Source organism: Macaca mulatta, chromosome 14 (genome assembly GCF_049350105.2).
Source record: "Macaca mulatta isolate MMU2019108-1 chromosome 14, T2T-MMU8v2.0, whole genome shotgun sequence".
Taxonomy (NCBI): Eukaryota; Metazoa; Chordata; class Mammalia; order Primates; family Cercopithecidae; genus Macaca; species Macaca mulatta.
The window spans coordinates 46112840-46230623 of NC_133419.1; the positions used below are offsets into that span (position 1 = coordinate 46112840).

Genomic DNA, 117784 nt, shown 5'->3' on the forward strand with positions numbered 1-117784 from the left:
TCAGAGTGTGGAAAAAAGTGAAAACTGGAGCCAGCTGCTCTGCTGAAATGAACTGCCACTGCCAAAGCAAAGAAGCATTGCTGGAGTGATGCTGGCAGGAACTGGAAGCAAACAGGAAGAAGCATATCCCTTTTCTCTCCTCCAGGAAGCAGTCTCCACATAGCACCTTCTAATAGCAGAATCGAATGTGGATCCATTTGGCAAAAGCAAAAGGGGTTTGCAGAATCCCATCCCAGAATCACAAAGCTGAGTATTAAAGAGTAGGTGTGAATTTGAGGCACAGTAGCAAGAAACCAATGGAAAGAGAAGGAAAAAGAGGTATAAATGTACAACTTATCAACTAACTGTTCCATAGCTAAACTACGTGAATGTATATTCATGCATGAATACATCATGTTTTAATGGTAACCCCCAATTTCAAATAATAATATCTAATATTTATCGAGACTTTGCCAGGTAACAGACAAATGCTAAACTCTTCACATGAATGATCTAATTTACAAGAACCCAAAAAGGTAGATACCAAAAAGAATCTTAATTTTAGAGATGTGAAAATTAAGACGTAGAGAGGTTAAGTTGCATATGATGCTCAGAAAGTAGCAGAGCCAAGACCAGACCCTGTAAAGTTCATGCACAGCCACTGCACCACCTCTTATCTGCTGAGATCCATAGCTACAAAGTCTTCCATCCTTTCCTCTCCCTTCCCACTAATATCGTCAGGACCTCTCTAGCAAGAGGGCTAAAAGATTCCTCAGTGCTGTCTCTTCAGATGTGCCATACAACTCCAATTTCATGTACATCAAAATGCAGCATTTCACAGAATTAGAAAAAAAAGAATCTGGCCAGGCACAGTGGCTCACACCTATAATCTCAGTACTTTGGGAAGCTGAGGTGGGCAGACTGCTTAAGCTCAGGAGTTCAAGACCAGCCTGAGTTACATAGCAAGACCCCATCTCTACTAACAATACAAAAATAATAATAATAATAACCAGGTGTGGTGCTGCATGCCTGTGGTTCCAGCTACTTGGAAGGCTGAGGTAGGAGGACTCTTGAGCCAGGGGACAGAGGTTGCAGTGAGCCAAGATCACACCACAGCACTCCTGCCTGGGTGACAGAGTGAGACCCTCTCTCTATTTTTTTAATTAAAAAAAAGAAAGAAAGAAATTCTGAAATTCATTTGAAACCAAAAAAGAGCCCAAATGGCTAAAGCAATCCTATGGAAAAAAAAAGAATAAAGCTGGAGGCATTATGCTACCTGACTTCAAACTATACTACAAGGCCACTGTAACTAAAAAAGCATGGTACTGGTATAAAAGCAGACCACAGGGCAATGGAAAGGGTTAGGGAACCCAGAAATAAAGTGGCACACCCTCAACCATCTGATCTTTAACAAAGCTGACAAAAGCAAGCAATGGGGAAAGTACTCCTGATATGGTTTGCCTCTGTCCCCACCCAAATCTTATCTCATATAGTCATTCCCACATGTCGAGGGAGGGACCTGTTACGAGGTGATTGGATCATGAAGGCAGTTTTCTCCATGCTGTTCTCCTGATAGTGAGTTCTCAAGAGATATGATAGTTTAAAAGGGTGTGGCTTCCTTCACTCTCTCTCTCCTGCCACCATGTAAGACATGCCTTGCTTCCCCTTCACCTTCCTCTATGATTGTAAGTTTCTTGAGGCCTCCCCAGCCATGTGGAACTGTGAGTTAATGAAACCTCTTTCCTTTATAAATTACCTAGTCTAAGATAGTTCTTTATAGCAGTGTGAAAATGGATTAAAACAACTCCCTATTCAATAAATGGTGCCAGGATAACTGGCAAGCTGTGCAGAAGATTTAAAACTGGACCCCTACCTTTCATCATATACAAAAATCATCTCAAGATAGAGTAAAGATTTAAGCATACAACCTAAAACTATAAAAACCCAAGAAAAAAATCTAGGAAAAACCATTCTTGACGTTGGCCCAGGCAAAGACTTCATGACAAAGACTGCAAAAGCTATTTCAACAAAAACAAAAATTGACAAATGGGACCTAATTAAACTAAAGAGCTTCTGTATACCAAAAGAAACTCTCAACAGAGTAAACAGACAACCTACAGAATGGGAGAAAATATCTACATACTACGCATTTGTCCAAGGTCTACTATCCAGAATCTATAAAAAAAATAAATAAATAAAACAAATAAACAAGAAAAAAAAAAACAAATAAACCCAATAAAAATGGGCAAAGGATATGAACAGAGCTTTCTCAAAACAAGACATATATGCAGCCAACAAGCATATAAAAATGCTCAGTATCACTAATAATTTGGTAAATGCAAATCAAAACCATAATGAGATATCATCTCACACCAATCAAACTAGCTATCATTAAGAAGTCAAAACTAACAGATACTGGTGAGGTTGCATGGAAAATGGAAGGCTTATACACTGTTGGTGGGAATGTAAATTAGTTCAGTCACTGTGGAAAGCAGTCTGGAGATTTCTCAGAGAACTTAAAATAGAACTACTATTCAACTCAACAATCCCATTATTGGGTATATGCCTAAAGGAGTATACTCTCTACTATAAAGACAAACGCATGTGTATATTTATCACAGCACTATTCACAACAGCAAAGACACGGAATCAACCTAGATGCCTGTCAACAGTAGACCTGATAAAGAAAATGTGGTAAACATATACCATGGAATACTGTGCAGCCATAAAAAAATGAGATCATGTCCTTTGCAGCAACACGGATGGAGCTGGAGGTCATTGTCCTAAGTAAATAAACACTGGAACAGAAAACTAAATACCACATGTTCTTACTTATAAGTGGGAGCTAAACATTGAGTACACATGGACACGAGGGTTGGAAAACTACCTATTGGGTATTATGCTGATTACCCAGAGGCCAAAATTATCTGTACACCAAACCCTGGGACACACAATTTGCCCACATAACAAACCTGCACGTGTCCCCCTTGAACCTAAAATGAAAGATAGAAAGAAAATAACAGCATTAAAGCATGACCAGCATTAAATCACATATACACAACCATACACCAAATGAAAAACAGAGAAGAATGTTCCCATACCAATACAATAGTATCATATGCAGCCAAAAAAATAATGATGTGGCAATACATGAGTTAACATGGAAAGATAATCATAGCTAACATTTAACAAGAGCTTCCCATATGCTGGGAACTGTATTATGGAATTTTTTTGGCATTAACATATTTAACCCTCACAACAACCTATAGTTAGTATATTCCATCATTATAGTTAGTATATTCCATCATTATCATATAGTTAGTATATTCCATCATTATCATCCTCATTTCACAGATGAGGAAACTGATGCACCATAGCAATTATATAACTTGCCCAAGGTCATACAACTAGTAATTGATAGAGTCAAGATTTCAAACAAGACAATCAGATTTCAGAGCACATGATGTTAACCACCACACTATTCTAATTTCGGTAGAGTATAAAAAGTTCATAACATGCTATTCAGTGAAAAATAAAGCAGATTAGAGAATAGTATGTATAGTATTATGCATGTCTAATACACACACGTGGATATATATACACACATATGTATTTTTTTATTTTAGTCCATAGGGAAAAGTATGGGAGGGCTTATAATAAAATATTAACAACAGTTATCTCAGAGAGGTGGTTTGATTTTTTTTTTTTTTTTTTTTTGCTTTCTTGTATTAAAATAACTATGTGTTCTGGTTTTTCTACAATAAACACATTCTTTGCAATATAATTTTAAAGATTTTTGTAAATAAATAAGCATCATCTTGGAGAAAATGATCTGGCAATTTGAACAGCTTTTTAATATTTGGGGTGAAACAGAAGAGCAAACATGTGTTCCCACAGACATGCACAATAGAAAGAGATTCAAAAGCATCTACTTCATCCTAGCAAGACAATAAACCAGTCCCTGACAATCATTCCCATATCTGAATAAGCCCAGGAGCCAAGTCCCTGGAATTGTTTTAAGCATGTTCCATTTTCCACTGCACTGTGAAGAGAATTTGCAAATTTATTGAACATAAGATTATTCCACTTTGAAACTCATACCTCCACGATTCTAATCAAGATGACTTGGTCCCTCTGAACATCCGGCATTTGCACACTGGATAGCATTGTTGTGGCAGCCGTGATGTTATCCCTTTCCATTGGGAGTATTCTCTCCAGTTTCCCCAAACCATGTGCTGCCTTGGAAACATCATGATTCTTATAGAGATCTAAGCAAAGGGAAATAATAAAAACAATAAAATCTTACACTTAAAGTCTATCTTTCATGCCACCAAGGTGCCTTGCTAAACCCTTCCTCTAGATAAAAAGACAGACAAGCAGAGTGGCCCATACCATGTGTCATCCTGATAATTAACAATTAGAGAAAACACACTAATCTCTGCTCTCTGGATAATTCAGGTCGGAGTAGTTTTCCATCTGAATTAAGCAGATTGCCAAGGCAATATTTTCATGAACAGAAAGATTGAGTTGCCTATCTAAAGACGCTGACATGAAAGAGGCCTCTGTGAGAGAAAGCAATGTGGCATCTTACCATTATGGCATCAACTCACATGAAACAAAGGTCTGTGGTAATTCAGGGAATCTTCCCTCTAAAGCAAAGTTTCACAGATTTTTCCTACAAAATGCCAGATGTAAATATTTTCAGCTTTGCAGACTGTATGATCTCTGTCACAACTACTTAACTCTGCTGTTGCAGGGTGAAAGCAGCCATAGACACTGTGTAAAAAGAAATCAGCGTGACCGTGTTCCAATAAAACTTTATATAAACAGATGGTGGGCCAGATTTGACCCATGGGCTGTAGTTTGCTGAACCTTGCTCTAAAGTATAGGCTAAGGATCCTCATGGTGTGTCTGCAATATTCAAGGCTGCCTCTGAGGAAAACTATAAAGTTGGCAATATTGTTCTCATTGGTTTATTCAACAAATGCATTGCATATCTTAAGCCAGGGCCTGGCTTAAGCCTTGAGAATCACAAGTAGAAAAGCAAATAAAACCCCTAGCGTTTACATTTGGGAGAGGAAGTACTAAGCAAGTAAACATGCAAACAAAAAAAATTTCTGGTAGTGGTAAGTGATATAAAGATGATAAGTAAAGGCAGTGGGTTACTTGCAGGGGCAGGGGAGTCTCACTTTAGATAGGGTGGTCAGGGAAGACTGAGGAAGGTACTTTTGAGTTCACATGAGAGTAAGGAGAAGTAGGTACAAATGCAAAGATGTAGGCAAAGAGTAGGCTCCCAGGTATTGAGAACCCAAATGCAAAGAGCCCTGAGGCAGAAAAAGGTTTAGTGGGTCTGAGGAGCAAAGAGCCCCGAGGCAAAAAGACTGCCAGTTGGAGAATTTCTTGAGGTAAGGAGTTTGAGACCAGCCTGGGCAACATAGCAAGACCCCATCTCTTAAAAAATAAAATAATAAATTAGCCAGGGGTGATGTAGTCTGAGGTGGCTGATGTGGGGGGATAGCTTGAATCCAGGAGTTTAAGGCTGCAATGAGCCACAATTGCACCACTACACTCCAGCCTGGGTGACAGAGCCAGACTCTGACTCTAAAGAAAACAAAGTAAAGAAAGTACAAGGCAGGTCCATGTCAAGGAGAACTAACTGATGGAGTCCTCCAGCCTCTACAGGTCTATAACCTGGACCACTGGTGTGAGTATGGCTTGCCCTGCAGAGCCACCATCATTTCATCAAGGGTCTCTCCTGCAGTCCTTGAAGTTGAAACACAGATGGGGTTGAGGTTAAGGGCACATCAGAGAGAAAGGACAGCAGCCAGGCAAGGAAGGCACCAGAGGAGGAGGGCCTTGCCTTCACCTGCGTCTTTGCCAGGTTAGCCTTTCCTTCTGAGTCTACCAAGTGATTCCAACAGGCTTCAGCTCCTGCTATGATCCAGGCTCAAATCCCAAGATTGCTTCTCTTTGAGATCATCAAAAGTGCAAGCAGAGAGTGACCGTGGGGTTCTCAGCTTGGTGTCTGCTCTCTCCTTATGTCTGCTGAGGCATATTTTAGTCTTTTCTTTCCACTCTGGTGGTCTTAGAGCACAATAAAAAATCTAAAATATTTGTATTCCATTTGAGTTAATACCACGTTTTCTGTAATTATTCCCGCTGCTAAAATCATTTTGTTGTGTGCTTTTAGAGTGAGAGGGAGGGGGTGGGGGATCAAATTCATTCTTTGGCAACAAAAATCTAATTAATCAAAAACTGTTCTTAGTCATTTAGAGCCTCTTCAGTCTGTGGAAACTGCAGCCAAAAAAGAGTAAGAACACCTAGTTTGGTAGTGAAAAAAAAATCAAGTACTTTTTAAGTTACCAGTTTTTATGAATGTGCAAGTGGGAGGCTGGGTAGCAAAAGGAGAGGAGGGTTTTTGCAGTCAGTCTGAGCTGGGTTTGAATCGCCTATCTGCCATTTCCTGGCCGTATGACCTTGAGCAAGTTACTTTGTCCATCTGGTCCTCAGTTTTCCCATCTATGAAATGGAAATAATAACGTCCTCTCTTAGGGTCAGTGGAGAGATTGAGATGATGTCTGTAAAACCTTTACGGGTGTTTGTCACATGGAAAGCACTAAGTGTTAATGATGATTTATTAGCATCCCCAAGCACTGCTGCTATTACATAAATTACAAACTTTGGGAGACAATTTTTAAGCTTGTTCAAAAATGTTCTTTAGGCTGGGCACAGTGGCTCATGCCTGTGATCTCAGCACTTTGCGAGGCCAAGGTGGGTGGATCGCTTGAGTTCAGGAGTTGGAGACCAGCCTGGGAAACATGGTGAAACCCTGTCCCTACAAAACATACAAAACTTAGTCAGGCTTGGTGGTGAGTGCTTATAGTCCCAGCTACTCAGGAGGCTGAGGTGAAAGGATCACTTGAGTCCGGGAGGCAGAGGATGCAGTGAGCTGAGACCCCACCACTGCACTCCAGCCTGGGTAACACAGTGAGACTCTGTCTCAAGGAAAAAAAGTTCTTTAATATATATACATACATATACATATACATATACATATACATATACATATACATATACATACACATATATAAATATGCATGTTGTGTATATATATCCTTTAACTAAATGTATATACATACTGAGGAAATAAGAGATAAAGAGATTTAGCTGAAGGAATGTTCATCATGCTGTTGATTCTAACAGAAAATCAGAAAACCTAAACATCCTAAAATAGTAGGGATCAGTAAAATAAATCATGCTACACCCATAAAATGGATAATCACTCTTCATATCACTGTCAAAGAGGAATGTTTATTGATGAAAATATGTGTTCATAATTAAATCAGGGGAGGCACAGGAAGCCAGTTATCTGTTTGTAAAGTATAAACCATATTTATTTTGTTAAAAATATTTTGTACCTGTGTATGTGTGTATATACAAACTCACACACACACACTGAGAGAGAGAGAGAGAGACAGAGAGACAGAGAGAGAGAGAGAAAATGTTCTGGAAGTATGACCAAAGGTTGTGTTTTAAATTTTTAATCTTCAACTTTTAAGTTCAGGGGTACATGTGCAAGATGTGCAGGTTTGTTACATAGGTAAACGTGTGCCCCGGTGGTTTGCTGCACAGATCATCCCATCATCTAGGTATTAAGCCCAGCATCTATTGGCTGTTCTTCCCAATGTTCTTCCTCCTCCCACTCCCCATCTGGCTCTACCCATCCAGGTAAGCTGCCGGATCAGAGTTCCTTCTGCAGCAACTCTCAGCGGCAGCACACTGAACAATAAGATGAAGGCAGGGCTGTGATTTTTCACAGAACTGGAGATCAGTCTGGGGAGTAGTGAGCTACAAACAAAGCCAGATTGCATTTTGGAGAAAGAGAGGGAGGGGAAAAGTTACAAAAAAGAAAAAAGGAAAGACAGACAAAAAAATACATATATTGGCAAAGGATCACTACCCAGGTCTTACCCATACTCTCCCTTTATGATTGAAGCCTATACTTATTCCACAACAAGCCCCTAGACTACAGTTGTAGGATCCCCTGTCACCTTCATGCAGAGTCTTTGGAAATTCCAAGGGGGAGAAAAACATGCTTTGAGCATGGCTGGGCAAGGCAGAAGGGTGATGTTGTCCTAAGAATTGAAGGCTCTGAAGGAAGTTTGAAGACATGTCTTTGAGATTTTTCAAGAGCATTCCTACAGACTCCTACAAAACATGAAGCAAATGCCCATAATAAAATGGTATCCTGCTGGACCTCTGATGGAAGAAACAAACCTTGAAGCAAAAGAACCTCTACATTAGATGGAACATTTCAGCTTAACGGTAAAAGAGAAAGCAGTAAATGCAAAATTGGAAGAATAATAATAAAATCCTCAAAATAGCCTGACTTGGACAATCTGTATTTATTCATTTAATTCAACAAATACTGTATGTGTCTTAATGTGCTGGGCCTATAAGAGTTACCAAGAAGTCTAGGACAAGGTCAGTCCTCATGAGCTCACCATCTAATGGATATGTTTCTTCAGGTTCCTTCATCCAGATTGACTTTTCCAAAAGTAATCAGCCACATAATAGTTCTGATCACACATCTTTCAAAACCTTGTTAATCCTTTATCAAAAAGGGAAGTCTATTTCCCCTCCTTCAGTGTCTGGATGGGCCTTTGTGACTGCCTTGACAAGCAGAATATAGCAAAACTGATGCTGCACATCTTCTGAAGCTATATCTTAAAAGATGGTGCTCTCCACCTGGTTCTTTTCGGAAGGACCCTCACTCGCAGGTTGGCAGAGGCAGTGCCATCATGCTGTGAAGAAGCTCAAACTAGTCCATACAGAGGGACTTTTAGAGAGAACTATGTGGAGAGAAACTGAGGTCCCCAGCCTCAAGCCAGCCTCAGTCACCAGATATGGGAGTGGACAGGCCTTCAGATGGGTGTAGCCTGTAGCCTTCAAGTCTTCTGGCTGAGGCCCTAGACATCATGGAGCAGCAACAAGTCATCCCTGCTGTGCCTTGTCTGAATTTATGACCCATAGAATCTATAAGCTTGATACATTGTCTTCTCCTAAATTTTGGAGTAATTTGTTACTCAGCCATAGTAAGTGGAACATCTTGGTCTCTTGAAGTTTAGGGTTTTAGAACTAGGCAGATCTGTTTATAAATCCCAGCCCTGCCATTTTCCAGTTGCAGGAGCCTGGCAAAGTTATTTAATCTATGTGAGCCTCACTTTTAGTCTCTGTAAAATGGGTGCAACATCTCTCACATGGATGTCTTGATGAATAAATGCTACAATGTGTATAAAGCAGCTAGCCTGGTACTGTAGAAACAGAGAGAAACTGCTGTGGGGAGAGGAGTCATCCTTAAGGACTAGAGTTGTCAGATAAGCATCCTTGAAACAGGTCAGATGAGCATGACCTGGAAGAGTCTGGCCAGGAAGACAGGAGGTGCAGGGCTTCCAGGTGGGCCCAGAGAGGCATCCCCCTGGAGGGATCCCCTCCCACCTTGTGGGCCAGGTCTAGATGGGCTTGCCTGGCTCCCTGCCCCCAAGCCTTTCAGTCTCTAATCCAGGGGCCACTTGACAGTCATTTGGAGCCTCTGCTTTGTTCTGGAAACAATTCTGGCCCAAACCAGGGGAAGAGTAATTTTGATGCCCTAGTGACAGTTCCTGCCCACTCTGTCCAACTTCTCCAGGAAACCGCTGATCAAGGCAGCTGCTGAGAATCCAGGAAAAAATCCTGGCAACTGCCCAGGGACTCTCCAACCTCTCTGACCTTCCACCAGCTTCTGACCTGAGCTTTGCCCCACTTCCATCCCTCTACCTGCTCTGAGAATTTGTGGAAGGATCTTGGCTTCCCAAGCCTGAACTTAAATGCCCTCTGAGGACTCTGGCTCCTCCCCAATTTTCTGGTTCTTCCTGCCTGACCCTACCCTCGAAACCAGCCTAACCATACTAATAATAAGTAGCTACCATTTATTGACCACCTGTGCCAGGCAATTCCTCACATTATCTCCTGTAAACTCCAGCAGCCTTCTGAGGCTGGCATTACTAGTCCCACTTAAGATGAAGAAACAAATGTCACTCAGAGAAACTAATTCATTAGCCCAAGGACACAAAAGGTAGTGAAAAAGGCTCTGGCATCCCCCAAATCAGCACATTCTTTTATATTTATTTATTTATTTATTTATTTATTTATTTATTTATTGAGACAGAGTCTTGCTCTGTCACTCAGGCTGGTGTGCAGTGGTGTGATCTCAGCTCACTGCAACCTCTGCCTCCTGGGTTCAAGTGATTCTCCTGCCTCAGCCTCTCAAGTAACTGGGACTACAGGTGTGAGCCACCACACCCGGCTAGTTTTTGTATTTTTAGTAGAGACTGGGTTTCGCCATGTTGACCAGGCTGGTCTCAAACTCCTGACCTCAGGCGATCTGCCCACCTTGGCCTCCCAAAGTGCTGGGATTACAGGCGTGAGCCACTGCATCTGGCCCAAATCAGCGTATTCTTAACGCTGGTATCACACTCACGAACTCAGCCTACTTAGCATGCACACACTCACCTTTCAGCCTGCAGTTGTACCACATCATTCCTCACTGCCTCCTCCCACCTCTGGCCTGAACTCCTTCCCTGAGAGCCTGCAGGAAGCTGTCTGGACACTGTCCCTCTGACACTGCCTGCTTGTCTTAATTCCTGCCTTGGCAGCCAGGACCCTCATCTCCAACAACCAGGTTACCTGGGATGATGTAGGTGCTTGACGTGGATCTGCTGCAGGTGATGGGAAGAAGACGGATTAGGATGGGAGAACTACCACAGTGTCTCAAGAATGTAGAGGCAGGCTCTGGGGGTTGGCCTTCCCAGTCCTGGCCTTTCCTGAGATGTCACTGCAGGGCATCTGGTAATCAGCCAGACCTGTAGATAAGACCAGCAGCCCAGAAATTCTTAGATTCATGGTTTTTGTGGGGTGGAGAAAGTATCCCTGACATTCCAGGCTGTCCTTCTCAGTTACTGCTGCTAATTATCAAAGCAATTGTCAAGCTGTTTATTGGAAACTGCCCCCCTCAGTACAACTAAGTTAGAAAGTTACCTCCAACTATCAGGAATCTGAGACAACTAGACGAAGTAACATGGAAGGTGTTCAATAATTATTTGAATGAATGAATGAATATGTGAATGCATGCATGCATGAACAAGCTCACTGCAAGCTCCACGAGGACAGATGCCAGATCTGCTTTGCCTGTCTCTATACTTCCAGTTTCCAGCACTGTCTCCTGTAATAAATTATTTGGGGGATGCGGATTATTATGGTCTGGGGTGAACTGATGAAGACCTGGTCCGCAGGGGTGGCAGAAGGAAGGGGCAGAGGAAAGAGGCCCTGAGAAGGGGAAAAAAAAAAGGCAAACCAAATGACAGATTTAATCACGGATGGTGAAGGAAAGAGAAAAAGCCTAGGATGTCCCTGAGTTTAGAGCATAGAATGCCAGGAGACACAGGAGACTCTGGCTCATCAGGCAGGGGAGGAAAGGGGACGACAACTAGAAGGAACACTGACCCAGTGTCAGCATCAGTGGATATTTGTCAGAGGACAGGAAGGAAGGTACGCTGAGCTCCAGGGGCTGTAAGGATCTCACAGGACAATGTCTACCAGGGAGTCCTCTGAAGAAGTGATAATTGAGGCTGGCAGAGAAGGGAGGGGAGGAAGGAAGTCACTGGGGAGGAGGAGGAGGTGAAGCGCCAAAGAGGTGAGCACGTTTACCAGAAGAGGAAAATGCTCAACTGGCATGTGGTGACCATTTTCTGCGAAAAGAAGAGCTTGCTATGTGAGAGAGAAGACTGGCATGATGCTGTGAGGGGCCATTGACCAAAGTTGCAGAATTTCTAACTAAAGCTATACAGACCCCCAGACCATAGGAGCAAACAGAGACTGTGGGAAGAGACCCAGTGGGTAGAGGAAGGGGAGTGTGAAAGGCAGTCGAGTCAGAAAGGCCAAAAGCAGTATCAAAAGATCGAAACCAGTCTGGGAAAGAAAGGAGACCTGGGTCAGGGAATTCGAGGGCCAACTAAGAAAGGCTGGACAACTGTCTAGGGTATAGGGGCTCAAAAGACCAGAAAGGACAAACGGCCTCAAAGAGAAAGACCAGGACCAGGGAGACAAAACCATAAGGATGCAAATTCCAGCCCAGCAGCAAGTATTTTTTACATCCAAAGATGGGACAGAGTAACATATATGTGAATTTCCCCCTCACTTGGGGTATTTGACCCAAGGCTGGATGCCCATTGGAAGGGATGCACAGAGCACACTGGCTTCATCTAGGGTATTGAACAAAGGACCTTTAGGGTCTGTTCTGCCCTGACACTCAAATTCTCAGCAGCCACCCTGTTACTCTTCAGTATGTCTATCACCTTTCAGTCATGTTCAGCACTGCTTTTTCACCAGCTCATATCTTCCTTTTTGCCTATTAATTTATAATCTCACTCCCCACCTCCAGCCACCATATTATTATCTATTATTATAAAACAAATTGTTATGGACTGCTTATTTATTTGTGTCTTCCCAAAATTCATATATGGAAGCCCTAATTCCCAATATGAGGTGGGGCTCTTGGGAGTGATTCAATTTAGATGAGGTCATAAGGGAAGAACCTCCATGATAGGAGTAATATCCTTGTAAGAAGAGAATGATGGCCGGGCTCAGTGGCTCATGCCTGTAATCCCAGTACTTTGGGAGGCCAAAGCAGGAGGATCACATGAGGTCAGGAGTTAGAGATCCACCCTGGCCAACATGGTGAAACCCATCTCTACTAAAAATACAAAAAAAATTAGCCAGGTGTGGTGGTGCACATCAGTAATCCCAGCTCCTTAGGAGGCTGAGGTGGGAGGATTGCTTGAACCCAGGAGGCAGAGGCTGAAGCGAGATGAGATCATCACATGCACTCTAGCCTGGGCAATGGAGCGAGACTCCCTCTTAAAAAAAAAAAAAAAAAAAAAGACGAAGAAGAAGACACTAAAGTTCTGTGTCTTTTGCTCATGTGAGGACACAGTAAGAAGGTGGCTATCTATAAGACAGTAACAGGGCCCTCACCAGACACTGGATCTGCCAGTTCCCAGCCTCCAGAACCATGTGAGATAAATATTTGTTCTTAAGCCACCTAGTCAATGGTATTTTGTTTTAGCACTCAGACCTGACTAAGCCAGAAATTGCCCCAAAACTTAATAACTTAAGATTAAAAACATTTACTATCTCACAGTTTCTATGGGCCAGGAACCCAGGAGTGGCTAGCTAGAGCCTATGGCTTTGAGTCTCGCAGGCTGCAATCAAGGTTTTGGCTGGGGCTACAAGTGCCCTCAAGGCTCCACTAGAAAGATCTGCTTCCTAGCTCACCCCTGTGGGCAATGGAGTGAGGCTCAGTTTCTCATGAGCTGTTGGTCAGAGGCCACCCTCAGTTCTTTGCCATGCAGGCCTCTCCATAGAGCATCTCGCAACAGGGCAGCAAGCTTCATCAGAGCAAGTGAGAGGGCAAGAGACAGAGAGTGCTGTTGAGATAAAAGGCAGTCTTTTGTAGCCCAATCAGGAGTGACGTCCCATCACTTTTGCCATATTCTATTTCTCAGAAGCAAGTCACTAGGTCCAGACTACATTCAAGAGCTAGGCTGTGACTGCCAGGAGTCATGGTTCTTATTGAGAACCACATCAGAAGCCTCATGCCATGCTCCTGCACCCACCCATCCCCAAAGGCAAGCTCCATGACTGCAGGAACTTCATCTGTCTTTTCTCCACCCAAAACCAGTACCTCACTCCGAGTAGACGTTTGCTATCTGTTTTTTAAGGAATAAACAAAGTAACCAAACTATAAGCTCCAGAAGCTCCCAGTATTGCACCCTTGAATACATGCCTGTATTTTTTTCAAATTTTATTTTTAATTGACAAGTAATTGTATATATTTATGGGATACAGTCTGATGTTTTGATATATGTACACAATATGGAATGATTAAATACAACTAATTAACATGTCCATCACCTCACATACTTCTCATTTTGGGAGGAGTGTGAACAATTAAAATCTACTTTCAGCAATTTTGAAATATACATTACTAAATGCTTGTTGAATGAATGAATGACCTAAATGTCCTTTGGTGAACATTTGACACAGTCCCTACATCACTAGATAAAAAAATTTAGGAGACTGGGTGGCTTCATGAGTACCATGAAAAATAAGAGTTTTTTAGATATAATTACCCATAAATCCTCATTCCCAACACATGTCCATGGGGCCATTTTGCAGATGCTTAAATGACTTAGGAATCTCCCTGGAAGATATGTGGGAAGAGAGCTTGCTGTCAATAGCAAAAGGAATGGAAAGCAGACCTTCATCCTCTTACCAGGTTGTGGCAGGGGCTCCAGAGAGTTTACATTTTAAATTTGCATAATTGTTTCCCCTTGATTGGCTCCCCTTCCTGCTAAGGCTGGTGTCCTGGAGATGCATGTCTGAGTGATAAGTATATTGCCAACGCAGATCAGATCTGTGCATCGCTGCTGCTGCTACTGCTGCTGTCAGCTGATTGGCAAGCCTATTAAAATACAAAGAGAGCCCCAAATGAGCAACTTTGGGGACCTGGAGGAGGAGGCTGGTAAGAACATGTCTTCCCTACCCCCACCCCACCTCTACCACAGCTGTTAATTGCAAAGGGGAGCCTTGATAAATGAAACTGAAAACAGATACACAACTCGACCTGTGTTTATTAAAGAAATAGCAAATGGCAAGATGCCAGCACGGATAAGCTTCACCATAATCAGTGTATTTATTTCACCAAAAAAAAAAAAAAAAAAAAAAAAAAAAAAAAAAAAAAACCTCCTCTGGTGCTTTTAAGGCTGATAAACTCATTATGCAAAGTTTCAACCTCCATAGAACTGAGGCTTTTCTATATGTTAATTCATTTCAGTAAATAATTATTCTGTTTGGCTGAGGAAACACATGTCCCCATAATTTAATAATTGGGAGGGTTATTACATGTGATTAATAGGAGTCATAAACTGAGAGTTTAAAACCATTTTTTTTTTCACTTTGAACAGATATAATAAAGAATGTTGATGGGAAGGTAGGGAAGATTCTCCTCCCCTTCACCCCCACCCCCTTCTCCTTTTCTTTTTAGAGTTGGGAAAGCAGTGCTCAGAACAGGAGAGGTGGTCTTTCTTCTCCACCTGAGGTCTAACTCTGATGCATGGCCTGCTTCTCTTTGGAATTTTGAAATGTGCCTCAGTGTGTCTAAGTGTGTCTGTATGTAAGAGGTGAGAAAGAAAGAAGAAAGAGAAGAAGAAAGGGAAGAGGGTAAAAAGAGAGACAAAGAGAGAGGAAAGAACTTGAGTGACTGGTTCCTCCAGGCCAGAGGCTCCCAAATGCCCATGTGAGCTCGGACCTGTCTCTTCACTGTGGATTAGTGAAGTTTACCCCAATCCTCAGTGAAATGGGAAAAAAATTAGAACAATGTAGTAACTTTTTCATAGAACCAATATGTATCCAATGATTTAAAATTCTAGGATCACCCTTCACACAATTGAAGTGTTTAAATGCCCTTTTATGAAATAACAATTGTTGGTAATATCTTTCTCCATCTCCTTACTTGGAAAAATGAAAAACTGGCAACTTTTAACCACTTTCCCACAATATTTTTTGGTATTTTCAGTTTAGAAATGTATTAATACCAAATCTGTAAACCTTCAAAGTCTTAGAATCAGAGAGAACTATTTGGTCTCAAGAGTAAAACCACCCTGAGCCAGATTTCCAAATCTGATTTTTCTGGGTTACTTCCTTGTTCAGTAAATGGATGAAGTCATTAACCTACATATTCATCCAGCAATTCAAAAATATTAATTGAGCATCTACCACGTAATAACCACTAGTCTTAGCACGGATGATAAAGCAACTGATGTATTTTAGTAAACAATCATCTATTTTGTTGAAGGAGTGTTAGTTACCTCTATAAATGTAGAGATTGCCTATATGTGACTACTATAGTTTGGATGTTTGTCCCCCAAACCTCATGTTGAAATTTGATCTCCAGTGTTGGAGATGGGGCATAATGGGAGGTGTTTTTGTCATGGGGATGGATCCCTCCTGAATGGCTTGGTGCCCCCTTGAGGTAATGAGTTTTCTGTTAGTTCCCAGGAGGCACTCATTGTTATAAAAAGCCTGCCACCTCCCTCCCCTCCCTTGCTTCCTGTCTCACCACATGATCTCTGCACACAGCGGTTCCCCTTCCCCTTCTGCAGTGAGTAGAGACAGCCTGAGACCCTCACCAGAAGCCATCAACAGATGCCAGCTTCATGCTTCTTGTACAGCCTGCAGAACCGTCAGCCAAATAAACCCCTTTTCTTTATAAATCATCCAGGCTCAGGTATACCTGAGTCCATAGCAACACAAATGGACTAAAACAGTGACTGAGGCAACATCTACAGTGCCTGGTTCTTACACAGGATCAACACATATTTGTTGGCTAAATGAATAAATATACTACACATGGTTGTTATGAGATAGCAGATATGTAGGATCTTTACATATTACAATATTGTCGTTTATCCTGCCAAGAAATGGATCTTTCATGCCCAGGTAGGGCCAGCAGAGAAGTCCTAAGTATCAACGGCTTACAAGAAGCCACCTTAACTGGCCCCCCATTATCATTCCAGACACATTGGCTACTCTATTAGTCCGTTTTCATGTTGCTGATAAAGACATACCTGAGATGGGTAATTTGTAAAGAAAAAGAAGTTTAATGGACTCACAGTTCCAGGTGGCTGGGGAGGCCTCACAATCATGGCAGAGGCAAAAGGCACATCATACATGGCAGCAGGCAAGACAGAATGAGAGCCAGGTGAAAGGGGTTTCCCGTTATAAAATTATCAGATTTTGTGAGACTTATTCACTACCATGAGAACAGTATGGGTGAAACTGCCTCCATGATTCAATTACCTCCCACTGGGTCCCTCCCATGACACATGGGGATTATGGGAGCTACAATTCAAGATGAAATTTGGGTAGGGACACAGCCAAACCATATCAACTACCCAGCTCCCCTAAATGCCCACCAAGGACCCATTGGCTCTTCCCAGCCCTAGTCCCAGCCCCAGATCCCTGTCTTGATCTTTGACCCCTGATGTCCTGATCTCAGCCATTCTCAGTCCCGATCTTTGCCAGTCCTGCCATCCACGTCTGCTCTGGCCAGAGGGATGCTGGTCTACCAGTCCACCATCCAGCTTAACTAGGATCTGCTTCAGACTGGGACACGTTGGTTTTGGCAGAGCCTGGGGAACCGGGGCTGCATCTTATCCAATGTGCCTCCTCTTTCGTAAGGATATAGTGAATCTAATAAAGTACAAGCTCTGCTACTTTGTAGGCACTAGCATCCTAGGCCAGGATCACTCTTCCTGTGAAAGTAGCACACCTAGAAGCTTCAGAGAGGTAAAAGCTCCAAACCATACTAACTCATTCAAATACATTTAATTTGTATCTAATATGCCTAATAAATGTGAGTCATGCTAGGCACTGGGCATACAGCAGTGAACAAAGCGGGCAAAGATCTCTGGCCTTGTGATGCTTCATTTCCAGTGGACAGATAGAAATGCGTATACAATAAAATGCCAAGGAGTGATCAGTGTTATGGAGAAAAACAAGAAGACCACGGGGGCAAGGTGGCAGAGAGGGCCTCTCTGAGGAGGTACATTTGAGGTAGATAGTGGGGGAAAGGCATATCAGGCAGAGGGAACAGCAAGTGCAAAGGCCCTGATGCCTGAGTATGCTGGAATGTTTTAGAAATGGCAAAAGGCAGCCAATGAGTGACATTCCATGGGCTACAGAGTAGAAGAGAGAAGACAGTGGGCAGCCTGCTCATGTGGCACCTTATGGCCCATGGTGGGACTTTGGATTTATTCTCAATATTTAGGGAACCAATGACAAATTTTCTGATAAGTTAAAAGCAAGGAAAGGCTTGAGCCAAAACCTGGCCTGGCCAACGTAGTCATGAAAGAAGCAGCCCATCTTCAGAGAATTCCTTCCAGCCCTTTCTTCCTCCTGCGCCCTTCAGCCCTGACCTGACACCCTTTGCCCTCGACCCAGGTCTCTTGTCTCTCCTTTGCACTATTCATTTGGTCACTGACTCTTCAGCAAACAATCCTGGAGGTAGGGGATGAGAATCATGTGCTAAGCACCATGCCACAGCCAGGATTGGTTACTGGGATATACACAACCCGAAGGCACCCTGGCTTGAGATCATACTGGACATGGGCTCAGAGGAGCTGATTCTATCCAGCTTTGCCATTTAACAGGCTTTGTTTTTAAATAGAAACTGCAATAACTGCTCTGCTCTCATGCAGTGCTGAGGACCCAGTGATGAAACTGGAGTGGCAGCGCTCTAGGTAAACTATAGAGTGAGGAGCCCATGTCAGCTGCTCATGCCAAAGTGATTATAGTCATTAAGCCCTAAACCTGCCTACAGGACTGGGCCCCAGAAATGTCACACCTCCATTCCCTCCTTCAAACTCCCCTAACCTCACTGTTATTCAGCTCTAGCAAACACTGATCTTTCAGATCTCAGAGGTCACAGAAAACCTGCACAAGTGTAGGGCATGGCCTCATGTGTGACACACCCAGGACTATCCTAGCACCTTCTGCAGACACATACCTCCACAGCCTCACCCACAGAAAGAACACACACTGCACCAAAAGGGCCCTTGGGCACAAGCATATCCTCTGCTTAGCTGATCAGCTGATCCATGTAATGGGGATGATGAAAGAGCATTTGTTTATTTATTTACTCATTCATTCATTTGGTGAGTCATCAAACATTCCTTCAGAGGCTTCTCTGGGTCAGCTCTGTGGTAGGTCCTGAGGCTCCAGCCATGACCTCTATGGCCTGGCCCTGGCATATGGAGGCCTGAGATCTACCTGGGACAGACTCTGGAAGACTGCTTTATGGCCGTGGCCATCTCATCAGCAAGTAGGGAGCTATGGGAAACTGCAACCATCTGAGGGGTCAGCAATGGCATGGCTGCCTCCAAGGTATGTCTGTGTCACCTCTGTTGAAGACTATGTTTGCCACTTTGAGTGGCCCATGGGACAAATTGTCTTTCTCCATAGAAGGGGCCACCTCTGCAGCCCTGTAGTTGATAGTAAGTCAAGTGAGCAGGGATTTCATTCTGCCCTGCCATGCAATGTCAGTTTATGACTTTGGATACAACCTTTCTGCTCCCTGGGCTCTGGGCACCCATCTGTCACAGCAAGAACTGCAGAAGACAAACGTTCCTACAACCTTCTCTTGTACTAGACCCATCCTCATTACGTTTGCCCTATACTCCCCTGCCACCTTGATTTTCTGCATTTTATTTAAGTTACCTGTGTGATGCTTAGTGTGAGCTGGGACATGTTGTAAGTGCTTACATGAACTAACTCATGAAGTGGGTACTACTGTTATTCCTTAAAGATAAAGAAACCACAGCACAGTGAAGTATTTACCCACTGTCCCATAGCTAGTAAGTGTGGTACTGGGAATCTGACCATGCATCTGTATTCAGAGTTCATTCTCTTAACTACTATACTATGCTGCTTCTCTTAACAATTTTCTTTAAACTGATTAATTTTTTTTTTTTTTTTTGAGACGGAGTCTTGCTATGTCACCCAGGCTGGAGTGCAGTGGCCAGATCTCAGCTCACTGCAAGCTCCGCCTCCCGGGTTTACACCATTCTCCTGCCTCAGCCTCCCGAATAGCTGGGACTACAGGTGCCCGACACCACACCCGGCTAGTTTTTTTTGTATTTTTTAGTAGAGACTGGGTTTTACCGTGTTAGCCAGGATGGTCTCGATCTCCTGACCTCGTGATCCGCCCGTCTCGGCCTCCCAAAGTGCTGGGATTACAGGCTTGAGACTGATTCACTTTTTTAACATTATTTTTAAAAAACCATTATGACCACTAATCGAAAACCTATATGACTTGCCATAAATAGAAGAGACATTAAAATGCATGACTATTACATTTAAAACCCAATATTCCTCCAAGTGACTCCTAAGATCATCTCTCAGACCACTGGGGACACTTGGGGACACCTGGGGAGGAAGCACTAATGGCTTTTCTGACACTTTAGGTACCTGCAGGCCTTCCAGGAAGAAGCTTGGGGGCAGACAGCCTTTATGCCTCTCTGGCCCTCCTCTCCTGCCTACAATAGTGCCACTCAGCAATATGCAATGTAAAGGCTTCAAGGAACTTGGTTACCACCAGCCTGGGGCTTCAATGGCTCACTCTCAATCCCTGGGCATGATGCATCCACTCAGGGGCTGGTGACAGCCTAGTCAGAGGCTTCTTTTGCTCTCTGGTTTCTGGAGCAACAACCCATTGGAGGTATGTCCAATCCCTGCCAGAGTAATGGACAAGTCTCCACTGTCTCCAGTGATGCCAGCAGAAACTGCAGGGGCAGGAGGTGGAGTGGGTGTGGATCCCAGCATGGCTCCTGGGTTTCTGCCAGGAAGGTATTCTGAGGATAGCAATCTGTGAATTCCACCACTCATGCTCCTGAACCCACACCAGCTCTTCATTAGAAAACCAAGACTTGATTAAACAGTTGCAGGCATAGTGGACTTGTCATCATCTTTTGAGGTCTCAGCCTCTTCTCACTGCATTTACCCATTTGCTCTGAGCTTCATAAAGCCAAAACTGGCTAGACCTTCTTCCTTTGCACCTGCCTGTAGCCATGTCATTGTGACTCCACCATGTTCAAGGTACGCCTGGTCCAGGGCTCCATCCTGAAGAATGTGTTGGAGGCCCTCAAGGACCTCATCAGTGAGGCCTGTCGGGACATTAGCTCAAGCAGCTGAATGTGCACGGCATAGACTCGTCCTGCATCTCCTCGGGGCAAGTCACCCACTGCTCCAAGGGCTTCAATACGTGCTGCTGCGACTGCAACCTGGCCATAGGCATGAACCTCACCAGTATGTTCAAAATACTACACTGTGCTGGCAATGAAGATGTCATGACATTAGGAGCTGAAGATAATGCAGACACCTTAGCCACTAGTATTTGAAGCACTAAATCAGGAGAAAGTTTCAGATTATAAAATGAAGCTAATGGATTTGGATGCTGAACAACTTGGAATTCCAGAACAAGAGTACAGCTGTGTAGTAAAGATGCCTGCTGGTGAATTTGCATGCATATGCCGAGATCTCAGTCATACTGGAGATGCTGTAGTAATTTCCTGTGCAAAAGATGGAGTGAAATTTTCTGCAACTGGAGAACTTGCAAATAGAAACATTAAATTGTCACAAATAAGTAATGTTGATAAAGAGAAGGAAGCTGTTACCATAGAGATGAAAGAACTAGTTCAGTTAACTTTTGCACTGATGTACCTGAACTTCTTCACAAAAGCCATTCCATGCTCTTCTACAGTGACACTCGATATGTCTGCAGATGTACCCCTTATAGAGTATAACATTGCTAATATGGGACTTTTCTTTTTTTTTTTTTTTTTTTTTTTTTTTTTGAAACTGAGGCTCACTCTGTCACTCAGGTTGGAGTGCTTTGGCGCGATCTCAGCTCACTGCAACCTCCGCCTCCCAAGTTCAAGCGATTCTCCTGCCTCAGCCTCCCAAGCAGCTGGGACTATAGGCATGTGCCACCACGCCCAACTAATTTTGTATTTTTAGTAGAGACAGGATTTCTCCATATTGGTCAGGCTGGTCTTGAACTCCTGACCTCAGGTGATCCATCCTCCTCGGCCTCCCAAAGTGTTCAGATTACAGGCATAAGCCACTGTGCCCGGGCAATATGGGACATTTAAAGTAAATACTACTTGCCTCCCAATATTGAAAATGAAGAAAGATCTTAGGCATTCTTAAAATTCAAGAAAATAAAACTAAGCTCTTTCAGAACTGCTTCTGAGATGCCAGTATACAATAAAGTCTTTTCTGTCACCAAATTTATGCTTCTGAGTACATACGTAAGTATAACTTTCTGTAAATAACCTATTTTTCTCTATTCTCTATAATTTCTTTTTTTAAAATCATACTTTAAGTTCTGGGATACTTGTGCAGAACATGCAGGTTTGTTACGTAGGTATACATGTGGCATGGTGGTTTGCTGCACCCATCAACCCATCATCTAGATTTTAAACCATGCAAGCATTAGGTATTTGTCCTAATGCTCTCTCTCTGCTTCCCCCAACCCCCCAACAGGCCCCAGTGTGTGATGTTCCCCTCCCTGAGTCCATGTATTCTCATTGTTCAACTCCCACTTATGAGTGAGAACATGTGGTGTTTGCTTTCCTCTTCCCGTGTTAGTTTCCTTAGGATAATGGTTTCCAGCTTCATCCATGTCCCTGCAAAGGACAAGAACTCATCCATTTTTATGTCTGCATAGTATTCCATGGTGTATATGTGCCACATTATCTTTATCCAGTCTATCATTGGTGGGCATTCGGGTTGGTTCCAAGTCTTTGCTATTGTAAACAGTGCTGCAATAAACATATGTGTGCATGTGTCTTTATAGTAGAATGATTTATAATCCTTTGGGTATATACCTAGTAATGGGATTGCTGGGTCAAATGGTATTTCTGGTTCTAGATACTTGAGGAATTGCCACATTGTCTTCCACAATGGATGAACTAATTTACACTCCCACCAACAGTGTAAAAGCTTTCCTATTTCTCCATATCCTCTCCAGCATCTGTTGTTTCCTGACTTTTTAATGATCGCCATTTTAACTGGCATGAGACGGTATCTTACTGTGGTTTTGATTTGCATTTCTCTAATGACCACAGATGATGAGCTTTTTTTCATATATTTTTTGGCCACATAAATGTCTTCTTTTGAGAAGTGTCTGTTCATATCCTTTGCCCACTTTTTGATGGGGTTGTTGTTTTTTCTTGTAAATTTGTTTAAGTCCCTTCTAGATTCTGGATATTAGACCTTTGTCAGAAGGATAGATTGCAAAATTTTCTTCCATTCTGTAGGTTGCCTGTGTGCTCTGATAATAGTTTATTTTGCTGTGCAGAAGCTCTTTAGTTTAATTAGATCCCGTTTGTCAATTTCGGCTTTGGTTGCAATTGCTTAGGGTGTTTTAGTCATGAAGTCTTTGCCCATGCCTATATTCCGAATGGTATTACCTGGGTTTTCTTCTAGGGTTTTTATGGTTTTGGGTTTTACGTTTAAGTCTTTAATTCATCTTGAGTTAACTTTTGTATGAGGGTGTAAGAAAAGGGGCCAGTTTCTGTTTTCTGCACATGACTAGCCAGTTTTCCCAGCACCATTTATTAAGTAGGGAATCCTTTCCCCATTGCTTGTTTTTGTCAGGTTTGTTGAAGACCAGTTGGTTGTAGATGTGCGGTGTTGTTTCTGAGGCCTCTGTTCTGTTCCATTGGTCTATATATTGGTTTTGGTCCCAGTACCATGCTGTTGTGGCTACTGCAGCCTTGTAGGATAGTGTGAAATCAGGCAGCATGATGCCTCCAGCTTTGTTCTTTTTGCTTAGAATTGTCTTGGCTATATGGGCTCTTTTTTGGTTCCATATGAAAGTTAAAGTAGTTTTTTCTAATTCTGTGAAGAAAGTCAATGGTAGATTGATGGGAATACCATTGAATCTATAAATTACTTTGGGCAATATGGCCATTTTAGCAATATTGATTCTTCCTATCCATGAGCATGGAATTTTTTTTCCATTTGTTTGTGTCCTCTCTTATTTCCTTGGGCAGTGGTTTGTAGTTCTCCTAAAAGAGGTCCTTCACATACCTTGTAAGTTGTATTCCTAGGTATTCTCTTTGTAGCAATTGTGAATGGGAGTTCACTCATGATTTGGCTCTCTGTTTGTCTATTATTGGTGTATAGGAATGCTTGTGATTTTTGCACATTGATTTTGTATGCTGAGACTTTACTGAAGTTGCTTATCACCTTAAGGAGTTTTGGGGCTGAGACGATGGGGTTTTCTAAATATACAATCATGTCATCTGCAAACAGACAATTTGACTTCCTCTCTTCCTATTTGAATACGCTTTATTTCTTTCTCTTGCCTGATTGCCCTGGCCAGAATTTCCAATACTATGTTGAATAGAAGTGGTGAGAGAGGGCATCCTTGTCTTGTGCCAGTTTTCAAAGGGAATGCTCCCAGCTTTTGCCCATTCAGTATGATATTGGCTGTGGATTTGTCATAAATAGCTCTTATTATTTTGAGATATGTTCCATCAATATCTAGTTTATTAAGTGTTTTCAGCATGAAGGAGTGTTGAATTTTATCAAAGGCCTTTTCTGCATAATCATGTGGTTTTTGTCATTGGTTCTGTTTATGTGATGGATTACGTTTATTGATTTGCATAGGTTGAACCAGCCTTGCATCCCAGGGATGAAGCCGACTTGGTCATGGTGGATAAGCTTTTTAATGTGCTGCTGGATTTAATTTGCCTATATTTTATTGAGGATTTTCACATCAATGTTCACCAGGAATAATGGCTTGAAATTGTCTTTTTCTGTTGTGTCTCTGCCAGGTTTTGGTATCAGGATGATGCTGGCCTCATAAAATGGTTAGGGAAGAGTCCCTCTTTTTCTATTGTTTGGGATAGTTTCAGATGGAATGGTACCAGCTCCTCTTTGTACCTCTGGTAGAATTCAGCTGTGAATCCGTCTAGTCCTGGACTTTTTTGGTTGGTAGGCTATAAATTACTGCCTGAATTTCAGAACTTGTTATTGGTCTATTAAGGGATTCGACTTCTTCCTGATTTAGTCTTGGGAGGGTGTATGTGTCCAGGAATTTATCTGTTTCTTCTACGTTCTCTAGTTTATTTGCACAGAGGTGATTATAGTATTCTCTGATGGTAGTTTGTATTTCTGTGGGATCAGTGGTGATATCACCTTTATAATTTTTATTGTGTCTATTTGATTCATCTATCTTTTCTTCTTTATTAGTCTGGCTAGTGGTCTATCTATTTTGTTAATCTTTTCAAAAAACAGCTCTTGGATTCATTGATTTTTTGAAGGGTTTTTCATGTCTTTCTATTTTCCTATCTCCTTCAGTTCTGCTCTGATCTTAGTTATTTCTTGCCTTCTGTTAGCTTTTGAATTTGTTTGCTCCTGCTTCTTTAGTTCTTTTCATTGTGATGTTAGGGTGTCAATTTTGAATCTTTCCTGTTTTCTGATATGGGCATTTAGTGCTATAAATTTCCTTTTTAACACTGCTTTAGCTGTGTCCCAGAGATTCTGGTACGTTGTCTCTTTGTTCTCACTGGTTCCAAAGAACTTATTTATTTCTGCCTTAATTTCATTATTTACTGAGTAGTCATTCAGGAGTGGGTTGTTCAGTTTCCATGTAGTTGTGTGGTTTTGTATTTTCTATAACTTGTTTAAAGAATAAAGTAAGTCTAAAGTCAAATCTGGTCTTGCTAACCTAGAACTAGTTTTGCCTTACTTAGAAATACATCTTGTGATTTTTATAATACAAAAAGGTCTTGACTCTAAATGCAATTTTAAGAATTGTTTTTGAATTTAAATAAAGTTACCTGAATTTCAAATGTCACAAGGCAGTGCTTTCATTTGTACCAGGACTGTTGCAAGTATCTACTGAATTATCAGCTAAAGCTACCATTTCATGTAAATGCTTTTTTAGTCTAGAGCACCCTGGTGAAGGTCAAAAATATTTCAAACACAGTAGGGTACCAGTTATCTGGAGGGATCTGTCAAGCTTATTTCATTCTAACTGTGCTCAAGTAGCAAACAGGGGAAAGTAAAACAAATCCTATGTATTTCATCATTTTGTCATGTTAGTTAGCAAAAGTTAACACTCTTCAGAAGCCTAATGTACCCAAAGTCTTGGGGACTTTGTAAGACTATAGAGGTCACATTTCTTTTCAGCCTAGGGCGTCTTTTACAAGAGCTTTGGAAGTTTCAGTAGATGTGTGATGGGGCCCGAGGAGTATGGCTGTGAAAAAAATTCTCTAATATAAATACCCTTTTTTTGTGACTTCACTCCCTTAAAGGATGAAGATGTCTTAAATTCCATGTATGTTGGACCCAACCAAGAAAGCAAAAAGGCCCTGAAGTTGTAAAGAAAGACTTTAAAACATCCCCAGTAAATGCTGCAAGGCATATTTTGTGTTTGGTAGATTAAATGACTGGTTTCTTTCTTGTATTACTTGGACTGAGTTCTAGTGACTAGACATTACAATTAACTGTATTAAGTAGCTGGTATTCATTTACCTACAGTGTGCTTGTGAGTAGGGAAGGAGGGCTGCAAAAGGGCTCAATGAAAATTTTTGGGGTGATGAAAATATTTTATCTAGATTGTCGATCATTCCAGGAGTGTATGCTTTTTTCAGAACCCATGCAATTGTACTTTATTGTGTGTAAAATACACCTTAATAAACCTGACTTTTAAATAACCAAGGTTTTTCTTGCATTGGCAGTGGAAGGAGGAAAACTGAGGAACTGGCACAAAACAGTCTTTCCATTAAACAGTTTTCTTTAACTTGCACACATTCACTTAGGGAAGATGCTTGGGGAACCAAATTATACATGGGCAATTGAGCAGCAGGCTGGGTGCTCAGAAGGCATGGTTGAGTCATTGAGGTAAGAGAAATCAAGCTGGAATCCCCCAAAATAAAGTTTGAGTCCTGTCTCTAGCACTTGGGCAAGTGTGTGTGTGACCTCTGTGACCTCCTCTCTGGGTCTCCATGTCCTTATCTCTAAAATGGGGATAATATCCTGGGCCCACCCAGCTCACAGGGCTATTTTTGGAACTGAGTGAGAGAGTGGCTCTGAACATGCCATGGAAATAGTGAAGTTCCCTGTGGATGGGGGCATCTGAGATGATAAGGAATTAACCACCCTCATGTGGTGACACCAAACCTGGTGTCAGGGACAAGGGCAGTTGGTTTTAGGTCTGCCCTCTGAAAACAAAGGAGTAGTCCGGCCCACTTCCATGGCAGTCATAATTTGCCAAATGATGCATTATTTGATCCATAAGATAAACAGACTCACAGAAGGGCAGAATGCCAATGAAATGAAGTATTGGTTTATGCAGGAATGGAAATATTTTTAAACTTCTTATTTTGTTCTGGAATAAAATATAGGTTTGATTCCCATTGCAACTAGTTTACCAAGTAAAATTTGGCCAGGAGGCATTGGAGGGGGTGATTCAGGGAGGCAGGGAACAACTTTAGCTCAGTTGGAAATTTCAATAGATGACAGATACTCGGTTCAGTTTAGGTTCCAAGCAGGAGAGTTGTTTGCCCAGTTTGGGTTTAGAGGCTGTTACATTTGCGGTCCACTGGCCTTTTGTAATGGGGCTTGGCTGAGCAAGTGACATTCATCATAATGTGCTTTTTCAGTGTTTGCAAGTCAGAATCCATTTGATGGATGACATTCAGCTTTGGCTGTAACCACTAAGAGAATAAACTGGCACAATGGCTTACCCAGACACAGGGGGCATCTACCCACCACTTCATTCATTCATTCAACAAACATTTATTAAACTCCTATTGTGCTAGGCTTTCTCCCAAACAATCGAAAAATGAAGATACTTAAGATTTAGTCTCTGATCTCAAGGAGTCCACAGTTGAGTAAGAGATAAGCCTGTAGAGAGATATATTACCATATAGGGATGTTAACAGTTATAGTCAATGCCCACACCAGGAGCAGGACAAGCATAAAAAGTCTAAGCATCAGTTCATGCCTCACAGGGGAGGTGGCCCCTGGTCTGGACCTCAAAAGAAGAGTAGAAGTTCACCAACTAAATGACACTGCATTCTGATTCTAATTTGTTTACTAGTGAATGAGTGTATTTATTTCTGCATGTGCATACACACACACACACACACACACACACACGCCATTAACTTTGTCTTCTTCATTGCTAACCAGTGAGAAAAGACTCAGCAAGAAAAGGACCATTGATACCTGATATAGTTTAGATATTTGTTCCCACACAAACCTCATGTTGAATTGTAATCCCCAATGTTGGAGGTGGGGCCTGGTGGGAGACGTTTGGGTTGGGGGGCGGATCCCTTATGGCTTGGTGATGTCTTTGTGATAATGAGTTCTTATGAGATATAGTCATTTAAAAGTGTGTGGCACCTAACCTCCCCCGCACCGCCCCCACCTATTCTCTCTCTTGCTCCTGCTTTCACCATGTGATGTGCCTGCCTCCACTTTACCTTCTGCCATGAGTAAAAGCTCCCTGACCTACCGAGAAGCCTAGCAATGTCGGCACTATGTTTGTACAGCCTTCAGAATAGTAAGCCAATTAAACTTCTTTTTATAAACTACCCAGTCTCAGGTATTTCTTTGTAGCAACACAAGAATGGCCTAATATAATACCACATGTAATCCTTCTTCCCCTGACAAGCCAACGCCCTGAGATGGGCTGAGGTGACAGCTACAAGCAGGGTAGGCCATTCTCATAGAGCTGCCACTTGCAATGACAGCAAATAAGCAAAGAAAGTTCATTTTGGATTCTACTGTCTTAGGATGGGTAGCCCCATGACAGCCAAATAGCCTTGATTTTGAGGAAAAAGCAAGAAGTCGAAACCTAATACCAGTTCCTATCAAAACAAAAAGGTAATTATGGCATTTAGTCTGCAGGTGTCAAAGAGCAAAGTAATGTTTGACCTTGCCAAAGGGCAGGGATTATGTCATGAGGATGTGTTAGCCACTGTGCGCTCTACTACTCAGTATCAGAGGAGCTGGGGAGGAGGGAACTTAATTCTCCCAGCAAGCAGGGAAGGCTAGCAGAGGCAGCATATTCAGTAGCCAATTGCCCAAAGTGGCTGCAAACAAAAAGATTAGACTTGCCTAACTGTTCAAGCTGCAGAACAACTCCCGAGCAAGACTTATTGACTGCAGCTTCAGAAACGACGGCAGAGAGAAGGAGCAAAGAGGAGGGAAGAGGAACACATGTGTTGATCCTGCTCACACTGGCAGGCAAAAGAGGCTCCAGCCAGAAAACAAGTCAATGCAGAAACACTGGCTGAAAGTCACCCATTCTGGGGAAACTAAGAGAGGTGACGTTCAAAAAAGGTAAAGCTGGCTCACGCCTGTAATCCCAGCACTTTGGGAGGCTGAGGTGGGCGGATCACCAGGTCAGGAAATCGAGACTATCCTGGCTAACGTGGTGAAACCCCGTCTCTACTAAAAATACAAAAAAATTAGCCGGGTGTGGTGGCATATGCCTGTAATCTCAGCTACTTGGGATGCTGAGGCAGGAGAATCACTTGAACCCGGGAGGCAGAGGTTGCAGTGAGCCGAGATCGCGCCACTGCACTCCAGCCTGGGTGACACAGCGAGACTCTCTCTCAAAAAAAAAAAAAAAAAAAAAAGTAAAGCATCAAGTGACAGCATCAAGATGAATTTGTAGATTTAACCAACCATGAAGATGCACCTCCTAAGTAAGCTAAATCCCCTAACCCACCACTCTTCCTCTTAAATGGTCACAGACTAGTAGCTGGCAGGCGCTAGACAGGCCTCCAAACCAAATCCTTCATTTTATACTAGAGGCATCAGGGGTGGTAAGAATATCAATGGACTGTGATCCAAAGTCCTTCCTCTCACTAGCTACAGGATCTCAGATAAGACACCTCAGCCTGTAAGCTGCAATTTCCTCATCAGTGTAATGGGAACATTAAGATGGATGTCATTTGAATGTTGTGAAGACTAAATAAGACAGGTGAGAATGCATCCTAAGGGTTAGGTATATTTTTAACCTGTGAATATACCGCGGTTCCAAGAGGTAAAGTGATTTAAGTCCAAGAAATCAGCAAATGGGATGCAGAGCTAGAATTCCTGACACCTCAGGTGGTGTTCTTTCTGCTAAGCCACACCTGCCAACATGGAAAGAGTTTCATTTCAAGGGTGCAAATCTTGTCTCCTAGGCAAGCTTGTGTGGGACAAGGATTATGTATTCTCCATGCCCCACTATGGTTTTTGGTACTTAATAAGAACAGCCAACATGCATGGAGGTTTTACAGTGTGCTGGGCTTTGTTCTAGGTGATTTTCATGTGCTAACTCATTTTATCCACATGTCAAATCTATGAGGTAAGATAGTATTATTATCATCAACTCCATTATTACAGATGAGGAAACTGAGCACTGGTTAAGAAAGTACCCAAGATCATACCGCCCGTAAGTTGGTTCTATTTATTTTCATATCAAGGCAGTCTGACCCAAAAACTCTGCTCTAACTACTATGAGGAGAAGAGCTGATATTGGAGCTGGCTGCGTTATCCCAGGGAAAAGGTAACCTGCTTGGATGTAGAAGACTGGCACAGGGCTTGTATACACCAGGGACTCAATCAATTGTTGTTTCCCTTGACTTAATGGAAGTCCTGCAATAAAATAACTTGCCATATGCAGCCCTGGTGCTGGCTTCTTGCCATGAGGATGACCTGGAAGTACTTCAATCCCTTCTGCCTCTCACATGGGACTCAATGAAATTTGTCTTATATGCACTGAGCCTGAACTTCAGCCAGCAATGAGAAACATTCAACCTTGCTGACAGTCAAAAAACACACATTAGAATTACATACTTTTAGGCTGCATGCAGTGGCTCGCACCTGTAATTCCAGAGCTTTGGGAGGCTGAGGCAGGTGGATTGCTTGAGCCCATGAGTTCAAAACCAGCCTGGGAAACATGGCGAAACCCCGTCTCCACAAAAAAAAATACAACAATTAGCCAGGTGTGGTGGCACATACCTGTGGTCCCAACTACTCAGAAGGCTGACATAGGAGGACTGCTTGAGCCCAGGAGGTCGAGACTGCAGTGAGCCATGATTGCACCACTGCACTCCAGCCTGAGTGACAGAGAAAGACCCTGTCTCAAAAAACAAACAAACAAAAGCCTACATACTCTTTTCACCTATCAAATTAGAAAAAAATTAATGATAATATTTAACGCTTTAATGCTGGCAGATGTGGGGTAAAACTGGTATTCCCAGACCCTGCTATAACAGTATAAATTGTACTTCTCAGGAAAACAGTTTACCCTCATATAGTTGACTCTTGTTATTCACAGTGGTTATATTCTATAATGTCACCAGTAATACTGAATTAATGAATTCTGAACCATTGCTTCTAGGGGAGACATGGGGTTAGGCTCCTGTGATCCTCTGGTCACATCTTCATCAACCAATCAATGCCTTGTTTTATGTGTGTTTCTGTTTAAAGACACGTTATTTAATATACTATATTCTGTTGATTAACACTGAATTCACAGCCAACAGTGCTACAACTCAGGCCTGAACGGTGCTCAAACATACATATTTTCTCTATAAGGCACATCACAGCCTTCTTGCACTTAGAAACACAAGACAGCACATCAACACTATGATGGGGGTCATTTTCAACATCAAAATCATCCACGTAAAGCACAAAAATGCAAAACCATAGTACTAACTAAATCGTGAAAAGGACACTCGTTTATAACCGAATCAGGAAGGCAAGTGTCACCTTGCTGGACCTCAGCTGCGAATGTGCATGACAGGTGCCTCCCTTGCTCCCACAATGTACATGTCCAAGAATGACCATGAAAGCACAGCCAGCATTGATTTGGGAGTTACAAATAACTGTCAGCATGCAGATCAATTCACAGACTCAGAATCTGTGAAAAATGAGGACCAACTGTATATATTAAGAACCTAACAAGCTTGTGCACATTGAAAGGCACGGGTGACAGAAATCTGGATTTGATTTCACAAGCAGCTTTTGAACTGATCTTATTTCAGCTGGAAAAGATCCATCTGAGTCTAGAGTGTGGGCTCGACTGGTAAGAACCACTGTTCAGTTTGGGCTGAGCATTGCAACAAGGAGAGTTAAAGGCCCCAACCTTGGATTTGGGGATGGGAAACATCACATGTATGCTTCCCATACATGTGATGGGAAGACTCAAGGCCCTGGCGTCCAGGGAGAAAGCTTCCACCAAGAACCAAGCCCTTCTCAAGTGTCTGCTACATCCCCGGTTCTAGGGATAGCCAGGAGGACAAAGCCCCTTCTGCTGCTCTGACTTATTTCTGCCCCTCTTCACCTCTCTAATTTGTTTGTGGTACTGTGGTACACTGGCCTCCTTGCTGTTCCCCGAACACACCAGGCAGGCTATGGTCCCACCTCAGGGCTTTTGCACTTGCTGTCTGCCCACCTAGAACACCCTCTAGACATTTGATGGGCTCCCTCCCTACCTCTTTCCTCTCTGCTCAGTGAGGCTTGCTCTCCCCTCTCTGCCTTCCCTGTTTTGTCTCCATAGGAATTATCACCATCTGATAGATCATTTGTTTCGCTTGTTCATTTATTATTTCTCCCCCATGCAAACTGGGAAGAGGTTTTATCGTTCTTATAGTATCCCCATTCCTAGAAGAAGGCCTAAGCACATAATAGGCACTCAGTAAACTGTACTATTTGTTAAATGAATGAATGAATGTAAGATACTAGTAATAATAATAGTGGGAATTAACATTTTTGCACCAGTCACTGTGTCGGGTGCTTTACACAGGTTACCTCATTGAAATTCCAAAGCCTTAACATGTGAGCACTGTTATGCTTATTTTGCAGAAGGAACCAAGGCACAGGGAGATTATGCAACTTAATTAAGGTCAACCAGCCAGTAAAAGATTGAACTGTAATAAATCTCAGCTTTTTCTGACTCGAAAGTCACTATACCAGTTTTTAAACTTTCTGTGGTTAAGGACCAGTTGGATTTTTTTCTTCTTCTTCTTCCCAGTCTATCATAGATTGATAACAGAAAAATGAAATGGGGGAAAAGTTACAAAATACAATATGCGTTTGGATGTCATGGTACTATCCAAGTTTTTAAACACCTTCAATGCTTGTACTTATCTCCCCACAGACAGGTAAACAGTTTGGCCCACAACGCAGTTCTTTGAGTATACTGAGCTCTGCAGTACACCCAAGGAATCAAATACTGTCGTCCTGAGTTTCTGGGTCATCTGGAGACTGAGGTTGAGGCTCCAGGAGAAAAGTCCATGATCTCTTTTACTTGTAGGAAACTTGAAAATGTCTCAAGTCAAGTTTCCTTCATTTGACCCTTTACAGTTGTTGGAAGTGGGTCCTCTCACCCTCAATTTTCAGGTAAGAAAACCTGTTTTTCCTCTGCCCAGAATGCCCCTCCTCTGGGCTCTTCAGGGGGTCACCTCCTTAGAGTGACCCTCCCCAACCAACCATGCAAATAGCATTGCTGACCCTCTCTTATCACACAGCCTTGTTTCCATCACAGCATTTTTTACCATCAGAAATTATCTTTTTCCTTGTTTACATATTTACATTCTCTCATCCCTTTTTATATTAATACAAACTCCAGGAGGGTGGAAACCTCAGTTCATCAGTCCCTCTACCCAGCAAAGAGTTTGGTACCTTGAAGGATTAGTTGAATAATGCAGTAAGATAAAAGAAACACAGAATGATTAAATAGCTTACCTAAGGTCAAAAGCAGGTTAAGGGCCTGAGATGGAAATCACATGCACTCAGTTGTTCAACAGATAATGTTTCAGTGTCTCTTTCTCCAGCATGGGCATGGAGCCGGGCACTGGGGTCTTGGTGGTGGATGAGAGAGGGTAGGCTCCTGTCTTGATCAGGGCCCACAGGACTCAATCCCAAGCACAGTGGTTCTCCTCCCTGCCTTTCTAGCCCTCTCTGTGTTCTTTCATCTGTACATACTATTCTGTTTTCAAACACTTTCTCACAAAAAATCGTGTTATTGTGTAAGCAGGATATTGTATTACACCCGCTTTTAGCATTGCCAGATAAAATGCAGTTACATTTAAATTGCAAATAAACAATGAGTAATTCTTTAGTATGAATATGTTCCATGCAATGCTCAGGAAATACTTATACTGAGAAATTGTTCATTGTTTTTCTGAAACTCAAGTTTAACTGGCTCTCTTGATTTTTTTCTTTCATTTTTTCCCCAAAATATGGCAAGCCTACACATTTTACAGATTAGAAAACTGGGGCTCAGGGAGGACAGAGAACTCCAGTAACTTGGCCCTAAAGGCAGACACCCAGCCAGAGATCCAGAGCTAGCTCTATCCACCACAGAACAACGAAGTCAATGTTTCTTGAGTCAGAACACCTGACCCCACACAGCTTTTACTTCTTTCTTAAAGAGCCAGTGCTTCTGAGCCCAGGCCAATTCCAGCATGGCTGTCCAAATCCATATCCCCTGAGGATTATCTTGTCATTGAAATGACTCCCTGGCCTCCAGCAAAGAAGCAGTTGCCATGTCTATATTTAATTACTTTTAGTAAATTTTTCTTCTGATGATAAAAATACCTACTTGTAATATATTTACACAATGAAACACTACACATCAATGAAAAAGGAACAGATGCTGCTACATACAACAGAACAGCTTGGTAAGTTTTTATATATTTATACACATCGGCCTAAAGAAATAGCACTGAGTAAAAGTCTCAACACGAAAAAGAAAACATCCGGTATGAGTCCATATATATGAAGTTCAAAAACAGTCAAAACCAATTTGTGGCAGAAGTCAGAACAGTGGTTTCTCAGGGGTGAGGGTCATTGGGAAGGAACATGAGGGAACTTTCTGGGGTTTTAGTAATGTTCTGTATCTTAAGCGGGGTGATGGCTATATGTATATATAAATATATCTTAAAACTTACGTGTTCACTTAAGACTTCTGTACTTTTCCAGTTGTAGATTGTACTTTAATGAAAAATTTAAAATAAACAAACAATACATGCTGATTGTAAAAAAAATGCCTAAAGTAGACAAATATTAAAAAAAAATAAGGCCTGGAGTGGTGGCTCACGCCTGTAATCCCAGCACTTTGGGAGGCCGAGGTGGGCAGATCACGAGGTCAGGAGATCGAGACCATCCTGGCCAACATGGTGAAACCCTGTCTCTACTAAAACTGCAAAAAATCAGCCAGGCGAGATGGCGGGCGCCTGTAGTCCCAGCTACTCAGGAGGCTGAGGCAGGAGAATGGCGTGAACCCGGGAGGCGGAGCTTGCAGTGAGCCGAGATTGTGCCACTGCACTTCAGCCTGGGTGACAGAGCGAGACTCCGTCTCAAAAAAAAAAAAAAAAAAATTAAAAATCGTCTGTATTGTCGCCACTGGTAGATATCACAACTAACATTTTAACGTGTCTCCTTCCAGATCTTTTTCCAATAACATTAACTTTTCATGAGTATTTCCTAAGAGAGGAATTCGGGACCTAATGCCAATCAGCGGAGGTGCTAACTTATTTAGGAGTCTAAATTTCCTGGACATGACTTTCACTTACCCAAGAAGCCCTGACACAACTAGATTTAATTTGACCATTTTTAGAAAAGCATGGAACAATTAACAGCAAATAAATGGAATTTAAATCAAATTGAATACAGCTTTTCGATGATATGTCTTAGAATTTAATTTTAAGCACAGTAATGAATAGAAAATGAAAGCTTGGCTTTGGAGGAACTCATGAGCCTTCTGGGACCCCGAGTGCCACCTACTGGTCACGGCCTGCCATGACACATCCCATTATCTGTGTCACCCTCCTTAATTAAAAGCCCCAACTATGATGCCTCCTTTTCTCATAAGTTTACACATCTCCTCCAAGAGCTTTCCAGACATCTTTGTTTCCCCAGTGCATCGTATACGTCCTATAACATAGAATTATCTTAATAAATATTTGCTCAATGAATAAAAGGATGGATGGGTGGATGGATGGATGGATGAGTAGATGGGTGGGTGGGTGGGTGGGTGGGTGGATAGATAGATAGATAGATAGATAGATAGATAGATAGATAGATAGAGGCCGGGCGCGGTGGCTCAAGCCTGTAATCCCAGCACTTTGGGAGGCCGAGACGGGCGGATCACGAGGTCAGAAGATCGAGACCATCCTGGCTAACACGGTGAAACCCCGTCTCTACTAAAATACAAAAAAAAAAAAAAAAAAAAATTAGCCGGGCGAGGTTAATACAGGGCGGGCGCCTGTAGTCCCAGCTACTCGGGAGGCTGAGGCAGGAGAATGGCGTGAACCCGGGAGGCGGGGCTTGCAGTGAGCTGAGATCCGGCCACTGCACTCCAGCCTGGGCCACAGAGCCAGACTCTGTCTCAAAAAAAAAAAAAAGATAGATAGATAGACAGACAGACAGACAGACAGACATTCTTGTACCTCATTGTGAAATAAGAGAATAATCCCTATCCTACTCACCTCAAAGACATTTTTCGAAGCATAGATAGCCTCTGGTAAAGACCATAGGGATGTGAGTGAATATTATGACAGCCAATACTAGGAGATTGTAGGAGTCAAGTGGTGACCAGGGTAAGCAGTGAGGCTAGAGACAGGTAGAGCATTAAAAACATGAAACCTAAATAAATGTGAAAATATCTTGAGCCAGGGACTTAATAGGAACTTGAAAAATGTTACTTCTTTTCCCTTTCTTCTGTCCCCTTTTACAGCCCCATCTCACAAATCCTTTCTATAGTATATGAGGAGTTAAGAATGAGGATCTGACCGAGTGCAGTGGCTCACACCTGAAATCCCAGCACTTGGGAGGCTGAGGCATGAAGATTGCTTGAGCCCAGGAGTTTGAGACCAGCCTAGACAATATAGTGACACTTCATCTCTATAAAAAAATAAAATTTAAAAAAAATTGTTAGGCATGGTGATGCATGCCTGTAGTCCCAGCTACCTGGGAGGTCAAGGCTGCAATGAGTCATGACCATGCCACCGCACTCCAGCCTGGGTAACAGAACAAAACCCTGTCTCAAAAAGAGATCTGTCCTTTCCTGGGCTCATTCAGAGGTACAGTGATGTTCAGTGTTTGACTCCTGTCAGTTTTGAAAGAGGCCAAGATCACTGTGCTTGTAATGTGAGCTGGCCCATCAGAGCCCCTCTCAGTTAGGAAAAGTGGTTTCTGAAACATCACTGTCAGTCTGGCTGATTGCGAGGTGCCCATCTGAGCGTGTCCACTGTTGACAGCATTTGACAAGCATCATGTTGGCCTCACTTCTAGATGCTGCACAGTGGGGGCTCTGTTCTGCATAAAGGCTGCATGATGTGGCAGAAAGAATACAGACAAGAATTAGTAGGACTAGGATTTGCCACTCACTGGCTGGGTGACCTTGAGCAAGTCAGCTTGCCTTTTGCCAGTATATAAACCACCTCATTAGAACAATGTAACAAGATAATGCCTGGGAAAACACTTTGTAAACTAAAGCACTGGACCCAGGGTAAGATGTGGGTCCATTAATAGAAGGTCTATTAATAGAAGCCCAAGTGGGCCAGGCATGGTGGCTCAGGCCTGTAATCCCAGCACTTTGGGAGGCCGAGATGGGCGGATCACCTGAGGTCGGGAGTTCGAGACCAGCCTGACCAACATGGAGAAATCCTGTCTCTACTAAAGATACAAAATTAGCTGGGTATGGTGGCGCATGCCTGTAATCCCAGCTACTTGAGAGGCTGAGGTAGGAGAATCGCTTGAACCTGGGAGGCGGAGGTTGCAGTGAGCCAAGAGCATACCATTGCACTCCAGCCTGGGCAACAAGAGCAAACTTCCATCTCAAGAAAAAAAAAAAAGGAATCCCAAGTGAATATCTGCCCCAGAGGTGGCCTGACCCAGCTCAAAAACCACAGTCCCAGCTACTCAAGAGGCTGAAGCAGGAGAATTGCTTGAGGCCAGGAGTTCAATGATGTAGTGTACAATGATCACACCTGTGAATGGCCACTGCACTCCAGCCTGGGCAACAAAGTGAGACCCCATCTCTAAAAAAAAATTTTTAATAAACAAAACTACAGGTAGTGTCACTTGCACTGATCTGGATCAGACTTCTACTGATGAACTTCAACACTATTTTAGCAGCTACATGACAAACTTTTTCATCTTGAGCTTACGGTCCACTGAGACCTACCACTGATGGCTTTTTAAAAATACGGACTACACTCCTTCATATTTCACCCACTCTTTGATTGGGTAATTGACATTTTTAAAGCTAAATATAGACTTTGTGTTACATTTCCTCTAGGTAAATTTAATATTATTGGTCCATCCATCTAGGCTATTAAAATATTTTTATTACCACTTTGGCCATTCCATACATTACCTTTCCCTGCAGACTTGGCAAGAGTTGAACATTTCAACAGTGTCCAATCCATCCATTCATCCATTCAACCTACATTAACTGAGCACTTACTACTCTCTAGATGTTACATAAGAGCCAAAGATGCAGAGGATATATCTGACAGATGATGGCAAGTACTGTTGTAGAAGCAAGCCATGGGCTCAGAGAGCAAGGAATCTCTACTGCTGCCAGCAGCAATGGAAAGGTTTCCCAGTTTACGAGACGTGGCAGAAGCCAAGACCCAGTCTCCTGTTCTTTCTGAGCATACTGCTGGGCTGTATTTTCCAGCCCCCAATGATTCTTGGTGCTTCCACGTTAATCACCAGGTCTTTCTTCCTGGGCAGATAAATGGATGAAAGTCCATTGTGGTAGGACTTTCATGATTTCCTCTGCCTTCCAAGCAAAAAAAAATCTGCAGGTGGCAGTAGTCTGTCCTTATCTTTCTGACCTCATCACCCTACCTTCATCCCCTTGCTAGTACACATGTCTATTCGGCAAATATCAGTAGAGTTCCCAAAATGAGCCAGTCACTGTGTTACGTTCCATCGCATTCTCTTAAATCCTCTCTGAGTTCAAAATCTCCACACTGGGAAGTGATGCCTTCCTCATCCTGGTAGGTCCCATTCTCCTTTGCATCCTTTGCTTTTGCATCCTAGCTTAGATCAAGGTCTGGGCATCTGCATCCATACACCCTTGCTTAGCATTGGGCATCCAAGCCACTGTGTAAAGGTGCTGCATGAGGGAAGGAGAGGACAAGGAGCACTTTGTCCACTTAAGTCTCTTGATTTGTAGAGCACTGTAGTAAGAAAAACCTGGACATCAACTAAAGAGACAGGGGCTCAAGTCCCAAACCTGTGAGCAACCAACTCTGTGATTTGGGACACGCCCTTCTGAACTTTATTATAAAACAAGCTAAATAGACTTTCAGCTCCAATATTCTGATTCTTTCTAGACCAATCCCTAATTCCTGGTTGAACCCTCTACTCTCTTCTAATCTAGATTTACAATAAAACAAACAAACAAACAAAATAATTTTAAGAGGCAGAAGAAAAGGAAAAGAGTTTAGCCAGCTTTCCTTATACCAAAACGTCTGCTGGCAACGTGCAGACCAAAGCTGAAAAACAATTGCTAAGGGTTATAATTCCAGAATATTCTCAGATTTGTCCTTGCCTATAACCTGATTTCTTTTAGGCCCAGACTAATTGTGTCCAGACTCAAGCTCCATGCTAAGTCAGGACTGACTTCAATTATTCATGGAATTCCCACACTGGGATGGTTTGGGAGATATTCTTTGCAGATGTGTTTATCCCTTCACATCTTCAGGAACTCTTAATAACGAGCTATTTGGATAGGCAAGTCCCTTAACTTCCTTGAGCCTCCATTTCTTCACCTGTCAATAAGGAACACAGTTCCTCCCTTGTCTTTGGCTCTCGAATATCTTTGGTTCTGTGATTGCAGGTGCCTGAGATTTCACATGCAGCTCACAATCAACAGCAAACCACATAGACATTTAAAAAAAAGAATGCCATATGATGATTAAACTCAAAAGGAATTATGCAATTAGCAAAGGACGTTGATCACACAACATGTGAGTCTAATTGCAGTGCATGCAAATGTTTGCTAAATTAGATAAATATGGGTTTGCAGGCACTCTGGTGCACAGATTGAGTTGTAAAGTTAAGGAAAATATAAAAGTTAATTATAAGATGGGAGTGATAAACACAGGGTATGTGCACTAGGCGACAAGGATTATTAACCAAGTAATCACCTCATGCCAAAGGTGGAGTGTTATAGGAGTCCTGGGCCCATACTCTGACTACGGTGTAATGAAGTTGCCCTGTTTTATAGAACATGAAAAACATGCTTCATTTTCACACAGCACCTGTCATCTGCGGAACCTCAGCACTTGAAGGTGTTTCCATTCTCTCACCATTTTGCCTGATGCACATTGCCAAGGTGAGCAAGACTTCATGTACTGGCTTAGGGAAGAAATGCTGGATGCTAACCATCTCAGGCCCTCAGGAACCCGCCACGAATGAGAAATCCATAAGCCCACAAGGCAGCTCTTATAGGAGTACACCTATTAGCCTGCCAGGACCTTCTAGGTAGAGGAAAAAGAGTCCTGGAAAGGTACCTACAGTGGAAGTCTAGGTCCTGGAGGCAGATTGCTCAGATTTGAATCCTGGGTCAATCACTAATTCTTTGACTAGCTCAGCTCACCATGCCTTCGCTTCTTCATCTCTATATCATCTACTTCTTAGGGTTATTGCAAGAATTAAAGGAATTATTACTTTGAATAGCACTAAGAATACTGTCTGACACATGGGAAACAATAAATGACTTATTTCTTACTATTTGCTTTTCACTGTTCATTAGTTTATTCATCCAACAAAGGGCCCACTACATATAAGGCACTATGCTAATGACCACAGTGGGGGATACACACACATGGGTTCCATAATCACATTGGTATATAGGGAGGAAATGTTGGCACACAAATAATTACAGTGAAGCAACATACGAGAAGTACTGTTTAAGTGTTTCAAAGTGTTCCAAGGGGGGAATCATTCCTGCAAGGTGACTGGAGAAAGCTTCATTAAAGACAGGCCACTTCAGCCAGACCATAATGAGATTTTTAGCAGAGGGCAGGTTGGGTGGGAAGGTGTGTCACATTCTAGGCAGAAGATACCTCACGACCAAAGATGCTGAAGTCAGAAAATTCCAGGCAACATCAAGTTATTGCAGGAAGTGATGGGCAAGGCTGGAAAGGAGCTGATACATTTTGGCTGTGTCCCCACACAAATCTCATCTTGAATTGTAACTCCCACAATTCCTATAATTCCCACATGTCGTTGGAGGAACTGGTGGGAGGTGATTGAATTAAAGGGGTGTGTCTTTCCCATGCTGTTCTCGTGATAGTGAATGGGTCTCACAAGATCTGATGGTTTTAAAAACAGGAGTTCCTCTGCACAAACTCGCTTTTGCTGCTGCCATCCACGTAAGACATGACTTGCTCCTCCTTGCCTTCCACCATGATTGTGAGGTCTCCCCAGCCATATGGAACCATAAGTCCAATAAACCTCTTTCTTTCGTAAATTGCCCAGTCTCGAGTCTGTCTTTATCAGCAGCGTGGAAAAGCGACTAATGTAGAAGCTTTGGGGTCCACCTAGGGGCACTGGGGGGTGTTTCAGGTCAAGCACTGAGTCTTGACTTCATCTCATGAGTCCCTGGGATGTTTAAAATGAAATAGGACAAAGCAGTGTTAAAGCAAATGAGTCTGGCAGGGTGAGTAGAAAAGATGGAAAAGGGAAAGACTGGTGACAAAGGGAGCTGCCAGCTACGGCAGTGCCCCAGGTGTGTGGCAACGAGGGTAAGAATGAAAAGAAAGGCAGGGGTGCAAGTGGGGACAGTGGGCCAAAGTGACAAGACTCAGTGACAGAGCATTGGTACAGAGCAAGAACAGGGAAGAGGAGGAGAGGATGTTGAGAGTTTGAACTCAGACAGCAGGGACAGAAAAGAAGTCATACTCGTCCTCCAGAGGTTCTGATTCCTGGTTACCCAGCACTTTATCCAGATAGGATCTATGCAGTGAGAGGCAGCACAGGGCAGGATTTCTCAACACAGGCTTGAGAGTCAGACAGCTCAGGGTTTCCTGCTAAGCTGTGTTATCTTCAGCAAGTTTTAACCACCCAGAGCTTCCATTTCCTCTTTTGCCAAAGAGGGATTGAAGACAACATACCTCAGGGATGTTGTGAAGATTAAATGAGATCATGTGATGAAAAAGAACCTGCACATGGGGAAAATCCTGGGGCAGGGGAAGAGACCAGTGCCCCAAAATGTAGAATACCAGAAATGAACAAATAAAAATGAAAAATATTTTGCATTACAATTCTCCTGAACAGGGTTTGTTCACATTTTAATGATTCAGAAGCTCTTTGTGAATCTTGCAGCACCATCAGCACCATCAGTGCCACCAGTATACTATCACTATGCTGAGGCCTCACGGAAGCGCTAGCTGACACATATTCAGGTCAGAATAAAGATAAACCAGCTCATCACACTGATCCGCAGCCAGAAAGAGAAGAGCAGTGATCAACAATCCCAGATCCTGCTGATGGGCTCAGCCTGTGAATTTGGGTAAATTTCTCCCATGTTTTCATAAAGAGCCCAGTAGTTTTCTTCTCCTCCCCTTCCAGCAATGCTAGCTTCCACATGCCTTTCCCAATTTCCTGTGATGAAGGTTGTACAGACCATCCCAGGGGCTGCTGACCAGTCGGCTGGTGTGTGTGGACTTCAAAGGCCTATTGACACAGCTGCACACTACTGGGCCAGGTTCCAGGGGCAGGCCTGCCTGAAATGCTTTATCCACACCTTGACAGCAATACAACCCTCCCTAGTGGGACCAAAAAACCATCTCAGCTCTTGGATCACTGTTATTTAGTCAACAAAAACTCAACATACAAATGTAAACTGGTTCTACCAAATGGGCCACTGGAGTTTGGAAAGTATGGACCTGAATCTCTGCCTGATCTGTTTTCTGCCACCGCAGAACTGTGCTCACAGCTGATGTCTTATCACAGACAAAATTGCCTTTCAGTCAAGCTGCTGTTACTTTTCAAAAATACCCAGAACATTCTGAGACAATCCTTTATGGGTACAGAGAGACAAAAAGAAAGCAAGCTGCGAAGCAGAGGATTAACCCCAGTCCATCGGACTTCAAAGCCTGTGCTTTTTCCAGTTTTCAAGGAAAGCTCGGTGTCAGCATAGACTTGTACAATTTCAGGAAATTTAAGTAATCAATTCTACGCTTCCCATGTCACCGGGGAGACAAGTGCAGCTCAGAGGAGTTCAGTGACTTGTCCAAGATCACACAGCAAGTGACATCTCCTACTATGAAAACCAATAAGCTAGCAAGAGATTTGATCATATTAATAAGACTATGTCCTTGTAATCAAATAGCAATTAACATTTTCAAACAATATTTTTACACATGTAGCCTCAGTTGGTCCCATACCATCAATGAAGTCTTTATGCCATAGATATTACCGGCCCATTTCACAGAGGGGGAAACTGAGACTCAGAGACGTAAGTGGCTTCCCTAAAGTTGCAGAGTTAGTAGGTGTCAGAACCAGGGACTAGAGTTAGAGTCTTCAGATTCTAAGCCAGTTGCCAAGTGTTAACCAAATCTAATTCTATGCCTGGGCCTGTACTTCGAGCAATTTAGAAATCTCTGTGCTGGGAGCAAAGAGACAGGAAAGTGAAGCACAAGAGAGGTGATATTTACTAATAGAGCCAATAAACTAGACACAAACCCTTCAATTATGATGCATTGACTAATTCTAGTAACAGGTAAGAACATGTTACCTTAACGTATTTTTTCCTCTTCAACATGTCTTTCTCAAGCCATTTCTCCTTTAAAAAAAAAAAAAAGACAAAGCAGGTTTCTAGTTGTAAGGATTCCAACAACACTGGGCATTCCCTCAGGTGAGCACTGAATATAGCTGCACCTGCAGCTGGAGCAGTGGAAGGTCAGGGAAGGCGTGGAGGACAGTTTCTGCTGCTGAGAAGAAACAATTTCCTGGCCAAAGGTTCTTAGACACAGTCTAGCTATTGGGAATCTCTATGACGTGATTAAGAAAGCAAAAATAAACACAAAGACAGATACGCATTTCTCTGGATTGGTTTTGGATTATATTATATATAACAATATATAATAATAGCTATTAAGTACTTGCCATGTGCTAAATATTGTGCTAAGTACTTTGCATTGATTATCTCATCTAATCCTCATGAAAGCCTATGAGGATGTATATTTTAATTCCAATTTTAGGGAGTGGGGGGAAAGGAGGTTCAGAGAGGTTAAGTGATATGCCTAAGGATGCACAGCTATAATGATGAGATGGCCTTTGAACCAACCAAGGTCTGTTTCACCACAAAGTTCTAATTTTCATCCACATCTTATCCTATCTCAAGGAAAGATTACAAACTAGAAGATACTTCTGTGTCCTTCAGACCCTGAGTTTCTTTAAAAGCGGCCATCTTAGGCCAGGAGTGGTGGTAGCTCATGCCTGTAATCCCAGCACTTTAGGAGGCCCAGGCAGGAGAACTGCTTGAGACCAGGAGTTCAAGGCTGCAGTGAGCTATAATCACACCACTGCACTCCAGCCTGGGAGACAGGGCAAGACTCTGTCTCTAAAATTAAAAGAAGGAAAAATAATTTATAAGTAATGTCATTTTGTATTCTTCAAATCAACTTTAAAATGATTTTAAATTGTTATCTCAAAGATTGAATCTGTAACAAAGCTTAGCACTATTTTATCTAATTTTTTAAATAAAAATGCTTGCTCCAATTTTTTTTCAACTTCCATTTTAGATTCAGGGGATACATGTGCAAGTGTGTTACCTGGGTATATTGCAGGATGCCAAGGTTTGGAGTACGAATGATACCATCACTCAGGTAGTGGGTATAGTACCCAACTGTTTATTTTTCAACCTTTGTCCCCCTCCCTCCCTCTTCTCATTAGTAGTCCCGTTTCTACTGTTGCCATATTTATGTCCATGAGTACCCAAAGTTTAGCTCCCACATGTAAGTGAGAACATGTGTTATTTAGTTTTCTGTTCCTATGGTAATTCACTTAGTATAGTGGCCTATAGCGGCACCTATGTTGCTTCAAAGGACATGATTTCATTCTTTCTTATGGCTGTGTAGTATTCCATGGTATATATGTACCACATTTTCTTTATCCAATCTACTGCTGATGGGCACCTAGGTTAATTCCATGTCTTTGCTATTCTAAATAGTGCTTTGATGAACATGCAAGTACATGTGTCTTTTTGGTAGAACAATTTGTTTTCTCTTGGATATATACCGAGTGATGGGATTTCTGGGTCGAATGGTAGTTCTGAGTTCTTTGAGAAATCTCCAAACTGGTATCCACAGTGACTGAACTAATCTACATTCCCACCAACAATGTATAAGCATTCCCTTTCTCCACAGCCTCAACAACCTCTGTTGTTTTTTAACGTTTTAATAACAGCCATTCAGACTGGTGTGAGATGGTATCTTATTGTGGTTTTGATTTGTATTTCTCTGATTAGTGATGTGGAGCATTTTTTCATATGTTTGTTGGCTGCTTGTATGTCTTCTTTTGAGATGTGTTCATGTCTTTTGTCCATCTTTTAATGGGTTTTTTTTGGTTTTTGCTTGTTCAATTATTTAAGTTCTTTATAGATTCTGGGTATTAGACCTTTGCTGGATGCATAATTTGAAATTTTTTTCCCATTCTCTAGGTTGTCTGTTTACCCTGTTGATAGTTTCTGTTGCTGTGCAGAAGCTCTTTGGTTTAATTAGGTCTCACTTGTCAATTTTTTTTTAATTGTAATTGCTTTTGGGGACTTAGTCATAAATTCTTTCCTAAGGCTGATGTCCAGAGGGGTGTTCCCTAGGTTTTCTTCTGGGATTCTTAGTTTGAGGTCTTACATTTAAATCTTTAATCCAACTTGAGTTAATTTTTATATATCTTGAAAGGCAGGGGTTCCGTTTCATCCTTCTGCATATAGGTAGCCAGCTATCCCAGTACCATTTATTGAATAGGGAGTCCTTCCCTCATTGCTTATTTGTCAACTTTGTTAAAGATTAGATGGCTGTAGGTGTGTGGCTTTACTTCTGAATTCTCTAGTCTGTTCTATTGGTCTATGTGTCTGTTTTTGTACCACTATTATGTTGTTTGGGTTACTGTAGCTTTATAATATAGTTTGAAGTTGGGTAATGTGATGTCTCTGGCTTTGTTCTTTTTTCGTAAGATCACTTTGGCTATTTGGGCTCTTTATTGGTTCCATATGAATTGTAGAATTTTTTTTCCAATTCTGTGAAAAATGATGTTGGTAGTTTGATATGAATATCATTGAATCTGTAGATTGCTTTGGGCAGTTTGGCCATTTTAATTATACTGATTCGTCCAAGTCATGAACATGGAATGTTTTCATTTGTTTGTGTCATCTCTGATTTCTTGAGCAGTGTTTTGTAGTCCTCCTTGTAGAGATTCTTTCATCTCCTTGGTTAGATGTATTCCTAGGTATTTGTGTGTGTATCTATTGTAAATGGGATTGAGTTCTTTATTTTGCTCTCAGCTTGAATGTTATTGGTGATAGAAATGCTACTGATTTTTGCACATTGATTTTGTATCCTAAAACTTTGCTGTTTACAGTTCCAGGAGCCTTTTGGCAGAGTCTTTAGGGTTTTCTAGGTATAGAATCATATAGTCCATGAAGAGATAGTTTGACTTATTATTTTCCTATTCAGATGCCTTTTATTTCTTCCTCTTGCTTGACTGTTCTGGCTAGCACCTCTAGTACTATGTTGAATAGGAGTGATGAGAGCAGGCATGGCATCCTTGTCTTGTTCCAGTTCTCAAGAGGAATGCTTCCAGTTTTCATGATGTTGGCTATGGGTTTGTCATAGATGGCTCTTATTATTTTTAGGTATGTTCCATCGAGGACTAGCTTCTTGATGGTTTTTATCATGAAGTGATGTTGGATTTATCAAAAGCTTTTTCTGTGTCTATTGAGATAATCACATGATTTTTGCTTTTAATTCTGCGTATGTGGTGAGTCACATTTATTGATTTGTACATGTTGAACCAATCTTGCATCCCAGGAATGAAGTCTACTTGTTCATGGTGAATCCACTTTTTGCTGTGCTGTTGAATTCAGTTTGCTAGTATTTTATTGAAGATTTTTGCATCTATGTTCATCAGGGATATTGGCATGTAGTTCTCTTTTTTTGTTGTGTCTTTGCCAGGTTTTGGTATCAGGGTGATGCTGGCTTTGTAGAATGAGTTAGGGAAGAGTCCCTCCACCTTGATTTTTAGGAATAGTTTCAGTAGAACTGGTACCAACTCTTCTTTGTACATCTGGTAGAATTAGGCTGTGAATCCATCTGGTCCAGGGATTTTTATGATTGGTAGGGCTTTTTATTACTAATTCAATTTTGGAACTAAATATTGATCTAGTCAGTGTTTAAATTCCTTCCTGATTTAACCTTGGGAGATTGTGCATTTCCAGGAATTTATCCATTTCCTGTAGATTTTCTAGTTTGTGTGCATAGAGGTATATTCACAGTAGTCTCTGAGGATCTTTTGTATTTATGTGGGATCAATCATAGTGTCATCTTTGTTGTTTCTCATTGTGCTTATTTGGATCTTCTTTCTTTGTTAATCTAGTGGTCTACTGATCAAATAACCAACTTGGTTTTTGTTAATTCTTTATATGGATTTGGGGCCTCAATTTCATTCAGTTCCACTTTGATTTTAATTATGTCTCTTCTTCTGCTAACTTTGAGATTCATTTGTTCTTATTTTTCTGGTTCTTCTAGGTGTAACGTTAGATCATTGAGATCTAACTTTTTGAGGTAGGTGCTCAGTGCTATAACCTTTCTTCTTAACTCTGCTTTTGCTGCAACCCAGAGATTTTGGTATGCTGTATTTCTGTTTTCACATATTTCCAAGAGATTTTTAAAATTCTGCCATAATTTCATTGTTTACCCAAAACTCATTCAGGAGTAAGTTGTTTAATTTTCATGTTATTGTGTGGTTTCTGAAAGATCATCTTGGTATTGATTTTTATTTTTATTCCACTGTGGCTGACAGTATGGTCGGTATGGTTTTGATTTTTTTTTTAAATTTATGGAGACTCGCTTTATGGCTGAGCATATGATCAATCACGGACTATGTTCCATGTTAGCACTATTGTAAAAGAGTATATAGAACTATACATTTTGTGGGCAAATTCAAATGCAATTCATTAATAACTATAACCACAGGTGGATTAACATACTCTAGTCAATTTCCATATTGATAACTGCTGTGAGCTTTTATTAAACTTTTTTTTTTTTGAGATGGAGTCTCGCTCTGTCACCCAGGCTGGAGTGCAGTGGTGCAATCTTGGCTCAGTGCAACCTCCGCCTCCCGGGTTCATGCCATTCTCCTGCCTCAGCCTCCTGAGTAGCTGGGACTACAGGCGCCCGCCACCACGTCCGGCTTATTTTTTTGTATTTTTAGTAGAGATGGGGTTTCACCATGTTAGCCAGGATGGTCTCGATCTCTTGACCTTGTGATCCGCCCACCTCGGCCTCCCAAAGTGCTGGGATTACAGGCGTGAGCCACCACACCTGGCCTAAACATTTTTGATTAAGGCTAAGAGGAGAGCTATCTAATTCTTTTGGAAAATCTTAAGTATTTTTGTCAACAAAATCAATTTGTGTAGGTCTTATTCTGTCTCCGTATTATACAATGAAGCAGTACAATAAGCAATAAAACTCTACCATAATATATCTGAGTATCATGAAGCATATTAGGTCAAATCATATCCTGGAAACCGTAACTTTAAGGGGTATTCATTAGTGCCAAGAAGTTGGAAGAAATCAGGTAGATTTCAGATTTCAGGGAGGAGTGGATTATTAGAATGTTTGGTGATTGCCTTACATGGGAGATGCCCCCAGCCTGACACAGCTGATTAAGAGCCTGCTCTGTCTTCCCAGTACCTGAATTCACAATGACTGAGGGCCACTGAGGTGTAAGGAACCCACTTATGCTGACTTCAGTATCATTCCAGGAGAAATAGGGCATCCTCCAGTGACCAAGAGGCCATAATCTTAAAGAACTCAGAGAAGCACACAATTTGTCCAGATGAAGTCCACATCTCTGCAGAAGAGGGATAAAGAGAGAGGGGAAGTGGAAGTAAGTGAAGAGATGGCTTTATTGCTGGGATCCCAAGGGCAGCCATCGTGTCCTGTAGCTGGGGCCTAGCAGAGTCCCTAGGCTTGGAGCAAGTTACCCATACATATGGGCTGAAAGGAGAAGAAAAGAAAACTTGGGTTCCTAGGGAAGAAAAATACCTACAGAAACTTTTAAAAAGTACTATAGAGGTAGAACATTTATTTAAAAAAAAAAAAGTCACATTTATTGAACTGAGGAATGGCAGAGAAATCTCACACTTACAGGGAAAAAGAAAATACAGTAAAAGTGAACACTTTGCACCAGACACTTTCTACTGCTTGAATATAAACTCCAAAAGGGCAAGGACTTTATCTCTTTCACTCACTGTGTATACCTAGCACCTAATTCAGGGTTTAGGGGCATAGTATAGCACTCAGTATACTACTTTTCAGTGAGTAAATAAATAAAACCAAAGAACCTAGCTAAAGTAAAAAACCTGACATTTAAAAGGGAGAGGTAATTATGAGCTCATTTTCCTAGCATTGTGGAACACCAAGTGTGTGTCAGGCACTGAACTCAGTACTGAAGATAAAGAAATTAAAAGACAAGGTATCATCTGAGGTTGCTGGGATAACATTCCAGAGTAGAATTTTACTCCATCAACCAACATCTATCAGGCCCCTGCTTTGGGTCAGGCACCTGGCTGGGCACTGGAAAGACCAAGAGGTGAAGAAGTCCCTCTCCCTGCCTTAAGGAGCTCACAGTGGTGTAGGTGGGAAGCATCCATAACAAAGGTGCCTATATAGGGGGATGATCAAGAACAGGATGTGATAAATCTGCCTGGAGGGGATCAGCACAGTTACCTTTCACTACCAGCTTTAAGCAAAGAGCAGCAATCATTAATTGATCAGGAAGGTTATAGGATTCCTGCATTGAATGGGACTTTTTTTTTTTTTTTTTTTTTTTTTTTTTTGAGACAGTCTTGCTCAGTGGCCCAGGCTGGAGCGCAGTGGTGCAATCTTGGCTCACTGCAACCTCCACCACCCGGGTTCAAGCAATTCTCCTGCCTCAGCCTCCCAAGTAGCCAGAATTACAGGCACCCACCGCGATGCCCAGCTAATTTTTGTATTTTTAGTACAGACAGTGTTTCACCATGTGTCCAGGCTGGTCTCAAACTCCTGACCTCAAGTGATCCACCCGCCTCAGCCTCCCAAAGTGCTGGGATTACAAGCATGAGCCACCACACCTGGCTCCAAGGGGGCTATATTTTAGGTAATAAATCCCTGAACCCTATTCCTAGGAATCTCTACATATACTTCTTTAATGTCCTAGAACCTGGAAAAGCAGGTTTTTCCAACCCACTGATAAGCACTGGATTACACGACATTATGACAATTTTAAGATTATATGTGCAATAATAAAATGAGAACAGAACTCAGACTCCAGCTTCACATGAGGACTCTCAGTATTTTGTGTTGTATTATCCCCAAAGTATTTTAAAATTTTAGAAGCTGGCAGGCGCAGTGGCTCATGCCTGTAATCCTAGCACTTTGGGAGGCCGAGGCGGCCGGATCATGAGATCAGGAATTCGAGACCAGCCTAGCCAATATGGTGAAACCCCGTCTCTACTAAAAATACAAACCTTAGCCAGGTGTGGTGGCGCGTGCCTGTAGTCCCAGTTACTTGAGAGGCTGAGACAGGAGAATCGCTTGAACCCGGGAGGCAGAGGTTGCAGTGAGCCGAGATCATGCCACTGCACTCCAGCCTGGGTGATAGAGCAAGACTCTGCCTCAAAAAAAAAAAAAAAATCAGAAGCAGTAATTGCTCAATAAATGGCAGCAACTGTCACTGCTGCAGCTGAGTCCCGGGCTGCAAATGTCTATATAGGGCTCGTCAGGATAGATCAGGGCCCATCAGGAATTTCCCACAGGAGGTCACAGGAGAGTCTGAGGGGATTTCACATACAGCCCTGCTGCTGCCTGGGACATACTCTGACCTAGTCTAGCTCCACAGTCAGCACAAGCCAGCTCCAGGCATGCCCGCTTCCTGGGTGCTTTGCTTGTATCCATCCTCTTTAACCCTGCCCAGACTGGACCCAGCATGATTCATTTGCAGGCTCAGTACAAGGACCAGGAATAGCTAAGATCTAGTTGTAAGCAGCCACATCCAACCCAGCACATAGGGATTTGTGCAGTTTTAAGCTCCAGACAGCTGTTTCGTGGTATCTATGCCAACACGTACTGCAGAAAAAGCACAAACCCAAATTGCCCCACTAGGTCAGGAAGCAGAGCTGGTGATACAAGCACCTAGGAGGTGGGGCAGCAAGAGACAAAAAAGGTCAAGAAACCCATTAGCTAGAGCTCATTCCTTAGCCCTTCATCCTTCCCTGCTCAGAAGGGGAAGGTCTTGCCTGTCTTTTTGGTGATTATGAAAAGGGACACACTTCAGGAATCCCAAATGTTACCTTTGAATGTAGGCGCCTCAGTGATACCTATCTTTCCCCCTTACCTTTGATATCTTTTTCCATAATACTTTATTTAATGCTGAATGTGTTACACAACATATCAGCCCTCCAAGTTGTGCAATCCAGAAGGGCGGCATCACAGAGCAGAAAAACTAGTCTAACTTCAGTGAGACACAGATTACACAACATGATGAACAAAAGGCCAGAAACAAATACACAAATATTCCCTTGGATTATGTAACTAATAAGTGGAAAACATATTTGATGGGAAAATTTAAAAAAAAAAGATTTCAAGCTTATGTCCTGATCCTTCCTTCTTGGTTATGCAGTAAACATAAAAGTTTTCAGTAGTCTTTTCTCTCCTTTACATTCATGCTGCATTTCAAACTGATACTCTACACAGCGATGAGTAGAACTGTTTCACCTTTCTTTCTTCGTTACCTTTCATTACATGAAAGGGTTGTTAAGACTTCAAAACTGTATCACTTCACTCTTAATAAAACCATTTTTCGACATACTCAATGAGTTTGACTATAATTTCACTTCCTTCAGTAAGACATGACAACTATCAGTAAGCAAGAATTACATTCTCACCTTCCTGTTTTTTTGTGTGTTTAGGGAGGGGTTGAAATGGTTAAGGGCTAGCCTGAGTTGGCACTAACATTGCTCTCATAGGATCTTTCAGAGGCAGTGGAATGGGATGTATGAACTTGGAGCAGGTAGACTTGGATTCTAATTCTTGCTCTGTAGCTAACTTGGTCATCAGTTTAACCCTTTTGTGCCTCAGTTTTCTTCTCTATAAAATGGGACACAACTATCCTATGAAGCAAGTAAGGATGAGCACCCCGCACAGTGGTGAACACAGCTTTCAGTGGAAAGTTCTGAGGCGTTAAACAGCCTTGGCTTCAAATTCCAGCCCTGTTACTTACAGTGAGACCTTGGGGTTGTCACTTTAAAACCCTGCTTCCCTCTCAGAGTCATACCCCATGCTTTCACACCTGTGCTGAGTATGAAATGAGAGGCCATCTGTCAAGTGTCACCAGAGGTGGCTGCTCCCTGAATGATGTGCCTTACAGGTAATTGTCACTCAGACATCTGCAGAATGAATGGCCCTGTAGATGACAGATTTGAACGAATTAGTCACTATCTCTGAACACAGGTGCATGAGGCAGACTGCTTCTAAACAATTTTAAAGGGGATTTATGGCCCACAGGACTCCGGGGCTGTAATAACTTCGGGTACATTGGGCATAGCTGAACCTATGCACTCTTAGGAGTGCTGACCGTTCAGGGGGTTGGGGGAGATGACAATCTGGCCAACAGCTAGTGGCTAAAGCAGAAGCACCAAATCCCCACTTTTTGTTGATACATTTAGAACCCAGCCTTGCTCCAAAAAAGGGGTTCCTGGGCTTGGTAAGAACCAGCTGCTCAGTGCTAGCAACGGTGGAACCCTGTATAGTGACCTCTGCTTTATTTTAAATCTGCAAGCTACAGGCAGCTGACCCTCTGCACAGTACCTGAAAGGCCCGCTTTCAGGTCGAAGCGCCTTCTTAAGCAAGATCTGCACCTCAGCTGTCGACGAAGTGGGGACAGGTACACGACGGCGCCAACATTCCAGGGCGGTCACCCCGCAAGTCTGCGGTCGAGTTTCGGGGTGGGGGGATGAGCCTTCGCTCGACACGGAGACCCTTGGCCCTATGGCTGGCAGCTGCTGCGCTGCGACCCCAGCCTAAATATCATAGCATCCCCGCCCTCATCGCGTTCCGCAGAAAATAAAAATGCCTCGCCCTGCTAGTCAGCAATGGGAGAGTCACTGATCCCCAACTTAGTGGTGGGAGTGGGGGAGCGTGGCCCCGGGCCCTGCTGGAGCTTAAACACGCGCGATTACAGAGGAGGAAGAGACAAACCGAGTCCAGATCCAGAGACCGGCTCCCAGATCTCGGCGCGGCTGGGCAACACTCAGCACCCATCCGCAGAAAAGTCTAAGGCAGAGGAGAGCAAAGGGAGCCAACGCGGGCGCAAATGATCCAGGTGCAGCCGAGGCAGCGCCGCCGCCCCGGGCCTCGGTGTCCCGTTCTGCAAAGTGAGGACGGAGGATCGAAGTGTCTCCCCACCCTGCTAGGGCTCCACAGGGAACCAGGCTAAAGCTGCCTTAGGCTCGGAGACCGGAAAAAGAGGGAAAGACAACAGGGAAGAGAAAGGGAGGAGTGGATGGGAGACCGAGAGGAAAGACGGCGGGGACAGGCTTGGCGGGTTTTCCGCCTTCCTCCTCTCCTCCTACACCTGAGTTCTCACAGCGGGGCCAAGGCCCCGCGCCCACGGAGCTTAGGCACCAGTAGTCAAGCTTCTCCCTCCTCACACCAATTTCTGCAAGGCACGGGGCAGACGGTGGGCAGCACAACCATGCATGCGAGGGGTGCAAGGGGGAGAGGTCCAGCTGCAGTCCGAGGGCAGGTGAGCCGGCCTGGAGCTGGGCAGGGGTGAGATAGCCCCATGCGGGGAATCGCAGGGCGCCTGCGGCCCAGCCCGCGAGCCCCGGGCGGGCCAAATTTTATTCCCCAACTTTGAGCAAGGGGAGGGGGTGTATGTAAAAAAAAAAAAAAAAAAAAAAGGAAAAAAAAAAGTTGCTGAACTTTTCCCCCAACTCTGCCGTAGAGGCGGGAGCGGAGGGCGGCGCCTGCACCGATTCGCCGGCGGCTACGGTCGGGAGGCTCGGATTGGCGCGCGGGGGCCGGGGCCGGAGCTAGCGGGCGTGGGGGAGGGGAGCGGCCCTCCCCGCCCGCGGGATCGGCTCGCGCCGGGAGCGGGTTAATTTCAAATCGGGGGCTTGGCTGCTCCTGGACGGTCACGCTCCCTCTGCCCGCCAGCCGGCCCGCCAGTCCCGGTCCCGGAGTCTGTCTCCGGCACCCACCTCGGCGCTGGGGAAAGACTGACTGACTGCCAGGTACGCGGACTCCCGGGCCTGGGAGGGGCAGCGGTGCTGAGGAGTCCCGGCTCAGCCCCCGCCGGCTCCCGCCGTGAGGTGGATTGACAGGTCAGCGGGACGCAGAGGGGCGGCGCGGCGCCCGGGCGACGCGGCATCGGGAGAAGGCTCGGGCTGGTGGCAGTGGCGGCGGCCGCAGCGGCGGCCGTTTCCCGCCTCCCGCTCCGCTGGGGGCCGTGAGGGAGGAGCTGAGCTCCCGCGCAGAGGGGCGGGGGCGAGCGAGGGGGAGGGGCGGGGATGCCGTGGTTCCGGGCGCGGGTTTGCCCGCGCTCAGGCCCCGCGCAGCTAAAGGGAGGCGCCGGCCACGGTCCGACTTTCCGCGCCAAATTTTTAAATCGAAGGCGGAAGGTCCGGCCCCGCCCCTGGCGCCGTCGGCCAATCGCAGGCCCGCCTCCGGCCGTCTGGTTGGTCGGAAATTGTTGTCCTGGAAACCACGATGATGCTGTCCGGGAACTGTCGGGCGGGCGGCGGGCAGACAGGGCCTGGGGGAGGGGCCTTTGGCCCAGAGGAGGGGGAAGTGCACGGAGCTAGTGGCTGCCCGGGGACTGTACCTGCTTGCCTTATTGGGCAAATGCCGCCTTCCAAGGTGGAGTCTAACGCCGTGGTGTGAACTGGCCACCCGAATAGGGACTAAATAGTGCTTTGTATCTTTAAGAAAGCTCTTTTTAAAATTAAAAAAAAGTCTTAATTATAAGACTCTCTTTAAATGCCCAGCTGTATGCTTGGAGCTTTGGGACTGAATTTGGAACTTTCCTGTCAAGCAACCTCCCATGACTTTACTGCTGAGCCTGTGCACGTGTGTGTAAGGGGAGAAATCCAGGCATCTAGATGCAGACTTGTACCCAGTTACTTGGGATCGCGTGCGCTCAGCCGGGACCTGGGCTTGTGCGCTCAGTCCGGAGCCCAGATCTGCGAACAGGTGGGTGCTTGCTAAAGTATTTGCTGGGGTCCAGAGAATGGCCCGCCTTTTCTACAGATGGGAGAGGGCTGTCACTAGAAATTCTGTGGGTTGCTTGAAGTCTTAGAACAGCCGATCCGTTTGCTGAAGGAATTTACTGGCATTTGTTGGCGTTCTACGCCCAGTGGGGCGATCGCTGGTCGAGAATAAAATGTAAATATAGTTTGTCATTTTTCGTTAGTCTTTGTTTCCGTAGCCTGTTGTCCGTGAAGGAATTTTCAACAGATCTTTTGGTTCTTGTTTTTCTCTAACTTTTTCTATTTCCTTTTTTCTTTAAGGATATTAAAACTTTTAGTCCAATTGATTGGACTACTTGAACCATCGGGATTTGGGGAGGAACTCCAGATTTTTCATTTTTAAACTCTAAATGTATGAGGAATTTACAGAATGGAGAACGAAAAGGTACTTTATAACTTCAATATTCATCACTGCAATTTTAAATTCAGTATCATCCGGATTTAACTCCATAATTTTTCCCTATCCAATAGATCTTATTAATGCCACATCCTTGGTTAGCCTCTGTAATAACCTGGAAAAAATGAACCTTATCTTATAGTTTCAAAAATATCTAGTTTAAAATATATACTAATTTAATTAATATAGTTTAAAAAATGAAAATTATCTTAATTCAGTCTCCAATCATGTCAAATGCCCTTTCTGAATTCCAGTTGTTCAAGAATCCTCAGAAATGTAATGAAACTGACAAATTTTATTATTCTTAAAAATATATTTTCTATATGTATGTCTTGGAGACAGCTACCAAATCATTAAAAACTGGAAAGATTGTAAAGGGGCAAACCTACCCCTCTTCAAGAATTCGTTAGTTTCATTACAACATTTCTGAGGATTCTTGAACAACTGAAATTCAGAAAGGAGGTTTGACATGATTGGAGACTGAATTTCTTTTTAAGATAATTTTTTACCAAATTGGCAGCTTATTTATGGGCTCTGCAAAATGCTCTGTTTAGGGGGCAAATATTTTGTAAAATTACAAAAGAATTGTCTTTGGGGGGTGTCCAACTACTGACAGGTTAAAAAAAAGTGAACTTAAACATGCACATTTCTTAGTAGTTTTAGATGTTAGTCAAATAAGAGAATTACTATTGCTTCTGATAATGTGAGGCAAAGAAAAAGCCTATTCTCAGATCAGCACATCTCAGACGCACATACTGCAAGGAGCTCCTGTTGGGTCCACCACACTGACTTCTATGTAAGAAGAGCACCATACTCGGAGTGAGAATATCCAGGTTCCAGTCCTGTGTGACCTCTCTCAGCCTACATCTTCTCTTCTGCAAGCTAGGAATGCAGGATTCCATGAACATACAAATGGAAAAGAGCTTGATAAACCCAAGATGTCACAGCAAGTCCCATTAATCCATGTTCTTGGTTATTTGGTCTGCCTATTTTTGTACTTATTGCTCTTCCAAGCATTTTCTTTAAAATAGATAAAGATGAGAGTAGTGTGTGAGGTCCCTGGTGTCCAAAACTGGAAGGAACATAGTCTCCATTAGCCTTATATGAACTGCTGTTAATTTTCCCTTTTGTCTCAGTGGCTATCTTGCCTCTGCCAGGATCTAGCTTTGTGGTCTTAGGTAGCTGTTAGGTTGGTGCAAACGTAATTGCTGTTTTTGCCACTACTTTCAATAGCAAAAGCCACAATTACTTTTGCACCAACCTAATAATTTTACTTTTCTGGGCTCCATTTTCTCTATCTGTAAAGTGAGGGAGTGTGTGTTCAAAGAGCAGACTTTTCTGGTCAGAAATCCTGCTGTTGGACACTCTGGATTTCCCTGATAAATCTGACCATATGCTATCCCTCACCCTTGTCTCCTTGTCTCTCTGACTCTTCAGTGGTATTTTATTTAGCACCCATTTCATGCAGCCATTATGCTAGGTGGATAAGAATTTCTGCCCTGTAGGCCTTTACTTATTACAGTACCATGAGTAAACAAAAGTCATTTCTAGGAGTTTGAGATCATTTAACATTGTCAGTCCAATTAGGGGAAGCTGAGTGAAGGGCATTTGGGAACTCTATACTGTCTTTGCTACTCTTTAAATCTAAAACTATTTCAAAATACAATTATAAGTCCTAACTAAAGTTGTTTTTTCAGTGGTTGAAACAAAAGGTGAAAACATTTAGGCCTTATTGCAAAATTAAAAATGGGAAGTGTAATTATTAGAATGGACAATACACATCACATGACCATTAGAATACAGTTATTAATTTCCTCAACTCTACAATCTCATTAGACATTTTTTCCTTGGCATGATTCTATTCATTATGCAATTTCTGGAATCTAAGCTGTCTGATAAATCCTGTTTTACCATGGATTTAATTATTTACATTTTTTAAACCAGGAAAATCTCTTTTGTGAGCCACATAAAAGGGGACTAATGAAAACACCTTTGAAAGAATCCACCACAGCAAATATCGTGTTGACAGAGATCCAGCCTGACTTTGGCCCTTTAACCACACCCACCAAGCCCAAAGAAGGCTCCCAGGGAGAGCCGTGGACACCGACAGCCAACCTGAAAATGCTCATCAGTGCTGTGAGCCCTGAGATCCGCAACAGAGATCAGAAAAGGGGGTTGTCTGACAACAGAAGTGGATTACCTGAGGCCAAAGACTATATACACGTAGGTTTTCACGACTGGTTGGAGACTGGGAAATTTGTTGGGGGGGCTTGTAGCTATTGGAGAAGTGCCAGCAATTTAAAGCATCACCACCTGAAGTCTGTTATTAACTTCCTTCAGAGCACCAGAAAGGTTTGAACCCCAAGAAATATAGCACTGGGAATTCTGAATCTTTGCATTATTTTCGTTTCAGGCTTTCCTTTCAGTTTTGCCAAGTGTTTTGTACTCCCCCACCCCGCACCAACCTTTTCTCCCACCCAGACTTTGCAGCTGTTGAAGCTAAGCGTGTGTAAGTTGGTGTTAGTCATCGAGCACAGTTGCCTCTAATAAATCTGTCAAACTTTATTTTAGAATAAGACAGTGTTTACCTTTTTCTTTGTAGGAACACTTATCTGGAGATGAATTTGAGAAATGCCAGCCAAGTCGAAAAGAGAAAAGTTTAGGATTATTGTGTCATAAGTTCTTAGCACGATATCCTAATTATCCCAACCCTGCTGTGAATAATGACATCTGCCTTGACGAAGTGGCAGAGGAACTTAGTAAGTATGCAAAGAACTCACTGAAAGAATTAATAATTAAAGTGGCTTTATGGACTTAACTCCTTCAGACCCCGGCTCATCTAGCCAGTGTTTGTAAAGGACACAAATAAGGCGACATGGAAATTTTCTATCCCTAAAGCCCTCTTCTAATTTAAGAATGAAGGCAAGTAGTTGCAAATTTCAGCAAATCTTGGAGGCAAAAAAATCACAATGAAGGTTGCTTCTGACTGCAGTTTTCTCTGAAGCTTTAAAGAAAGGCAATATTGTCTTATGACTTGTTTTACAAAGTTACAACTGTGAACTTTTGCCTCATTGCTCTGCCTTCCTGTTCTTGAAGAATCAGGCTGATGAATGGTTATCTTCCTAGTTGACGCTGAGGATCAGCTTCTGTGAGTGGGAACAGGACCTGTGCACTCCTGGACCTCCAGCACTATTCTGAGGACTAGTTTTCTGAATGTTTTGTGTTGGGCACAAGTTATCCTTCCTGCCCCTTTTTATCTTCTGTTCAAAGACCTGAATCTATTTGGAGCTAAAAAGGGGCCTGTGACAAATTTGGGGTACCTTTGGAGTCATGTGGGTATCTTAATCTAAACCTGTGAAGAGATGTGCTGTGCAAGATAACACGTTTTAATACAAAGCAATCACCCCGTGAAGAAAAGTTGCCCTTCTAATACATGTTTGTAAATATCAACTGTATTTCACATTTTAAGAATATGCCATTTAGATTCATCTACTCTTCATATATGCTTAATGGTAGCTGGGTAGGAAGTTCAGCAAATATCTATTAATCTCCTACTACTATGTGTCAGGCAATGTTGTAGGAGCCTGGGATACATCCATAAACAAAAAGGGCAAAATCTCTTCTCTCTTAGAACCTATATTCTAGTGGGGCAATAGATACTGACTAAAGGATATAGGAAGTAAGGAAGGATAATACATGCTAGAAGGTAACACGCATAGTGGAAAAAATAAATTGTAGATCAGGCTCAAGGGATCAGGAGTGCTGGGGAGGTGCTTTGCCATAAGTGGTCAGATCAGGCTTCCTTGAGAAGGTGACATCTGAGCAAGGACTTGAAAGAAGCAAGGTAGGGAGCTGTAAGGATATCAGGGAGAAGGGTTCCAGGCAGAAGGAACAGCTAGTACAAAGCAAGTGCGTATCTGACAGATTCCAGGAACAGCAAGAGGTCAGTAGGATCCACCCTTATTAAAATAGTGTTTTATTGATCACTTTTCCAGAAAGGCTGATCTCATCAAATATTTAAATTGAAATTAAGTTTCTTGAACGAAGAGAATTGTACCATTACAGAATATTGAAAACCCAATTTAAATAGATAGATGAGAGTCACAGAATTACTAATATCACATTGTTAATGGTACCCAGAAAGTAAGCAAAATTAGACCCAAAACGGGATATTTTATTTTTATGTGAGTTTTTAAAAACTACATCATGGTTTTTGTACGTTTCTGAAATCTCAGCATTTTGTTTCTATCGTATGATCATTATAGATGGGTGTGTGTGTGCCTGTAGGTATTGGAAGGGGTTGGAAAGTGTGAGATGTAGAGTTTTAAAGACTTGGTTTGCTACTTGCTAGCTCTTTGCGGGTGAGGGTGAGCTACTTAGCTGGTCTGAGCCTCTGTTTTCTAATTTTTTTTTTTTTTTTTTTTTCCTTGAGATGGAGTCTCGCTCTGTCGCCCAGGCTGGAGCGCAGTGGTGGGATCTCCGCTCACTGCAAGCGCCGCCTCCTGGGTTCATGCCATTCTCCTGCCTCAGACTCCCGAATAGCTGGGACTACAGGTGCCCGCCACCACGCCCGGCTAATTTTTTTGTATTTTTAGTAGAGACGGGGTTTCACCGTGTTAGCCAGGATAGTCTCCATCTCCTGACCTCGTGATCCGCCCGCCTTGGCCTCCCAAAGTGCTGGGATTATAGGCGTGAGCCACCGCGCCCAGCCTTTCTCATCCTTTTTAAAGTGAAGATCATAATACCTACTTCACAAGTTTAGGGTGAAAACTTCCTAAAGCTGTGTAGCACATCTTAGTCCCTCATTAATTATTGCCTTTCTAATTCATATGATTTGTACCCTTGGAAAGCAAAGACATGTCTTTCTCACCTTCACAGTATTTGTTGAGTATGTACACTTACAGTACAGTTAGGAAAATGATATTATCCGGGACCTACTGACGAATAAACCATGGAAGAAAACGCTATTCAATTCTAAACAAGTTACAAAAATCTGTAACACACAATTGCACGTTCTTTGTAGATGTTGAACGTCGTCGCATTTACGATATCGTGAACGTCCTAGAGAGTTTACATATGGTGAGCCGCCTCGCCAAAAACAGGTACACTTGGCACGGGCGACACAACCTCAACCAAACCCTTGGCACCTTGAAGAGCGTCGGGGAGGAGAATAAGTATGCCGAGCAGATTATGATGATCAAAAAGAAAGAATATGAGCAAGAGTTTGACTTTATTAAGAGTTACAGTATAGAGGATCATATCATCAAATCAAACACTGGCCCAAATGGACACCCAGACGTGTGTTTCGTGGAACTCCCTGGAGTGGAATTTCGGGCAGGTGAGAGATGGTAGTGAAAACCCCAGGCTGCATGGCATTTGTCCTCTGTCTAAGGAAAAGGTCCTGTGGAGAACACGGCTCTAAAGCTACTGCTGCCTTTAACGTTCAAATGCCGCAGTTGTCAGCTGTATGATCAGGTGGTGGTATTTTTAGCCTTGTTACTTTAGAAGTCACTTGTCCCTTTATGAATTTTAATTCTCTAATCCTCATCCTTCTCTAAAGCGTCCGTAAACAGCCGCAAAGACAAGTCTTTAAGGGTAATGAGCCAGAAATTTGTGATGCTGTTTTTGGTGTCAACGCCTCAGATAGTAAGCCTAGAAGTTGCTGCCAAGATTTTAATTGGGGAGGACCATGTGGAAGATTTGGATAAAAGCAAGTTTAAAAGTAAGTGTCATGACTGCCATGGATTTTTGAACCTATTCTTAAACAATAAAATCTCAGTCGTAAACTCATTTCCAAATTAGGAAACATAGGTGCATAAACAGATCTTCTCTAATTATGTTTTTATATCTTCACTTCTTCCCAGAAGCCATGATAATATTGATTTAGCTAACTCATTATGATACATAGGTATCACTACTCTTTTTTTTGTTTATTTTTTGGTTTTTGGTTTTTTTTGAGACGGGGTCTCGCTCTTTTGCCAGGCTGGAGTGCAGTGGCACGGCCTTGGCTCACTGCAACCTCCACCTCCTGGGTTCCAGCGATTCTCCTGCCACAGCATCCAGAGTAGCTGGGACCACAGGCACGCGCCACCATGCCCAGCTAATTTTTATGTTTTTAGTAGAGACAGAGTTTCACCATGTTGGCCAGTAGGGTCTCAATCTCTTGACCTGGTCATCCACCCACCTCGGCCTCCCAAAGTGCTGGAATTACAGGCATGAGCCACCATGCCCGGCCAAGTATCACTACTCTTATTTGACACATTGCTTCATTTGATATTGTAACACTGTTCTCATTAAAAGTAAACACTGGAAGAATCTATTCTGTGTAAGCTCTAAATGAGAGTAAATTGTAAAGTGGATCTGGACTCCAGGTCTCCTTCCACTGATGCTGATATAGAGGGTTTATAAATGACTCATAAACTTGTCCCCAGAAGTGACCTGCAGCACAGGTAGCCTGCCATTTTGAAGGAATGGTTTTAGCTAGATTATCTGCTCAAAATTCGGAAGGGACTGTAGACTGGATTCCTAACAAAAGAGCTACGCCCTCACCATTACACCAGACTTTGCAGGAAGGGTGTGGAAAGAAGTGCTCAGAGGATGGGGAGGGGCACTTGGCTTGGGAGATCTGCAATTTCAGAAAACACATCCTGATACTACTGAGGGGTTACTTGCCTTTTGTGAGTCACCAGATAGTTTTCATCTTTGTTTCACTGGTTAGTCATAACCTTGAAAACTATTCCAGGAACTGCAGAGGTGTAAGTTACTGAATCCCCAGGGAAGTCAGAACCTTCTGGTATGGCTAGGAAGGAGACTTGATTTGTAATTTGTACTATCAGGATGGCAGTAAAAACAGACTTTTTGTAACAAAACTCTTTAAGATATGTGAGATTTGTCAAATTCACAGATCTATGTTTTGCATATTACATAAAGACAATATTTTAAAAATTACACATGTTGATGGGGTACAGAATTTTCCATGCTGCTATAGTAAATACATTTTGTTATAAACTATTGCAAGCAGAAAAGCAAGACATTTGTCACTGATACTTTTATTTCTCTGTTCATAAAGTTCTTCTGAATCCTCATTAGAAGATACCCAGGAACGGTGACTTTTTATTTTTGAAATAGTCTGTAACATAGTTTCAGATAGAGTGATCTCATCAAGTCATTTTTTCTTTGTCAACATATGCTATTGTCATTTCAGCATTGAGTACTAGCAGTAACTGAGTCTTTTAAATATTTAAAACTTTTTTATGGTAATTAAAGCTGTATCACCAGAACTTAAAAGGAGGCAGATGTTTCTCTGTCTGACATTGATGGTTAAGACAGCTCCTAGAATATACATGAAGTCTTTCTGAAGAAAAATTCTTTGATCTTTTCATTATTCCATTAAGTGGTATATATACTTTTTTTCCCAGCAAAAATTAGGAGGTTGTATGATATAGCTAATGTTCTGAGTAGCCTGGAGCTTATCAAGAAAGTTCATGTTACAGAGGAAAGAGGCCGAAAACCAGCTTTTAAATGGACCGGCCCAGAAATCAGTCCAAATACCAGTGGTATGTATTTTTTTCTTTCACCTTTTGCTTTATTATTTGTGTGTGTGTGTATGTGTGTGTGTGTTTTTAATTTTTAATTTCCAGTGTGTGATGTTCCCCTCCCTGTGTCCATGTGTTCTCATTGTTCAACTCCCACTTATGAGTGAGAACATGCGGTGTTTGATTTTCTGTTCCTATGTTAGTTTGCTGAGGATGATGCTTCCAGCTCCATCCATGTCCCACAGAGGACATGATCTCATTCCTTTTTATGGCTGCATAGTATTCCATGGTGTATATGTACCACATTTTCTTTCTCCTGCTTCATTATTTTGAATTAATGCACATTGGGAGATATTTTCCCTTCCCCTTCCTACTCACAGCCCCACATGGAAAAGATATATATGATTGAAAAGATGATTCAAGATGAATGGCAGTATAGAAAGTTTGGCTACTGGCTCCATCAGCAAACCAAGATCCATAACAACCTCCCTCCCTGTGTTCAAGAAGTAGAGTCTGTATGTGAAAGGATTCGGAAAGTTGAAAGCACCACAAAGCATAAAACACTATTGCTGCTATGTGGCACAGTGACCACAACAGAACCTGTGCCCATTGAGAATATGAAATGAGTTCACTCTGGTATCAAAGTAGATATTTCTAGTCTTCATCTTAACTCTGCGATGCTGACATTTTGCATTCTACCAAAGATCCCCGCCCAGAATCATTGAAAATGACAAGAACGTGGGCCATGGAGACAGAGGGAAACTTAGGTTCCATTCCCAGCTCTGCCACTCTGGCTTTGCAGCCTGAGGCAAGTTACTTCTTCGAGGCTTAGTTTTCTCATTGGTGAAATGGGAAGAACAATGGCACCTCAGTGGAGTTACTGTGATTTTGGTATAATCTCAGAGAGAGGTCCTTTGGTGCAGGAATTTGGAGTGAAAGTTCTGGGGCCATACTGACCAGGTTCATATCCCAGGCCCACATGCTCCCAGTTGAGAGACTTTGAGCCAGTAGGTTAATGTCTCTGTGGGTCAGAGCTCTCATCACTGACACGGGGCTGCATTTCTTGAGGAACAGTTACCTCATGGAGCTGTGAGGATCACCCTTATTTCATCAGATCTAAGACTCCACTGATTGTAAGATGCACAATTCTTTCTATATCACTAAGAAAGAAAAATTGCTAATAACTACCCTCTAGCACACCACTGGTTATAAGATATAGTGCAGTTTCAGAAATGCTAATATAGGAAATACTGTGTCTCGGAATTCATTTAATAAGACAAGGTTTTCTCTGTAAAGCCCTTAGAACAGTGATAGGCACGTGGTCGGTGCTCTGTAACTTGCCACTTTTATTCCTAAAATTGTTTTATTTCATATCCCAAAGGGAAACTGAGCCATCCAGGTTTTAATACACAGATGTTTTCTGTTTCAGGCTCCAGCCCAGTCATTCCTTTTACTCCCTCTGATTTGGAGGTGAGACGGTCTTCAAAAGAGAACTGTGCCAAAAATCTCTTTTCCACACGTGGGAAGCCAAACTTTACTCGACACCCATCTCTTATCAAATTGGTAAAGAGTATAGAAAGTGATCGGAGAAAGATAAATTCTGCTCCCAGTAGCCCTATCAAGACCAACAAAGGTATGTTTTCAGGAATGTCAGGGGTCTGCTAGGAAGAATTCCCTTTTATCTCAATTTGTTTAGCTTACTTGATCCTTGCAATGTCAGAGAATTATTTCAATATCTATATACCCAAACCCTCTTGAAGCCTAACTAATGTATAAATTTAAAAAGTCATTTATGGGGCTTATTGTTTAATTGCTATGCAACTTTGAGGGGAGATGCAAATTTCTGTTCCTCTGACTTCAGTGAGGTTTCATCTGTGTGAACATTTATTCTTTAGCTTTGACTGATGCTCTCTTCCTTTCTATTTTACCAGCTGAGAGTTCTCAGAATTCTACACCCTTCCCAAGTAAAATGGCTCAGCTCGCAGCTATTTGTAAAATGCAGTTAGAAGAGCAATCGAGGTAGGTTGGCAATGCTCTTTAATAACAGGATGAATTACTTTTACGTTGCATTATTAGGATTACTTACTTTATTTGAAAAGAAGCACTAGCCTTGAAAACTGGAGAGCTAATCTTTTCTGTATCTCATATTCACTCATTACAGAAATTATCTGCATGTTCCATAAAAGCGTGTCTTCAGTGTGAGGCTTAAAGCTGTAGAACAGTTCAGAGAAAATGTATATCCATCATGTTGTGTATTAAATCTTGTCTTTTAGTGAATCCAGACAGAAAGTGAAAGTACAGCTGGCAAGATCTGGACCCTGCAAACCAGTAGCCCCTCTGGACCCCCCAGCGAATGCTGAGATGGAGCTAACAGCACCATCCCTCATCCAGCCCCTGGGAGTGGTTCCCCTGATCCCCAGCCCATTGTCATCAGCAGTGCCCCTGATCCTACCTCAGGCCCCTTCAGGCCCATCCTATGCCATCTACCTGCAGCCTGCTCAAGCCCACCAAAGTGTGACGCCACCCCAAGGCCTGAGCCCCACAGTCTGCACCACCCACTCTTCTAAAGCTGCTGGAACAAAAGACTCCACAGATGCCACCACTGAGAAGGCAGCCAATGATACCTCAAAGGCCAGTGCCTCTACCAGGCCTGGAAGCTTACTGCCAGCACCAGAGAGGCAAGGGGCAAAGAGCCGAACCAGGGAGCTGGCTGGAGAAAGAGGCTCAAAGAGGGCAAGCATGCTCGAGGACAGTGGTTCCAAAAAGAAATTTAGAGAGGAACTAAAAGGACTTGAAAATGTCTCCACAGTAAGTACAGCCTTGAACTGCACAAAGCTTTAGGAATTCCCTAGTCTATTACAGGAAGATTGGTGACTTGTGAAATTTACTGAAGAGCATTCTGTCAGAAGACAAGGAACTGTTCCTTAGCATCCCATAATCCAAATGAGGCCCTCAACAACTAATCCCCTGGCTGGGATGACAGCAGGGACATTTTTAACCTTTGGAGGAAGGGATTATTTGCTCTCTTTTTAAAGTACCACGGGTGGTTGTCCTTAAGTCCATTTCTCCATCACACACTGGAATGGAAACACCTGTCATGAAAGTCATAAATAATTTACAAGCAGACGTAAGCCCAAATGAACGAATGGATGCACAGGGTTCCTGTAACTCCTGCTTTCTGAGTCACTACCTAATGTTTGTTTGATGTCATGTAACTGGCATCTGTTGCCTAGAAGATAAATTGCTCCCCGTTTTTACTTTCTACGTAAAATTTAAATCATAATTTCTATTTTATGTAAATAGAAAAATCAAACTGATCTTGGCAAATTGTAGATATAGTTCATGTATTAGTTTCTGGAGATTTCGACGTGCAAGATAAATTTTTTTTCCTAAGTGGAGATTAGTTCAGGAGGGAATTAATATTTATTGGATGCCTACCCACATATAGCAGACACAACAGATATTAGGCACTTTTACATACAGTATCTCATTTTTGTCCCTTAGGACAATTATATATGAAAGACATTACTGTATCATCCAATAAATACCACTAAATGTACAAGTAAAAGTTAATCTGTCATTTTGCCCCTGCTCTTAATACAAGGTATTTTACTTCTCTATGTCTTATTTTTCCGCATCTGTAAAGAATTTATTCCATCAGTTTTTCCTCATCACCTACTGGGTATAAAGCACTATGCTCTGGATCAAATCTAACCCAGTACCTGCCTTTGGTGGCAATTGCTTTTGGGTACTTGCCTGTGGGCATATTATAGTTTTTGTGGGGTTAAGTGAATTTATTCCATGATGATACACATAAAAGGGTTTGATCCTTTTAAGACGTCGTATAAGCTAAAAGGTATTATCTGTTACTGTTGTTATTGAAGAGGAAGCTTAGAGTTTGACAAATCTTCCCTGAGGATGGCCTCATGGTAACCATTCAAAACATCTACTATCTTACATAATATCATTTTGTATTTAATGTATATACTAAGGGGGAAATCACAAGACTTTGCTTGATTCAATATTCTGGGAGGTCCATAACCTCTTTTGGCCAACAGGTATGATTTAATAATGGTCTCCTGTTGCTTACATAGTTATTCAGGATTAGGGTTTTCAGTGGATAGATTTTCCATACACTCCTGCTTCTTTTTTATATGTCTGAAACCTTAACCATTTCTTTTTTCTTTTGAGACAGGGTCTTACTCTGTCACCCAGAATGGAGTGCAGTGGCATGATTTTAGCTCACTCCAGCCTCGACCTCCAAGGCCTAAGTGATCCTTCAAGTGGCTTAGACTACAGGTGTGCTGTCATGTCTGGCTAATTTTTTATTTTTGTGTGGAGACAGGGTTTCACCATGTTGCTCAGGCTGGTCTCAAACTCCTGAGCTCAAGCAGTCCGCCCACCTTGGCCTCCCAAAGTGCTGAGATCACAGGCATATGCCATCATGCCCAACCCACTTTTAACCATTTCTTTTTAGTATGACCTGAGCAAAACAAAGACAATGAGAGATTCATGTGTTAATTCATTCAACAAATTTTTACTGAGAATTTACACTTCTAGGGGTGGAAAGAAGATAAGTATGCAAAAAAACACAAACATATCAGGTAGTGAATGATAGGAATGAAGATGGCATGATAGGAGGAAGGGGTGGGAGGGTTACCATGGGCTAGAAGAGTTCAAGTTCAAATATGTCAGATTCATTCTGCAATTTAATAGTTCTAATTTTTTTTTAAAAAGGGGAATTGGCATTATAGGTTAAAAGATTTTATAATGAATGTAGTTGGTTGGAAATTTTTAAATTATTATTCTATTACTATGGGTTTTACTGAAGACTTGAAAGAGTTAAACCAGCAATCAGAATAATTTGTACCATGAGAGAATATAACTAAAGCTAACAGAGAGGAGCTCTTCGTGAAGCACCTAAATTTGCCCCTTAAAAATCTCTTCCAGTCGTTTTCAAGGCACCTACTAGTAGAGATTTTGAGTGGTACCAAGTGCCTAAGAAACAAAATTAAAAACTTGTGGTATACTTTTAGCTTTGTGGATTCTGAATTCCCTTGTTCCCAAGGAAAAAACCTATTAACAACTAGATTAAACTGTTGTTTTGACAATAGAGAGAAGAAGGGTCTGAAGGAAGATAAAAGGAGGGCCCTAGTTTATAAGAGCAGTTTTTAGCTTTTGCCAGTCCTACTTATGGTGAGGCTAAAGCAGACTTTTCATGCAGTTCAGCCACCCATGTAATCTTTTTCTGTTTGGTAAAGTACAGTGATCTAGTAGGCATATTGGGAGGTACATGGAACCGTATCCTTGGGCCTTTTCTATTTGTGATACAACTTTATTGCCTAAAGCTTTTGCTCAATGGCATGTGCGTCTCTAATATGAATTAATCAATTCTCTTATTTGTAATTTTTTTAACTCTGGTGTACTTTGTGTATTTTAAGACTGCTTGTTATCATTAGAGCAAGCAGTACTAGAAAGAAATCTTCACTTATATAATTTCTGTTTTAAATCAGGGGCCAGCAAACTTTCTTTAAAGGGCCAGATAGTAGACATTTTTGGGGTTTTAGGGCCATATGGGCTCTGTTGCACCTATTCAACTCTGCCATTATAGCAGGAAAGCAGCTATAGGCAGTACATAAATGAATGAGTATGGTTGTGTTCCAATAAAACTTTATTTATAAAAACAGGCAGGGAGTGGGAACTGGCCCATGGCCCATAGTTTAGCCCCCTTTTCTCTAAATCAGTGTCATTTAAAGTTGCCTTAAAATACTAGTCCTCCTTAAATGCCTACTGAAAATATTGTTGCCATATAATTTGGGAAATGCTACCTGCTGTGTGCCCCACTTGGAGATTTTTAATGCATGCCACCATTAAAGTCTCTTGGAAATCCTCTAATAAAGACACAATTTGACTTTGTTTAATTCAGCATTTTCCAATTATATTTGACCATGAATCAAGTAACGCCTATTTGCAACCCGTGGACCTAGGGGCCCTCAGAATGCTCTTTGGGAAATACCATTCTACATAATTCAAGAACAATCAGTTACTACTACATCATACCAAGGAGTCCAGTAGCAGGAGTTAGGTTATCAGTGTGAGAGTGGTGTGCTGGATGAATCCTTACCCCTAAGCAGGGTCACTGCCAGCATCCAGAGGTGTCCTAAGACCACAGGTGGCATTTAAGAAACATGTTCTGTATTGTTCGGGGCAAGCACTGGAAAGGGTGGGAGGGGATTCTCCTCTAGGAGCCAGGTGACCAGCCTGCCTGCAGCCCACACCACTGGAGGCTTTGGTCCAATGAGGCAACCACCAAGGGATGTTAGTCCTGAAAGAGGCACGTGGCTGTTTTTCTTCCTGTATTTGTGTGTAAAATAAACCCTTCCTCCTTGTTTTCTAGACCTTGTTCCCATCAGGATACCTAATCCCTCTCACCCAGTGCTCATCCCTGGGGGCAGAGTCCATTTTGTCTAGTAAAGAAAACTCAGGTGCTCTTTCCCCAAACCACAGGATTTACAGCTCCCCAATTGCAGGTGAGTGCACATAAAACACTAACCAGATGTGGGCCAGTCTCAAGTTCACTTAAGCCTTGTCAACTTCTTGGATAAATGTCTGTGCTTTTAAGATATCTTCCCCCTTTTCTTTCCAGGTGTTATTCCAGTGACATCATCTGAACTCACTGCTGTTAATTTTCCCTCTTTTCATGTAACACCTTTGAAGCTAATGGTCTCACCAACTTCCGTGGCAGCCGTACCTGTCGGGAACAGCCCGGCTCTCGCTTCAAGCCACCCCGTTCCCATCCAGAACCCAAGCTCAGCCATTGTAAACTTCACCCTGCAGCACTTGGGACTCATCTCACCCAGTGTGCAGATGTCTGCCAGCCCTGGGCCTGGAATCGTTCCTGTGTCTCCAAGAATAGAGGCTGTTAATGTCGTACCAGAAAATGCAGGCACTCAGCAAGGAAGGGCCACCAACTATGACTCACCAGTCCCAGGCCAGAGCCAGCCAAATGGACAATCAGTTGCTGTGACAGGGGCACAACAGGTGAGAGGCTTTCTACTTAATTTAATTTTTCCTGGAATTATTAAGTCCCAAGTATCTGTGTCATAAGATACTCACTTTTGCTTTCCCTCTTTGGAGAGGGAAAGGATGGGAGAGTCAGGAGACTGAAGGCCTATGTTACTTCCAGAACCTGGGAAGAGTGTCCAAGGCATCCATATTATTGGGTTATCATGAGATTTTTGTCTCTCCCCTAACAAAAATAATTGAGAATGTAAAACTCATCAAAGCTTCCCTCGCCAATTTCCAGATACGCCAGTTTCCCAACGTGCAATATATCCATCCAGCCCAATCTTCCAAGTCTGGTAGGATTAGGTATCTGTGTGGTTGACGTCTTTTGTCCATTCTTCTCTTTCCAATCAGCCTGTTCCTGTGACACCCAAAGGGTCACAATTAGTGGCCGAAAGTTTCTTCCGTACCCCAGGTGGACCCACCAAGCCAACCAGCTCATTCTGCATGGATTTTGATGGTGCTAATAAAACCTCCTTAGGAACTCTCTTTGTCCCACAGCGAAAACTGGAAGTCTCAACAGAGGATGTCCATTAATCAACAGATGTTGGCTTAGTTTAATTTTCTAAAGAGTTGTTTAATAGAGAAATGTACACAGACTGATTTGGAGAACACATTCTCTGAAAATACTGTAAATACGTTGGGGATTTGCTCAATGTGAAATCAGATATTTGTTTTCGTACATATATATATATATACACACACACATATATTTGTATAAAGCTAAGTTTAGCTTTCAATCCTACAAAATAAAAGTAAAATGTTGAACTCTAAGATATATTAACTTCTAGGGGGAAAAAAATCCATTATTTTAGCTGTGCCTATACCATTATGCAAAGTAACTATATTAAAGTTTACTTCCCTCTGAGTAAATATGTTTGACATGCCTAACACAGCATTCCCTTAAACATTTTGCACAAAGAAAACGCTGTGTGATGTATAATGTTGTATTTTTAAATAGGGGTATAGCTATATTTTTTGTAATTTCTTTAATCTGTTGTTGCAGTGTATCTTTTTGTAAAGTTTGCAACAATCCTCAATCAAGTCTATGGAAAAATTATTTATAAAATGTATTTTTAATCATAAGTTGTTCAAATTAAAACTTTTCTAAAATGTAGTTAGCATTTTCATTTGGCCAGTTAGGGCACTGTTGGGAGAAAATTAAAATTTACCTAATCACAGAGGCAAATTCTCAGTAAAGAGTATCCATCCTGGGTGCCATTAGATATGCAAAGTTTATAGAATGTTTCTACATTCTGTCCCCCATTTTGACCCTTCAGATTGCTCCACTTTTGCAGAAGTAAAATTGGCTTTGGAGAAGCTGTTGCTTGGCCAAGGACACCCAGCTAAGTCCCATGTGCTTCCACACTCCGGGAGATTAGAAATGAAAAGAAGGTGCCTAGGGGCCCTGACGTGACCAGCATCTGTCCCACGCTTCCTGCTCTATGCAGAGGTGGGTCTGTACCCGCTCTCTTAACACACGTCTTGGATGGCCCAGCTCCAGGGGTGTGAAAACAAGAGTAAGGATTCTAATGTCCACCACACCTGGAACACTACTGTACCAAACCCCCAGGAGCTCCAAGAGAAGGAACAAGTTCCAATGTGTTAAGTGTGCATCTCTTTGACCCCGTTATGGGAAGCACTGCACCTCGAGAATTGACAAGTGCTTTCCCTGGTCAGGGTCTTAAAGGAGCATCATAATATCTATTTCCTACATGTTTACTATATGTAGACAGGGTTACACATTTTAAATGTATCATATCTATGAGCTACAACTGAGGCTCACAGGGATTAAAGCAACAAGTCCATGGTCACACTGCTAGCATATGCAAGTACTCAGCTCATGTCTATTGGACCTCATTATCCATTGCCCACTTACTTCTAGAGACATGCCTAGCAGCTCTAGAGAACCCATATGAACTATTTCCTCCAAAGTACCTTTGCCTTTGTTTTTATCCTTCTTAGAGAACAGGTGAATGGTCTCTGATTTAAGAAATGGCCCCTGCCTTCAAGGTGCTTATAGTTGGGAAAGATAGTATGTACACATGAATAAAGCATTTCCATGCAATAAACAGAAAGGGCAAGTTGCCAAATGGTAGATATAGACAAAATATATAGTTTTGTAGAGACTACTAGATGTAATTGCTTACACAGAACTATGAGAGAAACACCAAGACAGACAGCTGCTGTGTCTCTCAGGAAGTTTTTACATCTGCCTCCCCCTCCTCTGTGGCTGAGCTAGAGAGATTGGAAACCAAGGTTTTGTTTTGTTCCCCTCATCAATTCTCCATGTGAAGAATTACCCACCCGGAGAAATTTGATGCATAGGAAGAAAGGAGGTGTTAGATTTCCAGGCAGCTCTGGACACTGTCCCACCCAGTACTGCTTCTCTGACAGGTTTGTGAGGTTGCCCCTTGATCCCCACCTCCTGGTGTTCACACCCTTGTGTTCTCCCCTCCCCTTGAGTGTGTTTGGGACTTGTAACTTGCTTCTAACCAACAGGATACACTAAAGGTGATGGGATTTGTGATTGTGTGTGTGGTTTTGTGGTCACATGTCATAAGACTGTGATGCCCATCTTGCTGTAGTCTCTCCCTTGCTGGCTTTGAGGAATCAAAGCAGCCATGTCTGTGGAGGGCCCAAAGTGGCAAGGACCTGTGGACAACCTTTGAGCAAAAGGCAGGCTGCAGCCAACAACCAGCAAAAAACTGAAATCAGTCCTGCATATGGCCACAAATTCTGCAAACAACCTGAGTGAGCTCAGAGTGGCTCTTCCCCATTCAAGCCTCAGATGAGACCACAGCTCCCATCTCCACTTTGATTGCAGCCTTATAAGACCCTACAGAGGACCCAGACTAAGCCATGCATGGATTCCTGACACACAGAAACTATGAGACAATAAACATGTATTTTAAGATATAAGTTTGTGGTAATAGTGTTATACAGTGATAGGTAACTATTACAGCCACATAAACCCCCATTGTTCACAAAAGTCTTCCAGTTTGTCCTATTATTGTTCATTGGTTTCATAGGCATTCATAGACGGAAACATCCCTAGGATGTGGTAATTCCAACGGCTTTAATGGGAGAAGCACTCTCCATTTGTTTTCAAAGCTGGAAGCAACTTTAAAGATACTAGGTAGTAGCACAGTAGTGGACAAAGTCATCTGGCCAGCATGCAATGGGAAAAGTTTCTTTTCCCAAACTGCCTCCTTATTTCCTCTAAGGAATGACATTTTCCATGTTGGATGGAGCCCAGTGGACTGTAATTGGGAACCCCATCCATGTCTAGCAAGAGTGGACTTGTCATCCAGCCTGCGCCAGTCCCCCGGGACTGGATGTTCCATCTCATCCTAGCAGTGTTGTTCTTACTGTCTGTTCTTGCTGCAACTGTTGCTAAAGCTCCTGCTTCCCAGCCTCTGAAGTGGCCATGGCACCGGCCCATCTGCAAACCTGATTTTCAGACATCCGCTGAGTCTGTGGGCCTTTGCTATCCTTCCAAGAATTTCTTTTACTTAATGTTGCCAGTCATTTCTGTGGCTGGTAGCCAAAGGGCTCTTACCAGATCACAGAAGGAAACCCAGAGCAAAGGCTTCCTAGTTCTCAGACTAGTTGTTCCCTGTTCCCTGGGCCTGGCAAAATTCAGCCAGAGAATAAATAGAAAAGGCCTTCAGAAATGCTTATCTCACTAGAAAATGCAAGTAACTCACCTATGCTCAAGTGGATGTAAAGTACAATACAAGATACCAGAAAGGGAAGTAGTTCAATTAAGAGATGCAAGAAACCCAGGAAACTCAAGCAATAGAATTTGATGAAAAAAAAATTTTTTTAATCGCCTGAAACAAGTTCTCTCAGCCTTGTCCTTCCCAAGTGATTAGTATTCCTGCAGATAAATGATAAAGAGATTTTCAGAACTTAAAGCAGATAAGCCATCTGAGCAATCCTACTAATTACATAAAAGAATGTGAGTTCACTGCGGATTCTTTACAGTATTTATCAGTAGTAGTTTTCATATCTTGAGGGCTTAAAATAAGAGATAAGCTCAAAGGAAACATGTTATTATTTTAGATTGAAAAAAGGTATCAATCTCTTAGTCAACTTTTTCAAAAGTAGTTTTGCATTTTAGTATCCCATTTGAGTGAACGCAGGCCAGTGACTAGCTCAATCCAATCAGCGGCTAAATGAGGACTTGGTGTGATTGTCAACATTTTGCAGAAAAATGTAGGTAGGGAATATATTATCAGTGTCCTCCAGCAGTCAAGTAATCAAGTGCATTTTTAAAAGGCCCTGTGTACACTGAATTCTTTTTCAAGTACTTACCAGTTTTTACCATATGATCGGCACTGTGCTGTGCAAAACAATGCCTATGTCATCCTACTTTGTTTAATAAAAGTATCCTCTATGTGTGAATCTTCTAGAAGTTCATCCTGAGTAAGAACAATTTTATTTGTTACTATGAATTAAAATCTTTCTAAAATGATAATATAACTTTCCATTTCCTAGAGAACTGCACTTTGACTATAATTTAACCTTTTATTCACATTTCAGAAATTCGTGAGCACTGTTGCTTTGTTAAATTCAAATTCAACAAACACAGTTTAAGCCACCTATGATACCATAATGCCTTCAGAGGCTAATTAATGTATAGGTCTACATCCTCTTCAAATTAATGGCTTCAGAATATTATCCTTTTCAAGTTCTATTTTTTCTCTGTGGTTGTGTGACTCCAAATTTGATATCAGCTTCTACTTGTCTTGCCCCTCTATCCTAAGTATTATTTATATCTCAGACAGACATGTACATGTATATATGTTTTTTATATTACTTTAAGTACATATATCTATAAATATACATAATATCTCTTTTGCTTTATATGAATATATATAGATATGTATTTATATGTTAAGATTCATGAATATATATATGTTTGCTTCCCTCCTATATGGCAAGATACCTTTACAGAATGGTAATTTATCTCTTCTGACCCAGGAAAATTGAACGATCCCCAGGGAACTCATGTCACCAAACTCACTTTTCTAAACCAATAGATCTTGCATGTCCAAGTCAATAGATTTTGGTCTAATGGCCTAAGAAGGGCTCCATCCCTCTCCTGCAGGAAAAGGCCATAAATTGATGGCAGATGTTTCCCTTGCCAATCAGTGGTTTTTTTCACTATCCACACAAACTGGAACTTGTTGATACTGGCAATCTAGGACCACGACGAAATGCCAGGAATGCGAAATATGAATTACATATCTACATTCATTATCAAAATTCAACACTTCCAGCAGTGTCTAAGGGGAAGAATACACTCATGGGTTCTTAGTTTCTATTTCTAGTTGAACCAGTAAAGCCCCCTTCCCATCCCTCTTTTCTGCTTATCACTAGAGACAGAACCTGAAAAAGCATGGCTTCAGGCTGCTAAAAGCCTAAAACAAAACAAAACAAAACAGAACAACAGCAAAATAAGGCGAGTTGAACAAGTTTGAGTTTGATCAGGTCATTTCTACCTGGAGAGATTAACAGGACAGGTCCTAGATGACCCCGGGGAACAAGTGGCACTTGGGAGAGAAAAGGAATAATTTTTATTGAGCATCTACTATTATATCTACTTCCAAAGAATATTGCGAGATAGTTATTATTGGCCCAATTTTGTGGAAGTTAATATCAGAAAGCTTGAGGGACAGACCCTGTGCAGCGCCAGCGTGTGCATGCAGCTGTGCCTGGAGCTGAGGCCCGCGCTCCAGAGCTCGGGCCGCCTGGCGCCGTCATGCGTGTTCAGACTGTGGTGAAGCAGGCTGATTCCAGATTGTTCATGGCAAATGAGAACAACGCTTCCATGGCATTAGTCCCAAGGCATGACCGCTGTTGCTATTTCAGGCTCTATACTTGAGGTGATTTGTTCTGTATCAAGTTTCTTAAGCCGGAACAACGTTTCACAAAAACCCCTTCATGTTACGGTTGTGATTTTGAGCCCCAAAGAGCAGTTTGCACACCATGTTGGAGAGAGAAAGGAAACAACCACCATTCCTCTCAGAACGCCAGGGCAATGTGATGCAGTGACAGACACAAAAGTGCCCCTGACTCCAGCTGCCTGGCTGTCCTCCAGGTTTTGTCCACCGCCTCCTCCTGAGGGCGGGTCCTGCTGATGAGCAGCGGCTCCAGCCCTGTCACCAGAAGCTTCGATGCAGAGGCACCAATCCCCCATATATGCCTCTACCACCAGCTCCTCCCCTACAGTCCCTCCGTGGTGGCTGGACAGGGTCGGCTTCTCAGATTGTTTTGTTTGTGACTCCAATCCTCCAACAAGCCCTTTCCAACCTTTACTCCCCCAGCTTCTCTCACAATTGTGTAAGATCTGATTTCTATAAGAAATCGTTTACTTCATAACTCATAGAGATTCTGCTTCACTTGATTAAACCCTGGCTCTACAATACCATGTGGCACTTTTGAGAGGAAATGGGGTGAAAAAATTTCCAGAGAGAGCCAAGGGCCATTCACTTCCCAGTGCCCAGAGAACAGGATGTGCCAGCAAGTTGGCACTTTGCAAGTTCTGAGCCATTTTAGTTGCCAGTATTTTCATAGCTGCCAATCCAGGAGCTGAAACATTCTTAGGTGAAAACACCCTTTACAAATGCATTGCATGGAGCTCAGCCACTGCCAGCTGCAGCTATCTGACCTGTTGTTAACATGCGAAGAGGCTCTGCATCCAACATCTCACTTGACTCAACTCAGAGAAGTAGGACATGCACATCCTAGGAGCCAAAATCTGACTTCAAGCCCCAGTTCAGCCTCCCTAATAAGGCAGTTAACCTAATAAGGCACTCCCTAATAAGGCACTTAACCTGTCAGGGCTGGTTTCCTCTTCCATCCTTACAGAAGCAAGCCCAAGGAGATGATTTCTGAAGTCCTTAGAAATAAATTTTCACCAAAAGCAAATTCAACCTCTCTGGTGATTCCTAGCACACAAGCAGAACCTGCACTCAACCAAAAGAATTTTGTGAAATTGGCCGGGCGCGGTGGCTCAAGCCTGTAATCCCAGCACTTTGGGAGGCCGAGACGGGCGGATCACGACGTCAGGAGATCGAGACCATCCTGGCTAACCCGGTGAAACCCCGTCTCTACTAAAAAATACAAAAAAACTAGCCGGGCGAGGTGGCGGGCGCCTGTAGTCCCAGCTACTCCGGAGGCTGAGGCAGGAGAATGGCGTGAACCCGGGAGGCGGAGCTTGCAGTGAGCTGAGATCCGGCCGCTGCACTCCAGCCTGGGCGACAGAGCGAGACTCCGTCTCAAAAAAAAAAAAAAAAAAAAAAAAAGAATTTTGTGAAATGTATGGGAAAGAGCTGATCCTAGGGAGGAAAGGAGGCTCTTAATGAAACCACTAATCTTTGGACTTGAGCACACATGATATTCCTCTCGGCAAGCACTATATAAAGCAGATTTAAATTTTATTGCTGCTATTATTGCAAGAAGTTGTTATTTCCATGAAACTAATCTTACAGACTGGGGAGTCTATCCGTTCTCCTGTCGGTTTTAATACCTTGATCTTGCTATCAGTTACATGTTTTTGTTTTGTTTTATTTTGTTTTGTTCTGAGACGGAGGCTCGCTCTGTCACCCATTCTGGAGTGCAGTGGTGCAATCTCGGCTCACTGCAAGCTCCGCCTCCCAGGTTCACGCCATTCTCCTGCCTCAGCCTCCCGAGTAGCTGGGACTACAGGCGCCCACCACCATGCCTGGCTAATTTTTGTATTTTTAGTAGAGATGGGGTTTCACCGTGTTAACCAGGATGATCTTGATCTCCTGACCTCGTGATCCGCCTGCCTCAGCCTCCCAAAATGCTGGGATTACAGGCGTGAGCCACTGCGCCCAGCCGCTATCAGTTACATATTTTTAATCTTCTCTGGGACTTTTGTCAAGATGACCTATGTGATCTATAGCTTCAGTTGAAATTTTGAGGGAACTGAATAGAATGGCGCCTCGTTAACAAGCATCTTTGTGAATGGGATATTCTGAATAATATAGAGCCTGAGGATCTCAGGGCTGGAAAGGGCCTTGGAGATCGTCCTATCCAGGAGTTCACAAACTTCCAAGCTTAACCCTAACTTTGGGCCCCCAAATCAGTCCCAGGTTGACTGTATTAGAAACACCAGAAAGCATCTTTGACAGATGATTGGGCTTCTAATGGAGATTGGTCTAGGGTGGAACCCTTAAATCTATATTATTTCACGCTTCCCAGGAAGCCAGTCATGGTGGCTCACGCCTGTAATACCAGCATTTTGTGTGTCCAATGCAGGAGGATCACTTGAGCCCAGGAATTTGAGACCAGCCTGGGCAACATAGTGAGACCCCATTTCTACAAAAAAATATTTTAAAAATTACCTGGGCATGCTGGTGCATGCGTGTAATCACAACTACTCAGAAGGCTGAGGTGGGAGGATCACTTAAGTCCAGGAGGTAGAGGAAACAGCGAGCCATGATTACACCATGGCACTCCAGCCTGGGTGACAGACTAAGACCCTGTCTCAAAACTAAATATGTAAATAAGCAAACAAAGTGTCTCTGGTAATTCTGGTTTGTTGCCAGGTTTGATGTCTAATGATCTGGGAGAATCACTATCCAGTATATAAATTGTCATTACAGAACTAGTGCTGGACAAGACAAAGTAAGCCCATTACAGCCTATCTCCTCCACCGATTATAACTAAAATCTCTGGGCAGAATACAAACACTATTACCTGAGAGAAGAATAGCATGTATGCCAGTGAGTTTACTGGGTTTTTCTTTCCTTCTTTACCTCTTGGCTTTGACATTGGAACCACCGCCCTCAGAAGGCAAGACACAACTTGTGGTATGAACCTAACCAGCCTGGTTGCCTACCAAAATAAACAAAAGTCAACATTCTCCAGATGATTTTAACAGCATCTTTGACTTGTTTCCAGAACATAAAACAAACCCTCAAAACTCCACAATAAGAAAACAATCCAATTTTTTAGATGGATAAAAGATTTCAACAGTCACTTTACTGAAGAAGATGTATGGTTAGCAACAAAGCACATTAAAAAAATGCTCAACATCATTATTTATTAGAGAAGTACAAATTAACGTCACACTGAAATACCACTATACATCTGTTAAAATGGCTAAAACTTAAGAAACAGCAAAATGAGACTGATCACAGCAAATGCTGGTGAAGATGCAGAGCAACTGGATGTGGTTGGTGGGAACCCACAGGCACTTTGACACATGACTGGGGAGTTTCTTACGAACTTGCCCATAGACTTACCATATGACCCAGAAATTCCACTCAGATATTTACCTTCAAAAATGAAGAGTTATGTTTACAAAAAACAATGTTGTGTATTAATATTTGTAGCATATTTATTCATAATTGCCCCCAAACTGGAAACAAACTGAGTAACAGCCCTTTATACTGCATGGTGTTCTCTGAGCTTCCTGTATTTGTAATTTGGTGTCTGACATTAATTTTGGGAACTTTTCAGTCTTTATTGCTTCAACTATTTCTTCTGTTTCTTTTTCTCTCCTCCTCTGGTATGCTCATTGTATGTTTTTTAAATCTTTTATAATTTTCCCATAGTTCTTGGATATTATGGTCCACTTATCATAAGTCTTTTTTTCCTTTGCTTTTCAATTTGGGAAGTTTCTATTGACATAGCCTCAAGCTCACTGATCCTTTCATCAGCTGTGTCCATTTGGCTAATAAGCCCATCAAAGTCCTTCATTTTCATTACAAAGTTGATTTCTAACATTTATTTTCTATTCTTTCTTAATATTTTCATCTCTCTGCTTTCATGACCTATCTGTTCTTGCATAGTATCTACTTTTTCCGCTAGATTCCTTAATATATTAATCACAATTGTTTAAAATTCCTGTTGTAATAATTCAAACATCCCTGTCATATCTGAGTCTGGTACTGATGATGCTTGCTCTGTCTCTTCAAACTCTGTTTTTTGCTTATTAGCATGTTCTTGTAATTTTTTGTTTAAAGCCAGCTCTAAAGTACTGGTTAAATTAACTCAACACTGGCTCCCACTGAAATTTCTGCTCCAATCAACTGTGGGCCATTTGATCTACTGTCTGCCCAAATCGGGTAGAGCAGTTTGTCCTGTGATTTCAATTATTTCATGGAGCTAAGAAGAACTGTTAGTTTTCAGTTTGTTCAGTGTTTTACTTGTTAAGATAAAGTGACTTTTTTTTGTTTGTTTTTTTTGAGACAGAATCTCGCTCTCGCCCACACTGGAGTGCAGTGGCAGGATCTCAGCTCACTGCAAGCTCCACCTCCCGGGTTTGTGCCATTCTCCTGCTTCAGCCTCCCAAGTAGCCAGCCACCACACTCAGCTATGTTTTTTTTTTTTTTTAAGTACAGACGGGGTTTCACCGTGTTAGCCAGGATGGTCTTGATTTCCTGACCTCGTGATCTGCCCGCCTCGGCCTCCCAAAGTGCTGGGATTGCAGGCACGAGCCACTACACCTGGCCTAAAGTGATCTCATCTAAAATGTTGGGCTAGAAGCCAGAAGTCCCCCGAGTATTCTTCAGCTGGTGAGTGAATGGGCGTGGTGGCACAACCATACAATTGAATACCACTCAGCAATAAAAAGAAACAAACCACGGGTGAGTCATCTGTGTGGATGAATCTCAAATGCACTCAGCTAAGTGAAAGGAACCTTATTCAAAAGGCTAGATACTGTGTGATTTCACTTATATGGCCTTCTGGAAAAGGCAAAACTATAGGGATAGAGAGCAGATCAGTGGTTGCAAGAGCTTAGGAATGGGAATAGGTGTGACTATAAAAGGGTAGCTCAAAATAATTTTGGGGTGGTGGTAGGACTGTTCTGTGTGTTGATCATGATGGTGATTATGTGAATCTGTGCATTTGCCAGAACTTACGAAACTATAATAAAAAGTACGTAGATTTAAAAGCATTTTAAAACTGCCATTACAACACCCCCATCCAGGTTGTTTCCAGACTCTCCTTGAAGGGTTCCTAAGGTGGGGAATTTACTATGTTCAGAGACCAGCAATCCCATCAATGCAGAGCTTCCCAATCACTGTGCTGGGAATGGCTTACAGGTTGGCAAGATATTAATCATCTCAGCCCTTAGGCAGGTGGGAACCATTGTGCTACTCTTTTTCACCATGGACTGTAAACATTATTTCATTTTCCAATTGCTGTAAAGTGAAAAAGGATGCACTACCTTCTCAGACGCTCATTTTCTTTTGCATTGAAACAATGTCGGTCTATCTATCTGCAATGTCTATTGGTCCTAGTTTCTCCCTTTCTTGGAACAAATTTCTTCCCTCCTAATATATATTACAGTTCGTCAGATATTTGAAAATTTGCTAAAAGTTTTCATATTCCTACCATCACCAATTCATCTTTGAATAAATGTGCCTGGCCCCTTGGACTATTTCTCATAGACATGTATTTAAGATTACCAATCCCTGGAACATGAACTTCATTTTCAATATTTCTTCCAATTGCCATAATAGAACATGATACTTGATTTTCCTAGCCTATGCTAGGAAAATTTTTATAATGAAGCTTATTTCATGATTTCTGCTTTCACAGGTCTAGGAGAGTATGCATAATGCAATCTTTCTTTACAGACTGAAAATATTATAGGGCCTGATGGTTATCAAGTTTTGTGGTCTATGTGTACTGGCCCTATAGCTTCTGGAACTTCTTATTGCACTTTCAAATTCTAGCATTTGGGGACAACTCACTAGAAGAAATTCATACAGAAACATCACCAAACAAGTCAACAATAACTATAACACAGCTTCCAGCACCATATTTCAGCCTCTATAAAAGGGTCCACGTCAATAAAAAGATCCACAGTTGTCATACTATATACTTGGCCCCTTTCCAGTACCATGTCATCCTTTGACCAGAGCTCCTTATTGCCTTAACCACTTTCTCACAAATACTCATGAGGCAAAATCCTCCCATCTTCTAGGAGACAGGAAACCTTTCTTAGGTTCCGGCTAATCTTCTCAGGAAAGTGTTCCTCACTCACACACACACGCTTAGTTCCTCAGACTAAGCATCTCACCATCTACTTAGTCTACATTCCAGCTGGCGAACGTTGCCATAACAGTAAGTATGCTCAGTAAGAAATAAATGTCATATCCTATGGGTTTATGAGATATTAGTTGAAGTCCCTTAACCTATGGCATCAGATATAGCAAAATTTAGGAAACAGGGTTGAGGTCTGCCACCTCAAGAATATTTGAAATGCACATTCAAAATTATAACTCAAATTTGAACACAGGTGATTTTTCTAACTTCTATTTCTACTACTTCATAAGTTCAGGAAATACAAATAAAACAAATCCTATCCCTGTGGACTGGAAAGACATTTCTGGATAGTTAATATTTCTGCTAAAGCAATTTAAAAGTAGAGTTTAGCTTGAAAAGGTATATTTTTAAAAGGAAGAACATTTTTGCAGTGTCCTGCAAAAAAACCTGCAAGAGATGCTGTCAAGAGAATGGGAAGACAAGCAACAGACTGGAAGAAAATATGAAAATATGCAAAAGGCACATCTGATAAAGGACTGTTATCCAAAATGTAAAAAGAACTCTCAAAACTGAAGAATAAGAAGATGAACAACCCAATTTAAAAAATGGTCAAAAGACCTGAACAGACACCTCACCAAACATATACAGGGAGCAAATAAGAAAATGAAAAGATGCTCAATATCATATGTGATTAGGAAACTGCAAATTAGAACAACAATGAGATACCACCACACATGTATTAGAATGGCCAAAATTCAAAACACTGACAACACCAAACGCTCGTGAGGATGCGGAGCAACAAGGGCTTTCATTTATTGCTGATGGAAATGCAAAGTGGTACAGGCACGTGGGAAGACAGTTTGGCAGTTTCTTACAAAACTAAATGTACTTTTATCATATAATCCAGAAATCAAACCCTTTGGTATTTACCCAAATGAGTATTGTCTGCACAAGAACTATGTTCTCACGAAAATCTGCACACAAACGTTTATGACAGTTTATTCATAATTGTCAAAACTTGAAAGCAACCAAGATGGCCATCAGTAGTGGAATAGATAAATAAACTGTGGCACATCCAGGCAGGGCAATATTACTCAATGCTAAAAAGAAATGCACTCTCAAACCATGAAAAGCCATGGAAGAACCTTAAATGCACATTGGTAAGTGAAAGAAGCCAATCTGAAAAGGCTACAATCCTATGTGGTGTCAACTATATGATACTCTGGAAAAGGCAAAACTATGGAGACTATAAAAAGATCAGTAGTTGACAGAGGCTAGCGGAGAAGAAGAGATGAATAGATGGAGCACAAAGGATTTTTAAGGCAGTGAAATTATTCTGTATGATAATATAATGGTGGATACATCTCATTATACATTTGTCCAAGCCCACAGAATGAACAACCATAGGAGTGAACTCTAATGTCAACTATAGACTTTGGGAGATAATGATGTAACATTGTAGGCTCACTGATTGGAACAAATGTACCACTCTGACAGGGTGTTGATAGTAGGGGAGGCAATGCATGTGTGGGGGCAGGGGAGATATGGAAACTCTGTATCTTCCACTCAATTTTGCTGCGAACCTAAAATTGCTCTAAAATATAAAGACCAACTTTTTGTTTTTGTTTTGTTTTGTTTTGTTTTTTGAGACCGAGTTTCACTCTTGTCACCCAGGCTGGAGTGCAATGGCATGATCTCTGAACACTGCAGCCTCCGCCTCCTGGGTTCAAGAGATTCTCCTGCCTCATCCTCCTGAGTAGCTAGGATTACAGGCATGCGCCACCACACCCAGCTAATTTTATATTTTTACTAGAGACCGGGTTTCTCCATGTTGATCAGGCTGGTCTCAAAGTCCCCACCTCAGGTGATCCACTCGCCTCCGCCTCCCAAAGTGCTGGGATTACAGGCATGAGACACCACACCCTACCAAGACTATCTTTAAGAAATTGGAATACAGCACTTCAGAATATTGGGGGACTCTCAGATTTCTTCTTATATAAAGGGTAATTGTCACAGCATCGAGTAAGGGACACCACCTTGAAGATTCTGATTCTCTTCGGACCTGTGTCACTTTGTAGAATGCCTTCCCCGAGGACCCGAGTTTTAAACTCGACATGCAAGCATCTCCTTTTGCTCTGAAACATCTTTCAGGGGGGCTTGACCACTTTATTCTCTCCTTCATCTTTGTGAACACAAAAGATCAACTAATCTTTCTGAGATTCTTTTCTTCTCCTGATGTGAGGCCTTCCAACTTCAAAGGAGTAGAGCTCTGATGTTTTAGCAATAAGGAGTTTTTTGTTTGTTAGCTGTGTCTGCCTTTTTTTGTGTTTGTTTTTCCCCATAGCAGGAGATCTCACTCATAAAATACCTTGCATCATTTCTAATACCCACATTTTTGGGTAATAGGGTCATAGTAGGACAAAGATGTTTTTATGACAATGTAGAAAGTTTACTGTTTGTTGGTTAAAGTCCATCATGCTCAAAGGGAAGTAAAGACTTAGTTTTCCTAACTGGAAAATAAGAATTATCAAATTACAGAATTAGAAAGCACCTTAGAAATCATTTGCCTCACATGAATATTCTATAAGTAAGGAACTAGAAAGGAGAACTGACTTGTCAGAGGGCACACAGCTAATTAATAGTAAAGCTAAGACTAGAAACCTATAACTGTTCATTCTAATCCAGTGTTATTACAATATAGACCCAGCACAAACTTACTGGGAAAGCCAAAAAAAGGCTCCCAGCTATTATAAAAATGCATCCAATCTTTATGTTTAGATGGAGTGGCTATAGACTTAAGTAAGTAAATTTTTTTTTTGCTGAATTTGTGCTTTATCTCTTGCAGCTTATCTCAGATATAGTAGGAATTTAGCCCTTTCAATACCTCTCAAAATTATTCATTTACATGAATAAATTCAACTTCAACTTCTAAATGCCTACTAGGTTCTAACATTGAGGACCCAAAGGTGAATAAGACGCTCTCTTTTTTACAGAGGATTTCACCACCTGATGATCCAAAAAGACACGTGTACAACCAGACAAAGGTCCCCATAACCAGAGCATGTTTTAAGGTCCCAGCGCAGAGTATCACATCCTACCTGGAAAGGTTAGGGATGGAGGCTTTCCCTGAAGAGGCCATCTGGGCTGTTTATTGAAGGATGAGGAAGATTCCACCAGAGGGAGGAGGTGAAGGAGGCGGAGGACATTCCAGGCAGAGGAGGGAGCATGAGCAAAGCGTAGAGGCATGAAAGTACTGGCTATTTTTGGAGAACAGTGATTAGACTGAAGAGGCTGGTAGATAGGATAAAGGAAAGTGGGATGGTAGGAGAAGAAGTGGGAAAGTTAATTTGGAGCAAGACAAAGAAATTTGAAAATGATGTCAAAATTTTTAACATGATCTCATAGTAACGGGGCACTAACAGAGGTCTGCGAGCTGAAGGGTGCCATCATCAGATCCAGGTTTTGAAAGATGACTTTGGTGGTGGTGTAACAAATGGAAGGGAAGTGGGAAAACTGGGCGGGGGGCTTCTGAAAAAGTCTAGGCAATACATCTGAACTGAGGCAATAAGAAGCGGAGGAACAAAGGAAGGACTGAATTCAAAAGACATTGAAGTGCCTGTTGTTGACACAGGTGAAGAGTTATAAAGACTACACAGCCCATGGAAACACCTCCTAAGACGATCCCACTGATCCACTCCGAACATCCGCAATTTGATTTACATATGTCGATTTGCTGGCCCTGTGATACCCACTTCGGGGATTTGTGCTGCTCCAGGCTTCTCCTAAAGACTTTGTAACAGCTGAATAGCAAACATAGGCACGGCCTCTTCTGAATCTGTCATACTGTTTCTGTAAAACCCTGCTAATCTCTCAGTGCAAGATAAAGTTGAGCTGGTACTTTGGCTCTGCAGGTGCTCAGCCCCACCGTGTCCTCTCTCCCATCTACATAATGCCAACTAGATCAAATTCTGACTAGAGCAATTCCACTAGTTAAAATTTCCATCAGAGCATTGACTCTGGAACAGAGAATCTGGGTTCAAGGTTTGACTTTACCATATACTAGCTGTGTAACCTAACTTCTCAAACAGAGTTCTTCATCTATAAAAAGGGGATAATAACACCTGTATCTTCCCTTTGCTTGGGAGAGAGGCAGAAACAGAGATAAAGGGACAGAGAGGAGAGAAATTGCACCCAAAAGAGAATCAAACACATCATAGTGCTTTTAAGCTGAAAACACTGTTATCACAGCAAGCAGTGAATGGCCATGAAAACAAGGAGGCCAGTTTTTAAAAATCTGGATGATGTAAATAAATGAGCCATTTGTTTCATCAAGTCTCACTTCATTTCAGTAAAGATGACATTTGTTTTTATTTCTTGGAAAAAAAGAACCATCTTGATGCACTTATATGTTGCTTTGCCCATTTCCATGCCTTTCACAGATGGAATGCGTGGTCAGGAGCAACCTCTGAATGGTAGGTTAGAGTTAATTCTCTTTTTGAAGTAAGAGCCAATGACAAATATCAGACCACTGGTGCATAGAAATAGTGAAAAGTCCTAGTTACTCTAAGAATGTGGCTGACATTGAATACATTATGGTCCAATTACGTTTCTTTTCAGAGTGGTTTAGATGAGCAGATGGAAGCTAAGATTCCCAAGCCTGCAGGTCCCTCTTACAAAATGTTCCCTCTTTTATGTGGCATGGTTTAGATCAGTGGTTCTGAGAGTAGGAGGTGGGGAGCCCCCTAGGAAACATGTGAAATAATGCTAGAGTATGAGCCAGAAGATTGAGACTCGTATTCTATTAATTATCTTTTTAGTGCATCATTGTGAATATGTTTTATAGAAACCTGTGTGTATGTTTGTGCATGTGTGTATTGCTCAAAAACTTTTTATGAGGGGACCATGATCAAACAAATTTTGGAACCACATTGTGGAAGTGTTTTGGGTTAGATTTGGGTTTGTATTTCCTCGTCACCTTTGTGATGTGTGTTTCCCCATGACTTACTAATTTTTAGTTATCTTAGGGAATACGAATGGGGAAGCAGTGGATTCTAGTCCTAACATAGCCATGAACTTCCAGTTGACCTAACTATGTGGCCTGAGAGATTTAGCTCATTTTTCGTGGACTGCATTTATTTCACTCTTCATTCATACCATGGGAAGAATAATAATGCCTTCCTGACAAAGTTTTTGTGATGATTAAATAAATCACTGTTTCTAAATGAGCTCTCTTTTTCTGATTTGGGGTATAAGGGTAGTGTTTTAAGGCATGTGTTTTCAGGTCACGCTCACTGTCCTGCTTCGCGCTTTTGCCTGGTCTCCTTCATGCCCTCTGTTTCTCAATGGTTCACTCGTTTATGGTAATTCTGGGAACAATGAGGCAGAAACAGCAGGGTCTAGTCCCAGCACCACCAATTCACTTACCATTGAGTGGGCGTTCAGCTGGTACTGATTGAGCACCCTGCTGTGTGCCCAACACGGGCTTACTGTCATCTATTCCTCATAGCATCTCAAAAGGGATTTAGGAATTTCTTCACTTTTCAGATGCAGAAGATCTAGAGCAGTGCTGTCCAAGAGGCCTTTCTGCAAGCAATGGAAGGATTCTATAGCTATGCTCTTCACTGTGGAGGCACTAGTCACATGTGGCTCTTAAGCATTTGGAATGTGGCTTCTGTGACTGAGAAACTCACTTTTACACTCTACTTATCTTAAATAATTTCAACTTAAATAGCCACGTGCGGTTATGGCTACTGTGTTGGACAGCACAGTGCTGGAGAATGCCAACAGACCCGAGAACTCCAGAAAGTGATTTAAAAGAAAATAAATCAGAGAGAAGACTGAAAACAACACCATGAAAAGAAGTGTCCATTAACAAGTGAGGAACTTCGAAGAATTCCAGAGAGAAAGCAGAAAGCTGTGGATTAACAGCGAGAGGCCTGGCCACAGGCAGTGTAGCAGCGTGCGGCCAGGCAGGAGCTGTCCTGGGACATCCCAAACTTGGAATCAGAGGATGTGCAGAGTGGGAGGCACCCTGGGCTATCACAAAGTTGATGGATAAGAAGATGGGTCCAGGGCTAGGAGCTTTCCTCACTTTCCAGTGTGGCTCCAGACTAAGGGGCCAGAAATTCCAGGGAACTTCCCACAGAACCAGTGACTTCCACAGGGAGTGGAAGAGCCCGCACAGGAGACACACCGCCACTGCACACACCTGGTAGCAGGCTCCATCCCTGCCCCACAGTCCCTGCGGGAAAGCTCCTTTAATCAGAGGTGGTATCCACCAAAAGGAAAACAGAAAGTCCCAAATGACATAGTAAACATATAACCAAAAATGCTAAATATAGTTGAAAAACCAGCACTAAGAAGGTGAAACACCAAACTCAACACAAAAACGAACAAATATCCAAGAAAACAGAATTGGTAGAGTAGAGCAAAGAAGACTTCCCCCAAGTTAGTATAATGAATATCCTCAGAGAGATACAAGATGATATGTCATTTATAAAGCAAGGATGGGCTACATGAAAAAATTAGGTACCTTAAAAATTATAAATGTAATTATTTTAAAATCAGTAGATGAGCTGAGTAGCTCAAAACGGGACTGTATTTGGAGGTAGGATTCTTAAAGAGGTAATTAAGTTACAATGAAATCATATGGGTCGGGCCTAATCCAATATGACTGGTGTCCTTGTAAGAAGAGGAAATGCAAATTAGTTCCATGTAAGATTGAGCTAAGGAATTCTCCTTGAATAAACATAAAAGGACAAAGAAATTCTAACTTCTAATGAGAGTTTCAGCAAGAGGAAACAGATTAAATAGAGGGAGGGATTAATGAGAGAAATAATAAAAGGAAATTTCCTAAAGCTAAGAAAAGTGAGTTTTCAAGTTGAACTCATCCACTAAATTTCAAGCAAAATAAAATTTAAAAGGCCCTAACACAGAAAATTGTCATAAAATTCAAGAGAAGATCCTAAACGTTTCTACAGGAAACAAGTCAATAAAGGAACATGAATATGACTGGCACCAGAACTGTCGTGTACGTTACTAAAAATAATTGAAGAATTTTTTCAAAAGTCTGACTGAAAATTATTTTGAATAGAGATTCCCAAATTTAACCAAACTAGCATTCAAGTGAAAGCAAAATGAAGACTATGAGGGGCGGAATTGTGTCCCTCCAACATTCATATGTTGAAGTCCTAACTCCCTGTAGCTCAGAACGGGACGGTATTTGGAGGTAGGGTTCTTAAAGAGGTAATTAAGTTAAAATGAAATCATATGGGTGGGTCCTAATCCAATATGACTGGTGTCCTTCTAAGAAAAGGAAATTAGGACACAGATACACAAGGCAGACCACGTGCAGATACAGGGAGAAAACAGCCTTCTACATTCAGAAGAAACCAACCCTGCCAACACCTTGGTCTTGAACTTCCAGACTCTGGAATTGTGCAAAAATAAGTTTCTGTTGTTTAAACCAGCCTGTCAATGGCATTTGTTACATTATGTGATAATTCAGTAAGTTTACGGCAGACTTTCTCAGTGAATTCATCGAGAATGATTTACCTCACACACACATGCACACACACAGAATTAAAAATGTAAGATACAAAAAGTAAATAATAGTAATTGGGAGGCTGAGGCGGTTGGATCACCTGAGGTCAGGAGTTCGAGATCAGCCTGGCCAACATGGTGAAACCCCATTTCTACTAAAAATACAAAAATTAGCCAGGCATGGTGGTGGGTGCCTGTAACTCCAGCTACTTGGGAGGCCGAGGCAGGAGAATCACTTGAACCCCGGAGGCAGAGGTTGCAGTGAGCTGAGATCGTGCCACTGCACTCCAGCCTAGGTAACAAGAGTGAAACTCTCATCTCAAAAAGCAAAACCAAATGAACAAACAAACAAGAAAACAGTAACTGAGTGAAGAAAGCACTAAAGTTTATCATTCGGTTTAAGTAAGTACTAATCCATAATGAACAAAACTAATTTCAATCCAAAACTAAAACTACACATCATGTTGTGGGCAGGTGTGTAAAGGCAAGTTCAGAGTGTGCAAAGAGGGCAAGGCATGATGGTGAAAGTGCACCATTCATTTCAAGCAAGGAAGCTCCTTTTATTTTTTAATGCTTAATTATAATTTTATTTTTTCCTTTTTTTCTTCTAAAACAATAAAATGGGATACGTATGCAGAGTGTGCAGGTTTGTTACATAAGTATACGTGTGCCATGGTGGTTTCTGCACCGATTGATCCATCCTGTAAGTTCCCTCCCCTCACCCATCCCCCACCCCACAACAGGCCCTGGAGTGTGATGTTCCCCTCTCTGTGTCCATGTGTTCTCATTATTCAACTCCCACTTACGAGTGGAAGCTCCTCTTTTATCTGCTTTATATACTGATGTTCCTCTTAAGATTATCTACAGAAAAAAGTATTCTAATGCAAACACGCACACAAAAAAAATTTTAAAGCTACTATTGGTTGGCCAGGTACAGTGGCTCAAGCCTGTAATCTCAGCACGTTGAGACGTAGGCAGATCACTTGAACCCAAAGTTCGAGACCAGCCTGGGCAAAATGGTGAAACCACATCCCTACAAAAAAATTACCCAGGAGTGCTAGTGTGTGACTGTAGTCCCAACTACTCGGGAGGCTGAGATGGGAGGATTGCTTGAGCCCAGGATGTGGAGGCTGCAGTGAGCTGTGATCATGCCACTGCACTCTAGCTTAGGTGGCAGAACGAGATCCTTTCTCTAAACAAAGAAACAAACAAACAAATAAAAGCCACTATCCTAGACGATTTCTAAAGTCTTTGTAGCTTTAACTTTCTAAGATCCTCATGATTGCCTCGTCTCTATGATGAAGATGCCATTCAGTGAAAACACAGACCGAGGATATCTCATAGGAGCCTATACCACGGCTGTCTTTGTGAAATTGCCACAACCTTCTTGACAGTGAAATATTCTGTCATTCAACCAATTGCTTTGTGAGCAGGTAACTGAAGGGCTAATATTGGGTGTGAGGGCTGGATCATAAACCTCCAGGTTGGGTTCTACATGCACCTTACCTCAACATCCGGGTCAACACGAGTGAAAGGTGCTCGGTGCCTCAGTTTCCTCATCTATAACATGAAGAATTGGTCTTCACATCTCTGAACCTCTTGTCAGCTTTTCAATGCTATAATTTATATCAGTCCCTGGTGCTTGATCAAATCTAAACTGTGTGAATTCCAGGCAAAGAGAAATTAGACCTCCAAAGAAAATATGGGTCTACAGAGACATGTCGAGACGTTATAAATATAATGTGATGATGATAAATATGCACTGCTGTGTCACATTCTTAAACAGAAAAAGACAATAACAAAGTAACTCAAAACTTTTTAGAGAAAATTTCGTTTCCTAGGATAGATGGAGTGACAGGTTCCAAGTGATGTGCCAACCTTTTTTTCCCCAAGCTTCTTTGAAGAGATTATCTAAGTATCGTTTCAGACACCCATCACCCTTATTTTTAGCTCTGAGTTCTCTTCACGAGTGTGGTGACCTGGGGCTCTGAGTTCCAGAGGCTCCCAGATATGGCACATGACTCATTTGGAGGTACCTTGCATTGATTTCCAGGAAGGTCAGTGGGGTGGGGGCCTGGAGAAATGATTTTCAGTGTTAAACCCCTAGCTCTTGTTCCTGTTCCAACCACTTGATCAGAAATGACACACTTCATAAATTGATCCCTTGGTGCCATAAGCAATTGGCAGTGAAAATAGAACCCAAGTGATATGGTTCTCCAAGAGGCTCACAGCTGGCTGGGGGGTTGGGGGAGACAAAACTCAGGGCTTTGGTCACAGGCTATTTTCAGCCTCTGATAGCAGTTGTGTTACTCACGTCTCATTCACCCTCTCCCTCGGCCTCCCTCCTGCCCTTCCTCCAGCAGGCCAAGGCTGGTGACAGCCTTCATATATTTAAAGAGGACAAGAGCCCCTCAGACTCAGTTGAGCTGAACGGAAACTACACAGGCAGGTGAGTGGAGCGAGATAGACATTCGGGCTGGAGGTGGGTTGGTTCTGTGGCTGGTTTGGACTGCAAAGGGTCCTATAGAGTAAGGGCACATCTCACACCTCAAGCGCCAGAACCCTGTCTGGTTCTGTGCAAGGAGATTCAAGTTGTGCTTGACTCTGGTGTGGACCTAGCAGGTAGTAAAAAATTCCTGCAAGGATGGTTAATATTTGGGGGGCTTAAGGGACCTCACAGGCAGATAAATGAGTAAGGGGTTATTCTCATTATAAAATTACTTATGTGGTGGAATTACGTTTCCTGTTGTCGTTGTTGAAACAACTGGAAAGCGGGAGGAAATAATGCAAAGTCTGCTGACTTTCCAGTCCTACAACCACCACATAATTCGTGGATGACAGACTTTGAGAAGGTTCCTGCCCTCCGGGGCTTGGTCTCCCCTTCTGCAAGGATCAATATAAATTGGCGACGTTTTTCCTAACTGTAAAGTACTGCACGGATACAAAGCGATAAGCGATTGTACTAGATGCAATATATCAGACAGCTTTCCCATGCTCAAATTAGCTGGAATTGTGTTATTCAAAAGGTCATGGTGAATGACTGAGATTTTGGGCTTGTTGATTTTAAATCGATTTTTGTATCCCAAAGATGTTCAGCAACAAATTTGCTTTTAATCATTTGAAATTAATCAAAACTGGACCCCAAAAAGACATTGCTATGTTGAAATATATTAAAAGCTCTATTAAATGGGAGGGATAGTTCAGCCAGTGGTCAGGATTCCCATTGTTTCCTCTAGGTTTTAGTCAAGGACTTTTTAAAATATCCCAGTGAATGACAGACATAGGTGTGACTGAGAATAAGAAGTGGTATTAAGCAATGGTCTGAGTGGAAATGCTGCTGAAAGATCCAAGCTGCTGCCTCTAACTTCTGCCCTGTTCCTTAACCAAGGTGCTGACTCCTCCAAGAAGGAGGACTTGAGTTACTGGTCTGAGGAACCTTGTCTCTGCTATACAATTCAATGTAATTTAATAAGCATGTATGGATCATCTCCTATGTCAGGGCTGGAGGGAGGTAGAGGCAGCTCTATGCAGGGAAGGGTGAACATAAACAGCAAGAAGAGTGGGGAATTGGGGATGGCCTGTGTCCTCAGTTTATATCTGGGATTGAATCTCAATGCTGGGTACATCCAATTCATCACAATGCATGTAGAACTGCTTTACAACCCAGAAAATGTGAGGGCGTCTTCTAACTTGGCTTTGGTCCCTTTCTGAACAACTTGGTCGTTTGTGGTCGGTGGCAATGAGCCCAGGCTATTGGGCAGGAGGTAGCTGAGTCCCTGGGGTTCAGGCAGACAGGTGCTCTGCAGCCCAGACACATATGTCATCCATCAGACAGAAGAGACACAGGGCAGGGGGCAAGGAAGAGAGGGAGGGAAGGAGAGAAGGAGGGAAGGAAAGAGAGAAGGAGGGAGGGCGGAAGGGAGAAAGAGAGGAGGGAAGGAAGAGGGAGCCGCAGCAGCATTCAGCCGTCAAATAGCCAAAATCCCCTTGGAGGAACTGGAGACAGAATCTTGATAGAATACAAACTCAGAAATCCTGGGAACTTCAAGAAGAAAATAAAGATAATTGGTTATAGAGCCAGTTGAAATTATAGCTCTGAATATCACTTAACTTCTCTGAGTTTCCATTTTCTGAACAATAAAATTAAGGATAGGCTATCTCTATCAAAGGAATGTGTAAGAATTGAATGAGATAAAGTACAGGAGAGCACTTTTGTGAAGTTTAATATAACCGTACAATTATGTGAGGCCGTTGAGAAAAGGCATACAGCCAAACCCAATGGGTTTTGGGAGGGTTTCCTGCTAAGTACAAACGTGCTGATAAAAGTCCAGAGGTCAGAGTGGGTAAGAAGCTGACCAGGAGTTAGAAGATAATTAATTTGTTTTACAAGAGGAAAGACCCAGAGCTAGGAATATAATACACAGCAAATACAAGTCCCGAGGCAGGCAGATTTCCAGTTACAAGTGTGCTGTTCAGATATCTGTGAATAAATACTGTATAGAGGGCTGGGCTTCATAGTCAAAGAGAAATGTGATGCCTGCAAATGTGAAAAACTGCAGTTATTCATCCCAGTGAAGAATGGCAGGAAGGGAGACAGTAATGATCCTGAAGGGCATGGAGGATGGAGCCTTTTCTGAGCTTTACGGTGGGAAAGGGTTGATCATGAGCTGATGGTTGTTTCTGGCCCTGGGCAGGTGTGGAACAAGTACTGCCTTACTTAGGGGTCACAAAAAGTTCTGCAAAACTCATTTTTCAGAGGAAGAAACTAAAGTTCAAGAAAGCGTAGGATTGCCCAGCATCACATGGCCGAGAAAGCGGCAGAGCCAGGAGGTAAACTGGGATATGATGTGATCTTTAAAAATAAATTGTGGAGGTCAAAATAGGACAAAGAGTGAGTTTTGGGGAGTAAAAGTTGGCCACACTTCAGATGTAATTTCAGAAAAGGTGTAAGATGCCCATGTTCTACAGCCTTCATTTAATGTGTGTCTACCATGTCTGAGTTTAAAAGGGGGTGAGAGCCAACAGTCGGATTTATTTCCATGCTGGCAATGAGCAACCTGTGCTTCCTGGGCTCTGTAAAAGGGCCTCTGGCTGGAGGACGTCATATATCTGGGTTCAGAAGCTCAGGAGGAAGCAGCCACTGACCTTGAATGTCCTACACCGAGAACTGAAGGGCATGAGCTTCCCTGGGCCACAGGGCTCCTGGCTGGGCATGCTGCCTCCAACCCAATCCAACAATGCAAGGGGGCCGGCCGACTCTCACCCTGAACTGGGCACACCTGTTCCGGGTCATGGCACACTCCGAAGGCTGAAAAACAAACCTGATTCACAGTCTGAACCAGAAGAGCCATGGAGAACAAGCAGGGAGTGAGTTGTTTATTCTAACAGAACGGACTTGAAAACTGGAGATAGAGTAATAACAACAATAACAGTCATGATGCAAGTAACCACAATTATTCAATTCCTGCTAGGTATTAAGTAATTCTATATAGTGTCTCAGCCATTATTATCTTCTTTAAGCTGAAAACAACCTTCCCAGACAAGCTTTCTCATATTGTCTTTACATGAGGACATGCGTTGAGGACACTGGGTCAGAGAATTTGACCAACTTGCCCAATGTTCAACAGTTAGTGTTTCTGAATTTAAGCTTGGTTCTTCCAAGGCCCATGCTATTTCACTATGGCTATGTCATCTTTCTTACCCAAATTAAGAGTGAATAAAGGAGAGGGTTTGAGAGGGTACCCCATTGGGCAGCTTTTCTGCAAGGTGAGGTTTCAGTCACTTTTCAGATCCTTAAATCTGTCTCAGGGCTTGAAGGACCCTTGAAGGGGCTTTACTGTATAGCAGCCACTTGGATGTCCGTCCCCACCTGCGCTGAAAATCGATAGCATGGGAGAACTCTCCAGTTCCAAGGAAGCCCTTTCCATGTTGAACAGCCGTAACTCAGAAAGTCATTGATTCCAGTGAATGAATTCAGTTTCCCTGTTAGTCCCACCCTTGAGTATCCTCCGTGTCCCATGGAGAGACAACGGATCCATCACATCTCAATTCCCATCAGCTGGGAAGTCTGGGTAGTGGAGTGCTGACCCTTGTCCTCTCTCCAGTGTTATAAACAGGAGCATGAGATACAGAACCAGCTTAACTGGGAGTTGAATGGCAGCTCTTCTAGTTACTAGCTGTGTGATCTTAGAAAAGCTACTTAAGCTCTCTGTTCAGTTCTCTTATCCACAAAAATGAAAATAAAATTTGCTCTGGGCAGCTGTTGTAAGTATTAAAATATAATATATGTAAAGCAACTGACAAATAGTAAATGATAAATGGTAACTAATATTAATATAAGAACACGGTTTTGGAGTCAGAGAAACGTAAGTTCCAATCTACTCATGTGACACATATCAGTCCCAAGAACTTGAACTAATGTAATTTCCCAAAGCCTCCATTTCCTCATCTGTAAAGTAAATGTTATAATAGTACCTACCTTGAAGGTTGTTGTGAAGATTAAACGATACCCAAGGGCAGTGCTCCAGGCATGTTAGATTCAATAACACAGTTAAAAATTACTATTAATATTACTTAGATTCCATATATGCGTTCCTATGATCCAAAATCTTTGCTTCAGCAAGTGTAGACAATTTAACTCACTGCATGAAATCAAGCATCTAGTAGGATGACCAACTGAGCCAGCACTGAGCTGAAAATGGTGGCATTGTGGCACTGTGGCTTGAGGTCTCTGCCCAAAGTCATGGCCTAAAGTTCCCTCCTGGGTGCTCATTTTATGTACCCACCACTTTTGCCCTAACTCATCATTGTTCAGTTTTGCAATTGGTAGTGAAAGAAGAAAGAGAGAGAGAGAGAGAGAGAGGAAGAAAGAAAGGAAGGAAGGAAGGAAGGAAGGAAGGAAGGAAGGAAGGAAGGAAGGAAGGAAGGAAGGAAGGAAGGAAGGAAGAGAGAGGAAAAGAGGGAGAGAAAGAGAGGGAGAGAGGAAGGGAGGGAGGGAAGGGAAAAAGGAAGGAAGGAAGGAATGAAGGAAGGAAGAAAAGAAGAGAGGGGGGGACGGAGGGAGGGAAGAAGGTGGGGAGGAAGGGAGAAATAGTTGGATTAGGAATAATGTGCCCAAGATACACAGCTCAGTTATTCTTTTGAAATTTCAGATTGATGAATGACAACTTAAGGTTGTGGCAGAACCTAATTGACTCTTACATTTTATATTACTCTACAATTTACAGAATGATTTGACAGTACTTGAACTAATACGGTCCTCCCAGCAATAGTGAAATAAAAAGGACTATTGTCCCCATTCTAGTGAGGACACTGAAGTTCAGAGAGATTGAATGGTTTTTCCCAGATCACACAGCTTCGAAGAGGCAAAATGGAACTAGAACTCCAGCCTCTGGCACCTGATCCAGTGCTTCTCCCACTGCCCCACTGAAGCATATTCCTAGTAAAATCTCTCGTATGGTATTGGTTAAACCTTAGTTTAAAAGTGGGCACAAGGTAATCTCTCACTGGGATCTGAGTATCCAAATCTGGAGTCCAGCCTCTTCCAAGTTGATGTCACAGGGCTGTCCATTCTCTCTCATCCTTGCAAATTCCAGACTGTCCCCCATTTCAATCTTGACCCACAATTTGTCAGTGACAACATAGTCATCTCAGGGACTGGCCCGGAGAGTCGTGCCAGGTGGCGTGATGGAGATTGTGACCCAGGTGACAAACAGGGCTGAGTGACGGGCAAGCCTATAATTGGTATCCCACCTTCAATGACCCTTGCCAGTACCAGGCAACGCTGGTAAACAAATGGCCCATCCCTTGGTACCTGGCCAGGGTAAACTCACATTCTGGGACTGTCTAGGGCAGTGTTGGGACACAAGAATTCCAAAGCAATGTGGGAAGCTGAAAAGGTTATGTTCACAAGCCAGGACCTAACTGGGATTTCAGATCGCAGCGCCTTAATTAGCACATCGGTGCCATTTGAGTAACCTAAAGCGAAGTGGGCAAAAATAACTTCTCAATACTGCTTTAAATTCCATCATATGCCCATGACCTTCACAATGGTCCTGTCCAGGAGATACTATTATTAACATTTTTTACCTGAGTTCAAGGTCGAGATTAGAATCCATGTCTCTGGAATGCTTTTTTTTTTTTTTTTTTTTTAGACGGAGTCTCACTCTGTCACCAGGCTGGAGTGCAGTGGCACAATCTCAGCTCACTGCAACTTCCACCTCCCGGGTTCAAGTGATTCTCCTGCCTCAGCCTCCTGAGTAGCTGGGACTACAGGTGCGTGCCCCCACGCCCAGCTGATTTTTGTATTTTTAGTAGAGATGGGGTTTCACCATGTTGGCCAGGATGTTCTAGATCTCTTGACCTTGTGATCCACCCGCTTCAGCCTCCCAAAGTCCTGGGATTACAGACGCGAGCCACCGCGCCTGGCCTGGATTCAGGATGCTTTAAAATATCCTCTGCTTTTTGACCTGTGAGACATCTTCTGTTTAGCCTCCATGGTTACATTCCCGTCTTCAGAAATGGAACTGAGCATCATTAATAGAATACTTACAGATTTCTATTTTAAATTTCAAGTCCTGATGATACATGTATGTCAGATATTTATGATCACTTAAACACAACCAGTGCTAGGATACATTAGTTTGTGAAGGAGGTATTATCTGTAATCTTATTCTCATTTTGAAAAGTATGCCAAGGCAATGAATACACACACACCCACGCGCGCACGCCCAGATATATATGTATTTTTATCCCCCAAGAGGTATCTCTGTCTCCTATTAACTTGCAAGACATGCCAATGAAATCTCCACTGCAAATCTGAAATGAGAAATTTGACCTCAGGTTGTTTTCATTGAAAATTTCTATATCATTAATTTTACAAGTGTCACTGCCATATTCCTGGAGGAAATTTATTACATTTCTCCTCTATTTTATATCACGCTGAAACTCAGGATCAAAATGAACATGAGCAAAATTATGTGAGTCTATTCTTTTCTAGAAAATGTATCACCTTTAATTAGAGAAGAATGGATTGTATAAAAAGAAGTTGGCTAAGAAAAATATCCCTAAATGCTTACTTTTGAAATACACTTTGGTTATAAATGAGAGGGTCTGGCAATCTTAAAAATCTATTCCAGCCCTGAAAGTCTATAGTTTAAATGGAGTCCGAAATAAACAAATCTGGGCTCTTTTAGAGGCTATTTAGACCTCTATGCTTTTCTGCTTGCTCTTTTTTCTGCAATGATTTCATTAGCATTATTCCTTCCCACTTTTCTGTATCTGGTGAACTCCTATTCACCCTTCAAAACCCCATTTGAATGTGATCTCTTCTGTGACGCTCCAACAGTTCACTGCCTTCATCCCCAGTCTAAATGTGGGGAGCCACTCCGTCATTTGAGTTTCTGTAGCATGTCTCACAAGACTCTTCTCTGGTACACAGCATTCTGAATCTTGTCTATTTTTCACACACAACATGGGCTTCTCAATGCCAGGGGTCACAAAGTACTCATTTTTATAAGTTTTCCCCCTTTTGTCACTGAGTACCTAGTGCAGTGCTTGACACATGATAGGCAGGTAGTAAATGCAGGGTGAATGAATGAATGAATGAACGAATGAACGTGAGTTTTAATTCTAAACCTTTCAACTCAAAATCCATTACTCTTTCTAGTTTCCTAAACAACCTGAACTATAGAAACAGAAAAACTACATGCTTCCATTTTTAAAGAAATTCTTATTTATTTATTTTAGAGGCAGGGCCTCACTCTGTCACTTAGGCTGAAGTAGAGTGGTGTGATCATAGCTCGCTGAAGGCTGGAACTCCTGCGCTCAAGCAATTCTCCTGCCTCAACCTCCTGAGGAGCTAGGATTGATTATAGGACCATGCCACCACACCAGGGTAAATTTTTTGGGGAGTAGAGACAGGGGCCTCACTATGTTGCTCAGGCTGGTCTCAAACTCCTGGGCTAGTGATCCTCCTGCCTTGGCCTCCCAAAGTCCTGGGATTATAAGCATGAGCCACCATGCCCAGCACAATGTTTCCTTTTTTAAAGTTCTTTTCTAAAATTTTACTGAATTAGCAGAAGATCCTACTTCTGTGAGAGGAAGGATAGGATGTTCCTGGCTAACCTCACAGTTTTTCTAAGCAGGAAAAGCTCTTTGGGGGAATATTTAGACAGAAGCATTCCTTCTAGACCTAGTATCAGGTTCAGCGGTCTGTTTGCTATTTACTTTCTGTTTCTTAGCAAAAAACTGCCTTTGTTATGAGACTGTGAGATACAATCCGGACCAGTTGACCCAGGAGGGCTTAGTGTTAATCGCCAACTATTATAAGAAGGTGACTGGCTTCCCAGAAGGGAAAGTGAAGGTCAGAAGTAGCCACTCAGAATAGCTGGATAGTGCTCCGTGACTTGACACACCAGGCTTCTTAGAAACCAGAGGATTCCAGTGAAAATTCAGCTCCCCTGGGCAGCTGAATTTCAGAAATTTCATTTAACATCAATGACTTATTTTAGTTCTGCTTTGAGGAAACTGAAAACTTGGATTCATACTAATAACATATGCAGATGAGGACAATTATTATTACTATTTTATTTATTTATTTTTTGAGATGGAGTCTCGCTCTGTTGCCCAGGCTGGAGTGCAGTGGCACAATCTCGGCTCCCTGCAACCTCCACCTCCTGGGTTCAAGCAATTCTCTTGCCTCAGCCTCTCGAGCAGCTGGGATTACAGGTGCACACCAGCACACCTGGCTAAAAATTTTTGTTTAGGCTGGGCATGGTGGCTCACGCCTATAATTCCAGCCCTTTGGAAGGCCGAGGCGGGTGGATTACTTGAGGTCACGAGTTTGAGACCAGCCTGGCCAACATGGCGAAACCCCATCTCTACTAAAAATACAGAGGACAATTATTTTTTTAAATAGTTTTCTTTGGTTAATATCTCTTCAATGTAATTCTGCGGTGAGGAGACAATGACAGTCCTGCGGCTGTGGCTATCAGCAGCTCCTTATAGCTGAATGTCTCCAAGAATGCAAGAGGACAGGTCAGCACCATGGTCTTGCTCCTGTTGAGCACTGTGAACTCTGTAGGACCTTCCTGCACATCATGTCATTTGATTTTCTAAAGGACACTGAAGCAGCAAGGAAAGGAATAACTGTATAGGTGAGAAAACAGGTATAAAGTTAAGCTATATAGTTCATCCTGATATGCTCAGCAGGTGGAGGGTACCCCTGAAAGCAGAAAGCAGGTTTCCAACTACTGACCTAGTGTAGTGCCAATATATCTTATACCCTGGGCAATTATATTCTTTTTTTTTTTTTTTTTTTTTTGAGACAGAGTTTCACTCTTGTTGCCCAGGCTGGAGTGCAATGCGCCATCTTGGCTGACTGCAACCTCTGCCTCCCAGGTTCAAGCAATTCTCCTGCCTCAGCCTCCGAGTAGCTGGGATTACAGGCATGCACCACCACGCCTGGCTAATTTTGTATTTTTAGTAGAGACGGGGTTTCTCCATGTTGAGGCTGGTCTCGAACGCCTGACCTTACGTGATCCGCCTGCCTTGGTCTCCCAAAGTGCTGGGATTACAGGCGTGAGGCACTGCGAGCCTAGGCGATTATATTCTTTAAAAGGAATGTATGGATATGAGGAATAACTCTGAATAGGAGGTTTTATATATTATTAATATACTTTTCTCTCAGCAAGATAAGCTAAGAATTTGACACCCAAAATGTAGTCCACTGCCAGCAGCATGAATATTGCCTGGAGTCTGTTAGAAATGCAGAATTTCCTGCCTCTCCCCAGATCTACCAAACCAGAATCTGTATTTAGCAAGGTCTAAGGTGATTTGAAAAGCTCTTAGCTAGACAAGAAAATACCATCTTCATAGATGATTCCCAGTTCTGATGGGATAATTTTTTAAACTTGAGATGAAAAAAAAACCAGTATTTGTACATACTTTTATGTGCATGAAATCAGCCTATTCATTCCTTCCAAGAGCCCTGTGAAATACATAGGAATAGATGTTATTGAAATTTAACAGGAGAAGAAACTGAGTTCCCAAATAGTAAAGTGATTACCCAAAGCCATTTAAGTGTCTGAGCTTATTGAATGACTAGTACACAGTAGCTGTTTACTAAATGAATGAATAAATGAAACACTAAAAAAAAAATTGGGCTGGATCCTGGTCTTCAGACCACTGCACTATTAGAGATTGGTTCACTCCTGGGACCACTTCAATGTAGGGTATTTGCTTTATGTCCCCTTAGACTTGACCTTGACCAGATAGTCTTCAAGATGCCAAACTGGGGCGGAGGCGCAAAATGTGGAGCCTGTGAAAAGACTGTCTACCATGCAGAAGAAATCCAATGCAATGGAAGGAGTTTCCACAAGACGTGTTTCCACTGCAGTGAGTTGGGTGGACACCCTGGGGGCCCCTCAGCATCCGGACAGCATCACAAAGTTCACACTGAATCACAAACACTGTATGTCTGTAGTTCTCACAGTGTGGTCCTGGGACCAGCAGCATCAGCATCACCTTGGAACTGGTTAGAAATTTAACTCTTGGGCCCCACCAAGAAAAGATGGTGCTCTCCTGAACACCCTTGCTTCGACTACTTGCCCAGCTCAGAGGCCATTCATTTTCCCGTAGCCCAAAGTCAGAACAAACTAGCCTGTCACTGCTCTCTGTAGGGAAAACTTTGACCCCATGGCGACATTGACAACATGTGACTTGGCAGAGAAAGGAAGTCAGCACTTATCTAGAGCCAGGATGGATTTGGCTGTCTATGTTGCCCCTTCTGGTCAGCTGTGACTGAAGCCGGCTGTGACTGGTCTTGCCTGAGAGAGAACCTATGTCAGGCCGGGGGGCAACACATGCCAACTCTGTATGTAAGAGTCAGAGAGGGAAGCATTTCAGGGCCTGGGCACCAGTAACTACATGAAAAGAATCCTGACCATTACCCGCTAGACAACTGACTCACAAATGTCAAAAATGGGGAGAACCTTGAGACCTTGTGGTCCTCTGGGAGTCTGGCCTGACTCATGTGACTTTGCACAAGTCATTTCTCACATCTAAGCCCAGGTCATATGCATCTGCGGTAGAGCCTTATACATGCACCTCTGCCTTTAGACTCCACGTCCAGTGCTCTTTGACGTGACTGCATTCTACACTGTTTCCTGGCACCTAGTCCTGTTTGGGACAAAATTGGCCTTGGTTTTGAAATGGCCACTTACCTTCTCTGCTTCCCTCCAGGAGGTCTGGCTTAAGGGCTAGCTCTGCTGGATATTTGCCAAGCCCCCTCCCCAAATAGTCCCCACTGCCACACCAGCACCCCCAAGCTTCAGCCCGGTAGCTGCAAGGCATCCATGCAATTGAAAAGAACTCCAAGGGCTGGACTCCATCTGTTGGAGCTTTTGTCCGAAGAGAGCTAGCATTCTTTAAAAAATAGGATTCGGAATATTAGAAAGAATTCTAGAATTAGAGTAAAAGGGACTCAGGTTTGAGTCTGGGCTCTGCCACGTACTCACTGAGATTTTGGGCACGTCATTTCACCATGGTGAGCCTCAATTTCTCCATTTGTAAAGCAAAGATGATTAGACCTACTGCACAGGTTGTTACAAGGAGAAAACCGGGGGGTCTTGATCTGGAATCCAGCCTTCTAGGCCTGTATTCTCCTTTGATCAACTTTGGTAACTGAGTGGGAACAGGAAATTGTAGGGAAGCTTTCCATAGTAGGGGGTGTCTTGTCTTTCCCAGGTAGCAGGAAGATGCTTTATTCAAAGGAGTCATAGTAGAAGAGATTTGAGCATTGTTTTGGTACATCCCTTTTAACCCTTTCATATTTCCTGAGAGCTCGTTGATGGGATGAGGATTGGAGCAGCATACAGTTCAGGAATGATGGATAGAAGAGCCCCAGAGAGGAGCACACTTTTCTATTTTATTACCACAAGATAATCGCCTGTCTGCAGGCAACTCTGCAGCTGCTGGAAATGGTGTTCAGAGACTCAGGGTCTACCTTACATTGTGCCCAGGCCAGTGTTCCCCTGACTTCTAGATAAATCTTCACAATTAAATCTCTAGACTAATTATGAAATCTAGAAAGTGAGTTTGCTGTCCAAAAGAAATAAATATAGTGCAAGCAACATATGTAAATTTCAATGTTCTAGTAACCATAGTTTAAAAATAGTACAAATAAACAGACGAAATTAAGCTTAAAACATTTTATTTAACTCAATATATCCAAAACATTGCACTTTCAATGTATATTTCAATACACAAATGATCAGTGGGATATTTTACATGATTTTTGCATTTGTACTAAGTGTTCGAAATCTGATGTGCATTTTGTGCTTATAGCACAGCATGTGGCTGTGGCCACAGCATTGGAGAGCACGGTTCTCCTTTGTCTGTTCACAAAAGCTCATCAGAAGCCAGGGAGTGGCTACAGAATTGGCCAGGGCACGGTAGGGTATAGGCAGTCTTGGAGTGATGGGAATGAGCACTGAACTAGGAGTCAAAAGAGCTGAGGTAAGCTGTGGCTCTGTAACTTACTATTGTATAATTGTGAACAACTCACTGATTTACACTGACACATGCATTCATTTATTCATTCATTCATGTACTCAATAAATGTTTACAGAGGACTAACTCTGGCCCAGACCTTGTGCTAAATTCTGGGAATATTAAGACAAAACAGGCTTGCCCTCAAGGAACTCAGAGTCTAGACCATCAGCAAATATGTAAGCAGTTATTGTGGAGGATGGTAACTGACAGTAACAAGAAGGGTAGAGACAAGTATATGCCTTCTATGTCTCAATATAAGACATTCTCCCCCAAATTCATCTTCATAAAAAAGATATGCCTTGTGTTTAAAGCCTTATAAAGTCTCTCCTGCTGTAAGACATTCTTCCAATTATTTTATTTGCTGATTTAAACTTTTTTTGGTACAGATTTTTGAACACTTACAATGTTGACAGAATAGTCTAATAAAGTACCAGAATAAACTCCCTTGCCCCACACTCATCAGCCCCTGGCTAATCCTACCTCATCTACAACCTTATCTTCTTCCTCCACTCCCATATTCAATTACTTTATTTTTTTTAAAAGAAAATATCATTTGAAGAAGGGATATTAGCCTGAAATAACCTCATTCAATGCTGGATTGCTTATAGGGGTCATTTGATGGAACTGGTTTTTTTTTTTAAAGGCAAATACATTTAATGCTGCATATTATTATTCCTGGGATATTATCTCACTATTATAAGCACTGAGCATCACTATAAACAACCTTTAAGAATCATTGTTGCAAAGCAATACAGCAAGTCATTACATGGTGGAAATCCTATATCTCTTTAAAAATCTGCCCTAATGCTATGCTAATAGGTCCTTCTTGTTGAGATGCAATTTCTAGGTGACAACCTCCTACTCAGGTATAAAACAGGGCTGCCTCTTAAAACGTACGGACAGAAGTGAAGGTGAGCTGCTCAGAAAAGCTGGGCCAGCTGCCCCCAGAAATGATTCTGGTGGTGAGGGAGATGCTGATGTTGAAAATGCAAAGACAGAACTGAAGACAATTATTCCCCAAATTTATGTGAGATTAGAAAAAAGTAACCTTTCCAAATCAATATATTGTTGATTTATATTACTAAATTAAAATTATAAGTAGATATTTGACATTTTTATTTATATTTTTAAAAGTTTCTTTTTAAATTTGCAAAATAAATCTTTCTATAAATCCTCTCTTTGGAAAAATGAGGGCGTGATTGCCTTATATTTGAGGATACTTTACATTAGGTAACATACAGTAACCAGGAGCTTGAGCCAATAGAAGCCTAAGGAGTTAACAAGGCAAGTCTATCCCCTTCCCCACCTCCTCTGCTTCCAGAATTTGGCCAAAATTAGCCTCAATGGCAATTGACTGCTTGAATATCACAGTGTCCTTCAAAGGCCATGGTAAGTATAGAAAATGCTCAATCCCGACTCTTTTATGATTAAGAAAAAAATAAGTTTCTCTCCTACCTTAACCCACCCACTGCCAACACGCGTGCGCGCGCGCGCACACACACACACACACACACACACACACACACACACACACTTCCCTGATGTCATTTAGGAAGGTTCAGGGATGCAGTCCTTAGCAGGTCTGAGACTATATATCTCATTCTAATGCTAGCTTCCACCCTTTTCCAGCTGGGAACCATTGAACCCAATTTTGTCATCTGTGAGATTGGGACTGTCTTGGAGTGTACAACTCAGGACAGATGCTCCAGTCGGAATCAACATTGTATTCTTGGCTCAGGGGCCCCTTGTGCTGGGTCTGTGGCCCTGAGCATGGCATTGGGAGTGCAAGGAAGGGGAGAAGGATTTCAACTCCAATCCCATGACCCTTCCTTTTCCTGGCAGTGGCCTGCAGGAAGGCTCTTGACAGCACGACAGTCGCGGCTCATGAGTCGGAGATCTACTGTAAAGTGTGCTATGGGCGCAGATATGGTCCCAAAGGGATCGGGTATGGACAAGGCGCTGGCTGTCTCAGCACGGACACGGGCGAGCATCTCGGCCTGCAGTTCCAACAGTGAGTTACTGCCCTGCTCCCCCTTGCCTGTTAAAGTCTCCAATTATCAGGACAGTTCATTTCGTTCCCATAGCAACGTTTTCTGGAAGTGGGAGAATGGACTCTATTGTTGACTTGCCAACAATAGGAATACTCAGTCTGACCAAGTTCGAACAATGTGTCATCTCTCCAAAGATTCTCTTTAAATTATCTGCCTTTCTAAAGGGCAATTACTTTTACACCATGGCTCTTGGTTTGCATGTCAAGAGAAAACCCAGGATGTACAGATGTTCCATTGTTTGACCTTTGCAAAACTGCATGGAGTCTCCTTTCTTCCCCTTTGAGAGTTTCTGTGTAAATCACAGAAATATGGCAGGGAAGCAATGGCCATTCTTTGTGTGCCTGTCACGAAAAGATTTCTTCTCTTGGATTGTAAGATGACAAATGCCCACATGGCAGGAGGAGTGTGTCTGCAGGGATGGGCTGTGCCTTAGAGTAAACAATCAATCATGATTGGTTCCCTGGCTGCCTGTTGCCAGTACAGTGCTAGAGTTCCCACCACATTATCCTAGGGAAGCTGGGGCATCACTCTGGTCACCTCCATCCACCAGTCTGGTCCCCTGGGTCCACTTTCTTGATAATCACACTGACCTCCAGCCCAGAATTGAGGAAATTTTGATGGCCACTGGGCTGACAATACCGTCTGGCCAGCTGACCTCCAGGCTCTGCTCTGCACTGGGATTGACCAGAAAGGCCCAGCCCAACCGAGGAAGTGTCCCATGGAGGGCCTCCCCCAGAGAGCACTTAGGCCGTCTGAGGAATCAGCTGATCCCTTCAAAAGACAGGAAGCCACAGGAGGGCCTGGAAAAGTGGAGAGATGTGTGATTAGTCATCTTAGAGAGAAGGCTTCTTTTGTTAATTTTTCTTATTACTCAATCTCAAATGGAGACTCTTGTTAAGGAAGAAAATATGATACCAACTGCATTCTCTGCCTTGCCTTAACTGAAGTTCACTTTTCAATATTAGGGCTTCCTAGTGATGCTGCGCAAAGAGTAACAAGGTCTGAAGACCTAGGATTTCCTGCTAGTTCCATCAGTCATGAGCTGCCTGGCCTTGGGCAGTCACCCTCTGATCCTCACTCTCCTCCAACCAACCCTGCCTACTTTATAGGGTTGTGGTACAGCTCAATTGATATAATATACAAGCAAACACCAAAAGATACGAACACATGAGAGGCTATTATTAGGCCTCTATTTTGGACATTGTTCTCCTGGGACAGGTGACCCTTGGAGGCAGGACGACAGCCTCGCTTATGTTAAGGAGTGCATCAGCTCATGGACTGTGGTTCATCAGGAGCTGATTAGCACCCACTGTCAAGATCCTGTCTTGCTCTGTAATTTTCACAACTCTCTTTAGAAAGGAAGCAAGTGGCCTTGCAAATGGTCCAGAAAAACATAAGCATAGTAGTAATAACAACACAACAACAACAATAACACAAGCTAACATAACTAGGACATTTGCCAAGTGCTTTACAACAAAAAGGAAAGCTCTAAGCTCTAAACCCATTTTAGCTAACTTTTTTTTTTTTGAGACGGAGTCTCGCTCTGTCACCGAGGCTGCAGTGCAGTGGCGTGATCTTGGCTCACTGCAAGCTCCACCTCCCGGGTTCACGCCATTCTCCTGCCCCAGCCTCCTGAGTAGCTGGGACTACAGGTGCCCACCACCACGCCCGGCTAACTTTTCGTGTTTTTAGTAGAGATGGGGTTTCAACATGTTAGCCAGGATGGTCTCAATCTCCTGACCTCGTGATCTGTCCCCCTCGGCCTCCCAAAGTGCTGGGATTACAGGTGTGAGCCACCGTGCCCGGCCTTAGCTAACATTTATTAGCCCTTACTGCATGCCAGGCCAGCACTGTTCAAAGTGCTTTACGCATGTCACCTCATTTAACCGTCTCAACAACGCTGTGAGGAAGACACCACAATTATCCCCATTTTCCAGATGAGGAGTCCAAGGCACAGAGAAGTGAGGTCACTTACTCCAGGCCACACAGCTCTTGTACTGTTTGCCAAGGGAAATCTACATTACATTTGTCTATTTCCAACAGGTCCCCAAAGCCGGCACGCTCAGCTACCACCAGCAACCCTTCCAAGTTCACTGCGAAGTTTGGAGAATCCGAGAAGTGCCCTCGATGTGGCAAGTCAGTCTATGCTGCTGAGAAGGTTATGGGAGGTGGCAAGGTAAGAGCTTCTGTACGAGCCAGACAGAATTTGCTTATCTCCACCAGGCCATTCAGGAGGAATGAGAGAAAACTTGGGAACTGCAAGCAGCTGTCATTCTCTCTAGCTCCCATAACCACTTTACAAACCACTCATCCTCAGCCACTTTCCCTGGCTGGGGCTGTCTGTCATCTAGCATTGCCCCTTGAAAGCTGGAACTGGTACAGTTCGATGTAGCAAGCATTATTCTACTAGATGGAAGGCACCCAACTGAAAGTTCTGGGATACAAAGCAAAAGCCCCCCTACCCTCCAGTGTCAATAATCCCCGCAAAAGATGTCATCCCCAGACCCACCCACCACTGCCTAACTCAACCTGTTGCTGCCATCACAACCAATGGATATAGCAGACACCTCACAGCAGTGAGAAGCATCCTCACTTACAAACCTCCTGGCTCTCAGGAAAGTCATCAGATGTCTGAGACACTCATGCATACGTGCTCTGCAAGTTCCAGTTTCAGGCCCAAAGCCTGGGTACTCACCAAAGGAGTCAGACCCAAGGAAAGAGAAAAATTCTGTTTATACCACATGGTGGGAGGAAGGGCCGTGGAGAGCATCTAACTTCAAACACAAGGGGAGGCTCCACCCTAAGACTGGCCATTTGAAGACATAGGAGAAGCCCTGGGCTGTACCTGGTAGACATGCAGATGTGCAGGAGGATGGAGATCTAGAACATCTAAATTATGCAACTCTGCCATCAGAATTACACAGAGGAATTAAACCAGAGGGTTAAAACAAGGTTGAATTCCCTGGACAATTGCCTGATTTATTTTTTTCCTTCTTTAACTTTATATCCAACATAAACATCACCGAGTGCCCCCGCCCAAGTCCTTCTCTGACCAGTTCCGTTCCTTGGATCTTTTTGGCCTGAGGAAGCCCTTTTCTGTTTAGTCTGTTCTGAAGGAAAACATATGCAAATCACCATGACAAATCCATTTACAGGCTTCTGAGAAGTGCTGGCTAAGGCCACAGCATCTCATTTTCTCCAAACCCCTGGAGAAATTATGGGGGCCCATTAGGTAAGCAAATGGTTAAGATGTGTCACTCCTCTGGATGCTGCTAGTCAGGGACTTGAAATGGAAACAGAGTGTGTTGCCTACCTCACTAAATATGCAACTTTTCTGTGCCCCTCAGCCTTGGCATAAGACCTGTTTCCGCTGTGCCATCTGTGGGAAGAGTCTGGAGTCCACAAATGTCACTGACAAAGATGGGGAACTTTATTGCAAAGGTGAGTGATTCTGGAGACTTTCTTGAAATATGTTTTCCCTAAAAGGGCCTTTGGGAGGGGAAATTATTTCACGCCTGGAGGTCTTCCTGTGTCTTTCAGAAGGTATGGCTGCTCAGCCTGGGCAGCGTTGGGTTCTCAGAATGGGGAGCAAAACCATCTAAGGGGAGGGAATCTCCCACCTGACCCAGCTCTGGTCCTCTCCATTGGAGAACCTGGCAGAGACCAGATGCCTTCAGACGCTCAGTGGTTGGCGAAGTTAGGCACCTGGGGGAGTGAGGAAGAGGAGGAAACAGTGCCCTGCTTCTGGTCTTGGAAGAGGCCTCAGGCCAGGACAACTAACACCACACCCCCTTCCAAAAATTGAAACACCATCTTTCTGTTCACCCGAGTGGCAGAGGGGGTGACTGAAGGAGGGTGAACTCAGTTTGGCCTCCCTGGAGTTTATCACGACATACCTATCTCCCTCCTGCCTAACCCCACTAACAGTTCTGTTGTTGATGTTGCACATTACTTAGTGATCATAGGGACAGATCTGGTTTTCCTCCTGGTCCTTGCGGCTCTGCCTCTCGCTGCCTCCATAATCTGTTGGTGTTGTGGAGAAACAGAAGAGGCTTAGCTCCTTCTTGATACTATCAAAGGAAGGGATGCACTAGGGCCAAGGCAAGGTGTCCTCCACCCCTGAGCCTAGGCCTATTCCGCTGCTCAGTGGAGTTTCATCACTTAATGATGGTGTCTCCAGAATCTCCAAAGGAGTATGTTGGAATGAAGTGAGAGGAGCAGTGGAAAGGGAGTTAAGAGGGAAGACTTTATAAGTCAAAACTGTAGATTGCTGTATTAGTCTGTTCTCATGCTGCTAATAAAGACATACTCAAGACTGGGCAATTTATAAAGAAAAAGAGGTTTAATGGACTCACAGTTCCACATGGCTGGGGAGGCCTCACAATCATGGCAGAAGTCAAAGGAGGAGCAAAGTCACATCTTATACAGCGGCAGGCAAGAGAGTAAGTGCAGGAGAACTGCCCTTTATAAAACCATCAGATCTCTTGAGACTTACTATCACAAGAACAACACGCCCCCATGATTCAATTATCTCCCACTGGGTCCCTCCCACAACATGTGGAGATTATGGGAGCCACAATTCAACATAAGATTTGGGTGGGGACACAGCCAAACCATATCAGCTGCCAAAGCTTTTCCTGTGATGACACAGGATGGGAACTAGCCCACTATCTGACAGATGGTTGCCGTCTCCTGGCAGTAGAAGACATAGGGGTCCTCAGCCTTCATTGCTCATAATACCCTAAAATATTGCTGAAGTCAGTAGTGAAATTAACATGTAAATGAATAATTGCATTTCAAAGTGAAAAAAAAAAAAAAGCTATAGTAGAGAAACATTCACAATGCAGTCACCTAAAAAGAGGAAAGGAACCAGCTTGGGGTAATGGAGAAAGCTTCTCACAAGACTTGCTTCCTCTTCCTCTGAGGCTTAATGGGTGAATGTGGGTTTCGGAGGGGGCATTCCAGGAAGAGGGATCATTGATTACAAAGACACTTAAGCTGGGACATCATGGTTCATTCAGGAACTGCAAGTGGTTCTGCGTGCCTGGAATGTAGGAAGGGAGGCAGAGGTGGGAGGCAACAGGGGACGAGGCTGGGCAGGCAATCCAGAGGTTGCTGACTCAAATGAGAAAATATCTGCAAACACATTTAGTAAAGTGGCAAGAAGTGTAAACAATTTTTATTAACAGATCTAAGATAAGTATTGTTCAATTTATTTTAAAAAGTTAACTCATGCATACATCTTTTTTTATTATTATTTTTATTTTTGAGACAGAGTCTTGCTCTGTCATCCAGGCTGGAGTGCAGTGGTGAGATCTTGGCTCACTGCAACTTCAGCCTCCCGGGCTCAAGCGATTCTCCTGCCTCAGCCTCCCCAGTAGCTGGGATCACAAGTACACGCCACCATGCCCAGCTAATTTTCTGTATTTTTAGTAGAGACAGGATTTCTGTATGTTGGTCAGGCTGGTCTCAAATTCCTGACCTCAGGTGATCTGCCTGCCTCGGCCTCCCAAAAAGCTGAGATTACAGGTGTGAGCCACCACGCCCAGCCAACTTATGCATAAATCTATCAAAAGGATGTCTCCAATACTTAGAGGACTGTGCCCAGACAGAAGACCCTGAAAAAAATGGCACTAACCAATGCATTGTCTCTCCCTTTATCCTCTTCTCATTCACAGTTTGCTATGCCAAAAATTTTGGCCCCACGGGTATTGGGTTTGGAGGCCTTACACACCAAGTGGAAAAGAAAGAATGAAGAGGTGCGACATTTCTCAGATTTTTTGCGAGCCTAAAACACTTGCCAAGTAATCCTGCACAGATGGATACCTTTCCCCAAATAGCCTCTCCTTGTACATTATTAGTTGTACATTATTTGTTTCTCCTCAGAAGTGATCATGGCCTTTACTGAATGTTAGAAGAGGACTTTGGAAGAAAATTATGTGAAGTTTAATCTATAACAAATGCTTTATTATTTATAATGCTTGGAATGGGAGAGGCAATAAATAAATGTTTTAGTGCTATCTTGTATGGCTCTGGATATTTTATTTGAGATAGAAGTTTTCAAAAAACATAAAGCTAGTTCAAAAAACGAGCTGCAGAGAATGTAATAAATTTGAATGTCAACTGAGAAAGGAGTGAGAAGGAAGAAACAATGGGCAAAGGAAAGCAATCTTTCAGAATCTGTCAGCCAAGTGTCTTTCTAGTTACTGCTAATGGAGAAGAAAACAGGGGGTCTGGGAGAAAATAGAGAACATGATAGCAAAATCTAAAAGGAAAATCAAAACTAATAAAATTGCTGAAGAGTTGATCCTTTTGTCCTATCGTGGGCTTTGTAATGTTACACATCTTGTGAAAACTCTGAAATGACAACAAAGCATGGCATTTGCCTCTGTATTATAAATGACATGAGGATGATTTTCTTTTATTCTAGGACAATTCCCTGGGGTTTAGCAATTTTCTTAAGACTTCTACGTCAAATTGCCAGCCTCGCAAATGAAATGCAGCCAATTAGAAATGTCTTTCTCTGCCTCTTCAGCAAGTTTCAGCGGCTCAAGCACTTCTTGGGCTTCTGCTTTTAACAACCACAGCACTTCTCCCAGCACTGTGCAATTCAGAATTATTTGGAATACATGAAAGCAAGTGAAAATCTAGTGATAAGAACTATAAAATACTTGGCTAAACCGTGGGTTTTTCCACACTCCAAGTCCCCTGGGAAAGGCTTTCTTTGAAATGAGCATTTATTCAGTGCTGTTTATGTAGTGTCTTGGACAAGGCCCTACATGAGCTTTAAAACAGTATACGATCTTGGCACTATGCTTGGGATTTCCAGGTTTGCTGAGGGGTAAGATACATTTGAGAAGTGACCACAGGACAATGCAACCTCCTCCTCCTCTGCTGCATTTCACAGTGACTCGCCCCACCGTCCATCTACCCAGGAAATCTGAAGCTAAAAACTTTAGCCATCCTTAGCTTTGCTCTCTTTCTCACCCCACCTTGCCTCACTTCTCAAGCCTCCTGGATTCTGACTCCAAATGTTTCTAGAATACATCCCCTCCATCCCTCTTTTCAGGATGTGTAATAGTCTGTTAGGGTTGCCATAAGGAAGTATCACAGACTGAGTGACTTAATAGAAATGTATCGTCTCACATTTCTGCAGGCTCAAGTCTGAGATCAAGGTGTCAGCAGTGTTCATTTCTTGGCTTGGGGATGGCTGTCTTCTCCCTTTGTCTTCACGTGGTTTTTACTCTGTGGGTGTCTGTGTCCCAATCTCCACTGCTTAGAAGGACACCAGTCATATTGGATTAGGGACCACCTGAATGGCCTAATTTTAATTACCTCTTTCAAGACCCTATCTACAAATGCAGCCATCACATTCTGAGGTACTGGGGGGTTAGGACTTCAACAAATAAATTTTGCAGAGACACAGTTCAGCCTGTAACAGTGTATCACATAAAGACTTTCACAAATTGGCCTTGGCCTTACCCCTTCAACTTAGCTTCAGACAATCTCTTCCACACAAGTTCCAGCTACACTCAAAGACTTGGAGCTTTCCAAATATGCCCAGAACCCACACCCCATCATGCCTTTGCTAATGCTGTTCCTTCTGCCTAGAATTCTTGGAAGATGGGAACCTCCCCCTATCTCTACCCACTAATCCAACTTCTTAGCCTGGTGAACTCCTATTAAGCAAGTCACAGGTCAAATGCCATCTCCTCTGCAAATTGTTCCTGAACTACCCGAGCAGAATTAATCCACCTCTGCACTCCCATAGACAGTATGTAATTAGCATAGCACTTATGTCATTGTATTGAAATTTTGAATTCCCATTTGCCGGCTTGTTAGAATGTGACATGTCAAGTCATTCACAGTGCTTGACACACAGTAGACGCCTAACAAACATTTGTTGAGTGAATGAAATAGGGGAGAGTATAGGCCAGGCTAAATGCAAATTCTGTTAGAATCTAAAAGTTTATTACATACTGGATTGAATGAGTTTAGAAAAAACAAAACAAAGGAAGAAGCTTATTGTGGTTCAGCAATTGTACTTCCCCTCCGCTTCTTGGGCATGCTGTTCCACTACATTTCCCAGGCTCCCCTACTGTTCACTGAGACACACGACTAAGTTTGGCCAATGAAGTCCTGGCCTCCATGACCTTTCAGGAGAGTCTCCATTCTTTCCATATGTCTGTCTGCAGAAGTCCAGTGGATACTGAGGCCCTGGGAAATGGTGGAGCCACTAGGTGGGAAGCAGCTTGAGTCACTGCATGGAAGAACACCTGTTAACAGCTAAACAGACCATGACATGAGAAAGAAACACTGTGTGAAGTCACCGAGATTGGGAGGATATTTATTATTGCATGAGCTCCCGTGACTACTACACACCTGAAACATAGACTGTGCTACATCCAAATGATTCCACTCTCACGGCGCCAGCATCCATCCTAAGTCACAGGGGGCATGATCAAGATTTTGCCTGATATTTGCGAAAGAGATTCAAATTTGCTGTCTCCAATGTGTCTATACAGATATTTGAAGAAAGGAATGAAGTTATGGCAAAATAGCATAACAGTCACATTCCCCTGGCCCTGAAAAACATGATTGGGTTTATCTTGGATTTAAAATAAAACAGACTAAACCTTGCTATTATGCCACAAGCTACTGCCTTCTTTCTCCTTTCAGAGCCAAACTGTAATACTAGATTCCACTTAGTCTAGAGTTTAAAGAGTCTTTTAGATTCTTTAGTCTTCCTTGCCCCTACTCTACATCCTCAACCACCACTAATAACTGAGGTCACTAATAACCTCTTTTTTTTTTTTTTTTTTTTTTTTTTGAGATGGAGTCTCGCTCTGTTGCCCAGGCTATAGTGCAATGGCATGATCTCAGCTCACTGCAACCTCTGCCTCCTGGGTTCAAGTGATTCTCTTGCCTCAGCTTCCTGAGTAGCTAGGATTACAGGCACGCACCACCACGCCTGGCTAATTTTTGTATTTTTAGTAGAGATGGGGTTTCCACCATGTTGGCCAGGCTGATCTCGAACTCCTGGCCTAAAGTGATTTGCCAATCCCCACCGCGCCTGGCCCTACTAATAACCTCTTAATCACAAACTCTTTTGTCTTTCGTCAGCTATTCTCAACTTCTGCTCAAGCCGCTCCTTAGTTCCTGCCAATTGACTGCTTCCTCTCTGAAATGAATCCTCCCTTGATTCTATGACACTATTATTATTTTTTGAGATGGAGTTTCCCTCTTGTTGCCCAGGATAGAGGGCAATGACACAAACTCGGCTCACCGCAACCTCCACCTCCCGGGTTCAAGCGATTCTCCTGCCTCAGCCTCCCAAGTAGCTGGGATTACAGGCATGTGCCACCACGCCCAGCTCATTTTGAATTTTTAGTAGAGATGGGGTTTCTCCATGTTGGTCAGGTTGGTCTCAAACTCCCAACCTCAGGTGATCTGCCCACCTTGGCCTCCCAAAATGCTAGGATTACAGGAGTTGCAATGCGCCTGGCTGACACTACTGTGTTGTCCTCCTACTCGATCTCCTTTTAGTTACTTCTTCCTTCTCTAGCTCCCTAAATCTATATCCCATAAGCTCTTGCTCCTGCCCTTCTCCTTTCTCTCACTTTTTAGTCTGTTCGTTCGCATTAGTTCTTATCTTTGGTCTCTTTTTAGCATACATCTTTCCATGTGAGGAAGGTGACTCTCCATTTTCATTTATTTTCTACCTCTCCCCTGTGACAATCTTATCCATCTATGTAGATGGTTCCTATCTATGTCCTGGCCTCTTTTCAGTTGCCTTCTAGACTTTCCCACTGGAGAGCCTGCGAGTACCTCAAACTCAGTAGATCCCAGCCACCAAACTCCTCACCTAGTCTCCCCGCACTGTGTTCCTTATTTCTGAGTAGCATCTTCATCCTCTCATTCATTGGGTTCAACATTTCAAAGCCATCTTTGGCTCCTCTTTTACTCCCCGCATCCAATCAGTGATCTGGGCCTGCTGGGTCTCCTCTGTGCCACTGTCGTCATCTTGCTTCAGGCCTTCATTACTTCTTGCCTAGACCATCAATAACAGCTTATTTCTAATATTCTGTATCTGTCAAGTTTCACCAGAAAAATAGAAACCACACTAGTTATTTTAATAAAGAGAATATAGTAGAGTGAATTAGCTAAACAGGTGCTGTTATTTTTGAAAAAGTAAAAAGGGAACACACTGACCTAACACAGAGATAGTAATTGCTAGAGGCAGCTACCACTCCTGGGGCTAGGGAAACGAAGAGAAGAGATGGGTTATCATAATTCAGATGCCCAGAGAAGTCTCCCGGGGCAGAAGTCAGATGTCAAAGAAGAGAGCCCTGCCTGGTTATTGCTAGTGCTTCTAACAGGGCACGATGAAGTAGGTTTTGGGAAGAAGAAGAGTTGGACACTGGTTCCAAATGTCATTGCAGGGCGAAGGGCCACCGCTGGAGCAACACTGAGAGGAATAGCTGGCAAGAATGAAATAAGTCCCTATTCTGCTCCTCCTTGCAGTCTGCTGGCAGACTTTAGTGGGAAGTCTTGCAGGGAGACTGTAGCTTGCAGAATTCTAGCCCTAGAACATACAACACAGAGCACGGAAGGGTGGATTCGGTGCATTTCTCTACCTCTAGCTTATCTTTCCTGTAATCAGTTTTCTGTTAGACTTCTAAATTAATAGCCAGCATTTATTGAACATTTACTATATGCCAAGTATAATTCTAAGCACTTTTAAACACTGACACATTTAATTCACATAATGACATTTCAAAGTATTTACTATTATTATCTACATAATCCAAATGAGGAAACTGAAGCTCTAGAGATTTATGTCATTTGCCCAAAGGGATTAAAAGTAACTTATGCAGTAATTAGCAGGTCAAAGATTCAAACCCAGGGTCCCTAGAATCTGGTCTCTTTACCACTACAACTGCATACCGATTAAACAGTGATTCTCAAACTTAAAAAAATAACTTTTCACAATGTAGAGAATGGAGAATGTAAGGTTCCTTAAGTAAATGATTCTCAAACAGTATTGTGCACATGTAAGAATCATTAGGATTCCAGCACTCTCTCCCCAGAGACTGATGTGAAAGGTCTGAGATGGAGAAACTGAATTTTAAACTGTGAGCCCCAGACACTCACCCTGGCCCTGTGACTCTGATCTAAAGTCTCTGGACCATTTGGATCACAATACTAACTTGGTAGGAGCTGGTGAGAGAAGAAGGGAGAAAGAATATACCTTGAAAAAGCTCTTCTGTACCCCAATTGAGCAGCACAGTCTTCAAACACAATTCTGATAGCTTCCTCTCTTGCTTAAAACCCTGAAATTAGTTCAACAAATTCTAATATTTTTTGAACAAATACTATGTGTCACGCAATATTCTAGGTGATTGGG

General features: G+C 42.6%; 2 protein-coding genes, 1 long non-coding RNA gene and 1 pseudogene across 10 annotated transcripts; 3 read left to right on the plus strand and 1 right to left on the minus strand.

Annotated features, from left to right (window-relative positions):
- Positions 1-20721: 20721 nt before the first annotated feature.
- LOC707283 (proliferating cell nuclear antigen-like) lies at positions 20722-21833 on the plus strand (annotated as a pseudogene).
- Positions 21834-40382: 18549 nt separating this feature from the next.
- On the minus strand, positions 40383-54422 carry LOC144334561 (uncharacterized). Its single transcript, XR_013404528.1, has 3 exons — positions 54149-54422; positions 43424-43471; positions 40383-43294 (listed from the first exon to the last, which is right to left on the minus strand). It is a non-coding gene; the product is annotated as an uncharacterized LOC144334561 (long non-coding RNA).
- Positions 54019-71309, plus strand: E2F8 (E2F transcription factor 8). 5 transcript variants are annotated; one of them, XM_077964838.1, is made up of 13 exons: positions 54019-54271; positions 55457-55580; positions 57537-57815; positions 58195-58351; positions 60616-60930; positions 61153-61314; positions 63011-63148; positions 64557-64760; positions 65059-65146; positions 65401-65935; positions 69525-69657; positions 69774-70168; positions 70547-71309. In XM_077964838.1, exons 2-13 carry the CDS (start codon positions 55566-55568, stop codon positions 70727-70729), a joined length of 2604 nt encoding a protein of 867 aa, XP_077820964.1. In that variant the 5' UTR covers positions 54019-54271; positions 55457-55565; the 3' UTR covers positions 70730-71309. The 5 variants fall into 5 exon arrangements, 4 of the variants coding, with proteins under 4 accessions (XP_077820964.1, XP_001095088.4, XP_001095199.4 ...); XM_001095088.5 differs by having other exon boundaries at positions 54019-54181; XM_001095199.5 differs by lacking the exon at positions 54019-54271 and adding an exon at positions 54742-55139.
- Positions 71310-92011: 20702 nt separating this feature from the next.
- On the plus strand, positions 92012-112397 carry CSRP3 (cysteine and glycine rich protein 3). Of its 4 annotated transcripts, XM_077964845.1 has the most exons (7): positions 92074-92222; positions 97927-98047; positions 102030-102169; positions 106169-106337; positions 108421-108553; positions 109725-109818; positions 112056-112397. In XM_077964845.1, exons 3-7 carry the CDS (start codon positions 102058-102060, stop codon positions 112130-112132), a joined length of 585 nt encoding a protein of 194 aa, XP_077820971.1. In that variant the 5' UTR covers positions 92074-92222; positions 97927-98047; positions 102030-102057; the 3' UTR covers positions 112133-112397. The 4 variants fall into 4 exon arrangements, with proteins under 4 accessions (XP_001095430.1, XP_077820971.1, XP_077820973.1 ...); XM_001095430.5 differs by lacking the exon at positions 97927-98047 and having other exon boundaries at positions 92012-92222; XM_077964847.1 differs by lacking the exons at positions 92074-92222; positions 97927-98047 and adding an exon at positions 94532-94603.
- Positions 112398-117784: the final 5387 nt, after the last annotated feature.

Coding starts and splice junctions, on each gene's coding strand:
- CSRP3 (XM_001095430.5), top strand. CDS start 102,058: ATGCCAAACTGGGGCGGAGGCGCAAAATGTGGAGCCTGTGAAAAGACT. Junction 102,170..106,168: donor CAAGACGTGTTTCCACTGCA/GTGAGTTGGGTG, acceptor TTTTCCTGGCAG/TGGCCTGCAGGAAGGCTCTT. Junction 109,819..112,055: donor TGGGGAACTTTATTGCAAAG/GTGAGTGATTCT, acceptor TCTCATTCACAG/TTTGCTATGCCAAAAATTTT.
- E2F8 (XM_077964838.1), top strand. Junction 58,352..60,615: donor CGAAGTGGCAGAGGAACTTA/GTAAGTATGCAA, acceptor CGTTCTTTGTAG/ATGTTGAACGTCGTCGCATT. Junction 64,761..65,058: donor CCCTATCAAGACCAACAAAG/GTATGTTTTCAG, acceptor CTATTTTACCAG/CTGAGAGTTCTCAGAATTCT.